Source organism: Rousettus aegyptiacus, unplaced genomic scaffold, assembly GCF_014176215.1.
Source record: "Rousettus aegyptiacus isolate mRouAeg1 unplaced genomic scaffold, mRouAeg1.p scaffold_m13_p_5, whole genome shotgun sequence".
Taxonomy (NCBI): domain Eukaryota; kingdom Metazoa; phylum Chordata; class Mammalia; order Chiroptera; family Pteropodidae; genus Rousettus; species Rousettus aegyptiacus.
Window position 1 is genome coordinate 61,094,360 of NW_023416308.1, and position 119,988 is coordinate 61,214,347.

The 119,988-nt window shown below is 40.9% G+C and overlaps 3 protein-coding genes and 1 pseudogene across 4 annotated transcripts; 2 read left to right on the top strand and 2 right to left on the bottom strand.

Annotated features, from left to right (window-relative positions):
• Window positions 1-2,579: 2,579 nt before the first annotated feature.
• On the bottom strand, window positions 2,580-41,752 carry PANX1 (pannexin 1). The gene is made up of 5 exons (XM_016158715.2): window positions 41,544-41,752; window positions 22,558-22,697; window positions 9,391-9,614; window positions 7,672-8,324; window positions 2,580-7,184 (listed from the first exon to the last, which is right to left on the bottom strand). Exons 1-5 carry the CDS (start codon window positions 41,722-41,724, stop codon window positions 7,105-7,107), a joined length of 1,278 nt encoding a protein of 425 aa, XP_016014201.2. The 5' UTR covers window positions 41,725-41,752; the 3' UTR covers window positions 2,580-7,104.
• LOC118602846 (translation initiation factor IF-2-like) lies at window positions 41,663-48,630 on the top strand. Of its 2 annotated transcripts, XM_036220958.1 has the most exons (3): window positions 41,663-42,954; window positions 44,103-44,237; window positions 48,557-48,630. In XM_036220958.1, the coding sequence occupies exon 1, from the start codon at window positions 41,717-41,719 to the stop codon at window positions 42,332-42,334; it is 618 nt and encodes a 205-aa protein (XP_036076851.1). In that variant the 5' UTR covers window positions 41,663-41,716; the 3' UTR covers window positions 42,335-42,954; window positions 44,103-44,237; window positions 48,557-48,630. The 2 variants fall into 2 exon arrangements, with proteins under 2 accessions (XP_036076851.1, XP_036076850.1); XM_036220957.1 differs by lacking the exon at window positions 48,557-48,630 and having other exon boundaries at window positions 44,103-45,532.
• A 655-nt stretch (window positions 48,631-49,285) lies between these two features.
• On the bottom strand, window positions 49,286-112,096 carry HEPHL1 (hephaestin like 1). Its single transcript, XM_016158653.2, has 20 exons — window positions 111,918-112,096; window positions 100,302-100,546; window positions 91,300-91,512; window positions 90,436-90,615; window positions 87,845-88,099; window positions 84,405-84,573; window positions 81,860-81,999; window positions 81,574-81,705; window positions 79,817-80,028; window positions 75,166-75,316; window positions 73,314-73,526; window positions 70,462-70,675; window positions 65,208-65,347; window positions 62,508-62,648; window positions 58,958-59,064; window positions 56,208-56,430; window positions 54,752-54,891; window positions 50,229-50,391; window positions 49,679-49,750; window positions 49,286-49,589 (listed from the first exon to the last, which is right to left on the bottom strand). The coding sequence occupies exons 1-20, from the start codon at window positions 112,085-112,087 to the stop codon at window positions 49,387-49,389; spliced, it is 3,483 nt and encodes a 1,160-aa protein (XP_016014139.2). The 5' UTR covers window positions 112,088-112,096; the 3' UTR covers window positions 49,286-49,386.
• Window positions 57,907-58,025, top strand: LOC118603661 (annotated as a pseudogene).
• Window positions 112,097-119,988: the final 7,892 nt, after the last annotated feature.

Below are 119,988 nucleotides of genomic sequence, written 5' to 3' on the forward strand. Positions count from 1 at the left end.
AGCACAAATCATGAACAGAAAAGGCATCACCATTCTCTTCTTACTACAATGGCATCAATGCCACACCAAGCTGCAGGGTCCATAATGTCAGCATCCCTAGAAAATGAAGTGAGGTGGTTCAGATGTAAATTAGCATTAGTGTGGGCAGAGAAACCACCACCAAGGAAAGCTCCTAGAAATGTTTCAGAAAGGCTCTCAGTCAAGCCCTCAGTCACTAAAATGGGAGAAAGAAGGAAAGGGAGGATGCCTTGTACTTGGTCACCTCAAACTGGGCAAAATGGAGCAAGCAGTGGAAGAGACTGACCCTTGGCCCGGGGGACAGTTCCCTTAGAATCTGATGCTCCTGTCTACATTGAGCATTGAGGGTATAAACAATTCCTTGGTATCTGGGTGTCAGGCCCTGGGTCAGGTTCTGGGGACACAAGGATGAAGAAGTCACCACCCCTGCCTTCGAGGGCCTCTCAAGCTGGTGGAGGGCAGACAAGAACATCCTATCAATACTGAAGACTACTAAGCACTGAGGCAGTGTGCAGTCACCAGCACAGGAGAAACAGCAGAACTGTGTAAAGGGCAGAGGAAGTCACAGACAACTTCTTGCAGGAGATGCTTGAGACTTGCTTTTCTAGTGTGGTAAAATATGCAGAAAATTTACCATCTCTAACTATATTAAGTTTACAGGTCAGCAGTGTTAAGCATATTCATTTTTATTATCTTGCAAAAATGAACTCTATACCCATTAAGCAACACACTATTCTTCCCTCTCCCCAGCCCTAGCGACCACCATTCTTTCTGTCTCTATGAATTTCCCTGCCCTAGGGATCTCACATAAGTGGAGTCATGTGTACATGGTGTGGGGTTTATTGTGTGTGTATGTGAATGGCCTATTTTACTGAGCATATCTTGAAAGTTCATCCATGTAGAATGTCAGAATTTCTTTCCTTTTTAAGAGGAGTATGTATGGACCACATTTTCTTTATTCATCTGCCAATGGACTTTTGGGTTGCTTCCATCTTTTGGCTATTGGGAATGATGCTATGACATGGATATATAAAAACCTCTTCTAGACCCTACTTTCAATTCTCTTGGATATATACTCTACTATGGACTGAACTGTGTCCCCTTGCCAAACCCGTATGTTGAGGCTCTAACCCACAGTGTGACTGTATTTGGGGATAAGGTCTTTAGGAGGTAGTTAAGGTTAAATGAGGTCATAAGGGTGGGGCCCTAATCTCATAGGGAATGAGGCTGAAAAAGTAGGCAGGAGGTTGTGTAGCCTTGACCACAAGTTTGTTCTTTATCCTGAAGTCCATGAAGTCTAGAGGGACTTAAATAGTGGGGGTGGGGGTAGGGAGGGTTGGCATAATCATATTTGCATTCTAAAAGGGCCACTAACAGGAACATAGAGAATGGGTTAGGCATGGTGAGACCACAAGAATTCAAGAAAGGTAGCAGAGGCTGAAAGACAACACTGGGAATGGAGGGAGGCCTCGGGAGGATGAGGTTAAACTACAGGGTCAGAGACAGAGATTAAGATTTAGGACTTCCACGGCAGGCAGACCCTCGGGTGGCCCCCATGGCGCCCCTGATGGTCTCCCTGAGTGGGATGGGACTTGTGACTTGCTTTGAGGCAACAGAATATGGTAAAGGTTAAGAAATTTCATGGGTGTGATGAAGCTCCCAAAGCAGTTGATTTTGAGTTAACCAAAAAGGAGTACCCTGAGTGGCCTGACTTAATTTCATTAAAATCTTTAAAAAAAGGGACCAGGCCCTCCCTGAGGTGAGAGACGATCCTTCAGTCATGTTAGCGAAATCCACATGGCAAGAAACTGTGGGTGGCTACCAGACAACACTCAGTAAAAACTCAGACAGCCACAAGGAAATGAATTCTGCCAACAACCTGAGGAAGCTGGGGAGTAGCTCCTTCTCCAGTGGAGCCTCTGATGAGAATGTAGTCCATCCACAACTTGACTGCAACCTTGTCAGATCCTAAGCAGAGGACCCAGCTCAGCCATGTCTTAACTCCCGACCCTGGAAACTGTGAAATAATGTGTGTTGCTAAGGTAGCAGTAATTTCTTATGGAACAAGAGAAAATGAATACAACTTCTAAGGTTCCCAGGGTGCTGCCCTAGAAAATAGCTGAGAAGCAGGAGGAAGCAATGATGATTGCAGCCAGCACATATGGAGTACTCTATGGTAGGCACTGTACTAAAATTTCTAATGGCTCTGATTTATTACCCATAACAGTCAATTGTTTTAATTGACCATTGGGGTACACCTTGAGAGAGGTGGGGCGGCCAACCTATGTTTAGCAGCATATAGTTTTTACTGCTTTCTCTTCAAGTGCAGGCAAACAATCCTTAATCAGATAGCATCTGATTTCTGCTTTAGAAATTTCAGAATCTGTGGGCTCTTAATCAAGGCTTTGTTCCTTTAGTTACTGCCAGCTGGATTTTAGTAAGTACCATGGAGCCTACTGAATTTTATGTACCCAGCAGAAAAGAATGAGCCTCAAGACATTTCAGGACTCATCTTTTGTTACATCTTCCCCTGAAGAGAAGGCAAGAAATAGTAAGACACATTTTTCATTACTCGGAGAAGTTTTATTCAGGTTGACACAATAGCACAGAACCAAAACATTATTTCACCTACATCTATAGACAACGCAGCCTTGATTTTCAGCCTTTGACCCCTCCTTAAACAAAGTCAGCATGATCAGAATGCAGATCTTGGGCAACTGACTTATGTGGAAATAAATAGTGATAACCACCAAAATACAGAGCTTTCAAGGTTCTTGTGCTGTCTTTTAGGATCATTTTCTAAACCATGATATGTTCTCATCCTTTTATTGTTGTGGAACAGAAAGCAATCATTCTTACCAAATGAAACAGCAAAAAGAACACATATTTTTCTTTAAAAGTTTTGAAGAAATTTAGCCATAAAAAATTTAAATTACACCTAGAAGTACCACTTTACAGAATACCATTAAATTATAATTACGATGCTTTTAAAAAGTCAACTTGTTAAGAGGAGCTGACGGCTTCAGTTTTGTAGGGAACACTTGTGACACTGTAGAATTCTACAAGAATTTTCCTCTTCTGGCGGGCAGGAGGAAAGCACTCAAGGCATGAGAAGCTTTTATAACTTTCTGGAACCTGAATAACAATTACTGTATGCTTTAAGCAACAAAGTATTTTTACAGCTAAAGAGAGAACCCAGAACACAATATATTTAAAAGCAGGCAAGACAAACTAATCACAGATTAACATCTATTCCACAAATGACACAATATCATCTTTGCCAACCTTCTTTTAAAGGTTTCCCTTTATCTGTGAAAAACTGGGCCAAAATACCAATGATTGCTCAGAAGGATCTATTTAATCCTAACGCCCTCAGACGAAACCTCGATTACTGATAATTGTGCATTTCAACCAACATCCCTTTTCATGAGGTTATTCTGGGAAATTATGGAGACCAGGACCTTTAAAACTTCAATTTTCCTAATTATTGTGAGGCAATACTGAACTTGTATTGAACTTGGAAAGTGGTGATGACTTACTCTACAATATAAAGTTAAAAACTGTCACTACTTAAATGTGGAAACCTGTTCATCTGCAGAAACAGTCCTCTCTCTACCAGGATGCTAAATGAGCCTCCCCTCCCTCTCCTGTGGAGAATTATCTGCCTTTTAAAATCAAATCACAGTTGCCAACAAACTAAGATTTCTCCTATGTGTTCCTGCATTCAATAAATATTTAAGAATGCCTATTAAATGCCAGTCATTGTTTTAGGAGCTTGAGGTTTTATCAGTGGATAAAAACTCCCAACCTCATGGATCTTCTATCTACCCTAGACTGACAATAGCAAAATAAACTAAACATGAATGCATTTAAAAAGGTGTGTGACAATCCGCCTGTAAGAGCTGAACTAATCCTCCCAGGAACAAGGCCCACAGTGCCCTGCTGGCCACCTTGGCTCATTCCTGGACAGGAGAGGATACTCAGCGAACAGGCGGTTTCCACAAATGAACTGGAGGTTTCTAGCTTTCTCACAGTACAAGGACAAAGTAGGACAAAGCATTTTACAAGTGTTATGCCACCCTCCTCACCTTCCAGTGAGGCTGCACCAGGGGCAATGATTCGGATCTGGAATGAAATAATACCTGGTGGCCAGTGAGAGAACAATGGTCAGTGTCAACTGCCTGATCATTCTAAGCTATTGCCGCCCACTAACTCTCCTGACTTTTACAGTCGGACTCTAGAAAATGATGTCAGTTACTCAAAAGGTACACTTTCCTCAAAGGTAAACATACAGCTGAGACTGTGGGAAGCAGCAGCTTTGCACAGGGGCAGCAGAAGCCTCCATTCCCGGCTGTGTGTGGCTTGGGGCATCAGAGCACAGCTCAAGCTTCGGTGTATGGACTATGATAACCCCTGCAGGTGTATTTAGTGTTGTGTGTATATCTGAAGAAAAGGTGTGCAGCTTTTAAAAAATATTTGCAAGGAAGTCTGTGACCTCGCAAGTTTACGGACCTCTGCATTGGAGGGTCTCTGCCTGTCCCTTGGTAAAATTATACACACAGCTGGACACTGAATTCAGAATGATGGGTCCCAGTCCCCGCTGCAGTACGGCTGTTACGAGTGTGGGTTAGAGGCCTCGGGGTGGTTTACTAGGAAGACATGGGCCAGAATTAAAGTCAAACATTACTGCTGGGGGCTGGGGGTGGACGTCATTTAGGTTAGGTTTGTCGCCTTCTGAAAAATAAGGAATGACTCCTCGTCTTCGGGCATCTGGCCCTTGAGAATCAATCTCCATCCAGGTTGGCAACTCACGGAAGATGGGAGGATGAACTTTCCTAATAACACTGTTTTCCAAGCCCAAATGTACAACCAGACATCTGTGTTGTACAACCAGCCTCCTAGTGCCATGTATGTTCATGAGTAGCTCCACATGTCCCACGGCTTATCCTCCCCACTCCCTGCCAGGTAAAGTATGAAAGGCAATTGGAGCTCTTACTGTTCAAAGTCACTGTCGATGTCACGGTTTGGTCTAACCTTCAGCCTGGGGACCATGTGGCTAAAGGGCCTCTGGGAAAAACTGTAACAAAACCATCAGTGATAGAAACTATGGGAAAGAGAAAAAACATGGCATTTACCAGGAACACAGAGGATTTGCTGTGAGTTTTCTGGAAGGGCCTTTACTGTGGCTACTCTTTTTCTTGGTACCTGCCTCTGTCTTCACTGTCTTTTACTAAAGTCTGAACTCCTCAAAGATGGGGACTCACCTTATTCACACCCATGAAGCCAGTATGATGTCTGGGACATCACAGACCTGATAGGAGCTCAGAGAGTGGGAACAGGGAAATGAACAGAGGCCGAGGACTCCATATAACTCTGATGAAAGGATTACCCATGACAGGACTTGAAGAGTCCCTAGTCTCCAATATAATGTATCCACTGCTACCACTTCAAAATATAAATTAGGGGAAATCTACAGAGAAGATGAGGCTTTTGGGGAAAAAAATCATAGAAAAATATATTTCAAAAATCTTTTCAAATTATAAAAAGAGTGTAGAGAATTGTGATAGAATATCTCAGATACAGTGATATAAATATGCAGAAAAATCAATTATTTGGATTACTGCCATTTCCACTATAATTTAACAGTAATAAATAACACATAACAAGAATAATTTAAAGCACCGATTGCATCCTTGATATTTGCCATCGGCTCTCCATCTCAGAAACCATCGCAGCACAAAGAAAATCTGCTTTTGTGGATATTCTGAAAGGCAGAGAGCAGCTTATATAACTTCTGTTCTTCACAAAATACTCATTAGCTCACAGGAACAGGGCAACAACTGTCCCTAAGAGCCAAATGTAAGCTGTGAGGTTCCTGAGGATTAGTCACTTTAGCAATGTGTTAACTTTCTAAGAATAAAAGTAGGGAGGTCCACAGATGTCATTTTAAATAATTTTGTATAAAATGTAAACATAGTTAGGATGTATTTACATGGTCAAAATTGGGAAAAGTTTTCGTATACTGAGTCACCCTTACATGTCTATGAAACAATGCTTAAGTATTATATACCCATGTTGTGACATTTATTCTTTACGTCTTCAATGCTAGAATGTTCTTCCCAAACGGCCTCAATTCTGACATCATGATTCTAAATTAAAATGAATTTTAAAAAGATATGCTTAAATATAAATAAAATAAAGCGCTAAGTTGTTCTGGCTCCAAGCATACCATATGGCAGATGTCATTTATATGTTCTGATCACAAAGTCAAAATATCCCTCACTTTAAGCATTCTGTGTTCAGTTAATTTAAATGGCATCATATTTTAGATGCTTTTGATAACAGGAACGTTCTGAAGAAAGCCCCTTGGACAGTGATTGACCTGTTCTGAATGTTCTGATTTCCCCACTAGGCTCTTTTAGAAGCATTCTTGCCTAGAAAAAAGTCACAATTAAATATCCATTAGACTCTATCTTACTACATTTTCAGTCAGAGCATGCATGGGACTGCAGCCTTCCTAGCAGAGTGCAGCTAACAGTGGTCAGATTTCAGTTGGCCAAGGTTGACAAGTAGCATTGTAAAGAGAGCCAGGGTGGGCAGGACTCGGGTACCAGCATTACTCCCAATTAAGGACAATGGCAAAAGCAGGTCCATCTATGGGTCGGTCCACAGCCAGTGAATATTTTGCTTGTCCAACAGTCATTATAGCATGTAAGCAACTCATATTAAATTGTATCCTGACATGTTTATTATTTCATAAAACAAAAGTTAAAAATCTCTTGAAGTCCTTGCTTTCCAGTAGCTCCGAGTCTCACTGGACCATCTGTACAGAAAGGTATTTCTTTGACGCACTGCAAGCTCTACTCCTCTTACTTTGATTAGTCTTCCCACTTTTCCTCTGATGAGGACTTACACATATATACTCGCTGTGGGTTACTTATCTCTGCATTGCTTCTTGAAGGAAGTTCATGAGCCATTCTTCCACCTTTTGTTGACCATCGCTTTCCCTGAAACCTGACAGGTACTTTAGCCAAAATGAATGGCACATCACAGAATTGACAAATCTGAAGTTCAAGATAAGAATCATCAGCAAGAAGAATCCAGAAGTCTTTGTCGAGCATTCCTCTCTCCATTATTTACTTTAGTTTCATTGTGTAGACTCAAATCTGTCAAAATGAAAAACAAATATTTCTGACAGAATTCACAGCGGGAACCATCAGCATGAATTAACTTCTCTTCCGCTATAAATCTAGCCCATGTTTTCTGCCTTAGCAGGTATTGCTTCTTAACAAATTTCAGAGCATAGTGAAGTTAGGTCAGGTGGTCCAGGGAGAAAAGCCAGTAAAACAAGACAAAAATAAGCAAGAATAACAGCAATGAAGAATGCTTGAACAAGAGGCAGAGTATGAAAGAGAGAGAGAATGAGAAGGAAGAAAGAATAATCTAGAAAAAGCACAGCCACTTTCCTTTGGAAGTTTAGGCCAGCCCCAGTTCTTTCTTCTCCCAGTACCAAAAGGTTTCACCTGAGACCACACTAGGAAAATGTTCTGATGCCCAATGACAGGGTGGGCAAAGACTGTCAATCATTCACAAAAGGCAGCTGCGAAGGTACTCTGTGGGTTTCCTCAACCAAGACCTGAAGGCTAACCTTACCTTGGAGCTCTGCCATCCGGTTCCCCTGCTCCTCTCCCATCGTCTTAGCCTGATTTTTGCCATCAACAACATCCATCTTGATCATGCTGAGGTTAGTCAGGAGAAGTATTGGGTCGATGCCTTGACCACTGCTTTTAATGTTCTCCAGTACCTTAAGACATTTGTATGACTTGAGTTCACTTATATTCTCTTCTAAGAAAAGATTGTAGAGGCTCAAGTCATTGTACCCATCGGACTTGAAGTGCAGAACATCAAAAATGGGCAGGATTTCATACACTTTGAGAATATCTGTCTTCTGTCGGAATGGAACAAATAGTGTGTAGAGAACCACCGGAACCAGCAGAACATAAACAATGAGGTTAATTAAACTAAGCAACTGGAAGATGCCGACTGCAATGAGTTTGCACTGAAACCGTTCAGGGACAGTGCTGTCATTTCTCAGGATTCCTGATTTGATGCTGCAGACAAACTCATCCGAGAGGGAGGAGAGGCTAAAGTAATAGCCCAGGTAGATGCATGCGAACAGCATAATGATGAGTGTTAGGACCCGGCAGATGATGTACTTGACGATTAAATTATTAGAGTTTTTCTTTGTCTTCAAGTACTGCTCCACAATTGGGTACTTGAAGTGGCTTTCAGATATCTCCCACAAACTCAAAAGAAAACAAATAAATAATAATTTAAACCTTTTCCAAGGCCATCAAATATTAAAGATGTAAACACATTCAACAATATCACACTAGAAATCTCAAACACCTTTCTTCCTGTACTTCTCTATTACTTCATTCGAGTACTGGGGAATAACATTAGGTTAAAAAAAAAGAAAAGCAATAATAAAACAACTTTCCCCTTAATATTTTAAAGCTCTAGTTAGTTAAATTAGTTATATCTGTAAATTCTTAGAACACCACCTGGTTCTTAGTAAATGTTAAATAAATTTGATAGTTCTTATTCTGATGCTTTTTTAAAAACTACAGTTTTCTGCTCAAGTGTGAAAAAATAAAATAGAAAAGAATCTTCCAGCCCAACTAGAACACATATATATGCCTTCTATAAGCAAGGGGTGGGAGTCAGATAGCTCAGTGGGTTTGGGCTCAGGCTGCGGGGCTGATGGACCTGGTTCAGTTCCCAGTTCTCCCACTGACAGCTATGGTACAGTGTTTTTATCTGAAAAATGGGGGGAAGCAATAAATAAATGCACTTAATTGATAATGATGCTCTGAGGATTAATGAGATAATGGACTTAAGAGAACTCAACATGGTGTCTGTGATATATCAAGTATGTTTAAAATGAGAGCTACTAATATTATTACTATTGTTGATAACAAAAACCAGAGGAAGAACGTGGAAAAGGCAAGGCACTGCCTACTCGTTCCCCACTTCTCATACCCATTCCCTGAGCTCACTGGGCTCTTAATCCTCTGTGCTTCTCCATTAAGGTGTAAGTCAAAGCGCGCAAGCCACACCTAGCACTTCTGTTACCTCTACTAGAAGTGCATTTTAAGACATGAGACAGTGATGTTTCATTCGATAAGAGGAAGACTTCTGATGTGAGGACAGGTGCTGGGGTACATAGGCAGGGGTGTGATTTAGGTAGAGCGGGCCTTCCTGGCTCCCACAGAGCCTCACCAGGTAGATGCCAGCCCCTTATCTCCTTGCAGAAGGGCAGAAAATGCATACTACAAAACGTGACGAGGAACCTGCTGGAGACTAAGTTACCTTTGCCCTACATTCTCATTAGCACCCGGAACCGGGCAAGCACCGTCTCTCACGTCGGGGTCACGCACACTCTTGGCAGCTTTGATTGCACGGTTGTAAACTTTGTCAAGTTCTTCCATGATGAACTTCAAGTCTGAGGAAAGATGCGGAGTAGCTGCAAAACGCCAGAACAGGGAGGGCAGGTACAGGAGGATGGCAACCAGTAACAGGATGTAGGGGAAAAACTGAAAAACAAGAGAGCATCAAAGGCACCCCATTAAAGTCACCTCACCACGCCGAGTACCACTGTAGTTTTCTCATTTTGAGACAAATGTGTATGCTATGTCACTTATGGAAATCAGGCCCATCACCTAATAACTACTTCTTATCACTAAATTCACCTGCCCAAGTATTAATACTAATAACTACCTTTCTGCCCCCCTTAATAGACTTTAATTGGAAATAACTGGCAACTTCATGGTGACACATGGTGTCTCCTCTCTAATCACAGAAGGAAACAAAAAAGGAAAATTATTCTCATGTCCTTTAGAGTAATCCCGCAACAAAATCCCAATTAAGGGAAAGGTAAATGTCACAGTGGCACCTGCTGTTTTTCTCCCCAACTACAGTTGACATTCAATATTATTTTATATTAGTTTCACGTATACAGCACAGTGGTTAGACATTCATATAAATTACAAAGTGATCCTCCTGATTAGCCTAGTACCCACCAGGTACTATAGTTATAATGGGTTCTTTTTTAAAAAAAAAAATTGCTGTAGTTTTAAGGAGCTCACTACGGCTTAGCACTCTTGCCTTTTTTTCCTCCCTCCCTGGAACCTGGGAGACTTATACAGAAATGCATAACTTTGCTCAAAACAAATTAGAAAATTCTAATTTCTAATTCCTTCAGTGATTCAGTAATCATCCCATTGAACAGCTGAAATTAGCAGTTAAAGATCAGAGACTGAGGACCGGACCTTCCACGCTGGGACAGACCTGAGGAGAGCCCAACACCCTTATTTGACAGTTGGGTAACCACTAGTTGGGAGAAGCCAACCACATGGGCAACAGTGTCACTCACGAGGGGAGCATCTGGATGTGAATGTGGAAAACAAATGAGAGGGGGTTCAGAAGTCAGAGCGGGCAAAGCACCCTGTAACCAGATCCGTTGGGTGGTCAGGAAAGGCTCAGCCTCAAGAGACGCAGGAAGACCATGAACTACAGTCGGCACAGTTCTGTGTTTAAGCTCAGCTTAGTGGGCCTGGGCAGTAAGGTCACGGAGCCTCTGACTCTCAGCTTCCACATCTATGAAATGGTCGTGTCATACAGGTGTTTTGAAGAGTTAATCAGATAATTTACGGAAAACGCTTAGTGTGGTGCCTGGCACTTAAGAGGCACTAAAACATACCAGCAAAAACCAATGACAGGGCTACCTGGTGGGCGTGTTATGTTTAGTCCTCACAATGACCGTTTTATTGATGGCTTTGTTTTGCAAGGGGGATGAGGAAGTCTAGAGCAGTTTACTGACCACAAAGCACAAAGCTGGTGACAGAGAATATGACCCCAAAGTCATGCCTTTTCCACCATATTACACGACGAATTATTTTACTTCTCTGGATAACTTTTCCCTACGTTTGGATCACTCTCTCTCTCCATAGTTCCTTGGAGTTGTAAAAAGAAGAGGCTACAATAGCCCTGAGTTAACAAAACCCCCATCCCACACATCTGTGGGGGCAGGGAGCAGATCCCATACCTACTCTCACTGTAAATTCAGACATACAAAATGTTGCCAAGAGAGTACACAGTGTTCTCCAATACCCCTCCATCTAATTTCCTCACTGTTAACATCTCACATTTCCATGGTACACTTGTCAAGACTAGGAAACCATCATTGGCACCTTATGATGAATTACACTCCAGACTTTTACTTGAATTTCTCCAGTGTTCCCACTACTGTCTTCCTTCTTTCCAAGATTTAGTCCAGCGTATTCATTACATTTAGTTGTCATGTCTCCTTAGTTTTCTTGGTTCTGTGACAGTTTCTGAGTTTTCCCTTCTTTTTCATGTTGAATAATATTTTTAAATGCATAAAATACTTCTTATTGGTTCACATAAGAAATGTATTGTATTGATATACAGTTATCAAAATATTAAAAAACAAATCTGTATGTGATTCTTTTTCTTTTTTAAATTTATTGGGGTGACATTGGTTAATAAAATTATATAGATTTCAAGTGTACAATTCAATTATACGTCATATGTATATTGCATTGTGTGCTCACCACCCAAAGTTAAATTTCCTTCCGTCACCATATACTTGACCTCCACTACCCTTATCCTTTCCCTTTGTATATGTGATTCTTTATTAACACATTTCACAGAATCTACCAATGGTCTAACAATGGTAACTTTGAAGCAGTGAAGAAGAAACAGTATTCCAAATTATCTGTTTTCCCATCCCAAACTCCCTGATGCCATCATGGAGCCCATGTTAGGAATCCCTGGCCAAGAGGGAAGAGAGAAATCACAAAATCTGAGCTTCGCAAAGCTCTCTCACCAATACAGCAGCTTCACTCAGGGGGTCTGGCATGGGATGGGGTTTCTGAAAACTATTAATCCAATTTGCAAAAGGATGCTACACAATGACGCTCACAAACAGGCTGATTAGCTGAATTCTGGCTGCGTAATTCAGAGCTGGCTGCAGTGAGAAGCAGTGTTCCTCCGATCCTTGCTCACACTGAAGGGTGCCCATTCGTATAAAAATGCAACTGCGTGATATAGAGTTTGTGCTGCTTCCATAGCCAAGGGGCCCCAGCATTTTCTTTGGGAATCAGAGGAAACTATTTCTAACTTGGGGTTGTGAAATATGTTTATAAGTCACTTGTTTCGAAGCCATTTAAATAATAACGTTTTACCTCAAACTCTTCTTCTAAATTAAAAAGTGACTGTTTATGGTCTGTGGCAATTTTTCTAACATGCCCTCTTGGTGTAATAATTAGTACCAATGAACAGTTAGGCACAGCTTACTGTAATCTGAGAAATGAGCGTTCAAAGGTATTATATATTGGGTGTATGCTTTCTCCAAAAATGTCTTTGTACCCTGTTTACCCCTTTAGCAATGTAGTTGAATGCCCCCATTTCTTGGTTTTCTCCACAGCTAAACCTCTTTCCTGTTCCATCAAAAATAAAAAGGTGACTTTCAGTGAATCTGTAATAAGGTGATATTAAAATCAATTCAACTGAAATAGGAATCAAGAAAGCATTAAATTATAGTCTTTAAAATCCTTTTATGCAAATAAGAAACACGGAAAACCCGCTGAGTTTTATGACTGCATCTGCCAGATGAGAATAGCTCTGTTCACAGTTCCTTCTCCTCCAAATGAGGTCTGAGATGCTCAGCTTCTCAAAGCTGCGCCTACACCGTTCCGCGTAATGTCCACAGTAGCGGAGAACTTCCAATGACAATGAAGCTTTGGAAAGCCACGGGGAGCCAAGCAGTTGGCACGACTTTCAGTCTCTCTGCCTTAAAAACTGTTTTGTTTTCCTGGAAGGGGCTGTGGTTAGAATAACAGAAACTCCAAATGAAAGGAATCTTGAAGGGGGTTCAGTATTGCCTCCCTTCATGTTCAAATCCCCTCCACCTTACCTAAGGCGACTGTCCAATTAGGACTGAAGAACCCCTCGCCTGAAACCTATGTGATCACATCTGTGGGGTTAAATGCAGATGGCAAATTCATTCAGAAACATCTCCTGGGCACCTGCCAGGTGCTTGGCAGTGGGCTCAAAGCACAGCCCCCCAGATGAAGTGTACAGAGTCTGCCACGGGACCACATTGGCCAGGTGAGAACATAAGCAAATAATTAAACAATCAAAACACACAAGTGATGGCCACAGGATATGTAGAGACTAAGTACTGAAGAAAGACTTTACAAAACAGGTAACATCTGAGCTATGTTTTAAACTACAGTGAGAAAAAGAAAACCCCACAAAGAATATAAAATGAAGTACTATATTAACACTCAGCTGAAATTTTACTTTCTCTGTGGCCCTTCGAACATCATCTTTCTTATGCTGGAATCCTTTCTCCTTGTCTGCCTGGTGAATTCTCACCCATCCGGGGCACTGAAGTAAATGAGCGAGCCCATGGTCAGAAGTAGTCAGAGCTGAGGCTGGAAGGGTATGCTGGATTGAATGGCATCCTCCCAAAACTCATGTCCACCTGGAACCCCAGAATGTGACAGTGTCTGGAAACCTTTGCAGCTATAATTAGTTAAGATGAGAGCATACTTAATTAGGGTGGGCTCTAATCCAGTGACTTGTGTCCCTCTAAGAAGGCCATATGAAGATACAGAGATACACAGGGCAGAAGCCATGTAAAGACTGAGGCAGAGATTGGAGTGATGATGCATCTACAAGCCAAGGAACAGCGAGCATTGCTGGCAACCACTGAAACTAGAAGAGAGGCCACAACAGATGCTCCCTTGGAGCCCTCAAGAAGGAACCAACCCTGTTGACACCATGATTCCTATCTTCTTGCCCCCAGAACTATAAGAGAAGAAACAACTGCTGTTTGAAGCTACCGAGTTTCTAGTGATTTGTTATGGCAGTCCTTTGGGACTCAGGGACCGAATTATGAAGCCCTCGGCTTCTCACAATACACGCAATGGGAAACCACTGGTGAAGAGCATGATCTTAGAGAAACTACTACAGCAGAGGAGAAGGGAACACACTGAAGAGGAGAGACAAGGCAGGAGGCTAGTGCAGCAAAGAGGCGGGGGGTGATAAGCACTGAAAAGACAGCAGCAGTGGGGAAAGGGGAAGACAGATTTGAGAGCTACGCAGAGAGGGAACCATACACTCAGTGCCTGCTTGAAAGGGAGGGAAGGAAAAGGAGAAGAACTGAGGCTAACTCTGGGTTTCTAATTTATGCAAGGGCATGAGTCGTGGCAACATTAGTTGAAATAAAGAAACAAGAAGGAACAGATCACAGCAGAGGGAGGTGAGGTGGAAAGTAGACCTAAGATAATGAGAGATGCCTACAGTCAAGAATATCCTGGTGGAGATGTGCAGTAATAACTGAAAATAAAAGAAAATCTGGCTGGCCTCCTTAATCAGGATTTTATAGTATATAGATGGTTGAAGCGAAAAGCATGGCTGAGATTATCCAAAGAGAATGTGCAGAAGAAGGAGATAAGAGGACCAGGGAGGGACGCAAGACTCTAACATTTAAGGGTCAGGCAAAAAAAGAACTTGAAGAGACAGGAAGGAACGGGCAAAGTGGAAAGTAGGTAAACCAAGAACAAATTGCACTGGAGAAGCGAAATAAAAAGACCCACAAAAGATGTTTGTTCTTGGCTGTATGTTGCTCAGACAGATCATCCCAAATGTGGATATCAAGAGGAAGGGCTACCCAGAAAGCCTAGTGCATTCCACGAGCAGTTGAGAGAGGACGGAGAAGAAGGTGGTATGCCATTCTATTTTGTGCTCAAGGAAGACACCCAAGGTAGCGGGCTTTGTCTGGGTGACAGTCTGTGAGGGGTCTAATATGAGGAGAGAACTGGAGAAGAAAAGAAGGTAAGCAGAGCATTTGTGTGTGGAAGAAGGAAAAGATTCCTGTCAAGAATAAGAACTGAGTTACAAGTAAGCAAGGAAAAACTTTCTAAGGATCTGTATGAAAATGGAATGAAGTATCCTGTGAGGCAGGGAGTTCTTTCAGTGGATGTGGGAGGGCTTTAGAATTCTAGATCAAGGGTGGGCAAACTTTTTCCTGCAAAGGACGACAGTAAATGTCTGTGAGTCATGTGGCCTCTGTCACAACTATACGACCCTGTCATAATGTGAAAGGAGACACGGGCAGTGTGTAAGTGAATGGGCATGGCTTTGTTCCAATAAAACTATTTGTAGAAACAGGTGATTAGCTGGATATTGCTGGAGCATATATATCATAGTTTGCCAACCCCTAGATTCTTGCTTTTCAAAGAGTGGTCTCCAGATCAGCAACTTCGGAATCACCAGGGAGCTTGTTAGAAATACAGAATGCAGGCTCCATCAGACCCAGAAAATTGTGTCTATATTTCAGCAATATCTCCAGGTGATTTGTGTGCACAGAGAGTTTGGGAAACGTTGGTCTAGATGGGTGATACCTACACTGGAACCCAAGCTGGGCCAGCAGGATCGAAATCTCCTGAGAAGCAGATAAAAACCATATTCCTGACCTTAACTCCACAGGTTCCTACCTAGAGGTCTGATTGGGGCTCAGGATCCTGTATTATCACACAGATAATCTTAAGGTTTGAAAACCTCTGGTCTGGCAGTCTCAGAGGACACCTCCAACTAAGTTTCTGTGTATGTACTTAAGAAAAAGATTTGACAACTCTGTTTATTATATTTCCTTGTTCTTGTGTTTTGTTTCTGTTTTTCAGTCAAAAACCTGCTTTTCTGTTTCAGAAAGAAATCTTGCCTACCAGTTGTCTACATTGTGAACTTGAACAAAGAACAAAACACCCCAAAAGGCATTATCGAAAAGTCCTAGAGCGCCAACTGCTGGTCTCCTTGAATGCAACACATTTCCACCACATTTCCAGACACCCTTAGAGGCCACCAGAGATAAACGGAGTAGGAGAGAAAGGAAGAAGGAAGAGGAAACGAGGAATTACAGCATTAATTATACTATTGCCATAAACTCTATGCTGATGATAAACACACTGAAATATTACACCGAGTAACTTTTGGGGGGCAATTTGGGTTTCCTGGTTTAAACTCTGGCATCAGAACTAAATTGAGAAGCGTCCACATAAACCCTGTGCCTCTCATCCTCTCATCCTGAGCACTAGTCAGAATGCTCCTTGAGAACTAATTCTGCTTCTGAACAGGACATACGAGCCACCTCATTTCTCTCATCCTTTCCATGTATGTATTTTGCACACTCGCTATGGGCTGTGCACTGTCCCAGGGGTTCACTGGTGAAAAAGACACGGGCATGGTCTCTGCCTGCATGGAACTTAGCCCTAGAAATAAAGAATCAATTAAGTAGGACTAAGGCAAGTAATTACCATATCCCAGAGTGATTCCAGAAAAAGTACAGCTATTCTGGGAATGCATAATTAAGCAACATAGGTCGGGGTGGGGTGCAGCTGGTGTTCTGCTTGGCTAGCCCCCATTCTTAGGAAATGAATGTCTTAGGCAGGATGTGTGGTCTGCTGTCCACAAAGCGGCCCCGTGGTCTTATTCCTGGAGGCTTCACATTGACCCATCTGGTTCTTCAAGCAATTTGAATTGACAACAACCCTCTATCCAGAGGGTCAGAGGAAGGTTCTAGATAGAAATGACATTTAAGCTGAGACTGGAATGATTCATTAGGAGTTAGTCAGACTTGGGGGGGAGGGGAGATTTTCAGGGGAAGACTTCAATGCAGAGTGTGTTTGAAACAGCTAGAAAACATGAACCGGAGGAAAATCAGGGTCCCTGGGGCACAGACGGTTGTGGGAAAGGGTCTAGAAGTGAGGCTGGGTCAGAGGGTCACAGGGGCCAGACAGAAAGTGAACCTCATTAGCCAAAACAGTTTGCTTTTTAAAAGAGATAGAAACATTTCCTAGGGACTTGAAGAGTTGGGGTTTTTTGGGTTTTGTTTTTGTTTTTAAAGGAAATGACAGACAAAAAAAGGTAGAAATGGGTAGAAATGGGTAAAGGATAGTAGAAATGAAAGCAGCAAGGTGAGAGAGATGACAGCCGGCTGCCCTAGAGGGGTAGATGGAGGGATGAAGGATTTAAGAGCTACTTAAAAGAAGGCAGAACTGATGGGACTCGGTGACTGACAGGATGTGGGGGGAAGGAGAGCCAAAATGGCTCCCAGATTTCTGGCAGATGTAAAAAGGTGGATGGTGGTATCATTAAGGGAACTAGAGGTCACAGCAGGGATGGGCAGAGAAAGTGAGTTCAGCTTTGAACAAGCTGTGTTAGAAGCACGTACCAGACCTTCAAGTGTTCAAGTTCAGGACACAGCTGGTGTTTGGATCTAGAGCTCAGGAGAGGAGTCTGGGTTGCAGATAAAGACCTGGGTGTTGATGGCATATGAGAGGAACCTGAAGCAAGAGAGCTGAGATGATCCAGGGAGAGGGTGAGAAAAGGAAGGCACCTAGGACAGAACTCCAAGGGAATCCCAACTTCTCAGGGATGGACCAAAGAGAAAGGGTCTGCCAGGGAGGCTCCGCCCCAAGAGTCAAGAGAGTACCTGCAGAAGGCAGGCGTGATCCACAGAATTGGATGTCAGAGAGAAGCCAAATAGGATGAGCCTGGCCAATGGGAATAAATTCAGAAACAGGGAGGTCACTGGTGACCTGGGCAAGATCAGTTTGGTGGATACAAACATGCTAAAATGCTAACAGGAAGAGAGCATGCAGAAAAGAGAAGGGTTGAAGATGCAGAAGAGGAAAGTGGGGGCATGAGGCGTTCCTTCCAGTAGGGATTGGGGGGGATCTAGAACATGAGTGGGACACAAAAGTGTAAGATAGGGCGAGGGTCTCAAGGTCTGGGCAGTTCTTATTAAATGCTATTCTTGCTAACTGTTAAAATGTAGCACAGTATTTTGCAGATGTAGTTGTAAACAGGATGATCTTGACAGGAACTCAACTAGATGAGTGTAGCCAACTGCAGAGAAGAAATCAACGTGAAAGTGACCAAATAGTGTATTAAGCAAGGGCTAAGCCTCCCTTCCGGGAGACAAAGCTTTGGATATGAATCCTGTCTCCTTGACTTACTGCAGGTAAATAAAACTACCTGACGAGAGCCACATCTTGTTCTTGAATAGAGCACCCCAAACGGCAAACCCCTTGAGTTTGGTAACACGGGGTCCAGCCTTTGGTCAGGAGAGGGCCTCTCCCATTTATCAAAAGGGAAGAAAAAGGCTGGTGCTGCCATGGGAACATCTGCTAGGTCTGATGGCAGGAGGCTGAGTTGGTTTTCACATCAGAGGTTCCGTTCTCCCCGAAAGTGGTGAGAGAGGGCTTTGGAAGGCAGGAGGTGGTGGTAGGGAGTGGGACGCCCTAATGCAGTTCTAGGTATGAATTCAAAGCGAGGTGGCCACAGTAGACAGGAGGTAAGAGTCCTTGTAGATAAGACAGGATGGTTAATCTGATGTGTCATCTGGGAGGATACAGCAGTTACCTTGGGACAGAGAAGTCTTACCAAAGTTTTGAATGACTGAGGGTGAGGGATGGATGTAGCTGGGTGTCAAGAACATCTAAGGAGCCGGGATTTTACATGAAAGAAGTACAGCAAAGGTAAGGAATAAAAGATAGGGGAAGAAGATACATCTTCAGGCCTACCCTGAACTCAGGACCTCTCGGGTCAACAGTGGGCTCCCCTGCTGGACAGCAATTCTTTTGGAAAGACTGTCCTTGTATTGAACTTAAGTTCATCAATGGATAATTTTCACCCACAGATAAGACTGCAGACTTCTGAAGCTACACAAATTAAACCTGTATCTTTTCACATGTGAAAAGCATCTGAAACCTGCAGGAGGCCACCTGCTCTCCCACCATCTGGCCATGGGACCTTAGACAAGGCATCAATGACTGTGGTCCTCAGTGTCCCCTCTGTGAAATGAGGAGCCTGGATGAGATAATTCCCATCAGCCCAAGAGTCACGAGTCCACTGAATGTGGAGAAGCCCAAAGAAAACCAACAGGAAAAGCTTTCTAAACTTGAAAAAGAATCTACTAATCCCCTCATCTGGGTATCTATCTACTCAAAAAAGAAAAAAAAAAAAAAAAAGGAAAGTAGGGACTTGAACAGATATCCATACTGGTTCCTAACAGGCCACACACAGTGGCCTGAGGGTTGGGGACCCCTGCCTTATAGAAAAGTTTGCTTCCCTCTGGTCTAAGCCTCTGATATCACCTTCCCTCTGGTCTAAGCCTCTGATATCACCTTTGACTATCCTTTCATGCAATGCTCTAGTCAGTAATAAAACACCATGTGTTGCTCTTTGATTGTGTCCTTTGCCTTCTCAGAAATAACAGCTTCCTTTCTTTTCCATTTCCTGATCAAAACTTTCACTCTGTGCCTACCAAGTGGCTCTCTCCCTGCCTCTGCTCCCTCCTGCACACCATCACTGAGGATTAACTCCTGGAAACACCAAGTTCACCTTGCTCAAGGACCTTCTGTGGCTCCCGCTGTTCTCAGCATTTAGCCTGCACACCTATTTAGCTCTCAAAGATACTCTATAACTTGGTTCGACTTTCCACAGTCAATCAAGGCCCTGCTACTCCCCAGCAAGACAAGCCAACACCTTCCCCTCTCTCAGAAGGTGCCGTGTGCCCTCCCTAGGCAGTGCATTGGCAGCCTCTTCTCTGAGACCTTATGTCCATCAGCATTTGAATGTGTTCAAAACTCTGTCACATCAAAACATTTTCCCAGACCCAAAACCTTCCCTCCAGTTACCATCCAGCTTGTTTCTTTCTTTTCTAAGGAGAAAGATTTTCTAAAAAAGCAAAAAGTCTGAAGAAATGGTCTATTACCATAATCTTTATTTCCTCACCTCCCATTTACCAGCTGCGATGTGGTGCCCACTTCTCCACTAAGTCACTCCTGCAGGGTGACTACTGCTTTCACCAAATCCAGTAAGTTTTGTTGCCACCTTCGCTGCACTGTCTTCTCTGCGGGAGCATTTAACAGAATTCACTACTTTGAAAACACTCTTCCCTTGGTTTCTATGATAATCACACTCAACTTTTTTCATCTAGCTTTCTGTTTATTCCGCCTCAGTATCTTCTTTACATGTTTGCTTTCCCCACTAAACAGTTGAGCTCCTAGAAGAAGGGACTTCATGTGTGGTTCTCTGATGACAAGCATACTAGAATGTACGTGGCAGGCCCTCAATCAATGGAAGCAAAAAATCGACTCTCTATTACTCGTTTTCAGTTTGAGAATTTCCATTTCCCTGTGAAATTCTCCATATTATCTTAATTCTTTGAACACAACGATTATTTAAAATGTATATCTAATTAATCTGCTATCTGGATCTCCTATGGGTCTGTTTCTAGTTCTGGTTTTTCTCTTGGTTTTCTTGCATAGTGTTTATTTTTGATTAAGTACTAAACATTCCACGTGAAAAAATGGAACAAGAATCTGAAGCTCTGGAAGAAGTTACCTTCCCTCAGAGAGGATGGATTTATTTTTGCTTCTGGCTGGCAGGTAAGATGCTGACGATTCCTTATCTCCTTTGTTCGGTTGGCACTGCAATGATTCAAACCAGGACTCTAGTCCCTATGAGGGCTGGTTTATTTCTGGATCGCCCCTCATTACTCATCAATGGCCTTTCAGGCCTGGGGTGCTGACCAGGGTCTTTCCAACTTGGCAGGTCCCGACTTCAATTTTTGCCTCCAGACCTCTGAATCCAGTACATCTCTGCTCAGACCCTCAGCCAAATTTCCATCCAATTACCTAGACATCACCACCAGAAAGAGAACTCCTTACTCTCCGATACCCCAACCGTGAGGCCTGTCTACCCATGCTACTCTCCGCAGTTCCCCTTCCTACCCTGCAGGGGCAGCGGGAGCCGGGAGATCTGATTCCGGTCTTGTAACTCCTTGGCCTGACCTCTCCTGGTGCCCTTATCCTTACCTGTAAAATGCACTTGGACTGAAATCTTTGAATTTCTTTCTGCTCTAAAGGTTGTGAAATCTCTAACCTTTCTGAAGTAAGGACAATTGCAGACTATACATTCTTCTGTGGATCCATCAATGCCCAGCCCAGTGACTGATTACAAATTTCCATTCTCATAAGAGCATTATAAAAAATGGACTTAAACTACAATGGTGTGGATTTAGATTTACAAACAAAGCCTTTTTTGAAACTGTGCCCATTCACACTGAAGATCCTTATTATTTGATGCCCTGGCTGCTAAGCCATGTGAAGTTGATAGGGACACAACTAACACGAAGGCTGAAAGTCAAAGAGAAAGGCCCAACCCAAAAGAAGAAAGGAGCCACTGTAGGGTATCACTAGGCCTAATGGCATGTGATGAATAAAGATGAGGGGGACAGGCCTGAGTCATAGCATAAGGCTTAAATTGTTCTTTTAAAAAGGAAGGATTCTGGCCGTGTTCAGCAACAGGCCGAGGCAGGACTCTCGGCTTTTCAGAAGCTAAAACACCACGCTTCCTCGGTAAAGAAGAATACCAGAAGATACACAAACATTCTACCTGTTTTCATGATGAACAAAACAACCAGTGGTTGAAAGTAATGGCAGGCTGAAACGAAGTCCGACTTTCATAAGCACAGAGAAGACCTTCATTATACAGAGGATGTTCTCCTGCACGAGCTTGCCGACTCTGGCCCGGGGTGCACACCACCCAGCCTCTGTGCCCCTCACCTCCACCATGCCCCAACCACGGAGCTCTTGACTCGCACCTCTTCTCTGCAGGTGACTTGTGTCTCCCTCTCCTTGCGGTACTTGGGCACATCAGAGAGCAAAAGAATCTACTCCGAAAGCCGCGCTACAACCAACGCCCCCAGATGGAGTCGTCACTGGACTTCTCGATACACCAGGAACACACTGGCTAGAAGCAGATAAACTCTGTGTGGGTCCTCACTTTTTCCAAGAGCCCCTGCGTGTGGTGCAAAGGGCGCTGGCCAAGGCTACGTTTGAGCCCAGTCCTGCCGCCACCCAACAACGCTCATTCGGGCATTCAAAACGTGCCGAAACCAGCTATCGGCCAGATACGCTGCTGGGCATAAAGGATAGAAAGGTGACTAAGGACACGCAAGGCGCCTGCCATTATGGAGCTAACATCCGAAGAGTGCCTCGGTTCCCCATCTGCTAAATAAAGGTGCTGGACCAAGGACTCTCTGCTGTTCCTTTTGACTTTAAAGTACCACGGATGTCCGATCGGTGGTAATAGCCCTGATTGGCTTTATTTATTTGTTTGTTTGTTTGTGTTTATTTTTTAGAATGTATTTAAAACATATATATTCCACTGAGATGGGAGAGCAGGACCTACTTCCAAGGGATGGGCTGAGATCTGGGGTCCCCATGAGGTCAGGGCTAGGGGTCCTGAAAGAGGTCCTGGAAGACTTTCTGGAGGAAGAGTCATCAGAGCTGAGCCTCAAAGGACTGGCACAGCCTCTCTGGGCCTCGGTTCCCACATTAATAGAGTAAACAGGTGAGACGTGAAAATGCCTGTTACCTTATGCAGCCACAGTGGGAGGTTTCCAGAATCACCCTGCAAGGACTCCTTCTGCTGAACGGCAGCCCAACAGTAAGAATCCACGAAGGCAGCCTGACGCCAGGAGAAAGAACTTGGGGAAAAACAGCTTATTTGTGTACCTGAGAAGCAAAAACAGATAGTTCCAAATCAATGGAAGTGCAGTGTCTGGACCCTCCTGCCCCACCGTCTCCCTCCCTGCCGCAGGTTTTCAGGTGTTAGCTAAGTCGCGGAGCACCATGACACGACTGGGGGCAGAACTGAAACCAAACACCTAAGTTTGTAGTAAAGCTGAATATCTGAGAGTGTTTGTGGCCAACAATGGCCATGACTGGCTTGGGCTCAGTTGGGGAAAAATGTTTGAAAGGAATGAAACCACCATAAAAAGAAAAAGTGAGCAGGAAAAGAGCCAGAACAAAAATGTACAAAGGAAGCATGCACAGAGTGTTTCTTTTGGGGTGAGGACTGAGAAAAGGAGGGGGATTTAGGGGTGCGGAGGGGGCAGGGAGGAGTAGAGTCAGTGCCGGGAAGGGCTAAGAAAGGAGTCCCTCCAGAACAAAGCAACAGAACTTTTAGCCTGAGGAAGAGGAGGCTGATGGATCATCAGGTAATACTTCAACTAGATGACAAATCAGTTTTCCATCTCCTTTAAGAAAAAAGGCACAGGCTGAAACTGCAGCCCAAGTGGTTTACACTGGGAAGGCAGATGCTTAATATGGCAAACCTCCAGATCGGAAGGTGGGTGCTGGATGGGGAATCGGGAGAGCTGAGTCCTGCTCGAGGTTCTGCCGCCAGCTTGCCTCTCTGGGAAGGAGCCCTGGACCCCTGTTTTCTCCTCTGCAAACTGAGGACATCACTCAGCAAATGCCAGTGTTCCTACTACCTGGAAGACTCGTGAAGCTCCGAAGCGCCTGTGTGCTCCTGACTCACAAAGGACATGTGGGAAACTGGCCGACGAGACTTTGGGGCCACAGGGCTGAAGCTGTTTCCTTCCTCCTTGGCAGCAGGCAGAGCACCTTGCACTGAGCCTCTCCTGGCAGCCCCTAGTCCAGCCCTGCTTCCCCATCCCATCAATCGCCATAGGCATGTGTGTGTGTCACAAGCATAAGGACCAGCTGCTGAGGCCAAGAGCAGCCACACTCTCCTCCACATCCTGGATAGTGTGAGAGAGTGCTAAATGCTTGGGCTCTGAAGTTACTTGTATTTAAACCTAATTCTGCCACTCACAGCTGGGTGACCTCAAGTCACTTAACCTTTCAAAGCCAGGGATCTCCAAAACGGCAATGACATTAAGGTCTACATTCTTGGTATGGTGCCTGGTTCCCAGTAGTTGCTTGGTAAGTATTATATTCTTCTATATGAAGTAACTATCAGATTCTGTTATAGCTTTAAAGACTGGGGGCATGCCCACCGTTCTCTCTTCCCACCCTTTAGAGAGGGAACAGGGATTGTAAGAAGACACTGATCTGGACTTCCATAGTCTCTGGGACACAAAAATCCTCTAAGTGTCACCTTCCCCTAGAGAAAGAGTGGTCTTTATACTTGTGGAAGGAGAGGGTAGTGATGGGGATGATGTCCAGAGAGCAGATTCTTGTGATGGTGGGGGAGGGGGCAAAGCCATGGGTACCCCCTCTCCTTCGTGAGTTGCCTTTATGCCCACAGACATCAAGAAAGGACTTCTCAGGATGAGCCCTTAGAAATCACTGTGAAAAGTCACACACCATCAGAGAATGTCCTATAGCTGAGGGTAGGAGAGGTATTTCAAAGTCCCTTCCAACTCTTTTCCCCTTAAACTTGAGTTCTTACATTTTATAAAAACGGAGCAGTCAGGATAGCACAGGACCTCAGGGCTAATGTCGCAGTGCTCTGGGATCGCCAGGACTTTGTCAAATGCTTCCTAGGTGGTCCCACCCACCAAGACTCACTGAGCATGATGGCAGAGACACAACAGGGACAGGCGGGCCCAGGTTTAAACATGATTTCAGGTGAAAATGGACAATGCTGTTAGGATTTCATGAAAACCTGTTTGGCCCGTATGTTCCTTAGGCAGTCTTCTTAGTGCGTGTGGCCGACATGTAGTAACATTCTTTCTACAGGGAAATGTGTTCAAGTTTTGTCTCAGGACCTCAGGGACCTCCCCTGAGACAATAGTAGAAACCTTTGGAGCACAAATAACTAAACTTTTTTACCAAAGTTTTTGCAAAAGAGGAAGAAAGAAATGACAACTGAGTATAGAGAGACAGAAATTGAAGATGTGCTGAGCTCATAAGTAAATGTTCTTCATCTGGAATGGAAGGTTAGAAGATAAGACAGCAGACAACTAATATTCATAGGATATCAAGCAGCCCTTAAATCATAAATCCTTAAACCTCACAACCAAATTGACAGAGAATGAGAGAATGAGAGAAAATGAGTGTGTGTGTGTGTGCGCGCGCGCAAGAGCGAGAGAGATCTTATCTTCATTTTACCCTGGAGGAAATCAAAGCTCAAAGTAGTTCAGTAATCCCACACCCAAGCTAGTAAATGGTAGCAACAGATTTTGAATCTATATCCAACTCTCAGTCTCTTAAAACACTCCCTTCTGGGACAGTCACTCCATCAGGAGGACGTCCCAGGAGCCAGGGCTCTGTTGGAGTGGGGGTGGTTTGAGCAAGTAGTTCCTCCAAGTGCCAAGAAGAGCAGAGCTTCCTGGGAAGGGTCAAGGACAAATCTGGGGAAATAGATAAAGCTCCAGGTATTGGATATTCCCAGGCCAGAAATGAGAGACAAAGGAAGCCAAGAGCCAGGCAGGGGCAGGAGCTAAACTGGGAGTGGACGGCAGGAGTAAATGGAAGCGCAAACCAAGAGTGTGCAGGGGGACTGGTATGAGCTGGGTGGTGCAGATGGACACCTTCACCCGGGGCATGACAGCTCAGCCTGTCTTAAAGGCTTCTGTGTCAGGATGCTCAGTTGCTGTCATGGAGATAGGATGCATGGACCTGGACCATCCTGACTCATCTCCAAATGTCCTTCTACATCCTTTATCTCACTTACTCTTCAAAATAATACTGAAAGGTAAACAGTTGTTTTATCTATTTTCCTAGTCATCTTCTAGTAAGGAGAGCTACCAGTTTCTCTATACTCCACTCATTTTAAAACTTGCCAGATTATTCATCTTGTGATCCTGTTCTGATCTTGACACTCCCTTGGCTCAACATTTTTACCGATTCTCTGTTGCCCAGAGAATAAATTGAAAGTGATGCTTCAATCCAACCCAATTATTGTTGTGGCTTGCATAGGCCTGATTCATTTCGAAATCTCTGCCTTTCCTCACACTAGTCCCTCTGCCTTGGGGCCCTCTCTCCAAACTTGTTTGTTAAGTCAGTGCCTCTCCATGTCCACCTCCATGGCCTATCTTTCAAAGCCCACCTCAGATGGTCACCCTCCCCATGAAGCTTCCTCCCCACTGAGCTCCCAAAGCCCTTTACAGCCATCAGACACGGGCACATGTTGTATAAATATGCACCTATGTCGTACCCCTTCCAGTGAGATCTCAACTCTTGGCGGGCAGGATGGAGAGCCCCATCCCACCCCCTCTCCACTTCACACAGCACCCTATATCAAATAAATAATATCCATGTGGGGCTTTAAACGTCTGAAAGTACTACCATAAATACTGTCTCAGTGTTCAAGCATCCCTGTAAGAGATCACTGTCCCATTTAAGAGCTGAGAAAACAGAGCCCCCTGGCCTGCAGTGTTCCTCCGGCCAGAGTCCCATGCTCTTCCTGCAACACTCTGCTGTGTGCTGGCTGAATGAGCGGTCCGATTTCTAGTGAGGAGCTTTAGTGAAAGATACACACCACTTCTCACAACTGCACAGAAATCAAGAAATGCATTTCAGGTTTACTCTGGGAACAAGGAAGAACACTACTTCCGACTGGCTGAGAGTGCAGAGGAAGCTGTGGGCTTTACATTTATGTGTCTGGCCAGATATAATGAAAGAGCATGAGGAGGAAACATGTGCTCATGGGCCCTGTGGAAGGAGCCGCAACATCTGCTAAGCAAGTGGCCCAGCCACAGACATCCTCCCCGCCTTCCCCCAGGCCTTGGCCTGGAGCCCAGGGCGCGGATCACACCTTCTTCCCAGTGTGGCAGCCCATGCGGTCCCTGGCAAGCTTAGACCTGTACCTGTGGCTGCCGCGGAGGCAGCTGGTGGAGAACCTGAGGGGAGACAGGATTGGGGCCAGGGAAGGCAAGCCTGTCCAGTGGTTTCTTGATGGCACCAACACAGTTTGTGCAAGGCTCTCTGATCCAAGTCCGACCTCACGAAGTGGGGCTTTGGCCTAGTTTGCTACCGTCCCTCTCTCTTTAATAAGCTTTCTTTTCATTCTCATGCATTACTAACCCGTGTTGAAGGGCTGTGAGTTCTGAGCAAGGCCCTTGCACCTTCGGACAAACATACCTATCCCCTGTCCTCGGGTGATATGAGAATAAGTTTCCCTTATTTACTTCTGCATTTAAATGCTATATTCAACTGTGGCTGGCATGGGAATCAGGCCTCCTGAGGGGTTGGGGAAACTGATCAAAATCACAAGTTTAACAAAAACCAAACATGAATAGAAAGATCTAGTTAACTGGTTGGGAAGATTTTAGAAGAACTTTCAAGTGGAAGATATGCTAAGCTGAAATACCAGACACATCGGTGAGACTGCAGGGGCAGTAAAAGGCAGACAAAGGAGCCTACCCCTGGCTGTGTACTTTCACCCCTGTTTCACGGATGACAAAAGTGAGGCACTGAGATCTGTGGCAAGTGGGTTACAGGGCTGGCAAAGAGCCCAGGTTATCAAAGGAAGTTGGGTCAGCGATGTCAGGGTGAGAAGGAAGGAGACAGGAGAGTTTCTCTGAGGAGAACAGTAAATCTTGGGGTTGCTATTCTGAGGTATAAAGGGAAAATAGAGTATAATAATGATAACAATTATAATCATTGCTATCTATACATAGCATTTTAAAAGTTTTCAAAATGTTTTCATCTTGCCAAACAAAAAAACAGTTCTAATCCACTTTAATGTAAATTACACACACACGCACGCTCATGCGCGTGCGCGCGCACATACACACACACACACACACACACACACATACACACACACCTATGGGATCCACGCAGATCATAACATAACCTATAAGCACTGAACCTGAAAGTTCTGGTTATATTTTACGGTTGCAAGAAATTGCATACTGCTCTAGTATAAACCCTCAAGTTCGATGAGAATAATTATATAAAGAGAACCCTGCACGTGCTGATAGAGAGAAAGAGCTGGGCAGTGGTGTGCTCTTAAAAATAAACACAGACAGTAATAAGCACTCACAAGGATGAAACAGGTCTGAATCCATTTAAAAGTGCATTGACCCCAACATAATAAAACCGAATGACCCAAAGGATCTGCCCCAAAGGTCCTTTCTTGCCAAATACTCAGGACTCTAAACCATCGTAAAATATAGTAAAATTCCAAGAATCTCATAATAACTTCTCTTTCTAAAAAGAGCTAAGGAATACCTTTCTATTTACTAGATGAGATATTGCTCGATTCATGAATTGTTCAATAAAGCCAATTAGATATTTAAATTAAAAAAAAAAGCCAAATTCCTCCCCTTTCACCTTTCCAGCAGTCTTCAACCTCGAGCCAAGTCATCTCTAGCCTCAAACACAAGCAAATAAATATATTCTGGAAATCCCAAACTGTCCATTACTGCCTTCACTTTAGCTTTGCAGGAAATGACTCTTAGGCACACACAGTTTTAAACCAGTGCAAAAATATAAGTACTCTCTGTAGCCAAAACAAAACAAAACTAAACTAAACTAAATTGAAATGATAGTTTTCCTTTAAACCAAGTTGATTCACCAGGTCTCTTTTGTCCACAGGCAAGCCTGGCTTTTAAAGGGAACCCAACCAGGACCAACATCTTCTCTTTTGCTAGGATGGGCACAATCAGTTATCTTCTACACAAGCTCTAAAAAGTCCCCAGACACTTCACTACCTACCCCATGTTGTACAGAGCAATACACAACTGCTTGGCATTTCAGAATGAATGGTGTTCCCCTTCTAGACCGACCTAACACCTTAGACGAAGGCACCCTCTGGGCACAATGCTCTCACTAATGGAGGAGGGTATAGCCTGCACCTCACACGGTCCAGGATGTGCAACCACTGCACGGCAAAGCGAGCCTCAGATGGAACCTACAAGGCTCCTTTAATTCAATCAAGAATGATGGCATAAACAATATAATATTATATAGCCTGCTAAATATAAGAGGAGAAGTGAAAAGGAAGCTGGACTGAGACCACAGCCCCAAGGAACCATGAAGCCATGTTTACCAAGAAGAGACCTGAGAACTAAGTAGTGGTTTGAGGGGGTTATTTCCTATGGTGGGGAATCTAGTCCCTTAGTGCACCTAACCACACAAAAGAACTTGGATAAATCCAATATAAAACATGAAATTTGTCCAGTGAATAAAATTTTCATAACCTGGGTACCAGGGGAAAAAAGGCATACAAAACCTCAATGTTCTATTAAAGAAGTAAAACGTTATCTGATGTATTTAAATATTACTTTATTTAAAATTTTTTGTCCTGTGAGATGAACTCAAACATAAAGTTATAGAAAATAGTGTAAAAGACACCTAGGAGTTTAAAGCAATACTGGCATTTTCTGTAGTTACCTCATCTCTTTTTAAACATTTTCTTTTGATCTTTTTTCAGACCTACAAAAATGTTACAAGAATATTACAATGATAGCCCCCCAAAAGGAAGAAAATACTGCCACTGAATCGACATGAATGAAACCGAGGGCATTATGGTAGGTGAAATAAGGCAGATAGAAAAAAACAAATACTGTACGATCTTTTATACGTGGAATCTAATAAAAACAGAAAAGAGATCGGTGGTTGCCAGAGGGGAGGTGTTGGTCGCAGGGCTGGGGGAAATGAGCGAAGGTGGTCAAAAGTCACAGACTTCCACTTCTAAGATAAATAAGCCATGGAGATGTAATGTACAGCATGGTGACTACAGTTAATGACACTGGATTGTATATTTGAAAGCTTCTAAGAGAGTAGATCTTAAAAGTTCTCATCACAAGACTCGTACAGTCTTTGGTTTTTCAATATTTTTAAATTCATTATTGTCATTCATCTTGATTCTCATAACGTTTCAGTCAAACTAGTTCCTGTGTGCTTTTGACCTGCTCCCCTCTTCCATACTTCTCAGCACAGGATGTTCCAAACTTATCCTGTACTTTCTCTGCCCCAGCCTTGCAATTTGCCATTTCTCCAAGGAGCCCTTAGTTCCTTTCAGTAGGTAATAAAAATTGTAAACTAGGATTTAGATGCTAGCTAGACGCTTTACTACTGGGATGTCCGTGCTGCTCTTAGGCCCTTTCAATAGACAAGGCTAGGAAACGGGTGTGTGTGGGTGTGGAGGTGTGGATGTGTGGGCGTGGATGTGTGGATGTGTGTGTGTGTGTGTGTGTGTGTGTACTGAAATTTCTAATTCCAATCCAACACCACTGGTTTCTCCCTTGCTTTCCCCCATTCTGTTTGTATCGTCCTTCTTTTACAGTGAGAATCCCAAGCCCCCAACTATATTAACATTAGGATTAATAACTTCAGAACTTTTAAAATAAAGAAATCTTCTGATTTTCATTTTAAAAGGTTGATACTGGATGTTATGTCAATAACTGGCCATGCAGAGTCAAGAATATAAGCAGAGACCAGTCATGAATCTATTGCAATAGTCCAGATGAGAGAAAGTATGAAGAAACAGTCACAGCACATGTCTGTCTGAAGTTTCTTCTGTCACCTCGAGCTCCTAGCCTGGTCCAGGCCAAAGATTTTGGTTACATGAAATGAATATTAATGCAAAAGGTCAGATGGAAGGCAGAAGGGAAATCAACACAAGCATCTCTGACATAATACTATATATGTTAAAAAGTGTTCTGTAAAATAACAGAGATTATGGAGCATATAGGATTGGTGTAGATCACTCAAAATCTCTGCAGATTTTGTACCTACAGCACTAACCAAACAGCAACAATAATGATAAAAATTACTAGTGAGATGAAGGTGTGTAATAAGGGGTTGGAGCTGCTGAATTACACACTAACAAAATGCACAGTGACCAGAGAGCACTTCCAAAACAGGGTGTGTGACTAAACCTAGCCAAGAGGAAAAGCTTGGGGTGAACGGGCAGTACACACACGCCACGTTCCTCTGTAGTCGCTCCATCCAGATCCTCTTGCTTGGTGGCACAGATCATTCACATGCTGGGAAAAAGGGCCTGTGAGCCAACATGACTCCCACATTATACTCGTGCTGATCACACATAAGCTACTTCCTATCACAGAATCACCTACTGAAGGAGCACACAGGTCAGTTACCAAATACTACAATTAGATAGGACTTAGATGCTCTCGTTCAATCCAATAAAAGAACCATGTACTAGTCATCGTATTTAGTCCCATTTGTCAGATGAGGAAAGAGAGGCTCGGAGAGATTAAGTAATTTCCAGAGTCAGACAAATAACACTTGGCATAGGTGCCATATGATCCCATGTGTGTAGACCCTAGGAATGAGTGACCAGGACATGGGGGCAGGTCGGAGTAGAGAAGGACAGGTGCTGTGGAGTGCAAGGCCAGTCAATAATGCAAGGAGCCGCAGGAAAGGGCTAATTTGTCTCCCAAGCAGCCTGGTCCTGTGCTGCAGGCCCAAAGTTCACTTTCATAAAAGTGTCGTCAAAAACCACAGAGCCAACAAGAGCAGCCCCATGTGGGTCTGGTGTGTGAAGACCTAACCCAGAGCACGTAGGACTGTTTGTGTAGAGGCAGAAAGACTGTTGGCAGGGTGGACGAGATTGCAGGCATGGAGTTAGTTTGTTTACCCAGTAGGGATGGAGGCTGTACTCATGGAAAGGAAGGGCCAACCCCCCCCCCCAAAAAAAAAACTCTCACTATATATATATATATATATATATATATAATATGTATATATAATATGTATATATATATGTATATGTGTATACACACATATACATATTTTATATATATAGCAAAAACATCACAGCAGGAGTATGACATGGGAGGGCCAGGGAATAACTCCTGAGGCAACGCCAGACTGGTCAGACTTCCACTAGAGCCAGTGTGGTTTTGGTTTTGCATAGAAAGTGGGCAGTGGGGAAACTAGGCATCATCCCAAAATGAACAAGAGAAATTGGATGTTGCCCCCCCAAAAAGGGGGAGGAGGATAGCTTAAGAAGGAATACATCATTTAAGGTCATTAGGGCAATTTAATAGACACGTTTAAGTATAAAAAGGCTTAGAGGACAATTATTGTACAGCAGGTCTTCACGACATAGAGGCCTAATTTGTGTGAAACAATGTGAAAGTCCAATTAGATAGGAGAAAGGAATTTTAGCCTAAAGGAAAAAAATTAGGTAAATCTATAAAAAAAGGTCTGGAAACTTTATTCCTGAATGTTGTTTTATAAAAGATTCCATTACATTCAATACACAATGGGTTTTCCCTCTTCCTCACTAGCAAGCTACTTAATTCTTTGAACCTAATTTTCTCATTTGCAAAACTTTCATAGAATTCCTATAAGGATTAAATGAAACGTCTGCCTCAGTGCCAGAGCACAGTCAGAATTCAATAAGTGGTAACCATTATTTTTACTTCTATTTGTCAGGCACTGTAGTAAGCACTGGAGACACAGATACATGGTTACTTTGTCACATTTGCATTATTTTCTTCAGTGCACTTATAATTACTCTAATTTTACCTGTACTCACTGGTTTACTTATCTTATGCAATTCTCAAACATATGTACCATGACAGTGGGCCTTGGACAATCGGGATCTTAGATTTAAACTCTTACAAGACTTTTCCTTAGGCTGGATGTTCTTTGGTAGACTCTTTTTAAATAGCCAGTCCTTGTAGTTCCTGCTAAAAAGAAACCCTATTATATAGGAGGAGGCCTAGGGCATCCAAACTTGGTACTGAATCTATGATTAAGGGACTCCAATAAAATGACAAGAACTTAACAGCTGTTACCATTATTTAGACAAATGGTCATAAGATGTCTGCAAATACAGAGACATTCTATATAGACTATCATGAGCTTCACGTGACAGATGCAGAACCTCAAAAAAGGAGACATACAAGCCCATCCAAGCTGGGTGTTTAATGCCACAGGGCGTCTGTGCATAAACAAACATACACGTATACATAATAGCTATTAACATTGGTCCTAGGACAGCAGGGGAAGGAAGGCATTAGGAGCGACTGCCTAAGTACAGAGGTGAGTGGCGACATTTCTCTCCGGACACCTCCAGCTGTTCACTCCAGGATCTGGGCCGGCCACCACCCCCTACTCCCCTGATCCACAGCTTTTCACAGCCTTTCAACAGGTGATGAGAGCCAAATGCTGGGCCCACACAGGACCAGCTTCCACACCGGTCCTGGCTCACTCCCGCCAGGAACAGCCTGCTTCCTCACTGTCCACCGTGCCAGGCCAGGCTTCAAAAGCGACCGTGAAACTCCAGAGCAGAGCTACTGAATGTGACCAGCTTGGGTCCTCCCCAATTAGCTCCTGCATTGCAGAACAAACAGGATGCACTGGGCATTCCCACCGAGCTCCCAGCAATGGCTCCTGATAAACTTTTAGGAACTATCTGCTCCATATGTATCTTGGACTCCACCATGACAGTCCTGTCCTCAAAGTGCACAGAGTCAGTAAGCCTGAACTTAACTGCAGCAGCCCCTAACTTGTCTCTGCACATCTTTGATCTGTCCTCACAAAGTATCTGGGGTGAGATTTTAAAGGCATATCTGATTATGTCACTTACAGCTAACAGTCCTCTGACTGCTCCGCATAAACTCTAAAATACAAATCCCCCAGGACTCTCCATGATCAGACCTCTGTCCATCTCTCTAATCTCTATACCATTCACTCTTCCCCCTGCTCAAGGTCCCAGTAACACTGATCATTTTCTGTTTCTCCAAGAAACCATGTCCATCCCTGCCCAAAAGGCTTCAGATCAAAGATGTGCAAGTGTTACTTCTTCAGAAAGCCTCCCCCAATGCCTCCAACTGGGCAAGGCTGCCTGCCATGGCAATTGTTTCAAAGCACTTATCATAGCCAGAATTCTGTGATTAGTGGGGAGCCATCTGCTCTGCCAGGCTGCAAGCTCCCAGGACCTTGTCTGCTTTCTTCATTGATGGATTCTAGTGCAGAGCACAGTGCTCCATGAGTAAGTGTCAAGTGAATGAGAATATGCATAAAAGAAGACAAAAGCTGAACAAGAATAATTACCATAAGGCAGGGCATGAACCACACTAAGAACACAAAGGCTTAGAGTGTTAATAGACACTTAAAAGGAATGAAGCCTTATTAAGAAGAAGGTTAAGACCATCAGCCCCTGGATTCGTCTACCAAAGGAGAAGGGAAGGCAGGCAAGTCACAGTTTCCATCACCCAGACTCATTCGAGCTGAGCTTTCAGGGCCCATCTGGATAGCACCCAAACCTGAGTGAGAGCAGGAAAGAAGCCTGAAGTCTCTGTTACAGCTTGGTGGCTGTTCACAATATTGCAGAGTACCTTCAGATTGTAGAGGCTTAATGTGCACTACTTTTAAAGTCAACTACAGGCATTAACTATAAACTATGTGTCAGATCTCCCTCCATGTATTACCTAATTTAATCATTACCTGTTTTGAAAAGAAAACCTAGAGCTGTCAGAGAGAGAGGTGAACCTCACCAAGCAAAGACAGAGCTTAATAAGAACCTCTCTGTCTTATTACATTTCAGTAACACTTGCACAGGGGAGGGACAGTGCTTTCTGAAAACTTTGAGAACCCTTACTTTCGATCATTGAATGTGGAGACGTTAATATTAAAAAAGGAATTTCTTAAAGACATCTTTACATTTCCTAATAAATAATATTCACTAGTTTTACTAGTTGGCTAAATTTAAACAGGAAACAGAGGGCCTAAAGTGAAACAAGTTTTTGTACCTTTAGGTAAAAAAAAAAAAAAAAAAAAAAAGATAAAAAGAGATAGTTAAGGTAGATTGTTGTGTGTGTGACAGGGGGAATTTCAGAAGCCATTGACAACTAGCTGAGACCTGACAGTCAGTCTGCTATGATCAATTACTCCAGGCCAAAGGCAATGGCAATTAGCCTGGAAAGAATGAGCGGTTCCTAGAACACTGCAGATGTTATAGCAAGAGCCCAGAACTACGTCTTGTGAAATCCCAGTGCAAACAGGGAACTATGAACTAAAACAGGGAGATGCCATTTCCATCATAAAAATGGCACATTGAAAACTCTGAAGATATTAATTATCAGTAAAGAAGTAGGGAAAGGGTTGCCTCCCTAGACCACTGACAGGAGTGTAAGCTGGTGTTCTGGAGGGCACCAAGAAGTACCTTCTCACTAAGTGCATACTTGTGACCCTCTAACTGCAAACTCCACCTTCAAGTTTGACCCCAGAGCAATGGTTTTCCAAGTGTGGTCTAGCATCTGAGCCTCTTTCAGGAGGTTCATGACATTAAACCTGTTTTCACAATAATACTAGGTTGTTATTTGCCTTCTTACTCTCGTTCCTTCATAAGTGTATACAGTGCAGTTTTCAAAGGCTACTGGCATAAATTACTGCCACATAATGAATGAGAAGCAGATGGGAGAATACAGTGATTTTCTATCGAGTCCCCATTAAGGAGATTTATAAAATGGAAAATAATGCCACTCATCTTACTAAGTCTTGGTTTTGAAGTTATTCTTTCATAAAAATATGTTATATATGTTAACATGTAATGGGGCTTATTTTAATTGAATGTTTTAAAACTTTTTCAGTTTTAATTTCTAATATGACAAATACTGATAGATATAACCTACGACGAAAGCTCTTTGGAATTCTCAATAAATTTAAGACTGTAAAGTGTAAGGGGGTCCTGAGACCAAAAGTTTGAAACTTACTGCTTTAAAGAAACACATTTTGCAAAAGGAAGCACGTCCAAGGATGTTCACTGAACCGTTTGTAGTAGGAAAAAGTGGAATGAATCCACATGTGCCTTAATAGAAAGGTACAGAAAATCATGCCACATCTAAAAAAAAATAGGGAAGATCTATGCATATTGACATAAAAATATCTCCAGGACATATTACAGATAAATGAGCAAATTTTGAATTTTTAATACATGGCATTATTTTGTTACAAATTTAATAATGGTGAAGTGCTAATGAAATCATGTTCTTCCTTAGGAACATAGTGCAGTGTAAAAGGAAACACACAAAACAGTAACAGTAGTTACCTCTGGGGAAGAGACCAAGATTGGGGTGTGTCAAAAAAGAAAGCAGGGTTTTAATTCCCTCTCACTGTCTGAATTTTAACACAAAGACACAGTCATACAGACATCAGGCAAATTAAAATTACCCGGAAAATTCTGTCCGCTGCCCTCATGTATGCAGGGGGCTCACGTTACCCTGCCAGGCCTCAATGCTAACATCATACTGCCCCAAACTCTTATTGCCTCGGTTAGCAGTCTGAAGAAAGCAATCCAAGGAAACAATCTGTAGAGGAAGTCTACAGATGGTTTTTTAGAGGGATGTCACTAATCCAAACCTAGATTCTGCAGTTTCCAACATGTATGTTCAGTTTCTGCTGAGGATGGGAATTTCATCTATATTGAAACATATTATTTTCTATAGCCTCATTTTTCCTTCCTTTTCTTGAGGTGGTAAAGGGGAGCAAAAAAGGAGAATATTAAATAAATATGGATCTGCTAATTCTGGGTCTTTTAAAGTCAGGGAACAGTATGCACGGAAACAGAACAAATGCTATTTGGGTAAGTTCCAGTATATTGTGAAAATCAGTCTCATCATTACTGAATGTTTGTTAATTATCTGTCAATTTATATTCCTTGCTCTATTACTACTATTCTAAGTCAGCTCCAGAAACACTATACAGAGTTTTCAAATATTTGCGATGGAAATTTTTTTTAACACTATCTCTTCTAAGAAATATAAAATCACTTCTTATAGACAATATAATAAAACTTAGTCTCCAAAAATCCCACTCACGTCCCTGACAACTCTGTTCATTTATACACTCTACTGAATGCCTATTATGTATCAAGTGTTCTGCTGGAAGCTATGGAGAGAGCAGCCAACCCAACAGAGGACAGATGGTCCCTGCCCCCAATGAACGTATCGTCTTGTGGGGAGATAGTATTCAACAAATACAGAAAATTACCTAATTCCAACTTGCTGTAAGTGCTAGGAAGGAAACCTACAGTGTGCTATGAGGACACAGCAAGAAGGCCACCGCATATTGCAATTTTAGTCCCGGAAGTGTCTACTGCTTTCTTAAAACCAGAGCACATCAAAATGTCTCCTCCAATCTTCTGACTGAGTCACGTTTAGAGGGAGTGAGAGGAGGAGGGTATACATGGCAGCGTTTTTTTTCTTACTTGACATGAACTCAGAAATGCAACACTACCCTGGAAGATGATTTCATCCTTCTGGGAAAGATGCTGCTCTCTTCTTTGCTTTCAGTTTTGGGAGGAGGGGAGCATTTACAAAGATTTATGTGGAAACGAGTTTCGTGTGAAATTTTGGAAGGACCTAAATGTACATTACCAGGGGAATACTTAGATGAATTATGATAAGAATATACTAGGCCATGCAATATTATTCTGCCTGCCTATTAAAAAATAGTGAGGTAACACTTATGTACCGGCAGGAAATGCTATCTAAAACATACCAAGGAGGAAAAAGCAAACCACTATGGTATGAGTCAATTTGTTAAAAAAAAAAAAAAAAAAAGGTGAACATAAAAAAATGTTATATGAATGCAAAGGGTACTTTAAGGCTGTACAAGTGTCCATGGTGGCACCTCTAGCACACAGTAAAGGAGGTTTATGAATCCTTTAGCATGAGACTATATTTAGGTACAATGTGTACAATAAAAATACAGTAAAAACATTAACAAAGAAAACCATGTGCATATCAGCAGCCTCTCTCTGGTGAGCAGGCATCCTTCTACAAGTGGGCCAGGAGGCTTTCTGGGCTCTTTGGTTTTAAATATGAACTGAAGATGTGCTATTATAGGGTTTACACTCTGAGACCCTAAATACTAGCCCATTCTTGTAGACACCCCTGAATCAATCAGCTTTGCCATCTAGTACATGCTGAAAAGCAGCCTAAACATATTCCCAAAGATGTGCCTAAATTCAGATACGACAGAGCAGATGACTTAAGCCACCTGGTTACTGACTCAGTTGGGGAAAACATAAAGGGAACTGTGAGCTAATAGTATTAGAAGCAGCTGCAGTTATATCTGTCCTTTGGCTCACTGAGGCTGGCCCAATGCCTGTCTGTAATGACAGTAGCAGAGCACAGCTAATCTGGAGAGACCAAATTCCTCTGTCTAGAATTGTGGCTGCCTACTGGGAGGGCGGCAGGGAGAGAAAGCTGGGCAGACCAGGCTCCCTTTCCCAGGGATCCACTGGCTTCCTCCACTGCTCTTCTGGTCCTGCCAGCCTGGCTCAGGCAAAAGGCATCCTGGCAGGAGACAGGGGCTCTCCTCTTCTAGGGTCTCCTAACACACCAGCTTGGGGCCCCAGGGACTCAAAACAGCCCGAGGAAGGACATTCCAGCATCAGGCCCTGTATAACCATAAGCCTAGGGCATACGGACCTTGTCAAAAGACCCCCAAGAACATGAACCCCTCCCAGAGTCTGGTCTATTGAAAGGTAGCACACTTAGGGAATATATTTCTTCAATAGTTCAGATAAATACTCCAGGAATTTCACAGCTTCAAGGCCATGTAGTCCAATTATGCTCATATTCTACAGAGTTATCATCCAGCTATTTCCTAAATCTCTCTCTTCTTCCCAGGGTGAAATGTGCTGCACCTCTAGAGACATCTGGGGACAGGTGTGCTAGAAATGACAGTTCTGTGGCACAGAACTCTGTGTCCCTGAGGCTTTCACACTGGGGCTGTGTAAGCTGTTGTGGGAGGCGAAGGGGCCAGAATTTCGATGAAGTGGAGAGCACGATGTTGGCACCCAGGAGAACCTATATAAAAATCAGTTATCTTCCCTGCCCATGGGTCTCTGTGGCCTGGACAGGTTCTGTCCCTCTTTTCAGTGGGCTGAACTAGTAAGAAATTGGGCCAAAGACTATGGAGAAGCCTTTAATATGATACCAAATATGTTTTATTATTTGAGGACATTCTCTCTCTCTAACCTTCAACATCCCCCACTGGCCAGCTTCTAGGGACCAAGAGAAGATGAAGCATCTTATAGGTGAGGCAGCCACACAGGCAGGTTATAATGTAATGTGCCAACTACAACAATGAAAGATGATCCCAGGCACCAGAGAGGCAGGGAACACGTCTCATGAGAGGGAGGATGAAGCCATGTTTGAAGTTTGCAGGACTATCTCACACTCCTTCTGGGGCCATTACTCGATCTCCGAAGTGATGGGCAAGGGTGCCTGTTCCATTCAAATTACTCTTCTCTCTCTCCATTGTTGTTCTCCATCATTGCTTTGTTTATTTTTGTTTTTGCGTGAAAGCTAAATTTGCACAAAATTAAATGTTGGCTGACGTGATCTCACTGTACCAACTCCAGGTATTAATTTATGTACCTCTCCTCTCTAGAGCCTTTCTTATGACTTTATCTAATGTTTACTCAACCTGATAGGTCTTCCCTGCTCTTGCTAGCTTCATCCCACACAGCTGTCCTCCCCTTGGTGGTCCTAAAGCACTTGAAAAGACATGGAAGTCTGCTCAACAATGCTCCAGCCAAGTCCTGGCCAACCTTCACCTACCAGGTGCTCAGAGTTCTACACCATTTTGTCACTGAATCACGCACAACTGAATGATATTACAGGTGAGCATGTCTGTTTTTGCTCCCGCAGGGTGAGGAGAGGGTCATACCTCAAATTTCCTTTATATCCTCCTCAATGCACAGGAGTACTATTCACACAGCATAAGACCAGGCCTTTGCTGGGTAACCCACTTCCAACACCAGCCAAAAGCTTCTCAGAAAACCCATCATTCTGAACATGTCTAGAGCATTACTGGTGCAGGTGCCTCAGAAGTCCTTCTAATATCTGGGCAAGAAATGAAGTTTGAACACAGAGGGTAATCAACTCTTTCCTCCTGGCATCAGGGGCCTGAGACTGTTGCTCCTCCATGACAGGGACCATGCCTCATTTACACCTGGGTCCTCAGTGCCTACTACTGGGTCCAGCCCACAGCTGGTACTCAAGGAACATTTGTTGACGAAAGAGATTATCTCTAGGACCCATGCTACTTGGTGGTTTTCCTGTCTACTGGAAGCCTCAACAAACACCAGGCCATCTGGAAGGACGAGGGAAATCCCATGGCGATGCCTTCCCAGAGACAAGGAACACTAAACACTTATTTTTTCCATATTTAAGTTGGCAACTTCCTGCTAAGTTGAACAATTTAATGACACAGATCAAAAAATCAAACTCATTATAACCCTTTTCTAATCAACTCTTCCCTCAACTTCACTATTTCCATCAACAACACCACCATTCTCCACTCACCCAGGCCTGCACCCTTTCCAAAACTCAGAGCAGTCTCCGCCCTTCATGGCACATTAAAAACGAGGTGCTCGAGTATTGCTACTGCATTTTGATTACTCAGAAATCGCCCTTCCCCATCCTTTCCCTTGGGCCCCATCCGTACAAAAGACCTCAACTGATGCCCCATCTTACAGCATCTGGCCTCCCTAACTCCACGCTCTTCTCCTTCACAGACCCTACATATTACCATTAGGCTATTTATTAAGTGCCATTTTCAACCCCTCTATCTTTAGCTCAGATAAGAACTTCACTTTTTTACACCATCAAGTCTGTCTGTATTCCTCTGTTCTAAGCAACCGGAGCCCACATTCACTCTCACATTCCAAGAACCATGACCAATCCTCCTGCCTCAGCAAGGACAGTCACTGTCTCTCCCCTTCCAGGAACACATAACATTTTCCGTCATCTCAAAATCTTGGCTTTGGTCTCACCTCTGCTTATGCAAATCCCACTCATACTCCAAGGCTTGAGACCAATCCAACTTCTCACGTAAGCTTTCTCCAAGGTCCAGCCCCACTAACCTCTTCCTTTTTTTCCCCTCAGAGAACTGTTTGGAGCCGTCATCCGCCTTCGTGTTGACTCATACACTCTCTCCTGTGCTGAAAGTTAGAACAACTAAAGAGGAAGACCACACACTTTTCAGCCACGAGATCCTGTGCAAACCACCAGACTTTCAAATCTCGTCAAACTGTTATTACCATTAAATGAAAATTTACATGAAGGGAACTCATTCGTCTCACATTCATAAGAACGTGCAGGTGGAAGATGTTGGTACCCCTCTATTTCCTGCCAAGAACAGGTATTTCCTATCATTCACAACCCTGCAAAGCTAAAGCTTTGGTAAATATCAATTCAAATAGACCGTAAAGGAGAACACACTTTTCTCTCGGAACACTTGTCTTCACATCCTCCGTTTAGCCACTCAGGAACTCCTCTAGTACAAAATTTTAGGTGACCACGCAAATGTATGTAGGGGAAAAGAAGGGAAACAGTTGTTCCAGACAAATCTGGTGGCAAGGGCGCTGATCAAAGAGTAGAACATGAACAGTAAGGCACAGTCGGAATCGGTAGGGTGCAGGGAACAGAAAAACTGAGGAGTAGGCATACGCGCAGAGTCCACAGGGGGTACACATGAAGCATGTGGACAAAGAATGCTTCGGACCACAAAACGGGCTACTTTCCTTCACAAAGCCCATGCCCATCGCAGTAAAGAGCACTGTCAGAAAGGCTCACGGTAAAATTGCTTCTCATCAGACTCGGGCACCGCTGCCAATGGCCCGGCCGGCCCGGCCGGCCCCGCCCCTCCAGTCCCCGGCCTTACCGATGGAGATTTCCTGCGCGAAGGCTAGCGAGATGAGCAGCAGCGGCAGCCCCACCGCGATGCACGTGACCATCTTGTCCACGGCCAGCTCCAGCCTCAGCCCCTTGAACTTGGGCTCGGAGGGCTCCTTCAGCAGGAAGTCCGAGAACACGTACTCGGTGGCCAGGTGGGCGATGGCCATGGCTGCGGCCCTTCGGCCCCGCCTTGGCAAGCCCCCGAGGGCAGGCCCGGGTGCCGCCGGCGTCGGGCGGGCTGTGCGGCGCCTTCACCCCGTCACTGGCCCGGCCCGTGGCTTTCGCTTTCCCTTTGCAGATTCCTCAGTTGCTCCGACATCCGACCAGCCTTTGTGCCTCGGCGTGCGCGACCGCCGGCGGCTGCGCAGCGCGGCATCTGCCTCCGCTGGGCGCACGAGCTCTCGCGCTCGCTGCTCCGCCGCCCGCCCGGCGCAGACCCGCCCCCGCGCGCTCGGCCCGCGCAGGGCTCGGCGCCGCCGCGGCGCTGCAGGGGCGCGAGGAACCAACCCGGGAACAAAGCGCTTCCCTCTCGGCCCGCCCCGCCGCTCCGCCCCGGCGGCCGAAGCTGCTTCCCAGGCGGCCCGCGCGCCCCGGCCCGCTCCGGCCCGCTCCGCCGCGCTCTTCCGGAGCCTGGCGGGAGACCCAGGAACCCCGGGCGTGGAGTTTCCGGGAACCGCGGTGACGCGGGTCGGGGTGGCGCGGCAGCATCCCGCGCGCGACCCTGGCATCTCGTCGTCTGCCTCAGCACAGGGATCTTCCCATGAGCGGTACCTCTGAGAATTCTCGCCCTAGTCCTAGCCTCATTCTCCGACTTCCTGGCACCTGGGATTCTGGAAACCATTTCTGAAAGCGAACCCTTACCCGGTGGATAGAATGGCCCCCTTTTATGTACCACCTCCCAAGTTTCTACGTGGTGGAATCAGGTTAAAGGGAGCTGCGCACGCTACAAAGAGCAACAGTCGCCGTAAAAGCCAGACAAGCGGTGTAGATCCGAGCGCGTGTGTAGAAGAGGGAGCGCCGGGCCCTTCCAGGAGCTCTGCGTGACAGCAGGACGCGAGGTCAGATGGAGTGAGCCATGAGTATGACTAAGTCCCAGGCCTCAGTTATCACTACTCACTCTGAGCTTCTCCCTCTTTCCTGTCAGAGCCTTGGTCTGGGAGCCAATAGAGGGATACCCACGGATAAGTGGGTGTTGGGGGAGACCTGCCTCTGAACCACTTACAAGGAATGGATATTGAGAAAATAGACAGGAGATGTTCTACTCGGCAACATTTGGAGCCGACAGAACCTTTAAACATGAGGACGCCTTGACGCTGGGCTAGGCTGCATTCTCTGCTCTTTGTTCATGGGTGGATGGATGTACACAAGCCTCTTTTATGTGCCCTCGACTCCCACAGGTACATATCCATCCTGGTCTGCCCTCTGGGCACTACACAGCTCTCCACTTGGAGGGCTCATGGGACTTCAAACTCATAATGGCCAGAACTGTAGTCCTCATCTTCCTCTCAACCTCAGCTCCCGTCTTCTACATCTTGCTAAACGTATGACCATCCACCTATCTGCCAAGCCAGAAACCTGGAGTGCCATCTTTAACACTTCCATCTCTCCTAGCTTCTATAACCGACTTCCAAATTCTCTTGCTTATCTCTCATAAATGTAGAAAATCTGACAGTTTTCTTCTGCCTGCACTTTCAACACCCCAGTTCAGGCCACCAGCCTCTCTCCTAACCACATACAGGAATGTATCCCCTAGTCTTCAAAGCCAGTCTCTCCCACAGCTGTCCCAGGGAGCTTTTAAAAGCTCCAATCTGGTCATATCAACCTTCCCCTCCCGCCGCTTCTCAAAGTGTGCATTGCTTTTAGGATAAAAAACAAATTTCTTAGCATGGCCACTGCCTGGCTCACCAGGATCACTACTTCTCAGTTCTTCAAGTTTGTGAGGTTCCTTGCTTCCTCCAGGACCTTCCCCTGCTCAAAACACCCCCACCGTAGCCTCTTTGCCTGGCTAACTCTTACTCTGCCCAGGAAAATCTCTGAGTTCTCTAAACTAGATGAGGCCACTTTGTTATGTATATTCTTGCAATACTGGCACTACCAGTTTAGCTGTGGGCCTTAAGGAAGGTATTTGACCCTCCTGTGCCTCAGTTTTCTCATCTATAAAGTGGTTATACCCCTTAAGATTGTGATAAGGATCAAATGAATTACCATATGTAAAGTTCCTAGGACAGCTGATGAGTGCTATTTGACTGCTATCTGTTATTGTTGCCCTCTATATTTTCTTAATCACAACCGTAATTCAACAAGTGTTTGTTTAGCTGTTCATTTATTTAATGTTTGTCTCCTCTTTTATATGGTAAGCTTCATGAGGGCAGGCCATGCCCATCTATACCATTCTTATCTCTAATACGTAGCACAAATGCCTGGCACATAGTAGGTCTTTTAATAAATATTTATTAAGTTTTTGAAGGAATCTGAAAATATTTCACCTTAAAAGTTGTTTAAAAATAATCAGGCCAACTTACACTCATTTATCTATATATTAAAGGCATGTATTAGAAGCCAGCAATGGGCCAGTTCTGGGCTTGATGGGTGAGGAAGCAAAGATGAAGTGAACACATTCCATTTCCTCAAAGACCTCATAAGGCATGAGCACAATTAACTATAATACAAGCTGGCAAGGGTAAGTGATTTTGTGAAAGGTGGGGTGTGTCAAAATGGGGGGGGGGGTGCATCAAAGAGTGGCGCCTAGAAGAATCAGTCTGTTTATGGCCGGCAGAGTTGGGACAGGAGCTTTCCAGGAATGAGCGAAAGCATGGATACCATGCCCCTTGTCTCCTTGTCAGCAGGCTCAAAGGTCCCCTCTTCTTGAAGCCTTCCAAGAGCCTCCAATTGTGAATCACTCCCTCCCTAGTACTTTCTTCTTCTGGTCTAGCATTTAGCTCATATTGCCCTGTGTGATGGTTTATTGCATCTTTGCATTCTCTATGTATCAAATTCCTCTGAGGATCTGGTTAGAATCTACAGTTTTATAAATTGCTTTCAGCCATGGAAGTTTTTTGACATATAGAAGAAAGTCAATCTACATTTGTTAAATTTACAATAGAAGCAAGAAAGAACTCATTAAGAAATGGAAAGTGGAAATATCCAACACAGATAAAGGAAAGATGAAGGTGAGGGAGTCAAAAATGAAGAGGATGGGGCCTGAGAAGGTAGTCTGGACTTTTTTTCAGCAGGCATTAGGGAGTGTTAAGAGGGAAGGAATATAGAGTTGTGCATTAAAAAGATTAATCTGCCATCCTCACAGATTGGAACACAGAATGGAGGTGGAGAGGCCAGATGAGAGGCTGCTGAAATTTTGCACATGAGATGTAATGACAGCCCAAACTGGTGCTCTGTCTTTGAGAATAGAGATGAATGACACAGAGGAGAGTGATGGTTAAGGGAGTTGTTTTTACTACTTTAAAAATCAGATCAAACAATCTGTCATGTGCCAGTGTCCTTTGAGAGGAAAAAAGAGAGGTTCAACTTCCAGATTTGCCACTTGCTTGCCATGTGGCCGAGGATGGGTCACAAGAAGTCTCTAAGCCTCAGTTTCCACATTTGCCAAATAAGGATAATACTGTCTACCTCAACAGGTTGTTCTGAGGATTATATATAATATATGTAACAATGCCTTCCACATCATGGGCACTTAGCATTTGATAGCTATTATTACCACCCTCAAGAGTTTAAGGTATCACACGAGAGTGTATGTAACATTGATTAAAAAAAATAAAAGACTTCAATTTTTAGAATGGTTTTAGATTTACAGAAAAATTGAGCAGGTGGTATAGAGAGTTCCCACATATCCCAATCCTGTACCCGGTTTCCCCTGTTGCTAGTATCTTATGTTGGTATGGTGTGTTTGTTACAATTAATGAACCAATATTGATACATTAATATTAATTAAAGTCTACTGTATTCAGATTTCCTTAATTTTTTACTTAGTATCCTTTTTCTGTTCTAGGATCCCATCCGGGACACCACATTGCATTTAGTTGTCGTGTCTCCTTAGCTTTCTTGGTCATGACAGTTTCTTAGACTTTCCTTGTTTTTCCTTGACATTGCTTTTTAAAAATCATTGTAAGGTGCATTTAGGGATTAAATAACAAACACTCCTCTAAAGCCCTCTCTTCCCCCACCACATGCTCCAGTGTCATTTCTCAGAAGGAGGCCAAGCAATTGTGGGCCTCACAGCTACTGACCCAGAACTCTGTTTTGTTTGTTTGAGACCCTTGACGTTTAACATTTGAAGAAGAGACCTTTTGCATTTAAAATAGTCAAAATCGAAATAGTCGAGCTCACTACACTGTGTTTTCTGTTTATATATTCATTTGTTCATTCATTCATTTATTCATTCAAGTAATATCTGCTGAGCAACTATTATATATCTGTACTGTGGTGTGTGTTGAGGATGCAGCAGTGAGCAAAACCAGTCAGAAGTTCTTGCTTCTACGGAGCCTATGTCCACTCAAAGGGGCAGACAACAATGAAACCAACAGACCAATAAAATGGTTATGCCCTATGATAAGTGCTATGAAGGAAAACAGTGATAGGCAATAACAAGGGGAAGGACTACTTTAGGGAGGGCAGTCTGGGGGGCTCACAGCTGAACTAGGATAGGCAGAAAATATGAGGGTTCTGGAGAGGAAGAGCATTCCTGGCTTAAAAGGCAGAATGTGCAAAGGCCTGAGGCAAGAAAGAACTAGCAGGGCACAGGAACTGATGGAAGCTGGAGCGGAGTCAGAGATGAAGTTGGAGAGGTGGGCATGGACCACATCAGACTGGGCCTTATAGACCAGAGTAAAGAAATGAATCGTATTAAAAGTGAAGTGGAAAGACATTAAAAGGGTATTTGCCAAGGAAGTGTGTGATCAGATTTGGAAGGACACCACGACAGCTCGTGCAGTGGTTGGAAGGGGCAAGAGCAGCAGTGAGAGGCTGGAACGGGAGCAGCTGCCGTGATCCTGCTCGAGCAAGATTTGCGGTCTGCAGCATAAGGAGAAACATTTTGAATTCATTAGCATAAAGACAGTTTTCAGATCCAATGAAAGTGGATGAAATAACCTATGAAGAGGGCTGTAACAAATTGCCACAAATTTGGTGGCACACACTTATTCTCTGAGAGTTCGGGAAGTCTGAAGTCTGGAATCACTTTCGCTGGAATAAAATCTAGATGTCAGCTCGACTGGGCTCCCTCCCTAGGCTGTAGAGGAGAATCTGCTCCCTTGTCTTTTCCAGCTTTTAAAGCAGCATTCTTTGGCTTGTGGCCCCTTCCTCCATCTCCAAAGGCAGCAGCTTAGCAGCTTGCTTTAGTTGCTGCTTTGCCTTCCTTTGCAGTCAAATCTCCCTTTGCCTCTCTTTTAGAAGGCCTGTCTGGGTAATCCAGTATCAACTCCCCATCTCAAGATCTTTAACTTAATCATACCTGCAAAGTCCTTTTTTTTGTCATATGAACTAACATTCACAGGTTCGAGGATAAGGACATGGAATTTTGGGGGACATTATTCAGCCTACCCCAGAGAACAAAATAGAGAAAAGGACCCAGTGTCAAGCTCTGAGGTATGCTAACATTTCCATCAGAAAGGAACCAGCAGAAGAGACTCAGAAACTGGGTTAGAGGAGTGAGAAAATTAAAGACAGTGGTTCTTCGTTTGCTTTCTGTTTTTAATGGTGGGCATTGCTGATGACTTCAGGCAGAAGGGAAGACATAACTGAGGGAATGAAGTCCTTGAGAAAGCAAGAAGGGATGAGGTCTAGAGCGGAGCACCGGACTGGCCCTGCTGGGAGCAGGAACACTTCTTCCATTGTAAGAGGAGAAAAAGATGTGTGCAATGTGCTTGATTTTTTCCAAAGAAGTGAGGCTGAGAATGAAGTGTTGGTATATTTGAGGAAACAATGGGGAGAGTCATATTATTTGTAGAATATATTGTGGAGAAATACTCTTATTTTGTTTGCTTTCCCTTAGCAACTATAACTGGAATGGTTGCTAAATATCTAAAAGGTAATTCTCCTTTACCATCCCTCCCCCACCCGGGTTTAATGATACATAATGCAAATAGCCATGTTATGTGAAACTTTATTAAAAAGAGAAATGGTATAATCAAACTACTTTGTGGTTTCATTGCCATTAAAAAAAATTAAGAGGAAAGGAAAAAAAACATACAACTAAATAATTTGTTGTCTGAGTTATAAATAAGGCATTTCTTGTAATTATTATTATTATGAAATTATACAGCTTACACATGTATGAAAACTGGAGAGCACCTGCTACATTGTCAGTGGTTAGCAGGCTGGAATCCAAAATCTTTGTGGTACCTCGCTTGATAGGACATTCACGTGAACTATGAGCAGAACTATTAGCATTTGCATCCTGTTTTATGTAAGACTACAGCTTCTATAAAATTACCCATTTCCCCTCACCAAGATAAAGATGAGATAGTGTGAAAGTCCCCTCCGCCAAAGTATTTATTAGGTCCTACTTGTTTACCTGAACACCCAAAAGATCCACAGCTAAGGCAGATGTACTAATATCACTCATCTAGCATCGGCATTGGCATTGCAGGGCATCTTGCCCTGAGCTAAGGGGAATTCCTTAGTCTACTAATAAACAACATTGTTTTTATCAATTTTACACTTAACATTGAGGCGTGCATACAGAAGGTATTGATTGCCTTGTAATGGGTTGAGTTTAGTTGTTCACATTTTATTTTTGCACTTGAGCCTTGAAAACTGTAATACTTATTTTCAAAGCAGATTTGATGGTTTAAAAATTTCCACCAGGATTCTCTTTTTCTAAGCTTTCCTTTTCTTTTTCTTCTCCCCCCATAAAGGGCTATGTCTTTAAGAGGCATGGAATCGAGGATTTTGTGATTTCTTTGTCTTCCCAACCAGTCAGCTGCATTGTCAAATTCTTCCTGGTGTTTCTCACGTGACGAGACTGTTTTTATTTCCTGGCAGGTGAATGAAAAATCAGACTCAAGACTCAAGTCCAGACTTGCCTCCTAAAAGTTTCCCTCTGTCTTAGAAGCTTCCACGAAACTCTCAGGGAGTCTGACTCAGTGGGAGGATGTAGCCTGCTATTTCACAGATTCCAGCCCTCCACACTGCAATACAAATAAAAATTCTATAATTGATTCCTGAAAATATAAACTTTGCCACAGAAACATTGTAAAGACATATAACATGAAATGAGTTGTAAACATTCAAGTATCTCTAGAAGTTTGCATTAAAACAGCAGCAATATTTTTTAAATGCTTCTAACTTTACCTTTTGTAACAACATGCAAAAGGCCAGGAGAGCTGGCTTAAGCCTCCCAAAAATTCACTTGGTCAGATACTATCATCAAATACTGACATAAACATTCCTCAATAAGTTACTTTTCCTGGAACAACTAAAAGAAGCGTGTCACATAACATGGCTGAGCAATCAGTGTCATTCCAGTAGGATGTCTGAGGATGGTAACTCTTTTCCAAAGTTGTCCATCTAGAAAAGGAAGCTAAGGAAGTGCTGTCTAAGAATTATGAAAGGGAGAAAATAAAAATATCTTTCAGAGGCTCTTCCCATTTCAACGAATCCATTCTGGAAACAGATCGAGACTGTTCGATCACACCCATTCTCCTCTTTCTATATTTTAGACTGAAAAATTATTCACAACCCATTTAAACAAAGAAAAGCAAATTGCTTTGGTTGTGTCCCAAAAGGATCAGAGCCTGATCCAGGATACAGTGTGAACCTTCCATGGCGAACAATGCCTTGTCCAGTTTCCCCGCCGAGGAAGGCCAGCCAGTTCACAGAGCATCCGTGGGGAGCGCGCAGGACTGAACTTCCCGATATGCCACCTGCCTCCTTGCAGAGCGCAGTCTGAGGGAGAGAATCACTGTGACGATCAGGAGGAGGAGTCCAATGATGAAAAGGATGACCAAGGCTGCTTTGGCTCCTCTAGGACCCAGATTCTTGCCAAAGAAATAGAGCTGCTCCTTGTTGGGGTCTTCTGTGAAAAAGAAAAGTGAGGTGTCAGTTCTCTGCCTTTCCCTGGGGAGTGAACACTGACCATGCAGGGTTCAGAGAAGGAGTCCTTACCATTGGAGGGCACAGTGGCCGGGTGGGACGCTCCTCCAGAAGGAGACTTGGTGGAGTAGGGGATCCTGTTGTCTGGACAGAGAAGACAAGTTGATTGTTTTATAAACAACAGAAATAGATTCTTTTCATGACATGAGTTGTTTCAAGGGTTATTTTGTTTCACCAATAAGGACTTTATGCCATCAGTATCTATAAGTCTTTCTTGGATTCTCACAGTGTTACTCTTCATACCAGTACACATACTGTTCCTACCCCAATCAGCTTTCAAGCTTCTACTCATCCATTAAGATCCATTCAAAGCATTATGGCCTCTGTGGAACCTTGGCTCATATCCCCAAACTGTTAACCATTGCTTCCTACTACTGTCACCAAACCCTGTACTTTGCACTCAGTTTTGGCATGGATCACATTTTATTGTGATTATTGTTTACATGTCTGTCTCTTGCTTGGCTTTGAGCTCCTTGGGGGGTGGAGTCTCATGTCTTCTGTTTTCAGGGTCTACAGGAAGCCTGGTGCTATCACTTGGCATCACTGACAGACAGCAGTTTACCTATGTTCCGAAGGACTGTGTAGGTTGTCTCCATGCCAGCATGGATGTGATCAGATACGTGACAGTGTAACAGCCATGTCCCTGGGTGATCTGCAAACAGTTCGATGGTTTGGAATGTCCCAGGAAAGAGATCATAAACGTCTTCTCGGTAAGATTTATCTATCTGCAGAAAGAAGGAAATAATAAAGATAAGAGCAGAAATCAATAAAGTCAAGACAATGGCCCCCAATGATCCCCGCCTCCTGGTAGTCATAACCTTTGTAGTCCCCTCCTACATTGCATAAGAGTTGATCTTTGAGACCAATAGCATATGGCAGAAGTGATAGCATTCTACTTAAAGGATAGGTTATAAAAGACAGTGACTTCTGTCCTGCGTCCTCTCTCTCATTTTCTCCTTTTGGATCACTCACTCTGGAGGCAAGCCAGCTCCCATGCCATATCCACATGGTGAGGAACCGAAGGCTCCAGTCAACAGCCCTGTGAATGAGCTTCACCAGCCCCAGTGAAGCCTGATGACTGCAGCTCCAGCTGACATGTTATTGTAGCCTCATGAAAGATGCTGAATCAGAACCTGCTAGCTAAACTACTCCCAGACTCCTGACCCAAAGAAATTGTGAGATAGTAAATGTTTATTGTTTTAGGCCACTAAGCTTTGGAGTAATTTGTTATGTAGCAATGTATAACTAACACACACCTCTAGACACACTGACCAAAGGGGGAAAAAAAGATGCAAGTTACAACTATCAAGAATTAAAGAGGGGACACCACTAAGACCTTGTAGACATTTAAAAGGATAATAAAGAAATATTATGAATAATTTTGTTCATGAATTCCATGATTTAGATGGTATGGACAAATTCCTTAAGGTGAAAACTGTCATATATCACTATTTAGATTATCTATTAAAGAAACAAATTGTCTTAAGACCTTTGAGCAAATAAACTCCAGATCCAGAGGTCTTCATTGGCAAATTTTACCAAACATTTAGAAAGGAAATAATACCAATTCCAAACAAACTTTCAGGAAATAGAAGAGAGGAGAACATTACCAACTCGTTTTATGAGGCCAGCATTACCCTGATACAAAAACCAGACAGATGCTTTATAAGGAAAGAAGGCTGCTACCACTATTTTTCATCAACATAGATGCAAAAACCCTTAACGAAACACTATCAAACTGAATCCAGAAATATATGAAAAGGATACTGCATTATAAAGTTTATCCTAGGAATGAAAATTAGTTCAACATTTGAAAATCAGTGAAGGTAATTTATCAATATAGTAAAGAAAATCATTAATAGGCTAAAAAAAATATCATCTCAATAGGTGCAGAAAAAGTATTTGATAGAGTTTAACATCTGATTATGATTAAAAAAAAAACTCAGCAAACTAAGAATAGAAGGAGAATTCCTCAACTTGGTAATGGGATCTACAAGACACCTACAGCTAATTTTATGTTCAATGAAGAATGTCTAAATGCTTTTCCTCTAACATTAAAAATAAGGCAAGGATGCCCACCTTCACCATTCCTGTTCAGCATTATAGTAGAGGTTCTAGCCAGTGTGATAAGGCAAGAAAATAAATAAAAAGCATCCAGATTGAAAATAAATAAGATTGTCACTAATCACATATTGTCTGTGTAGGAAACCATCCCTCAAAGTCTACAAAAAAAGCTACTAGAAATAGTTTAGCAAAGTTGCAGGTACAAGGTCAATTATACAAAACCAGTTATATTTCTATATATTGCCAATGAAGAATTAAAAATTGAAATAAAAACAATATCACATATATCACCAAAGTTTATGATATACTTAGCTGATAATCTAACAAAGTATATGCAAAATCTATATGCAGAAGGCTATAGAACACAGATGGAAGAAATCAAAGAAGACCTGAATAAATAGGGAGATATGCCATATTCATGGATTAGTAGGCCCAATATTAAGATATCAATTCTTCCCACCCCAATGTACAGCTTCAATGCAATTCCAATCAAAATCCTAGCCAGATTTTTAATAGAAATCAACAAGGTATTTCTAAAATTTATATGGGAAGGCAAAGATCTAGAATAGCTAAAAAAATATATATATATCAGCACCTGATTTTAAGACTTACTGTCACACTAAAGTAATCCAGACAGTGTGACATTCAAAAAATGACAGACATATAGATTAGTATAACAGAATAGAGATCCTAGAAATAGGCTCACATATGATCAATTATGATTTTGCACAGTGTGAGAAAGGGTAGTCTTTTCAATGAATGGTGCTGGAACAATTGGACATCTATATGCAAAAAATAAACCTTAAACCATAAATAAAAAGTAACTGAAAATGGATCAGAGCCCTAAATACAAAACCTCAAACTATAAAACTTCTAGAAGAAAATCTTTGTGACTTCAAGTTAGGCAAAGATTTTTTAGTTATGATACTAAAAGCATGATCCATAAAGAAAAAAAAATGATAAACTAGACTTTTTCAAAGGTAAAAATTTCTGCTTTTTAATTGGTAATGTAAAGGAAATGAAAATATATCACAGACTGAGAACAAATATTTATAGATCTCATACCTGGTAAAGGATTTTTATCCAGAATGTATAAAGCTCTCAAACTCAACAATAAGGAAACAACCCAATTAAAAAATGGGCATAATCTAACAAAGTATATGCAAAATCTATATGCAGAAGGCTATAGAACACAGATGGAAGAAATCGAAGAAGACCTGAATAAGTAGGGTCAGATAATAGAGGGAAATAAACACATGAAAATATGCTTAGTATCATTAGTCGTTAGGAAAATGCAAATAAAAAACAGTGAGATACCACTACACATTTAGTAGGATGACAAAGAAAAGTAAAATAAAAATGGGAGATTCCAAGTGCTAATGTGTCTGTGGAACAAGTGGTGTTCTCATACATTTCTGGTGAGAATACAAAATGGTACTGTCTCTGTGGAAAATAGTTTGGCAGTTCCTTAATGAAGTTAGATATACACTTACCGAATGGCCTAGCAATCCAACTCATAGATATTTTCTCTAGGAAAATGAAAACTTATGTTCACACAAAAACATGTACACAAATCTTTATAAGGATTTTGGTAATAATCAAAAATTGGAAATAATCCAAATGTCCCTCAACAGAGGAATGGATAAACAAAGTGCAGTATATCCATACAGTGGAATACTACTCAACAATAGAATGGAACAAAACTACTGCTACACACAAGGGAGATGCAATTCAAATGCCTATACTAAATGAAACAAGTCAGGTTCAAAATGCTACAGGCTGTATGTTCCCATTTATATGAAATTTCAGAAAAGACAAAGCCACGGCCATAGAAAACAGATCAATGTTTGCCAGGGGTTAAGCATGGAGAAGTAACTGACTCCAGACGGTGCAGCAGGGAAATTTTAGGGGGGGATGTGTTCTATATTTTTATTAGTATTTGTTACATTACTGTATGTGTTTATTAAAACAGAACTGTACACGAAAGAGGGTGATTTGTACTCACTGTAAATTATACCTTAATTTAAAAAATTTATATAAAATAATTTTTATATGTACATAAAATTTTATAATTTTATAAATGATATTAAATTTTATAAATTTTTAAAAGTGTAAGTTTAAAGTGTAAGTTCTGAAAATGAGCATAGGTATTTAATACATAAAACTATTATCATTATAGACTAATACTTGGTGTCTTAAACTGTTGAATAAATATACAGAGAGGAGAGGATATTAAAAAAAATTATTAAAGTTACTATTTATTCCTGTATAACTAGGAAAGAACCAATACAGCTTTTCCTTACAGATTAGATATGATTATTCTTTTCTGCTTTACTTCCTTGTAGACTGCACTGAACACTTGAGATAACTGACTATTTGTACTTTATCACGAGAGATTCTAATTCAGCTGGTCTGGAATGGGGCCTGGCAATTTGTTTCTTAAACAGCTCCCCCAGGTGATTCTGTATAGTCAGCACCAGCCATATGATATAGATGCTGGAGAGGCAGAAGGCCACACATGGTCCAGTACAGCTCACTAGGGCAAAAGTCAAGGTAAAGTTTTGGGCCCAAGCCAAAGCATGAAATAGCTCCTTTACTAGATAGGGCTATTCTGTTGGCTAATCACATAGAAAAGAAATGCGGAAAGGAAAGAGGAAGGCAAAAAAAAAAAAAAAAAAAAAAAGGAAGGATGAGGAAAAGGTACAAAATTCTATGGATGCTTTCATATATAATAGTAACAGCATAATCCAGAGTAGTCAGAATTATCCCCATATAAGTGATGAAAAAACTTTCATCTGAAGCTCAGAGAGGTTTTTTAAACAAGCACGGTAAAATATGCGTAAATATTAAGAAATATCTACCAGAGGAGGAGTATAATCATGCTATTCTGTTCCATTCTTTAATATTGACTACCCACCTCTCACAGGCCTTCTTTGTAAATAACCCTCTTATTTCACAATGGAAATCCACTGAACTTGTTCATTCGAAATGTCTTTCCCAAAGCATTTTGCTTAAACTTACTTTGAAAAGAAAGCTCTCAGCATGATAATGGATGGTATGAATGTCCACTTCACTTCCTAGTCCTAACAAATACCAGTTTGTCATTGTATCTTCATTCATGATGAGGCCATGGAGATTCCCAAATATCTTTCCATTAATAGCTAAGATGGAGAAAAGAAAATAGCTTGTGATTAGTGAGAAAACACTCATTACTTAATCTGGTTTTAGGAATGGTTCAAGAAAATTTTTAGATCACCAATATTCTCATCTGCCTGATAAACGTGGAACAATCTCACTTGCACTTGTCGATGTCCCTACCATCTAGACCAAAAATTCAGATTACTAAGAAATCCTTATATGAAGAGGGCTAGGAAAAAAAATAGCAGTCTATTTTTGAAAGCTACTTCTTGGGTAGCAGTGTGGGTTGTATTTGTAATCTATAGCATATTCTTTTTATGCTATAGATTACAACTACATTTATGAGGTAGCCAGATTTATACCATTCTACAGTTGAGTGGACTAAAGCAGAGATCAAATATATATAAATCATAATTGAAACAATTAGGAACTATTTCCTTAATATTTCACTTTCTGAGAACTAGTTTGGGACAAGTTCCTAAGTCTGGCTGACTCTCCAAAAAACATTACACCAGCTGAGCCCATGACCTCGGAGTGACCAAAATAAGCTCAAGCTGGGTTGATGTGATAGTGATTCACTCTTGTTTTCTACTAAATTTTTATTGTGTGCATCATGATACAACCAAATTAGTTACATTCATTAAGAAGAGAGACATACTAAGAGATGCTCGGGAGAGGGAAGAAAAATTGGTAGAAGAAAATAGCTGAATCAGAGATCAGGCAACTATATTCTAATCAATGTCAGCAATTAAGTAGCTTTGTGACGTCAGGCAGGGCCTATCTTTTTGTACACTTTTGGCCAAAAGTACATCTTGGAGGCAGGGCCTATCTTTTTGTACACTTTTGGCCAAAAGTACATCTTGGTGAAAGAGTGCAGATGTGTCAATTAAACACATTATTCCCATTAAAAAAAAAAAAGGCCTTAAATTACATGGAGTTAAATAACATAGACACAATAAAACATAAATTTGGTGATGGTATTTTATCAGAAACAGTTAGACCAGGCCCTAAAATTTGATCAATTAGAAGTTATGGTGTATTCTTATAAGTGATGATTCATTTTTTAGGAATTACTTCATGGTTTTATAATTTAAAGATCTCAGAATTCAGAAATAGAAGTCCCTAAAACAGTTGGTCTAAAGCTTCACTGGACCTTGCTGGCAGCCAACTAATGGCTTGGCTGGCTCTAGCTAAAGGAAACTTTAGAGGACTTTCTTCAGTCCAAGTGTCCTGGGGGATGCGGAAGGGCTCAGAGAAGGAGGCTGGTGACCTCCTGCAGTCATAGAAATTTCTGTGAGCTTATCTCGACAAGGGTCTTCTTTTAAAACTTCTGATATACCATGCATTCTGTTGCTCTCCTCAAAATCGTCAGTGTGCTTAAAATCTCGTGGGTCTTTATTGAGATACTTCTTAATATTGTCATCCAGATACCAAGATTCATTCTCATTAAATACCAAAAACAAGAGAACAAATTCATAATCAACGTCACTTCTTCTTCCCTTTTCATTCAACACTCCTTCTCTGCATATAATCAGAGGACCCATCAAACCACTGTATGTATCCTGAAAGAAAATAAAACTGAATTAGAAAACCCTTTAAATAATTTAATAATACAGATTAAGTGCTTATAAGAAAGTCATTGTAAAGAGACTATTGACCATGAAATAAGTACTAAGAAGCCCTGAGAATCAGGGTGACCTTTATGAAAATTTACGAGTATTCCTAAAAATTTGCTACAAAGTTTGCTACAAAGGGCCAAGGCCATGTCCCTCACTTATCACAGTCTTCAGAGCATAACCCCATGTTTAGTAGAAAGTAATCAATAAATATTCATTGAATAAATAAATGCTTATTTCTATTTTTCTGTTTTGTAAGTGAGACTGTATTTATAGCTATATACGAATATTTACATTTTACTTCTGTGAGTTAAAGTGAACAGGGTGATTAGCAAATGATACAGGACCATGGACAATGACCTCCATGTCAAGTTGTTCAGCCCCAAACTTTCTTTTGAGGAAAACTCCCACTTTTCCAATCGCCTACTTAGATATTGCTCCTGATGTGCTTCCTGCAATGATTCAATCTGCTAAGCATTTCTAAAGTGGGCTTTATTATTTTTCTCAAATCATTTTTTTCTCCTGAATTCCCTATTTCTGTAAACAGTGTTATGATATTACCTGTCATTTAGGTCAGAAAACTTGATTTCAATGTTTAATTTCTCTTTCTTTACTTTGTGCCATCTCATTTCCTGTCAGATCTCACATTTATTTCTTCTCCCTTCACCATGCTTCTCCCTTCTGTGACCTCCTTCCAACTCCATCTACCCCCACCTTTCAGTAGGATTTTACCACCTCACTCTGGACTAGAAATAGGCTCCTCTCTGGTTTCTGGCTCATCTCACCTGCTGTCCATCTTGTTGACTGCCATCAGATTAATCTCATCACTTCCATATATAGAAGTCTTCAGTGAATTTCTATGGCCCACCGAATAAAGTCTAAATCCTTAACAGGTCCTTAAACCCCTCCTGTGCTCTTCTTCCAGTGGATTTCTCTAGTTTAAGCTCCCCCACTGCTTTCTTTTCTTTTCACCTACTTAGCTAAATGGGACTCAACATTTCCCAGACACACCTTCTGCTTTCCTATTTGCAGCTTCGTTTATAATGTTCTTTCTTCTAGACTCTCTTTCCAATGCCTCTTATAGAACTCACCAGATTCAGAGCTGTATTATAATTATGAGTATGCACACGCATTATTTCCTTCCAAAGATTATAAATCCCTTCAAGACAATATTTGCATTGCTCAAATACTTGTTAGAGTCATTTGCAATCACAAATGCTCCATAAATTTTTGTTGGGATGCACAAATAAATATATAAATGTGGGTATCCCATAATTCCAATCCGTAAGTTTATTTTTCCAAGTGTCTTATATGTCAATCCTGAACTTTTGCACTGTCCACTACAACTCAAGAATATTAACACAGCCATCTAATACTTAAAAGGAAGGTTAAGATAATCTTTCGCTTTGTTAAAATAATGGGTACTATGGCCATGCCACCCTGTACAAGCCTAATCCTGTCTGATCTCAGAAGCTAAGCAGGGTCAGGCCTAGTTAGTACTTGGATGGGAGACCACCTAGGAAGGCCAGGTGCTATAGGCATAACAACAACAAAAAAAGAGTTTGTAAGCTGACAAGGTTCTTGCAATATGTGAGGTCAACCAAGGGTTGCCTCACCTAAAAAAAAAAAAAATAGTAAAATAAAATAATGAGCAGTGTTTACATTTTATATCATATGTGATTTTAGTTTGGACTTTGATTTAAGCCATATAATTAAAGACGAGTTGTTTTTCATACACGCATATGACTCAAATTCAATACTGGATCTTTGCCTTTAATTTCTAAATAAAGTTAACCTATTTATCATTCAGATAGTTCATAGTTTCAGTTACTGTTTGGAGTGTGCTTTCTTTTCCTGAGCTCTGTTTGCAGTGGTAATGCTTTAAAAAATAATAGATTTAACACATCAAAAATCATGGTATAAATTATATTAAAAATATTTTTATTTTATGGTTATTTACATATCTTCTATTGCTGCAAACTGCCTCATAAGTTCTAAATTTGGTAATTGAAACATTGAGATTTTGTCCCCCCCATACTTTTTTATTATCTTTTAAAAAAATAGTTTTATTTTTCAATTACAGTTGACATACAATATTATATTAGTTTCAGCTGTACAACATAGTGATTAGACATTTATATAACTTATTAAGTGATCACCCTAATAAATCTAGTCCCCATCTGACACCCTATATAGTTATTACAATATGATCAAATGTTTCACCCGCAAACTTTAGGTTAAGAGTCAGCAAATTTTTCTTTTGTAAAGCACCAGATAGTAAATATTTTTTACTTTGTTGGCCATACCTTTTCTGTCACAACTATTCAACCATAAGTAATGTAAACAAATGGTCCTGGCCATAGTTTGAGACTCCTGCTCTAAACCATCACACCCCTTCTCATATACCCACCAGAGTAATAGTCAACCAAAAGCCATATTGCTTTGAGTATTTTGGTTACTCTCTCCACCTTACCTTCACAAAGTTCACTGTTGAATAGTAAACCCATGGAATACAATTTGGGTCAGATGGCCCTGGACCAGACCTTTTAGGGACATTCCATCTATAAGTTTTGGTTTCTCCTGAAACATATGAGAAGAAATAGAAATAATTTACTAGTGTTACCTCTGTTCCAGATCATTTACCTGAAGAAATACAAATAGATCTTTATATATTTTGGTTAATGTTTATTGCTGGGGAGAATTACTCATCTATTAGAAATAGATAGTTACCATTAAACTCATCTTGATTTTCTGAAGTTTCAAAATGGCAGATTTTTCATTTCAGACTACAGCCTTCCCTCTAGTTTGCCCTTCTATTATCAACTGATGTTTATTCAGGAAATGAAGACATTTTATACCTCACTGTTTCCCCCCCCCCCGCCCCCAAATTTCATATCTCCCTCCCAAAAGCTATGCTTGAGTACACTTAAATTACCATAGACCTCAGCCACGGCTTCTTATGAAATCTCCAGGGAGCTTTGTAAACTCTCATTGCTCAGACCTCATCCCAAACCAATCAAATTAAGAGTATCAGGGTCTGGGACTAGGGCATCAGCATTTTTTAAAGCTTCTCGGGTAATTTTAATCTGCAGGCAGATGAGATCTAGTTAGAACCAGAGAGAATCAGAGAGACCTAGTTCCAAATCTCAACCCCATGACTTACAATTTACCCAATCTTTGACAAGCTACTTAACCCCACTGACCTTTAGATTCTTGTAACATAGGTTGGTCATCCGAGTTTTCATATTGTTGTGAGAATTAAATAAGATAAAATACCTAGGATAGTACCTCACATTAAAGGCAGTCAATAAATGTTAATTTGTATGTATATTAATAACAAATGTATGTACTCCCTATTGACAGGCACTGTATCTATGCATCCCCTGTGGCTGACCCACAGCCTTGCAAATGAGTCATAAATATACTCAAGAATTAGGAAGATAATCACACTGTAAAAGTCTCAAATAAAAGCCACATTTAAATTCTTATCTCCTTTGGAGCTACCTGTGTCCCATCCCCATCCCATCAGGACAACCTATAGCTGGATGTTAGCCACAAAGCAAAACAAAAGTAAAGTTTACATGCAACTTTGCTCTATATCTGTTCCTACACCAGTAGGTTAGCGATATAACTTTAGATCTAGTTTTCATCAAGTTTCATTATAGCCCCAATGCCTTGTTAATTGCAAGACAAACAGCTGATAATTTAACTTCCTAAATGCAAGTGGCTACAGGGGTGGTATTATTAAAGTTAACACTCCAGCAGGGAGCACGGCCCTAAATAAAAAGATGCCCAGTAAATGTTTTTCGAGCAATTTAATTTAAAAAGAAGAAATTTGACAGAGGCTGCTTACTTTTCTTAGGATGCTCTCCTTGTCTCATGGAGATTCCCAGATGAACCTTCTGCAGCTTGCCTGCACTGCCTGCACCAAGTTAGTTCCCTGCTCCTGACCCCATCTCAGCTCTCCCAAACCTTTCAGCCTGTCAGAGACCCTGGGGGGTGGGGGGCGGCGGCGGGGGGGGGGGGGTGGATCCCCTCCCTCTGAGTTCCAGTAAGAAAAAAGTCCCTTTGCCACTTTCTAATCATTCTTCCCCCCCACCCCCCTCGCTCACATAGCCCTCACATCAAGGACTGTTCGAAGGCTGGCCAGCATAGAGGAGCCGTGTCCTTTGCCAGTCACACTATTACGGCACAACAGCCTGTGAAAGGTCATCCCAACTTGTCCACAGTCCTGCGGAGCCTCACCAGTGCCAGATTGGCACCTTTCTTTCTCCCTCTTGAGATACTTTGAACCATCAAAAATGAATATTTAATGGCTTTTTTGAGCCATTTAAAAACCTTTCCCTCTTCACTGAAGCAAGACACATTCATTTTTTAAAATCTAGTAAGTACACAAAATATGAAGAAGTAGACAAGAGTATCACTCCGCTACTCAAAATTACCACCACCAAGCTTTAACTGCAACTAATATTTTGGCTTATTTCCCTTCTGGCCTTTCTTGTATTTTGCTTAAAATGATTCCACAAGTCATTCACATGTCATTCAAACCTTCTTAAATATCAGTTAATGGCTGCATAATAGGCCATGATATGGATATTCCAATTTTATTTAACTATTTTCCTATAGATAGATAGGAAAAGTTTCTTGAAGCAACAAAACACAGGCTTTTGATACTGGGGATAGGGTGAAGTGGAGAGTGGCAGAGTAAGTTGGCCAGTGGCCAGTGAAGATTTTCCTTCCCCCAACCCCATCTCTGCAGAGGCACCTTGCTAACTTTTTCTAGTGATGCATTAGATTTTCTTTTCTTCTTTTTATGCATCTTTTTTTTTTTTGGTTTACATGACTTTTATTGTAATTACTATAGTATTAAGTATTACAATATTATTATATGTAAGAGGTAAAAAGGAATATAACTCCTCCATAATTATGCCAATGGTTGCTGTCAATTTCATAACCAAAGGTCATAGTGGCTCTTCCCATTTATTACTACCACACTTCAACCACGTGAGTGTTATGGTGTGCTACTTAAATTGTGAGATATTCTCTCCCTTCAGTGCGTTTAAAACCCAGTTGGAGTTCTACCTCCTTTATGAAGCTTTTCCTCATTACTCCTTTCCCTAAATGCTCCTAATTAATCAATCAGTCTTAGTGGATCTTCCTTCTCTGAAACTTCTGTAAGGACATTCAGACATAATCTTGAAATTCTTCACCTCTTAGAAAGCGTATAATGCTGTATAATCCTCACTACTACTGAAATGATTCATCTTGTCTGTCTTTTTTTCTTCCAGACTCATTTGAAATATCTTGAGAGAAATACGTGATTAAGAGCTTCAAGGTTCTGAAGTCGACCAAACTGGGGTTCCATCACAACTAATGCTTTACCTGGTCAAGTTCTGTACCCCTCTGTGCTTTTGTCATCTGTTAAATGGGAATAATACCATATTTCATCAATTATAGATGCACATTTTTCACATTTAACATAACCGAAGTCAGGCTGCACCTTTCAATCGGTGGCATGTTAAAATTTGATTGGGAGCATATTTTTTCTTGTTTCAGTAACAGATAAAATAATGATGATGGGAGCATTTGAGATCTTGCTTCCTGGCAATGTTGTCAATTTGGCTCAAATAAAAACTTATAAAAATTCTCTCTAAAAAAAAAAAGAATAGTGATGGACATTATAATCAATGTTATCAGATTTAATGGAATATTAGTGCCTACCTTACTGAGTTATTGTAAAGATAAATGAGTTTTTTTTTTAAATGAAGCACAGCACTTGGCACAAGGTTAACACTCAATATGTGTTAGCTATTATTACATTTACTACAATTTAGGTCCTTGATGGATCCTAGAACCTCCGCAAACACTTGGTCATTAGATGAATGATGATCTCATATTGGGAGTGACTAGGTGATGGCTGGGACACACTGACGCTAAGATGAGTGCTTCAAGATCCTAGAGATCAGAAAAAGGTTGAGTCTTGTGTCCTCATCAAGACACAGCAGATCTCTGGAGTAACTTACCTGGCTTTGTCATAGGCACTTGGAGCCGCTTCTCCCTATCCGTATTCTCCACACCGTGGGCTGAGATGGAGTAGGGTCGATTGGCTTTGTTCTTGAATATGATCAGAATAGAGTCACCCACCTCGGCATGTATCATTGGGCCTAAAGACAAAACACAAGTCTGTGTGCATTATCGTTGCTCTTTTCAACGCTGATGTAATTTAAATATAGGTAGTATTTGGCAAAATAAAACAAAGGTTAGCTTCTTCATTAGTGAAGAAGGCGATATATTTAGCATTAAATATCATGTAGTGTGTGGCAATTGGACCGACCCGGCTTCAAAGCCTGCCTCCTTCACTTATTATACAGGGCTTGGGTAAGTCAAGGCCTGCCTAAGTCTCAATTTCCTCATCTGTAAAATGAGTTCAATTACCTTTCTCATAAGGTTATAGCAAGAATTAAATAAGATGATGTATATAAAATGCTTATTTCAGTGCACTGAAGCACAGTAATAAATGCTTAAATTTTTACTACTGCTGAGACATAATTTCCAGGAAAAGCCATATCCATGATATGACGACTTTTAGTTGTAATTCCCCTGTGCAAATTTGTTAAGTCTGAAATTGCTCACTATCTGGTAAATGGATATAATAATAATGATAATGAAAATAATAATGATAATGAATATAATGTGTATATGTGTATATATATAATGTATATATAATGTACACATATCATATATACGTACACATTATATGTGTATAAAACAGATTTGAAAGATAAGAACAAAACTAAAACATTCACGTATTGACTTATGATCAATACATTGGTTTCACTAATGCATGGCCAGTGCAGTTTCTCAATATTTGGATACTTGATGACATGCGCTTTCTTCAGCTCCTGACATGTGCACATTTTCGTTAGAAGCAACCATTCCGTGTTAGAGTGGAAATTGTTCCACACTCCACTGGAGAGGCCTGTGCCAACATGACTGTGGAATGCGCCTTGCCCAGGCCAGGTCACCTCTTGGTGCCTAGAATGTGGCACAAACACAGTTTGCCCCGCACACGCCCCACACTGACAGAGCATCAGACATACGGTGGTCTTCAAGAGGCACCACTTTGGGGAGGATGGAAACAGATTCCCATGTTTGAAGAACCTCAGCCCTGAACCCTGTTTATTCGTGTTCTTGGGCATTTGTCGCATTCTGCATTCATAGGGAGATATATGCGAGGCGGGGTTTGGGGGGACCTGACCACACCCAGCCATTCTTCACTGATTCAGACCAAAGTTTTAATTGCTTTTTTGAGAAAGACCACTAAAGGCATTAAAAAATCTAAAATTTGTTGGGCTATTATTATCTTTGGAATGAAATAGTATCAATCACAAAATGTTTGAAAAATGCTCATTTGAAAAAATGATAAAGCTAGAAAAGTAATTTCTAGGCATGTTTTTTAACAGGAAATATGGGTAAGTTATAGGTAGGGGCATGTGTATGCATATATTAAAATCATGATTTGCATATTCATTACCACTTAAATTGCATTTGTCTTGCTGTACTGGTGAGTAAGAGTGAATGCCTTCTGATCTATGGCCTGGTAGGTCACAGGAAGCAGTAATGAACAGTAATATGCCTGCCATGTGCCCTTTGTAACTTTAGGAGCATAGGCCTCTCCCTGGGGTGCAGAAAATGAGTAGATGGGCCTTCCGCTCCCCTGGCTGAAGTGTTACTTGGCTAACCTTTGATGGAGTCACTCATTTGTGTCATTTTACTGAACAGACCCAAACCAGGGCTCTTCGGGGGCAACCCAGAGCCCTCAAGCAGAACCGGTACTTTTTCTTAAGAGTTCAATTGGCACACAAATTTTGAAAGAAGGAACATTCTCATGGGGGCCGACTTCATTTAATGTGTCAAATAAGCTTGGGTGCATGTGCCAGGGTTAATAAATAGGGAAAGTATGGGGTAGGTGGATGGGAAATTTAATAATTTATCAAGCTAGCAATCGTGATACCTTATTTTAATATTAAAAAGCACTGTATAATGCCATATTTTATACATAAGTTATTTGTGCATTTAAAAATGAGAACAGATTTCATAAAGTCATCTTGATTAGCCCTCTGCCTTAAGATCTCATCTTCATGATGGGGTCAGGTTGGGTGACTCCCAGGTGAAGAGAATGGGGAGGAAATCAGGAAGCACTATTTGATCGCCAGACCAGGACGCTCTGGGCATCAGATAGGCAGAGTCCGTTCTGAGAAGGCCATGAATGAGTGCCTCCCAAACCAAAAGCAGGTCTCTCAGCAGCCCTCTCACATTAAGGGGTTCCTCTTCTGTTATAATTATTCGAATGGTGTGTTGTTATGGCCCTGAGCACAAATAATCAAGGACCTTGAAGAAGATATGCAGACACTCTGCCTGCTGTTCTGAGGCATCAGATTGTTTCAAATTAAAATTTCCCAGCTCAGCAGAGGAGTGAAAAAGGAACTTCAAGACCACAGATAGTGGTTGGACTGCCCTGCTGATAGGGATTCCTGTTTGCGCTTTATCTGGAAGTCTTAGTATGACTATTCTTCAGACAGGCTGAGCACACAGCTTGCTCCCCAATGATGGGAGAGTGGGAAGAGGTTGCGCTTGCTGAATGCAGTCAGGCTACTCTGTTCCTTCGCTCCCTTCTCAGGTAAGTCTAATGGACATGCGCACCACTGCCATCTGTGCCATACCCAGCAGTTCTAAGTGCTCCTCTCGCGGTGGCCGGGCTTTGATCTCCACAAATTCTCCACTGGTGTATTCCCTGTAAACCACCTTCTTGTACTGAGAGCCAATCCAGTTTTCAGTGTGGTTCATAAATATATCTCCGTGTCTGCAAATCAGAAGCATCAGAAATTAAAGTCGTGAGACAGTAGAAAAACTGAATGCTTCTGAGTGATCCAGGAGTGCTTCAGGGCAGTGCCTCTCAAACCTGGCTGCCATCAGGATTTCCCTGGGAAGCAAGCCTTTTGTACCAGACTCTCTGAGAGTGGGGCCAAGAATCTGCATTTGAAAGTGCCTAAGGACTTCTGATGTGGGCAGCCCAGCACTGGCTTATGGTCCACTTTTGGGAACAGTTGCTCTATAGGTTGGTGAGTGCTGAATAGGACCAGCTTTAGCTGGAGATTCGTAAGGGCCCCTCGAGTTTGTACTTCTTGGGACTAGCTAACCTCACATGCTCATACGTGCATACACCCACACTCTACCACCCTGCATTCCTCTAGATTTCATACATATCATTCTCTGCCTTGTTATGTTTTTCCACTTTGATCTCAAGAAAGCCTGTGGTTCGTGTTTGTACATATGCTCACGTACAAATATAGATACAGTTGATTCTTGTAGTTATGTCCTAGAAAGTCACCACAAACACTGAATTATTGAACACTGAACCATTATTCCTAGGGGGAATATAGAATTAGTTTTTTTCTAACCATTGGCCATAATATTTTCATCATCATATCAATATATACGTATTTTATGTGTTTCTGTTTAAAGACATCTTAATATATATTGCTGGTTCAGTAACATTGAATCTACAGCCAAAAACCCTATAACTCATGCCTAAATGAAGCTTATCTAACCAATGTATTTTCTCTGTAAGGCCTTCTTGAACATTCAAACACTAGACAGCACTTCAACACTATGCTGGGGGTGGGGTGTATTTTTAATAGCTAAATCACCAATAAAAAGCATAAAAATACAAAAAAAGTGGCATTAAGGAAATCACAAAAATGACATTTGTGTATGGTATGAGATCTGAAACAAGAAGGCACAATGAAGCCTTGTTTGACCTCAGCTGGGAACATATATATCAATTGACACAAAATTTTTGCTGCAAATGACCACAAAAGTACCACAAAAATTGATTTGGAGGTGAATTCACAAATATGGAACCCACCAATAATGAAGATTAACTGTATATTTAATCTATCACCAGGATAGATCATCACAAAAGATAGAAAGAATATCAATTTATCTCCGAAATATAGTATGTCTCACATCCTTCCATTTCCCACTGTTAAACTGTCCACACTCCAACTTAAGCTACCTCCATCACTTACCTGCATTAACTAAAATTGCTCCTAATCATTCTCCTTGCTACCTACTATACTCCTCCCTTCCCCCTGTTCTCTACAGAGCAGGCAGAGTGATCCTAAACTGTAAATTCAACCAAGTCTGTCACTGTGGAAAGCCTCTTTTATGGTGTCCTGCTGCCAAACAACTTGAATTGCCTCTGACACCGCCCCTTTACTGTCTGCCTCTGCCAGCCTCTCAAGCCTTGCTTCCCATTACTGGCCCCCAAATACTCCATGCTCAAGTCATTCTGAGCATTCACTCTCTTGAGCACCACGTACTCTCCCCACCTTCAGGCCTTCCGTGTGCTGCTCCCTGTGCCCAGAACGTGCTTCCTACCTCTTCAACTTGTCCACTCCTCACATTCCAGGTCTAAGACTTCTTCCTTCTGGAAGCTTTCCCTGACCACTTACCCTTTCCCTACCTTTTCTCCGGACTGGGCTGCGTGCTTCTGCACCCTGCACTCCCTCTCCTAGTGATTGCTTCACTCAACAGCTTGTTCTAAAGTCTTCCCCATGGACTAGGAGGTCTGTGTAGGAAAGAACCTCGTTTGCTCCGCCCAGCATTTTTACCAGCACTTTACACAATGCCTAACACACAGTAGATATTTAACAAATGTGAGATTCTTACACTGTAACATGACTGCAAATCGTCTAAAGAATTCAGTAAATGCAAATTTGGGGGCTCATACTCCAAGTTTCTGATTCTCTGGGCATACGGTGAGAGTAAGAAGTATACAAGCATCCCAGAAATGCTGACACATTTGGTCTTTATGCTTTGAGAAACACTCCTGTATAGTATTAGATGGCTGAAGGTACTAGGACGAATTCTTCAAAAAGGTTACTGTCCGTGCTACTCTCGATAAGTCTGAATAAGGTGAACTTTTATGCTAAGTATAATTCAAAAAGCTCACGTATATATGGGCAAATAATTTTTTTACAAAGGAGCCAAAAATATATAATAGAGAAAAGAAAGCCTCTTCAATAAATGTTGCTAAGAAAATGGAAAACCACATGCAAAAGAATGAAACTAGACTGCTATCTGTCACCATATACCAAAATTAACTCAAAATGGGTCAGAGACCTGAATTTGAGACCTGAAACAATAAATAGGACTACATCAAGCTAAAAAGTTTTGTACAGCAAAGGAAATCATCAACAAAACAAGACAACTGGCTGATTGGGAGAAGATATTCGCTTATGATACATCTGATAAGAGGTTAATATCCAAAATATATTAGAAAAACTCATACAATTCGACAACCAAAAAAAAACCCCACAATCCAATTGAATTATTTTTGTATTAAATTTATCAGGGTGACATTGGTTAATAAAATTAAATGGGTTTCAAGTGTACACTTTGATAATACATCATCTGTACACTGCATTGTGTTTTCCCCCTACACTGTATGCTTTCTAAGGGTAGAGAATTTTCCTTCTACTTTTATTTTCCAGGGGTCTCAATAACACCTGTGGTGGTGACCAGCACAGACTCTGGAGCCGTGCTCTGCTGTTTTCCAGCTTTCCTTTTCTGCAAATAGGGAGATAATAATGCATCTAGCTCCCAGGATTGGCGTGAGGATTATATGAGATAAGATCTGTAAAGTCCTATGTCAGATACATATTAGGCACCGTGTAAGTACTTGTTTGAGCATCAACTCTCTGGATGTCATATGCAATGCCAGGCTAAACCTGATCGAATGGGTCAAGCGTGGTTGCAAGGGTCCTACCAGATAAGAGTTTGTAAAAGCCCTAGCAAAATACCTGAATCATGGTGAGTGCTCAATAGATGGTAGTTATTATCTCAAATCCCAGGCTAGTTACTTTACCTGCATATAAGTCCACAAAAGAAATACAATTTTTTTTTATCTCTATAGCAACTTAACCCCTGTTTTCAATTCCCCTCCCCGCCCCCCCCCCCCCACTGCCCAAACCCTGGCATGGTGCTGATGGTCCCATTTGTTGCCTTTTAGTATTTTGGTGGCTTCTCATTATGTCCTTAGTAAGGCCCTAGGAAGGACTTCCAGGTCCCAGGTGTGCCAACTAGGACAATAAATGTCTCAGGGATAACCCACACTGAGAGGTGGTCTGAAAACGAGATGTGTCTTGTGCTATGGCTTTGGGTCCAAGGGCAGAAACATATCATCTGGGGTGCAGAAGGAGTGTTTGTCCCGGGTCTTCTATCTACAGGGGTGCCATCGATGTGCCACTAGGGGAACTTGTCATATCAATTCTGAACTACACTTTTATCTACAGATTTGTTGTGCTTTGAGTATGTGAATATTCATTCTCTCATTTCACTTTGTTTTTATTCATTTACGGGCAATGTCCAGAGAGGCAGGGGCAGGGTACAAGCACACTCAGCACCTTCCATCTCTCTGTGTCATTTGGGAGACAATCCTAGAAGACTGAAACTACAGCTTCCTGCCAGCCCAGAAGGATAGAGGGCTCAAAACAGAAATTACACTGAGTGTCGAGAAAATAATTAAGGCTATGCTTCTTGCACACTCATGGGCTAACACTGTACATGAGACGAAATTATTATATAATTATTTCTTTAGTTGTGGCAGGCCTTTAATGAAATGATCATTTTAGAAAAAGCCAAATTAGTGTTCATTTCATGTTCCACTGTGCCAGAATCAGCTTACCTTATATTGGCAGCACTGGTTTTGCAGAAAAGGAATGTCTGATTGATTTAACAAATGGGTTGGTGAATTATTGAAAATTTCAAGTTGTCCTTGAGGCTAATCTTTTCAAAATTAAGTCATTTTGTTCCTTCCTTTATCCATAAGGTGGCACTGTTATACTCTCTTTTGCAGGAGTCTGAGACCTCTAAACAGAGGCCAACCAGAAGAGAAACGAACATGGTAAGATCAGGAACAGTTTTGTGTAGAGGAGAGCGTGTAGCACAGCCATAGGGGATGAGGGGTAGGAGAGGAGAGAATGATAATAAAGAACAAAGAGAAACATGGGCACCAAAGCCAACATGGTGTAGTGGAAAGAAACAGATTTGTCCCTCAAAAGGCCTGTATTCAATTCCAACTCTGCCAATGACCAACTGCATAATTTAACTCTGCATCGAGTCTCCTCTTCTGTATGAAGACAATAGTACCAAAGCAGAGGACAGTTGTGAAGTGAGGGGTAGGAACTTTCGGGGAGGAGGTGTGCAGGCCTGAGCTTGACAGACGCCTCTATTCCTTGTTGAACTCTATCCTAGTGCACCCTGGGGGGCTTAGGGCAGGTAGAGGACCAGGGATCACAAGCGTGCTTGTTTGAGCCTCATTGATTCTTTGCTGCTTAGCACTGACCAACAGCTCTTTCATGGGAGGGTCAATCTTGCAGAATTTCTGGGCACAGGGCCTAGTAGAGTGATCTGTTCCTCCTTTCCCAGCTCAGGATCTCTGCCAAGACAATGTCTCCTACCTGCTGCTGGGTTGTCTCTCACCGGGATCAGCACTCGGTCAATGGCCCATCCTCCGTCCCCCTTCCCTGTGGTCCTCTCACCCGATCTACACACGACCTCTGATGCCCGCTGCACCTTTTTGTCTTTCCATGACCACTGTGGCATCTGCCCCTTTCCCTAAATCCTTTCGCTCTAGATGCTCTCTTAAAGGCACATTCATTGATCCACAGCCACACTTGGAACCAGCCACAGCGTTGGCACAGTAGTACTGAGCGAAGTGCCCTCAGAATAACTCCAGAACCCCTTTCTGGAATGGAGATGGGAAGATTCTCTAATCTTGTGTGCACAAAGTAAAAGTCTGCCAAAACCACGCAGGCTAAACCAGGACATTCTTAGGTTTCCACATCTGATTAATGTCTACAGCACATGCGCAATCCCACCCAACAGACGAGGCGGCTTTGCTCGTGGTACCTTTCCCCTCTGGCGTCCAAATGCTGCTTTTCGAACTCCCAGTTTTTGTTAGGGGCATAATCCCATTCTACCTCTTCAGCGGCGATGTAAAAGGTTCTTATCATCCCATATGGCTGCTCTGAAGGGTCCTTGTTGCCACAGCTGTTGACCTCATATATTTGATTCATGCCTCTTGTGAAGTGGTGCATGGTAGAACAAAACACCCTGAAAATACCTGAAAGAGACATGGTTTGACATTGTGTGTGGTGGTCAATTTTTTCATTTTCTTGGTTTTGGTTTGCTGACAAATTTACATATTTTATTATAAAATAAATAACCAGTAAAATGGATTTTTGTAAAACATCAATTTTATATAAAATCAGACTCCAAGATGGAAAAAAATCAGACCATAAGGGGAATAAATTACTTTGGATATATTTTGGGGGAAAAATACCATTTGAAATTCATCTGTAATGAAAAAATGAACTTGCAAAGTGGTTTCTCTGGGTCTTCTCTGTCGTGCACACCTATAAGAAGATAGTCACTCCTGGAAAATGAGTGATAGGTATAATTATCTTAGCCCAGCCCAGTTTAAAAAGAACTAATTATCTGTAAGATTAATATCCTAGGCAAAGTTTAAATTAGGACAGATGTAGTCATGTATTTTGCCCTAAAGTATTTCATAAACTATAAAGCAGAATACACATGTAAGGTATTATTATTATTATTAAAGCCAATGTATTATTTCATTAAGTCTTTGAGCAACGGAGATTCTCATTACCAATGGTAGGTCTACATTATGCCAGATGAAAAGAAAAAGAAAAAAAGGCAACTACATTTCTCTACATAATGCCCACACTCATGCCTGACTGAGAATTATGTAATTTTTAAATTGAATTTTCTAGATACATCAGCATCAAGTAGATATATTTTAATTGAAATTACCGTGAAATCATATAAAACAAAATTATTAAAAGATATTAACTCTCAGTGAAATTATTGGATATTTCCAACTATTGAGATCCAGTTGGAGTTGCCCAACTCTTGAATAATTCCAAAATTATGGGATATATCTTCCCTTCCTCTAGTAGGCTCTGTTCTTAGAGATGAGTGATTAGGGTGGCTCTCATTTATATCTGCAATGCATAGAGATAGCTTTTATCATGCCGCACATGTCTGAATATTGCCAAATTACTCCTCCAGGATGAGCAAAAACTGTTAGCTCAGTGGGTACCCTGGCGGCCACTGGGACTGCTGAGGACCCTCACGAGGAGGGGTCTCTGTGAAACCACAGGGAAAACACCTCTGAGAGCAGACTTGGAGAGAGCTCCTGCACATGTTGGTTTCCAGGCAGGCTGTTATTTATGTGTTTATCATGTTCTTCAATAGTTGGGGAATTATCTTCTCTCAGAGCAAAGAGGAGTTTAAAGCCTTATTTGTGGTGATGGCTTCAGGGATGTACACTTATTTCCAGACATGTTAATTTGTATATATTAAATATGTACATCATATTTGTATGTCAATCATACTTCAATATAGTGGTTGAAAAAATCAGAACAAAAAGAAAATGTTTGTGTTGCAGACTATGGTCTGTTCTAACCAGGTTTGGGGTACTCTTTCTGGCTTATAGTTGAGAAAGGAATTGGTTATATACCCAAGCTTTTAAGCAGTCAGAGATTTATATTTACCAACAAACATGAACTGGAAACATTATCATGAAGCTCTTTACAAGCCTATAGGGCACATGAGTTCAAGGCACTAGAATAAGGAGCCAAGTCTAAAACTATTTCAGCCAGCTCTGGCTTTGAATGCCTGCTTCTATGGATTAAAACTATTTTCCTCCCCTCCTCTTTTTGGTTTTGAAGAGTATATTTTAAAAAAATCAATGTGCCCAAGGCATCCCTTGGTTTGAATGATTCATAACTGAACAATTATACTAATTTAGGAAGGTCGAACACTAGAAGTTTACAAGGCAAGGATTACAGAGCACTGAGTCTCAGACAGTTCTTGCGCAAAAGTTTTGAAGCTCAAACCTCAAGTTCTTAACCAATGGCACTGGGAGGCATCTAAACTGCAGTTCTAGGGTGAAGTAAAGAAATAAACGTTCATGCATAAAGGAGGGAGAGTCGGCAATCATTCATCTTGGATGGCATATTGGTTTCTTTTTAAGACTAATGAAAATGTTGAGTTGTAGAAACATGCTGAATGCTCATCACACTTGCTATCCTTATTTTTCACACCACAGTTAACATACGCTGCCATGCGTTGCTCTGTGCCCCAGGTATCTAATTAGCTCAGGAATCTCCGAGAGAAGGGACAGGTACTGGCACTTCAGTGGGCCTTCCATGGACTTCAGGCCCAAGGCAGCTTATCCTCTGGGGAAACCAAGGGTGCCCAACAGAATGAAAAGAGAGAAGCCCCCAAATAACTCATTAAGAAGGCACTACCAATCTCTAGAAAAGGCAGACCAGGCCACATCATAACCTAGAAACACCCACTGAACTGTCCTTGCCTGGTAAGATACTTCAGAGCAGGAACCAAAATGATGTCTGTGCTTAAAGAGAACAAAAATATCCTCTTTCTTGGGACTGAATTGTTCATGGTGATGAATAAAGAGCATTCTCCAGATTCGAGTGGCAGCATCATTTAGAGGACTCTCACTTGTGCTTTGTGGATGTTGTTTTAGATGCTTCTCCTTTGTCCTCTCCGCTGTGTTTGGAATAAAATAGGATTCTCTGATTCATTCAAGGATGTATCTCTTTTTACATGCATTGAAGTGCCCAAATTTGACCATTTTCTTCAGGGGGAGGACACTAAGAGTATATGCCCGAAGACAGGAATTTAGTCACCTGAGATGGCCCCCCCAAGTTTACCTGCATGGTCTGGCTGCATGAAGGCCGTCGTGGAGGTATGGGGAAACAGGGCCAGGGTGTCGCGGTGAGTCCCTCGGATGTGAATGGTGTTGCCTTGAAAATAAACTCCATGCATGTCGGTGTCAGTACCCATTCCAATCATGTGCCAGGAAACTCTATCCTTTTTACACATGTTCAGGCCTGGCTGATTGCCATACATATAGCCATTAATAGCTAAATGGAAAGAAAGACACTGTCAGGGCCCACTATAATTTTGTAGACGTACTGAAAACACATCGTCTTAGAGAAAGATTATTATGGGATGGGGTGTTCGAGTTCAGGCTATATTCACAGAAGATCCTTATTATTAGAGAATAAATAGCACTAGGGAAAGTCATGTGGTGAATCAATTTAAAATAGAGACTTAAATTAACAATGAATAATGAAAATATATTAAAATTGTGAAAGCATTATTTAGCATATACACAAGGGCATGAATTCTAAGAATTAATAAGGGATAAGTCAGGTTGTTTTCTGGCAAAAATTTTTTTTTTCTGACAAAATCGTTTGAGACTATAATATGATATCCTTCATTTCAAATTTTAGTTTTACAGATTATAAATAGGATCATTCTTGAAAAAATATTATGAATTTCACCAATTTCCCCAAAGTCTTATCTAAAACTGTCGATATGAAAATCATTTTCTTTTGAGGTTCTTCTCCTGTTGTCTACCTTCTTAAGTGTCTTCCTTGGTTATTCATTCATTTAATTTTGTCAGATCCTCATTTCTTAATGGCTTTGCATTTGATTCTGGAAGTTATCAGATAATCCTCTCTACTGATTAGCTTTTCTATGAAGGAATTGCTGTTTCCTCATTTCTAGTTTAGTTTTCCTTTTTTTATTGGCTACTAAGAAGGTTGGAAACAAATTTTATATTCAGTTACAACAAAACTTTTTATAGAAGATGATAATGAAAATGCCTTACGCTGTGCTTTTCATCAGCCCAAGAGGGGACTCTTGGAATGGAGCATCCAGGACCATAGGTGTCTATAAACTGGTTGCTATGGGCCACTTGGAACCTTGGACCATTTTGAACTTCTTCGTGGGAGAGGGAGATTAGGGGCTGTCTTGTTATTTTTCCCATAATGTTTTAAAGACCATAAATAGATGTTATGCTTGGTCCTAAAACTGGCAATTTAGTACCTGTTATCTCATGGTGTTTGCTTTAGGCACTTTTTTTTGGCTGCACACTCTTGCAGGCATTTGACTTTGAACTCTTTCTCATTACTTCGCTCCCTCAGGTTGTGTGCCCAAGACTAATAAGAATCCTATGTTAGACCAATTACAAGGTGGCGTGCTATTATAACAACCGAGATATGAAAGAGAGAGAGAGAGAGAGAGAGGAATTAAATAGTTCTAAATGAAGATTTGGGATGGAATGGCTAATATTTTACAAATTAACACTTTAGACAGATACTCATGTGACTTGATAAAAGACGTTTTGCTGTATGATTACCTCCACTTATTGCTGGGGTTATCAGACAACGATGTCATTAGGAACCCAAGGGAGACATTTTGTCAGTAATTTTATACATTTAAGATGTACTGTGATCTTTGTTAGTTCAAATTTTGCACTGCTTCATCTAAGGCTGAAAAGTATTTTAGAAATATTAATTAAGGTTCACAACATCTCTGGGAGATAGGGAGGTTTCACCATACCTTATGAGGCTGAAGCCATGAAATAATTACTCACAACTAAGAACAATAGTCAAGAAACCAAAATTAAGATAATTAATGCATTCTGGGCATTTTCACTTCAAATGCAATTATGCCATTTTTTTTTTTTACAGGAGGAAAAGTCATTTTTTATACCGTGCATCCGGTTAGACTTCACAAACTCTTTGTCCTCTTTGTCAACACTGAAGGGATGCCGGGTAAACTTCTGAATGTTTTCATCAAGATACCTGCTCAGATTTTCATCGAAGACTGTGAATAGTAGGTAAAATTCCTTATCTATTCCTTTCTACAGAGAAGAAAGAAATGAATATGTAAAAAGTACCAGTTGGAGGAATTTTTAGCTCTGCTTCACTTTCAAAGTTAACACAAAGTCAGTAAGAATCTGCATCAGCCATAGATTTACTGGATCATTTTGTAAATTAGGATTCTGAGCATGATTCTGGTAAATTTTACTCCACACCCCCAAAATTCTTCTCATTGTCTGCTTCTCCTTTCCAATGTAACTTTAAGGAAAATAAGTTCCTGCTCCAAAGCTTTCCTACTCTGCGGTACTACCTTTGTCAGGTGGGACATCAGCATCTTACTCTCCTTACTGTGGCCTCCATGTACTGACCTCGGCCTATTCCTTCCCCTGACTTCATATTTGTATGCTCACCCCCAGGTTACTCCACCACTCTGGCCTTTTGCTCTTTCATGAATACACCAACCTCATTCCTGCCACAGGGCCTTTTCATGTACTGTTCCCACTACCTAGAAAGTTATCCCAGGTCTTATTCGGGTCACTTGCTTAATCCATCCACTTCTCTGCACAAATGTTGCCTCCTCAGAGGACCCTTCCCTGACTACCCTGGTTAAAACAGTCATTCATCTTCCAGCGTGCCTGCAAACTCACCCACTTTACCCTACTCTACCTTTCATAGCACTTATCTCTATCTGAAATTATATTTTGTCTATGAACTTATATTTTTTCTTACTGCAACACAGGCTTTGTGAGGGTAGGGACATTTGGGGTTTCTCTCTGTATCCCCAGCTCCAAAACAAACGCCTAGAAAAACAGTACATGTTTGTGTGTGAAATAGTGAATTTGAATAACTTATAAGACTTTGTTATATTACATTAACTTGAATTAATATTGAAGGGACTGTGAATTACTTCTCATTGTATATATTCCTAATACATCTAGTTTGAACATATCTGATCATACAGCATCTTGAATTGCTGAAAGATGCTTTTCTTTAGAGCTGAAACAAAAGGGCAACTGTATTTCCTCTCCCTCAATGTGTTCCTTTCTCTAACATGCTCCCTTCTAATTCACCCTTCATTCTGCTGCCTGCTCTCGGGTAATCCTCAGCAATGCCATCTGATCATATCTCTCTTCTTAAACTGGACAGTGTGATTTAAACTCACAGTGATCTGGTCCCCACCAACCTGCACAACCTCATTTCTTGGCCCTTCCCTACTTGTGTTTTGACTGGAATGAAGCCAAGCTCCTTACAGCAATCTGAACTTGCTGTATTCTGCTGGCTTCTGTCCTTCGTGCATGTACTCCTCAACTTTGATGGTCTGCCACTCTAATCCATCATGTGCCAGCTTAGCTGTCCACCTTTGTGATTCTTTCCTAACGTCTCATCAAAGATATGGTTACTCCTTGCTTTATGCTCCTACTACATCTTATATACACTTAGTGCTTTTATCACATGGTGTTTTAGAAGGCAGTAGTTTAGGATGATGGGCTATAGAAATAAATAATGTAAGTTTAAAACTTTTAAAAATAAAAAATAAAAACTTGAGGGAAAATAAGGGGTCAAATATATTTTAAAAGATCATAAGTTAAAGTGACCTATTACCTAAAGCGTTATACAAATTTAATGCAATCCCCATCAAAATTCCACTAGCATTTTTTAAAGAAATAGAACAAAAAATCATCGACTTTGCATGGAAGCACAAAAGACCCCAAACTGCCAAAGCCCTCCTGAGAAAAAAAAGAATGAGACAGGAGGCATCACTCTGCCCGACTTCACATGATACTACAAAGAGACAATAATCAAAACGACATGGTATTGGCAGAAAAACAGACATATGGACCAGTGGAACAGAATCAAGAGTCCAGAAGTAAACCCATATTTATATGGGAAAATAATTTTCAACAAAAAAGCCGAAAACATACAGTGGAGATAGGAAAGCCTCTTCAATAAATGGTTATGGAAAAACTGGAAAGCCACCAGCAAAAGAATGAAACTAAACTGTTGTCTATCACTACACATCAAAATCAATTCAAAATGGATTAAGGGCCTAAATATAAGATCTGAAACAATAAAATGCATAGAAAAAAAGCATAGGAACAAAACTCAAGGACCTTGCACTTAAAGAGAGTTTTATGAATTTGACCTCAAAAGCAAGGGAAGTAAAAGCTAAAATAAGTAAATGGGACTACATCAAACTAAAAAGCAAAAGAAACCATCAACAAGGTAAAGAGACAACCATCCAAATGGGAAAATATATTTGCAAGCAATGCCTCCAATAAGGGCCTAACATCCAAAATATACAAAGAACTCATAACTCAGTAACAACAAAAACCAAACAATCCAATCAAAAAATGGGCAGAGGACATACAAATGGCCAACAAATATATGAAAAGATGCTCAACATCACTAGGTATTAGAGAAATGCAAATCAAAACCACAATGAGATACCATCTCATACCTGTTAGAATAGCTGTAATCAACAGGACAAGTAATAAATGTTGGAGAGGATGTGGAGAAAAAGGAAACTTCATTCACTGCTAATAGGTCTGCAAATTGGTACAGCCGCTATGGAAAACAGTACGGAAGTTCCTCAAAAAATTAAGAATTAATAGGCCATGTGATCCAGCAATCCCTCTACTGAGTATTTACCCCAAAGACTTGAAAACCCATATCCGAAAAGATATTTGTACACAGATGTTCATAGCAGCATTATTCACAGTGGCCAGGACATGGAAGCGACCAAAGTGCCCTACGATAGACAATTGGCTAAAGAAGCTGCAGTTCATATATACAATGGCATATTACTCAGCCATAAGAAGAGATGAAATACTGCCATTTGCAACAACATGGATGAACCTCGGGGTAATCATGCTAAGTGAAATAAGCCAGACAGAAAAAGTTGAAAATCACATGGTATCACTTATATGTGGGATATAAACCTAAAATCAACAAAGGCACAGGACAAACAGAGACTCATAGACATGGACAATAGATGAGTGGTTACTAGAGGGTAGGAGGTGGAGGAAGTGGGGAGGTAGACGGGGTTAAGGGGTCAAATATGTGGTGACAGTAAGAAATCTAACTATGGGAGGTGAACACCCAATGTAAAAATACATATGCCTTACAATTAAAATGCACAGCTGAAACTTACTGGATTTCGTTAACCAATGGCACCATAACAAATTAATTAATTTTATAAAAGATCATGGGCTATGGCAGCAGGCAGACCTAGGTTCTAATGCTGTTGTTTTTTCCTTTCTTTTTTTTTTTTTTTTCATGATTTTGTGTTAATACACTGATCATGAATGGTATTGGCTCATGGAACAACTCCCAGAGACTATAAGATACTTCTAGCAAATCTCAAGATGACCATTGATAGGGTGCAATGGGGGCAAAATCAGAAGCGCCTTACAAAATTTTTCTGGCACTCAATTTCCTTAGCTCAGGTATTTAGCTAGTAGGAAACAGTAATGTATTAGAAAAAGATTGATGGATGCTCAGTTTCATGTTCTACTTCTATCACTAATTACTAGGTGTGTTTCCTGGAATATCACTAATATCTCTGAGCCTCAGTTTTTTCAGCTTTAAAATAGGGGTGATTATTCTGCTTTGCCTTTTATGATTATTGTGGTCCTATGTAAACAGTCGGTCTTATTGCACAAGCATAATGGAGGGTCATTCAGAGGGCCAGGGACACTCAGAACCTCCAGGAGGTATTTCCAGGATTAAACCTTTGTGCAGGCAATTGAAAAATCTGAAGAGAGCCAACGTACTTCGTGTCTTCTACCTAGAAATTCCTGGGAGCCTCAATGTGTTTTTATACAATGCCAAACATTATAAAATATACCATTTAAATAAATAGTCTTGCTAGTTCTGATTGGTGAAGTAATTCCAAATGGTTAAATGACTGGACTTTCCTGTTTTCGTCACTATGTTTAATATTATGTAGACATAGCTTGGAATGCTATGCTTTGTCATACTAATCAGTGCAACCATCCAAGCCTTCAGGTGGGACTTGCCAGAAGTTATCTACAGGCTTTCTTGTTTCTTTGATCATGGTAATTAAGTTCACAGTGGTGAGTTACAGTGATTCTCAATCCTAGCCACATATTAGAATAACCTGGAGATTCTGATCTAATTGATTGGGAGCCCCTGAATAAAAGAGGTTTAAAAGGTCCCCGGGTGATTCTACTGGGTGGACAAGTTTGAGAATCCTTGTCCAAGAAGTAGGGATCCCAATTTGTATTCCGTGTAGATTTCAGAAGATCCCAGAATCAAAGCAATGCTCAGGGAGAGACCCACCAAATTGCAGCCACAACAAGCAGAAATCTTGGGTTTCTGGGTAGGCATCTATAACTTTGGAAAGTCAGATCTTAAATTTACAAAGAAAATGAAATTCCCTGTATGTAATATCAATTTCAAGAGGAAGGAAGAAAAATTGCTTTTTTGTAACTGACTATTACTATCTAATCTCTAGCAGTATTTACTGACTTCTCTCATATACAATCCTTAGCAGAACTTGGTAACATTTGGTGACCTACCTGTGTCCCATCAGCATTGAGAACACCCTTTTTACAGACTAGCAAAGGCCCTACAAGGCCAGAGCTGGTGTCCTTGATTGGCTCCACTGCTGAGAAGTAAAGATAGGTCAGGCAGGGAGGATCACCAGCCGTTGGGCTTACGCTTTCAGGCACTGTCCATCTGTATGTGAAGGTTTCACCTGGCTTAACATGCGCCCCTGGTTTCAGAAATCCTGAGGAGATAAATGAAACAACTACTCAAAACAATGGCTAAGAACATTAAACGTGTCAAACTAGGTCTTCTAGTTTGAAGTGTCTCTCTCTAATGATGTATTTTGCACAGAAGGATCGTTGTTTTAGTTTTTGTATTATCAGGGGAGGCCACGGCCACAGTCTGCTGTCTCATGAGATAGAATCTTACATTAAGGATTGTCTTCTTCACAGATTAAATTTAGTATCTCCATAGATACTATTTCTTACTCAAATACCAGATTTAGAAATTATTAAAAGAGTGATAGTTGTCCATTTAGTGATTAAATGTAAAGCCATAAAATATTAAGTGCCTTCTATGTGAAATATATTATACTTGGCCCTAAAGAGGATACTAAAAAAAAAAAAAAAAAAAATTAAGCAAGAGACCTATCTTTAAAGAGTTTAAATTCTTGAAGGTTGAACTAGGAAATTACTATAAGATAGAGAAAATAAGTGAATGCCCATGTTTGCTAAGCTGGTAAATAGCATATTTTGGATTCAGACACAGTCCAAAGACCGTGCTGATTAATCCTCATATTATGTTGCCAAATGAACACATTGGATCGCTACAATATTGAGGCCAGAGACTCTGCATCTTGTCCAGAGCTTTGCAAAAAAGTGCCCAATAAGTTTGCTGAGTTAAACAATAGAAAATATAAACATTTGGGCTGTCACAGGTCCTTCTTGAACACACACAAAAAGTCACTGTAAGCATTTGACCAAAGAAGAGAGCGCAGGTACAAGAGATGCTGCAGCAGGGGGAGGGTAAGGATGGGTCTGGGGAGGAGGAATTCTCTCCATTCCTTCGTACTCTGTGCCCTCACCATCACCGCAAAGCCCGCTGTGGATGGGCCTGGCCTCACCGGGGCATGAAGAAGTAGCCCAGGTAGCCATGATGTCAGCTGTGGTGATGGGTAAGGCTTCCAAGGAGACCAGGAATTTCCTGGGAGCAATATCATAGATGGAAAGATAGTTCCTGCAGCAGCTGAGTGGAGGATGTCTTTTCTATGTGTAAAGAGCTGGTGCTACCTACTCTGTGATGGGGAGAGACCATAGATGGTGATAAGTAATTGTCAATAAATACAAAGCAAAGACCATGTGTAAGATTTTAATGTCAACAAAACATTGGAAATCAGATTTTCCTCCTCAGTCTTCACTCACAGAATCCCATGCAAACTGTAGCAGAAAAGCTTTTTACCTTAAAGAAGTTGAGGTGACTATGAAAGTAGCTTGCTTTGAGATTTATTACATTACTGAGAAAAAAGAAAAAGAATTGGTATTTTCAAAGGACCTACTGTGAGCCAGACATTGTACTGAATTCTTTCCATCTCTTCCCAAAGCCCTGTGAGGTGACCGTCATTATGTGCATTCAATAGGTGAGAAGAATGAGATTTAGAAAATTGAAATAATTACCCAAGCTCAGTGGGCTGGTAAGTGAAGGGACCAGGATTTGAACCTGATCTGTGCAGTTCTAAGTCCTTTGCATGCTCATCCTGTTTCCTACCTAAGCTTAGGCTGAGACTTACCATCTATGTTTGGGGCTGCATCAGAAGCCTTGTCATAGACCACGCCGTGGGGCAATATACTGTAGACTTTGTCAGCTTTGTTGGCAAAGGTCACTAACAGGATATCGCCCACCTCTGCCTTGATGACTGGGCCTGAAAAATATCAAGAGGAGGAGGGATAAGAGGATGAAAAGAGGCAGAGAGATGTAAAAATGAGCAGGAAAAGAGTCATTCCACGTAGATGTATATGACCTGCTAAAACACCTCCCCTCCCCCATGCAAAACATGACGGATGATTTCTCTCTACCAAGAATTCCAAGATGGGCTTCTGCCTCAGAGAGTCTCTTTCTTTGAGTAAAAGTTGCGTCAACATACTCCACATACTGAGCCTTCCAATATTTTCCTCCTATCCTGTTGTCCGCTTGTGTGAAGTAGAATTCGGAGTCACTGTAGAAATGATAGGAAACTGACTGAGAACACACCTCTTCATATCCACCAAAAGCCTTAATTATGGAGTTTAATTTTATGATCTTTAGCTCATTCACCCACCCATCTCCCCAGAAAAGGGAGCACAGGCTTTGACAAAGTTCGTAGGAATAGTCTCCTAGCCTTCAAAGTCGTCAGAAGCTGGGTGATGTACAAGCTCATTTCTCTCTTAGCCATTGAACTTTCTTCCCCAGAGGTCCAGCAACTGAAGAAGAAGGTACAGGTCAACTCCTTACTTACGAATACTGGAGTCCCAGAATGCTGTCCTACAAAGTAACAAAGAGCTAACTGGTTTCTTTGCAGGAAAGGCAGCCCTCTATCTCTTGCTGATGTCGGTGTGAATATTCTCTGCATATAGTAAGCTCTTTAATATCTGGTATGATTAAGGAATGGAATGTCTAGTTAATCAAATAGTTTAATTAATAGCTAAGCTATATAAATAAATATTAAATTTCAAAGTTGTGAAATACAATGCTATAAATTCTGACTAGGACTAACTCTATATTATCTTATGTCTGTCAATGGTACCATCACTCTTGCTGTCACGTAGGCTATCTTTGTCTTGTTTTTCTGCCTCATTCCTCTATCTTGTTCATCCTTCCTTCGTAACCTTTTATCCCACACTTCCTTTTCTGCTTCTTTTTGTATCTTTTCCTTTCCTTTCTTCCCACTGCCACAGGCTCCATTCATGCCCTTACCACCTTGTGTTTGCACTGTTATATGAACTGCCAACTGCACTCTGTCTATCCTCTATCTCACATCGGCTCACTCAGTTTTTTCTCAGCATGTACACAACTACAACATTAATCTCCAAAAATGGTAATTTTCATTGTAATTAGCAGCTGCAAAATCTTTTTTTGCTTCCAACTACCAACCAAATGAGGATTACAGGACCTCTGCAATTGATATCCAGTTTATTTTACCCCAGCTCCCTTCCTATTGTTCTATGCAAGTGCCCATTCTCTATGCAAATCTCCCACTCCAATCATTCTGGTCTAGTCACTCTCCATTAACTCCTGCATCTAAAATTTCTTCTTTTTGCTATTCACTTGTATAAATTCTATCATTCTTCGAGAACTTGTTTAGACTCTGCTTTCTCTGTGAAGTGTTCCTGACTATCTTAGTTCTCTCTGCACACCCAGAGAACTCTGTCTGGATAACTCATCTTAATCTTATTTGTAACTTGCAAAGTTACTTCTCTTCTGTGTGCACAGGTTCTTTCTCCACTTGAGGCTGGGAACATGGTCTTAGACCTCCTTGTGCCCCTCATGTCACTTAGTATATCATGCTTTCACATTATTAATTATTAATTGAATATAGCTTAATGTTCCACATTTTATAAGGCACTTTAGAATTCTAGAAGGCTTCTAAGACATAATTTTCAATGATAGTTCTCATTATTCTGTTTATTCTTATAAACAGAATAATGAGAAATACCGATCAATAGAAAATGTGATATTAGAGTTTTTCATATACAGTTCACAAAAATTCTTTAGGCCAGGTTCAAGTGTATCAGTTTGGTGGAAGAATGAACGAATTAATGAAATTTACAATGAAAGAAACAAAGGATATCTTATTGATTACAAAGAAAAATTTTAAAACATTTCTTCAAATATTCAAAAAACATTATAGGGTAATAGCAATGCTTCTTGATACCACATTGTACATTTTTAAATGCTTTCACAGATATTATTGCATGTGATTCTACAATAAGAAGTCACAGGAGTTCATAACCACTTAATGAATTATTAGATTCAATTCAAAAAATACAATACACTATGAAAGGTCAGAGAGAAAATGATTAACTATGACTCAGGAGTCAGGGGAGGCCTCACTTAAGAGATGACATTAGAGTTGAATTTTGAAAGAAAATGAAATTTTACTGTATAGGGAGGAAAAACGAATTGTGGGTAAGGGGTTATAACTTCCATCAGGCTGTCCTTGCACTAAAAAGAGTAACCTTCCTTGGCCAGTTTATCTCCATTGAAAGAGAGTACTGTCTCATTCCCTCTTCAAAAGCGTCTTCACCATATGTACGGTGATCTTATTCTGTTCTGTCTGCTTGGTATTTCTCATGGCACCTAGCACTGAAGTTTGTGCATAGTAGGTGCTCAAGAAATATTTGATGGATAAATAAGTGAGCGAATGAATCAATATGGTGTTTTGATTTAGCCAGCAAATCACAAAGCAATAAATAGTCTGCCAATTCCCAGTAGTATACACGGGGCTCAGAACTCCTTAAATAGTGTCATTATGCCATCTATGTAGTATGTGCTTATAAGAGCAGTGTGAATGAGATCACAGGGAAAAGCCTAATAGATGCCTCTCTTATGAGAGGCTTACGAACATGAGCAAAAAGAGCTTACCTGCCCGAGGCATTTAGGGGAAGACCACTGAATTTGTTATAGCCTTGAGGACCATAATCCCAAATGATTTTTTCTGCTGCTATAAAGTAGCGCCTTTGACGACCCTTCATCTTGGGGCGAGAAATATCATTTTTGCAGTTACCAACATTGTATTGCCCCAGCATGCCAGCTGCAGAACAGAGGAAAACCATTAGCCAAGGTATAAATGCTCACAAAAGAAATCACACAGAATAAAACTGATAGATTTGACTTCGTGAACATTTAAAACTTTTGTACAAAAAATAGAACCATAAAAAAGTTCGAAGCAAAAAAAAAAAAAATAGCAAGATTTTTGTTCTTTTTCATTGCTGCTTAATACTCCATTGCATATATATCACATGGATGGACCTACAGGGCATTATATTAAGTGAAATATATCAGAAAGAGAAAGACGGATACCATATGGTTTCACTTATATGTAATATCTAAGAAAAAAAAACAAATAAACAAACAAAACAAAACAAAAACACACTCATAGAAACAGAAACCAAAGGGGTGGTTACCAGAGGGGAAGGAGTTTGGGGATGAGTGAAAAAAGCGAAGGGGAATATAGTCAATAATACTGTGACAGGTTTGCACAGCGACAGATGATTATTAGAGTTAGTGGAGCGATCACATTGTAAGATACAGAAATGTCAAATCACTATATTATACACCTGAAACTAATATAACCAATTTAATATTGTATACCAAACTATACTTAAATTTTTAAAAAGTAAAGGATTAATGGTTGGAAGGGGGATATTTTTATACATATGACAAAAGATTAATATATAAATAATGTTGACAAATAAAAAAGGAAAAAGTAAACCTCCCAATACAAAATGGGCAAGGAACATAAATAGGTTATTCACAAAAGAAATACTATTGGCTCGTAAACAAATGAAAAAAAAGTTTAACCTTAATAATAATAAAATGACACTGTTGTTCATTTATCAAGTTGGTAAAAATTAGAAAGACTAGTAATTCTCAGTGTTGGCAGATGAATGTGGAAAAAAGAATGCTCACAAACTGAAAAGCAACACTTTAAAAAAGGGAATTTGGCAATATATGTTCATAACTTTAAAGAAAAATCAAACTCCTTGACCCAGGAATTCCGAATCTAGGAGTTTTGCTAAGGAAATATCAGACAAAAATATAAACTTATCTGTAAATTGATTTTATCAATATTGTTTTATAACACCAAAAAAAGAAGGGGGAAAAATGTAAATTTTAAGCAATAGAGTGTTGGTTAAGTAAATTATAATCTCCTCATAAAGAACACTGGAAGGATTAACAATGATCAAGTAGCTCTATATTCACTGACATGTAAATCTATTTCTGATATATTAAGAAGTGGAAAAAGTAAGCTACAGGGCAGTATTTTATTTTATTTTATAAATAATGCATGCACTTAGTATAAAGGTCTAGAAAATAGTGATGGAGGATCTTCACTCAAATGTGGCATTATTACCTCTAAATGGGATTACTGAGTCTTAAAATTAAATTATATGTATTTTCTAATTTTTTTACAATACTTTTTTCTGAAGGTATGGGCAGTTTAGGAAATATTATATTTTAGTAACCTATAAATACCAGTTTATGTCCATAACCATTAGCTAAGCTTAGCAATCTTACTAGTCTCAAATGGCTGCTAATGCTAGTTTAAAACTAGTTTCTCGGATTTAACAGTGTGAGAACCTTTACTAGTATGGATCTTGTGTTAGGAACACGTAAGATCTACACTCTCAGGAAATTTCAAGTATATACTACAGTATTCTTGACTGTAGTAACCATGCTGAGTATTAGATTTCCAAATCTCATTCATCTTGCATAACTAAAGCTTTGTACTCCTTGCGATCTCAAGTGGTCTTAATCTCAAACACACACACACAAACACACAGAGGTAACTATGTGAGGTGATAGTTATGTTAATTAGCTTGAGGTTGTGTGGCGATTATTTCACATTGTATACATATATCAAAACATCCAGTTGTACATCTTAAATATATATGATTTCTATTTGTTGATTATACATCAGTCAGCTGTCGGGGTGGGAGTTTGGGGGGATAGGAAACTTATCTTGTTCATCTTTGTCTTCCTTGAACAGTATCAGATACATGTTAACTGATCAACTCAACATTTGTTAAATTGAAGTTAATTGGAATATCTTAGCTGACTAAAGCCGAGATAGGCTGCTTAAGGTTGATGAGAACAAGAATGTATTATCAGAGCAGCTCTGAAAGGTTGCATCTCTGTATTCTTAGTGACTATTTGTAGTTAGTCAGTATCCAAACTTAATCACACAGTATTTCTTCTATGTTTATCCCACTGACACATTTTCTTTTTCTGGTCTAGTTTTTACCGCCTTAGGCCAGATCTTTATATGTCATAACTCTAATGTTGCCAGTGCTTCCTAACTAGCTTCCAGTGGCCAGAATCTCTCCTGAATCCTTTCTGCACATAGATATCATATTTACTTTCCTAAATCACTGCACTGATTATGTCACTAGTGTGCCTAAGGATCTAGAAAGATTCACTATTGCCTTCCAGACACAGTCCTACCTCCTTAGCCTTACCTTTTAAAGCTGCTCACTCTCTAGGCTTCTCTCTTATCACTCTTATGTCATGAGCTCAGGATCTGGCTAAATAAGACCTGTTCTGTATGGTCCCGAAGAACCAGGACCAAGCCATTCAACCGGCATTTAAGTCAACCAAAGTCCTTTGTGTCCCTACCATAGAATTTTGCACCTATCATTGGATTTTGTCTCAATATAAGGGAGAACGCTCTAGGAGAACAGCCCAGAGTTTAAATGGGCCGCTATAATTACTTAAAAGAGATGTTTCAAAGGAGATTTCAATAATTGGATGGGGGACTGGCCCAGGTTATCTATACATTTCTTTCCGAAGACAAAAATATGTTATTCTAATTATAGTTGCTCATGTAGAACATGCGTTTTTCCCAGTTCATGTTACATCCTCTACATTGAAAGCCTTTCTTCCTTTCTTTATCTATTCAATCTCTACCTATATTTTAAGGCTCAGACTAGGAGCCAACTCCTCAGGAAGCCTTTTTTCATTGCTCTAGAGAAGTGACTATGGTGCCCAAAGCATTTATCATTTTGCTTCAAATGTTATTCATTTTGTAAATGTCTCACTGTGTCTAACTACTAGATGGTAGGTTCTTTGAAGGTCTTATCATTTCTTTAGTCACTTCTCACCTGGTTCATAGGGATTAGATCAATAAATATCTGTTGATAGGGTGACAAATAAGCATTATATATTTTCCTATATATTTAGTATTTAATTAAATATAACACATTCAAGACTCTATCTAACAGCAGTCACTGAACGAGCACTATTGACTGTGTGGTTTTATTGTCCCATTGCAAGCATCTCCACACTGGTCTTTGTCCTTTTACCTTGTAGGTGATCACTGACTTGACAGGTTATCATCCACTTCCCAGGATTCTCAGCTATCATTTCTGTTGTCAGGAAGGTGGCTGGGAACAGGTTGACCACATCAGTCCGATGCCCTCGGCTGATGAAGGTATTACCATAAAAATAGATAGAGTGGATGTCTATCTCATTCCCCATCCCAAATAAGTGCCAGGACACTGATTCACCAACGCACATATCAGGCTCAGGGAAGTTTCCAAAGAGGTATCCATTGAGAGCTGAAAAACAGAAGCACACTAGTGGAAGAGGCTTCCCTGCAGAGGTGAGCAGGACCAGAAACGATGGTAATTCATACTCTGGCACAATGGAAAATCAGCATAGATCATTGATTATAATGTTTTCATGTAGAAAAGCATGGCTTCTTTTATAAAATGTAGCCCCAGAAAGGAATAAAAGATATTGGTCTTTTGGGTAGACAGACAAGCAGTCAAAAAAAGTGACAATTGGCACACAACTGAAAACAGCCTTGGAGCTGCTATGTGGACACAATGAGATCAGCAGTAAACAGAGTGCTACTCATACTTACATGGCAGTTTTCCAGGTCCTTCATTTGCATATCTGCCTTCCCCACGGGACTCTGTTCCTTGCAACTAGAAACCCTGTCTTACTCATCTTATAGCTATCGAGACCTAGCAGAAAAGCTGGCACATAGTAGCTACTTGATGCAAGTGGCAAAAGCATACAGCAAGATGGAAAGGAAAGGAACTGATTAGAAGGAACTTATGAGACATGTATATATTTTGTTATTTTAAAAGCAGGGAGAAAAATCTATTTTTACTAGGTCTTGCTGGAGAAGAGCCATACTGATTGAACTTACGCCTTAAGTCTGGGACCTAATACTTTAAATGCTCTAAATGGCAATTATTTTCTGTACATGTTGCTCAAGTACAGAAAATAACTTGACTTAGGGCTTCTTAAATCCAAACTGAGTTTAAAAGCTATTGTTACTAAGATAATGACTTAGTTGGCACAATTAGTTCTAAGTCATTTTAGTAACTTTAAGTAAATTTGTCAGTAAATCTTGTGTTGACTGAGCATCTCTATAGACTAGTTTTTTTTTTTTTCAGGTTAATTTTTTTTCTGTTTGTTAGATCTGCTTCACCAATCAGAAGAAGGATTGTTTGCATACACCTACTTCTATATACAGGCTGATTTTTTGAAATGCAGTCTATATTTGCTGATAAAATCCATTCATTTTTATTGGACATTTTCACTCCAAAAGAGTAAGAAGAACTATGTGGACAGCTGAGTCAAAAATCATCACAATTAGTAGTTTTCAGCAAGATTTGAGATCACACTCTCATTTTGTAAAGAACAGGGATAGTAGTTAACTAACTGGTCATAGCAATGATTTGAATTTAGGTCTTCGTTTATCCCAGCCTTCATTTTCCCCCCCTGCCTCCCTCCCTTTTCTCTTCTCTCTTTCTTCTTTCCCTCCTAAAATATTTTTCAAGCATCCACTACACCTAAGGTTGCTGGAAGGAAAAGAGAGAGTGTAAAATTCAATGAAAAGAGTCAGTATACTAACAATCACACCTTAACATGCTTTGGAATCGGACACAACCAAATTCAATTTATTCACTATGGGACTTCTCTGTCAGATTTTCTCAGGCAACTGTGGCACTAATTAACACTTGGATCTTAGGCAAGTCATTGATGGTCTCTTGACCTCAGTTGCTTCATCTGAAAAATGGGGCAAGTCAGATGATTTTTCAGCTCCTTTCCTCCCTCCTATGAGTTTATGACTACATTGATTCTGTCTTGGTTAGGATAATTCTGAGATAGACAAGCAGAGGTGAAGGAAATTTGTCAATGAAGGACGTGGGGTGTTCGTTTACATTGAAGATGTTCATTGTGTTTACTAGAACTCTCTAGCAAAAGAATGGAATGAGACTGTTTAATACCCCCCAAATCCTGAAATTCTGCATTAAGCCACTACTCTGCAAAACAAGGATGGGTAAGTATTCTGTCTCAACTATCGGGATAACTATAGACATTTTTACCACTTTCAATAAATACAGGGTCTAGGTCATGGTGAATGCTCAACAAATTTGTTGATTTAAATAATGTATGAGGAAAAAATAACAAAACAAAACAAAAAGAATATCTGAGAAGCATAAGTCTACAAGCATGCATTTAAACTCCATGCATAATAGTTTTTGAAATTTAGCAGCTGCTCAGAAAATGGTTACTGGACAAAGCAAAGCACAGGGTTGTTACATGATAATGATTCGTTCTCCTTTCTTCTGTCAATCGAAACCCAACCATCCTCTGTGCTCTCCTCTGATTCTTTCCTGATGATACCATTAATCCTTCCACTTTCTGTACCACAGCTTTGTCATACCTAATTTAGCTCACATCTCTTGACTTGTCCCTTCTCAGGTTGTTTGATGTTCTAACATGTAGTGCATTTCATATCACTTTCTAATCATTCTCATCACTAAGTTACAAATCTTGTAAAAACAGGCTTGACGTTTCTGTGTTTTTGCATCTACATGGTATCAGATACCCAAAATGCAGTCAGTGTGTGTTTGGAAACATGGGAGATACTCACCGTGCATTTTGTTACTCCTTTGGAAAACAGCATCTTCTTTGTCAACTGAATCCGGGTCAGTGCAGAAATGTCTGATATTTTCATCAAGGTACCAGCTTTGATTCTCATCCACCAGAGTAAACATTATAACAAACTCTTGGTCCACATCGGTCCTTGTCCCTGAATATTTATTTAGGACACCTATCACGCACATTCAAAAGAGTAGAGAAAAGAGTTCAAAATGAACTAAGGCAAGATGAGGTTTGCTTCCTGCCAATGGTGTCATATAAGTGTGAAGTTTGTCAAAGGTCTATATGCACAAAAGTAACCCACGGCATACAAGTAGCGAAGGGCTTTAATGGAAATGACAGAACCATAGAAGCAAAAAGTCATAAAACAGAAATCTTCACAACTGCAGACTGGGAAAGCTGGCTATCCATTAAGGAAGTGGACCTTGTTGACAGGCACGGTAAATCAATTAAGAGGAAATAAAATAACCAAGTGATCATATGGATAAAATAATGAAGCAAAAACATTCTGGTCACTTGTCTATATTTTTAGCTTTCTTATGTGTGGTGTCAATATGATGTGAACAGCTATTAATATGGAATGTCCTCTTTAAAAAAAACGCATATAAGTTTCAGAAAACCATGATGATTCTGAAACAGAAGTCTGAATTATTGCTCCTGTTATAGTGTCAGATTGATCTTCTATGCTAGAAGAATTTCCCTAATGTTACAGAAAGCTTAAAAGAAGAAGCACAATCTGTATGGAGCGAGAGAGGTAAGGAAAACAAGACCTGAAATTTATATACACTTTTTAACACACCTAAGAGGAGGCTCATGGGGGCGGGGAGGGGAAAGGAGGTTGGAAAAGTCTCCTTACCTTCCTTGCACACCAGCAGAGGGCCAATTAGCCCAGAGCAGATGTCTTTAGGTGCATCGATGTGCGAATGGTATACCCAGGTCAGGCAGTTGGCATCTGCTGGAGCAGGGGCATATTCTTCTCTCACTGGCCAGACGTAAGTATAGTTTTTGCCAGGAGGAACCATATCATCATTCTTGTTTTTTCCAGATGTTCCATCTGGGTACAGGGCTCCTTCGAAGAAAAGATAAAACATACTTAAAACAGAGGTCACATGCTATAGTGGAAATGGCCAGAGCTTTGTAATCAAACACATATAAATTAAAATTTATTTCCTATAGGACTGAGACAAATTACTTAAATTCTCAATGCCTCAATTTTCTATCAGTAAAGCTGGAATATTAATACATACTCCCACAAGGATGTGAAAACTAAGTGATACAATGTATATGAGTGTCCTGCACAGAACCAGATGCTTAAAAAGTATTCATAAAGACCCCTTCTGATGCACCTCCTATACCAATGAGGAAGATTTCAATCCTCTTCACTTAACACCAACTAAGGAAAGAGAGAAAGAAGCAGCAGAAGAAATAATGAACAACCCTTGGGCACTTAATACAGATTCAGCACCTATATGAGGTCTCGCAAGGGATATAAAGGAAATTAAGACATTATTCTTGCCTTTAGGGATCTTATAGTTCTTCTGGTGTGACCAGAACATGAATTATGAACACATGGGACAACTGGAGAATAAAGCATGATGATGTGCTGAATGTAATTTGGGGTCTATGCAAAGTAGAAGGGCTACTACATAAGGGGTAGGGCAAATGGGCATAGCATTCCCTTTCTGTGTTTTATAAGCTAAGAGTGCACAAGGTTTTTCAGCTAAAGAAGGTCCACTGCTAAAAATAGTTTGAAAACCACCTGGGTAGAAGGCAGAAGACCAACCTATACAAGTTATAATTATCAGAAGCTTCATAACAGAGGTGGGATTTGAGGGGCCTCGAAGGACTAGGAGGAGTCGAATGGTACTGAGAAGAAGGCTGGAGGGCGAGGACAGAGAGGGAGACAGGTGTGGAAACACTCCAAATTCAATCTCCATTCTATCATTCCTTCACTAATTCACCAACAAACCTGTATTGGATATCAACCACATGCCAGCAAATGTGCTGATGTTAGAAATACAAATTCAAATAAGAGAGCAAGAGCCAGTGAGTCCAAGGCAAGTCAAATAAAAACTATAGTTAAAAAAAATTAACAATACTTTTTAAAACAAATTTTGCCACGAAATATAATTTGATTTTTGAAGAACAATGCCAGTTAAGTCCCTATTACGTGCCAAGTGTAGTAGGTACTTTGTATATATTATCTCACTCTTCATAGCAACCCCATCGGTATGTATTTAATATCTCCTTTTAGATTAAATCAAATACTGCTAGCATGTGGCTGAACCAGATTTCAATCTAGTTATATCTGACTTCCCACTACACTGTGATACTTCTCTATTAATTATTGGTAATTTAGAGTTTGAACTATTTTTACATACTTATTCATTTTATGTATATATTTATGTTAATCTAAAAAATATGAATTATTTTACAAATTAAATCTCTATACTCTGTAATACTGAAAAGATAAAGTCAGAGAGCAAAACCTGCATAAAGAAGGAAGATTAATTTGTTAGATTCTTTCAGTATTAAGTATAGCTCTGAATCTCATTATATCTAGGTCATATTGTTATATCTAGGTTTAATATATATTAAGTTAATATAATTTGGTTATATTCTTTGTCTAATGAAAAGAAACTTATCAATTCCTTGAGAAAGGGACTTCCTGCTGGTACTAAATTCTAAGACAATATTTTCAAGAAAATCTCTGTATACAAATTATTGAGTTAGGGGGGAGGAAGAAGGGGTAAACAGAGTAAAAAAAATAAATCATTTATTCAATGTAATTAATTAATTAATTAAAAATTATTGAGTAATATGATTAATTACATCTTCAAAGATTTTAAGAATGATTTTTAAAACATGGAAAAATATGTTTCAAGTAATTTCTTACATTGCCTTTCAATATAAGGTGGGACTATAACACTAAAAAATATCTGACAAAACCATTTTTACTCAATGTTAAACTAAAGTAGTTTATGGTTTTCTAACTTGATAGGTGATCTAACCTGATAGAGGAATAGGAAAAATAGAGGCGCTACCCATCACTCATTAAATCCAAATGTTTTCCTGTGCTACCCAGCCGGTCAGAAGCATTTGATAGTATTGTCATTTCTCTCCCTCTTAAAAAAATTCTCCTCCCTTGGTTCCTGTGACATCACACCATCCTCTTCAGCAAATCATTTCAGTCTGGTTTTCCAGTTCATTCTCTGTCATTCAAGGACAGAAATACTCAAGTTATAATGCTGACACTATGTCCAGAGCTCTCTCCCTGGTTGATAGCACCCATCCCAATAGTGCCTTAATCAGCCACATGCCAGTGAATCCCAATTTTATCTTCAGCCTGGACCTGGCCTCTGAACTCTACACTGATATCCTACTGTCTATTGTACATCTCTACTTGTAAATCTCAAAGAGATCTTGAAAACCACTGTCCCCAAAGAACATTAGCACTCCCAAACCTGGTCCTCAGCCACTGCCCCTTCTCTCAGTAAAAGACACCGCCAATATTCAGTGCCATAAGCTAGAAACAAAGGAAACATTTTTATCTTCCTTTTCTTCCTTTCTCACCATTTCTAAAGCACCACGGGTCGTGCCCTTGCTTCTCAAATTCATCCGCTGCGAATCCCTTTATGTGTATCTCCACCATCACGACCCTAGTCTAAACATTATCTCTCAGTTGGACATATGCAGTAAACTACTAGCTGACTTCACTGCATTTCTTGCCTCTCTAGTCCATTTTCCAAGCCATAGCAAGAGTGATCTTTTCAGATCTCAAATCTAATTATATTGTTCTTTACTTAAAAGCATTCTATGGCTTCCCATCACTCTTGGGATGAAGGTCAAATGTGTTGAACATAGATTTAAGGCCCAGCATGGTCTTACCCAGGCGATCCTGAACGCCCTGAACTAGGTCATTTTCTAAAATGCATTCGCACAGAAAGAAGGTCAGTAGAGACAGTGATGAAGTTTATAGCCATTGAAGTTAGACTGCCTGGAGTCAAGTTCTATCTCCATCACTTATTAGCTACGTGACTTGGGCACTTTCCTTCTTCTCTATGAGTCTTAGTTTCTTATCTGTAAGATGATGATAATTATAATCCCTACCTCCTAGAGTTGTTGAGGCTTATATGATGCAAGATCTATAAAACATTTATCACAGTGCCTGGTATATAGTAAGCATTCAATAAACATGGGTTACTATTTATTAATAACCTTTGCCTAAATTTTTAATTATAATATATATATGATGTGTGTAATTGCTTGACTAATGTCTGTCTCTCACATTAGACTATAAGCTCCATGAAATCTCAGTTAGTTTTTGCTCAAAATTATATACATAAGATCTCTCCCAGTGCTTAGTATGTTGGGTACTCAATACATATCTATTAAATATTATAATGAATGAGTGGCACGACTGTATACCATCTTTATCCAAAGCCCTGTGAATAAAATGTATAGATTGGAAGCTTCTGAATTTATATATTGAGAGGCTGCAGGTCAGGAATTGGGGAAGGGTGGGTGGGTAGTGGACTTGTCTTAAAGCTTCAACTGTGATCACTCATTTTGCTTTGACGATATGACACAAATCAATACAAATAGCAATTTTTCTAAAGATCCTTTTATTCACTATTTAATGTACATTTTTTCCTTAGTATTATTGATAGTAATTGATGGCTATTATTTAAAAGTGGGGTTAGAGTCCCCAAACAAACTCTGGTGCCACTGCTCAAGATGAGGAATATCATTCGGGATCCAAAATAAAGTTTAAAGTAAAAAAGTGATTTGAGAGTAAGTGGCTTATTAAGTTGTTCTGAAAGTCACTATCAAAAAGTTTGACAAAGATGTTGAACAATGGTGAAATTAATAATCTAAGTATTTTAAAAACATTCATTTCATCACATATATTCTAAAACGTGGCAGCTTTTAGAAATTATGATAAACCCGTTTTCCCTCATCAGATTTGAAAATATTGAGGATTGGTGGAATTGTGAAAGAAATAGGCTAGCTAAATAAACAAATGGTAGCATAGCAAAATGTGCAATTTTTTTAGAGGACAACTTGTCAATTTCTATCAACAAAAAAGAGAAATGTACATAAATATAACCAGCAATTTCACTTTTAAGAATTTATCCTAGAAACATACTTGAAATATTTTTCACAATACCAGAACTGGAATATTCCTTGTAGAATTGCTGATATCAACCCAAAACATAAAGCAACTTAAATAATCATAAATAATAACAACTGGTACATTCATACAATGGCATATTATACAACTGTTAAAAGAAGGTCTCTTTGTATGTACTAATATGAGAAAGTCTACAAGATGAAGTGAAAAATGAAAAACAGAAAGTATATAATAGCATTACAGTATAATCTATTTTGTATAAAAGGATAAGTATATACATACACATAACCATAGACACACATACACTAATATATGTATAGAAAAATTTCTAAGAGAAACTTACAAGAAATTATTAAAGGTGATTGCCTTTCAAGTGAGAGATAAGAAGGATTTTTATTTTTTATATCTCTTTGCACTCTTAATTTTTCTAAACATGTTCATATACTACTTTGTATTTAATTGTTTTGAACTAATTTTAGCAGGCTGGAGGGAATCAGATTGTGGGACATTTTCCTCTTAGTTATGCTTTTATATATTTTTTAAAAATGGTAAATTTTATTTTTAAAAAATTCCTAATATACTTCACATGGATATCAAGAGAGCACTAAATAATTCTATTATTAAATGATATAATGTTGTTAAGAGCTCTAGCACAAGTATTGACCTACAGTAACTGCTCAATGTTAATTCCGCCCACCCAAAACTGCTAAGTTTCTTTTTCTACCTGTCCTCTGATGATTGTCTTGCAGGCAACAACTATACATTTCCTCATATTTGCAGTGCCAGTATCCAGCATTGTATCAATTTCATAGTAAACACTAAATTGAATTGAGGAGAGACTATAAGACTAGCAAGCTCAAACTTTAGCCAAGACAAAACCCGATTAAAAGAGAGTGAGGTAAGGAAATCCTCTCCCCTCACAGTAGCTATAAAGTTGGATAAAATTAATTAAAAAACAATATTTCAGTGCTCTGGAAATCGAATGAAGACATCCAGCAATGTTTATGCTTGAAGAACTGCTGAACATTGTTTATTCCCATTCTTCTGCTCTACACATTCAAAGAGGTGGGGCAAAGGGCCTAGTGAAAAGTAAAAGCCGAGGCAGACAAAAACTGCCCAAACTTTGAATGTATTCCCTATCTACCTACGGATCCAAAGGCAGAGAACAGAAGACTTACTGATGCTTAAATAAAACCTCTGTCTAATCATTTGCCACCTCCTAAGCTAGGCAGATACAGAGGTGACTCTCAGCAGCCAGGCTTAAAATGAAAACAAGCAATAAAGAATAAAAAAAGAGCAGAACACTATAGGAATGACAGATTTCACAGATTTATCCCAGGCATGTTACTGAACAAAAAAGCAAACAAACAATAAAAACAACCATGGATAAGGGAGAGATCAGAATCCAGAGTTGCTACAATATATTCTCAAAAATGTCCAGTTTTCAACAACAGCAACAAAGTGAGACATGCAAAGAAACAAGAAAGTGTGGCCACATTCAGGTAAAAAATAAAAAGCAGCCATTGGAAACTATCTCTAAGTGTCTCTGGATGTAGAGTCTAACAGGTAAAGACTTTAAAGCAGCTATTGTAAATAGGTTCATACAACTAAGAAAACCTATATTAAATAATAAACGGAAAGTAGAACAAAATGATTCAACAAATGGAATTTCAATAAGAAGATAGAAATTTTTATTAAAAAGAACCAAGTTGGAGTTTTGGCATCGAAAAGTACATTGAATGAAATGAAACAAGCATGAGAGGAGCTTAACAAGATAGTAGGATACATGATAAATCTACGAAAATCAGTCATATTTCTATACACTAGCAACAAGCAATCAAAATATGAAATTAAGAAAATATTCCATTTATAACAGCATAAAAAGAATAAAATACTTTGGAACAGATTTACATTTGGAACAAAAGAAATGTAAATCTTGTACACTACAAACTAAAACATTGAGAGACATTAAAGATCTAAATTCCTCATGTGTATAAGATCGGAAGACTTAATATTGTCAAGATGGCAATTCATCTTTAAAATGCAGATTGTAATTTTCCCCCAATTGATACATAAACTCAATGCAATCTTCATCACAATCCTGGCTTTTTTTTTTTAATTAACAAGCTGATCTGAAATTTATATGAAAATGCCAAGGACCTAGAATCTGAGATTAATAAAAAGGCTTGAGAAGAAGAACAAAGTTGGAGGATTTATGGTATCCTGTTTCAAGACTTCCTACAAATCCATAGTGATCAAGACAGTGTGACATTTGTATGAGGATAGCATATAGATAAGTGAGACAGAATTGAGAGCTCTAAAATAAATCCTTATACTTATAGTCATTGATTTTCAGCTACAGCCTGTGATTCATTCATCGTTTATGCACAGAGTCAGTCTCTGGCACCTAATGGGTATTCAGTGGAAGGTTTTTGAATGAAAGCAAACCTTTTAAATATAACACACGTGCGCGCGAGCACACACACACACACTCACACGCGCACACACACACACACACACACACACACACACACACGATAAGAAAAAATGAATTGAGTGGCTGAAAGTTAAGACCTGGCCTTTGCTCAGAACCTTTACCAAGAGCCCCTCTGGAAGAATCAGGAAGGTAAGTGCCAAGAGCTCATGGCGACCTGCTGAGATTTGCACACAGGAAGGAGAGGTGCTGCTTTACTGATTGCCTCAGTACAGGAGCAGAGTGGGGTAGTGGAGAGAGCCTTAGCATGGCAGAGAGGAGGTCTGTGTCTATCATAACTCAGCTGCTAACCAACTATAAGAATTTGGTAAAGGCATTTTTCCTTTCTGGGCCTTGATTTCTTACAGAAAGATAATGTGGGGCTAGCTCTGAGAGTTATTCAAAAAGTGTTTATAGAGCGCTCGCCACATGCCAAGAACTGTGCCAAGCACTGAAGAACAATGCCCAGGAAAACCCAGCATGGTCTCTGTTCCCAGAAGTCTACAGTCTAATTTGGAGACACACACAACAAGGAAAAGGATGCACACAGAAAAGGTTCCTTTTACTATACAGGCTTTAAATGTGCTATGAAGGAAACCAACAAACTCCTGAGATGGAAGAGACCTGTTTACCATAGGCTATGAGAAGTCTTCCCTGGTATGCACATACAATGGAATACTATTAGGCCTTAAAAGGGGTGGAAATTCTAATACATGCTACAATATGGATGAACCTTGAAAATACTATGGTAAATGAAATAAGCCAGAAACAAAAGAACAAATATGATATGATTCCACTTTTATGAGGTACCTAGAGTAGGCAAATTCACAGAGACAGAAAGTAGAGTAGTAATTACCAGCAAGTTGGGTGGAGAAGGGAGTAAGGGATTATTATTTAATGAGTGCAAAGTTTCTGTCTGGGATGATGAAAAAGATTCTAGAAATGAATAGTGGTGATAGTTGCACAACACTGAATGTACTTACTGCCACTAATTGTACTCTTAAAATAGTAAAATGGTAAATTATGTGTGTTTTACCACAAATGTTTTAAAAAGGATCTGTGATCTTATAAAGATTTGGAATTACTGGCCTAGATGATCTTTCAGGACACCATCAGCAATACTAAGGTATGCTTTCCAGAAATATATGAAGGAGTAAGGACAAAATTAAAGATTCATAAAGGCCCTATTTTCTCCATATTTAAAAAGACAGGCACGGCTATTATGACATATCTTTACCAGCAGCATAAAAAATACTTTTACGAAACTATATTAAAGAAAATGCATAAATAGTTATCATTTATAGTTACAAAACTCTCTCCATGTTTACCTGGAACAATTTTATGTGCTCATCTTCAGCTACTCAGAACTACCAAATATGGGACTGAGAACTTTGCTGCACTTCAGATGGAGGAAAAGGGCTGAGAACAAAGGACAATCTCAACCTCATGTTTATCTTCAGACTTCTCTTCTCCTGCTGCTTAGACAGACCTGGCCATGGTCTGTCCAATTTGACCGTCGTGGGACATTTGTTAATACCCTCTTTGATGATAAAGCAATTTGCATCAGAGTACTGTGCCTGACACAGTCCCCAGAGCCAGGGATGTAGCAGGTATGGCACCATTTGACCCATTCCACCTGGGCATGAGGAAGAATGCTATGAAGAATACAAAAAACTTTTGACATCTGGGGAATACTTCCATCTCAAAAGTCTAAGGATCGTACTTAAAAGTTAAAAAAAAGAAAACATTAGGGAAGACTTGAGAAACTGCACTATTGTAGCTCTTGCAGGGGTGTTTTAGAAAGAAAGTACCAAAGATAGTAGGCTTACACAGGGAAGGTGAGATCAGCTTCCACTGAGACATCCTCCCCATAGCCAAGGCTATTACTGGTGACAGGATCCTTGAAACCTGCTAGTGCACGCTGCTCTAGTGTGCTGCTCAGTCATGAGTGATTGACAAGTAAGAAAGTTAGTGTGCTGCTGGGGGGCATGGGATAGCAGGTGCCAGGGAAGTCTAGCACCCAGTTTTGTGTCAACATAAACAAAAGTGAGAAAGAAAGGAGGAAGGAAATAAAGAGAAAGAATGAAGAGAAGGGGGAACAGATGAGAATGGGGAGAGAAGGAGACTAAGAAAAGACAAATGAACACGTGTAATTATTGTGCTCTTAGAATCTCTTTCACCGTGACTGACAGTTAGTTGTTTAACTTATGAAACAGAGACAAGACACCAATAATACAGGATCGATATTTACCTTCCGAATCTTTATTGTAGAAAACGCCATGTGGATGCAAAGAGTAAGGTCGAGAAGCAAAGTTTTTTAAATGGATAACAATCACATCACCTACTTCAGCCCTCAAGATAGGGCCCAGGAATCCAAGCCAGGGAGGTTTGGGGATCTCCGTGGAATAGGTGTCATCTGTGTAGTGTCTGTAAACAGCCTTTTTGTAAAGACCGCCTATCCTGTTGGGCCCTCTTTCGAGAAATAAGGTGGCAAGTCTAAAAGTAAGAAGAAAAATATTTTTAAATTGAAATTTAAAAAATCTCAATAGCTTACCTTAGCAAGTCATAAAGTGTAATTTCTCATTTAGGGTTCGCCGTAACCCTGTAACCTCTGTACAGCTGTTAAGGTTATCCTCAATTTACTAACAAGGAAACTGAGGCTAAGAAAGTTAAGTGATAAGCCAAAAGGCACAAATAATATTTACAACCAAACTGAAACAAAAGCATATACTCTAAAGTCATGCTGTCCTTTGCCTCTTTTCATTGAACACGTTCCCCTCTGCATTTTCATTTAATAAACGATATGCGCTGACTACATTTCCAGCACTTTGCTAGATGCTGTGGAGGAATGTAAAAGAATTCATGATGTAATAATGGAAAAATTAAAAAACGGCATAGAGCAGTATGTGATTAAATGCCAATCGAATGTTTGATACAACGGATATAGGTTCAATTTTTCTAGAAATATATTAGTTCAGAGAAGAAAAAGATTTCTGTGGGTTGAAAGGGTCAGAAAACACCTCATGAAAAACACAGGAATTAAAGAGTCGAACTGCATAACAAAATAGAAAAATGAAGACACAAAGCAAGGACAGAACATGGGCAATGAGAAAGAAGTGGTGAGCATAATATTGGGAGAGAGGAGGTTACAGGCTGGGGCCTGGGTCCGGAAGGGGAGGAGTGAGGAGCATGGATGCACGTACTATCTGGGAAAAGACTGACCATGAACTTTAATTCCAGGTTGAAGAATTTAGGATTTTTCTTGGAAGCATTGAGGACCCAAAGAAATTTTTCATAAAGTGAGGGTGACGTGATAATCAGTATTTAAGAACCAGTGTTACGGCAGTCGTGCACAAGTTTTAGAGGAGTTAGGCAAAGAAAAGAGCAAAGATGAAGGACGGGGAGTTTGTCAGGAGACCAGCAGGGGATAGTGTAATAGAAAGAAGTGGATGCGAAGAAGCAGGATTCTAAGACTGGATGTGACAGGATGCCCTCCCGGTGCCCCAGTGTGAAGGGGACACTTCCTAGGGTCTAGGAACCTGAGACAATAGTAGCACTGGTGACATCAATCTGGAGGTGGCCATACTATCTTCCCCTGGGGAAGTGGAACCCCCTTCCCCACTTAGTCTGTGTGTTTAGCATGGGGCTCCAACCCCAGAGGTACTGGTTTCTGTTTAAGCAAAAATCTTCACTGCTCCTGGGTGTAGTTATCACAATGTGGCTGTTCCCTGTCTGAAGGTGAGAAGCAAGTCCTACTCTCACACACACGCCTCCACATGCACATGCATGCATTTCCTCTCAGGCAGTCAACAAAATTTAATTATGTCAGACCCTGGACTCAGTTCTGGGAATACAGAGAAAAGATGCGAAACCTTGAAGGAGCTGTCATTCTAGAAAAGAGAGTCATGAGAACACAGATTATATTCTGGAGCATCTAATATGGAGTGGAAAACAGATCAGGGGAGGATTCCTAGAGGATGTGATACCTAAATATCGTCTTGAAGATCAAAGAAGAATTACCCTGGCAAAGAATATGAAAAGGGCTAATGTAACAGACATTTTGGAGTTTTGCCAAATCAGTGCCCACACTCCCTCCTTTGATCTGAAAGCATACCTTCCCCATTCTTATGCTAAGCGCTGTGGAGAGAGCTCCACCCCCAGCTCCAGAGATGGAGCAGGTGACTCAACCTAACCTATCAGACACCAAGTCCCCTCAGACATTGGTGGAGGGAAGTCTGGACAATTGGTGGAATTCCTCTCCCAACCAACTGATTCTGGATCACAGTGATCAGCTCAGGGACAGCCACAGAGTGGCTTTGGTTTAATCCAAGGGACTGTAGAGACTTTTGAAGGGTCTCTTTCACGAGCTCTTGGAACCAGGGATATGAGTCTGGAGCTTCTGGTAGTCATATGGCTGACCCGAGGAGAGAATCTGCCTGGGAACTGTTGTATGTTCCTCTCATCTCCTAAATTTAGCTATTTACTTCTTTCCTCTAATCAACTCCTATTGCTTCCATTATCATATTCCTTTTTGTTTTTCACTTTCTCATTATTGTACCTTCCATTCTCTTTTATTCACTTCCAATAATTAAATCCTTTGTTCAAAAAAGTATTGAACACCTACCAGGTGCCATTTGGCCCTTCTCTTTTCTACTCTTCTGTGCCTTTCCCTCACCTTTTTTGTTTTTTGTTCTGTCTTGTTTTGTTTTCTCTCTTTCTCAATTCTTTCCTGGATTGGAAGCTGAACCCAGCAGCTGGGGAGACAGAACTTTGCAAGTTCTAGGATGACTAGCCCTGTGATTCCTGGGCAGCTGGCCTTTCTCTGGCAGGCCCAGAGAAAAGTTTAGGGGGACAGATGGGGGACCTGAGCCCATCGCTTCTCCCTTTGTCCCAGGAATACTACCCCTGACTGACTCTACATAAAGGGCAGGACAGTGTTGACACATACGGGTGCCTGAGCAGGCTAGCAACCTGGTACTTCGGACAGGTAAATAATGTGGGGCTCCTTCAACTGATACTTGCAAAAATACTTATTCAGGTCTTATTTAGAGGAAAGACTGGGTGCTGAGGAGGGAAGAAGGTGGCCTGGTAGTGGCAGTTCTCACCTTCTCCTTGGTGTCAAGGAGCCCACCCCACAGTTCACTGGACCAGTCCTCAGAAAAGATTTCAGTGAGCACCTGTTATTACCTGAGCACATCCCGTGGGGTCTCCTCCTTCCACCTCCCAAACCCCATCTCAAGCAGGTGATTCTTTTCAACCACATTCAATACTCATCTCAGAGAGGTTCTGGAAGTTGTGATTTCTCCAACTTCAATGTCATTTCCAGGAAATTCTATCCCCCCAGTGACACCTCAGTGCCCCAGTGATGTTCTAGTGCCCTTTAGAGCTGAGGGCCAGCTGCTCCATCTCTTAATCTGGCTCAGCTGAGGACCCCTGGAAGCTCTCTCACCTCCAAGTCCAAGGCTATTCTTATTAAAAGGGGCTTTTTTGCTCCCAGGTCTGACCATGGCCTTTGATCATATTAGGTGGTCTGGGGCAGGCTGGATGCCTCAGCTTGCTAGAGAATGGAAGTAATAAGATTGTAAATTAATCACTTTTTAATTTGACTTTTAAACCATGCTATGTTCTGTTTAACTGCTTTTTAAATTTTGTTGTGCTATAAGCTTCAGTTTATGAATTACAAGAAGGCAAGGTGGCTGTAAACCCTATGTGTCAGCAGGTCCCTGAGAGAAAGAAAGCAGTCTTTGGAAGGCAGGCCCGGCAAACCAAAGCTCATAAGGTTGCTTGTTGGATTTTTGGAAAGATGTTCACTGGGTATTTTTTTGTAGCCACAAACTCTACTCTGGACCCAGGGACTGTTGGATATACAACTCACTCATGAACAACACAAATTTGAATTGTGAAGGTCCACTTGCATGCAGATTGTTTTCCATAATGTCAGCCCTTTGTGTCCTTGGGTTTCACATCTGCAGATTCAACCACCATGGAGAGAGAACTGTTTTTGCATTCCCAACTGCAAATTCCCAATTGCGAATCAAAAATACTGTTGGACATCTGTCCCTCTTAACTTCTCTACTCTGGGCTCCCAGCAAGTGTGTGTGCGCGCACACACACACACACACGCACACACATACGCACACACACACATATGTACACATGCAAATGTATGCTAGGCAAGAGCTCCTTATCATGAATTGTCTAATAGAGCCACCCAAACAAGAGGTGAGCATATCAGAGGGAGGAGAACTGTTTGCTGACTTTCTACAACTTATTGCATATCCTGCATATTTTAGCACTGAGTTATATGCTAACTAGTTCTATACATTCCTGGATGCGTATCAGTCTTATCACCTAAACAGTCAGTAGTCACTCCAAGAGGGAGTTAAGTTTACTAAAGCAGTGGTTCCCAAATGTCCACCCATGTACTAATTGTATCAGAATTATCTGGGACATCCACCAAAAAATTAAGTCCTCAGGCCCCATTCAGGGCAATTGAATCAGACTTTCTGGTGTTTGGGCTGTGGCATCTATATTTTTCCTAAGCTCACTAAATGATTCTTATGGCAGAGCTCTCCAGAGCTTGCCTATTCTGATTCTTCTTTCTTCCCAGCAGAAGGGGAGAGCAAAGAGCTTGTGCAGTTAGGTGGAGCTGTAGGATTTGGGCAAATAAGTGGAAGTGACATGTGTCTCTTCTGGGCCGGGGCACTTAATTACCATTGCAGGACCCCTCATTTCCTCTGCTGCGGGGAAAGTCTTGAGTGAAGATAGTGAAGTCTCAAAATCCAAGCAGCCTAGCTTGCTATTTGCCCAGGGAAAACAGTTGTCCTGGAGTCATATGGCCCTCCATCAACCTCAGTGGGTGAGAAGCACACCTTTGTTGTGGCAAGCCCCTGAGATTTAGCGTTATTTGTAACTACGGCACAATCTGATCTATTCTGACTAATACAATTCTGATGTGCATGCAAGTTTGGAAATCACATTTTTGTAGTACATAGCACAAAAAACAACAGAAGTTATCTGAAACTATAGCAACTGTTAAATGTGAAAAGGGTAGGGAAGGGGTGGAAGTAAGAGAAAGCAGTCTTTTTAGTGTCTATACAGCAAACTACCCTTAAGAACACATAATGCATTTGTAACAGGAAAGTTCCTATGAGTCCTAGATTTAAATTTTGCCCAAAAAACAAAGCAAGGGAGTGACTTCAAGGCTGCCATCCACAGGAATCAGCCTGAAGTTTAGCTAGAGTACGTACATGCATTAGAATGCCAGTATTGGTGAGCTGTATGTTGTTTATAGTGTAGCTGCAGGATGGCCCCACTGTGAGGGACTGAGCAATCACTACCTCTCAGGTTCATCTCAACCTGCATGATAGCATTTCACTGAGCAGCTGTTTGTTTCAGGCTGTGAAAGAATATAGTTGGGCTGGGAAGTTTCACATTGGCAACTGCTTGAAAGACAAACAAGGGAGTAAAACGTTCACAGTGCCAAGGCCAGAGGCAATACCATGAAGGGAGACACCTTCCAAAAGCAGGCAAGATTTTCATCAGAATAAACCTACCTGTGGGAATCATCTAACAAGTGCAGAGGTAGAATCCGGGTTAGGAGTGCGTAATTACAAGGAGTGTGCACCTGACCAGCACCACTGTCCCCACAACCTGGATCTTCTAATGAGATTTTTATCATCTATTCAACCATTTTGAGCAATTGATGAACCTCTACTGTCTTTGAGACATTAAACTAGAAACTGGAGCCAAGATGTGTGACTCAGTTCTTGTACTCAAGAGACTTATCATCTGGTTGGGAAGACAAATCATATGCATTGGAGAATAAGTAGCAAACATATCATTTTTTATATTATGTGGCAAGTAGATCATCTAGAATGTCTACTCAATGTCTGAGTGTGTGTGTGGGTGGGGGGGGTGGGGATAGGGAGAGAGAGAGGGTAAAGATGACCTTCTAAGTAATATCAGCAGAGGGTATGGTCGGAACAAACAAGTGAGATCATTATAGTCATGATATGGACAAGCGACTGATTTTTTCTCAGCTTGAGAAGGGACATTGTTCACTGAGGAGAAAATAGGACTACACTTGGCAAAGAGGTGAGTGGAGATTGTGATTACACATTGTAACTCAGGTGCCACTGCTGCACCCTCCCTAATTAGATTAATAATTTTGTAATAATTTCGAAGCCATCTCATCCAAGTGATTGCTCCTCTTCACATCCTCTCATCCTGGTTCTCCAGCAACACCTATGTCTGAGTTCTTCCTTCTCCCACTTTATTTCCACAAAAGTCCCTCAGAACATACATAAGGTATGTTAAAAACAAATCCTGTGGTAAAGGGAAAAAAGAACAAGCTTGAATCCCAACTCCTCAACTTGATCTTGTGAAATTTTGAGGAAGTGATTTAACTTCTCTGAATGCCAGTTTCCTCTACTGTAAACCATTGACCGTGATAGATCCATCATGAAGAGTAAATGAGACGAGATGTGGAGCCCCACTCTGGGAGAGTGAAGGCTCGATCAACAGTAGTTATGGGAGTTATGATTATTTCTGGCAAAGCTCTAATCAGAAAAGAAGAAAATGTGAGCATTCAAGGTCTCTTTCCCACAGAGCTCTTGCTCTCCAGAGAAGCCCTGGAGATAAGAGAGTTACCAAGATGACTAACATTTCATGAGTCAGGTCTGAGCATTTACATATCTCATGTCATTAGAGCCTCCTGATACCTATCATTGTGTGCTGATAATGGCTTCCAAAGATAAGTCCACATCCTAATGCCCTTATCTGAGAAAGGGCCTTTGCAGATGTGATTAAGTTAAAGATTTTGAGATGAGAAGATGATCCTAGATTATCCAGGTACATCCTAAAAGCCACTAAAAGTGTTCTTATAAGGGGAAGATTAGATACACAGAGAGAAGAAGGTGATGAAAATGGTGGCAGAGATTGGAGTGAGGCCCCCTCCTCAAGCCAAGGACTGCCAGCAGCCACCAACAGCTAGAATAAGCAATGAATGGATCCCCCCTCAGAGTATTTGGGGCCAGGGCGAGGTGGGGGAGATGGGCATTGGCACTGCTAACACCTTCATTTCAGACTTCTGGCCTCCAGACTAGGAGAGAATACATTTCTGTTGTTTTAAGCCACCACCACCACCACCACCAGTTTGTGGTTAGAGCAACCACAGGAAACTTATACATCCCCCCAAGCAAGGACTATCATTAGCTCTATTTACTGATGAGAAAATTGAGGCAAAGAGAGATTCGATTACTTGTCTAGTAAGTGGAGCAAGAATTCTAAGCTTCTCAGTTGAGACCACAGTCCCACATCCACCAGCAAGCCAGGCTGCCTTGACATCTCTGTTTGATCACTACTGAGTTGCACTTGGTTGGGGAAACCCACCCTGGGCCTCCTGGTCCCCCTGACAAGGGCAGAAGATCTATCACCCTTCTTCATGGCATGGAAAGCCTTTATGACAATGTCTGAAATATAGCAAGGACTCGATGGCAGCTATTATGTTGTCTATGAGTTCTCTCAAACCCCACTTAACCAGGCCTTGGGGCCCTACTGTCTAGAGGTAGGAAAGGGAAGAGGATGACCTGAGAGGGTGTTCATGATGGATGGGAAACAGGGACTGCCAGCTGCCTTGTAATATTCCTGCTCCCTTTTATTCTTAGTAACAGGATCAAATCCTGCTTTCATTTGGGCTGAAGAGCACATAACTAAAAGACTATATTTCCAAGCACCCTTTGTGGCTTTGAGTATACAGTGAAATGTTAGTAGAAGTAGTTAAGAGGGGTTTCCATGAGAGCCCTTTAAAGGATTGATGCAGCAGGAATTGTGTCTCTTCTACCATTTCCCTTCCTCTCTTCCTTCCTGGAACATAGGCAATGAGACCTGGAGTTGCAGCAGCCATCTCGTAACCATGAACTTCCTTGAGGAGTGAAATCATATGCTAAGAATGGTGGGTCAGAAATATAGGCCCCTGAAATCGTATCAAGTGAGCTATCCCACCAGCCTTGGACTGCCCACCTCTGGATTTCTTGTAGAAGAGAATACAAAACTCTAACTTGTTTAAGCCACTCTATTGTCTCTATTGGCAGCCAAAAGCAATCACTAACTGATACAAGGAATAATGGCAACCTCACAAGATTCACATAGCATCAGCCCCAACATATAATTTTTTTTTTTTTTTGAGGATGAGATAGAAGTTGAGATTTGAGAGTCACTCACTATATGTGAAGACAAAGCCCTAATGAGATGATATCCTTTCCTTTTTTTTCAAAGCTTACAAAAGCCTCTCTCTCCCCCAGACCTGCTTTCCTTCAGTTGGCTCTTTCAGATAGACCTATGGATCTCTCCTTCACATCTGTCCTAGGACCTGTTCCTACCAGGTGCTCAAAATCCTTTGCCATCAACTGAGCTGACAGTGATGTGCTTAGGTGAAGTCTCTTAACATACCCTACAAACTTGGTGTTTGAGTAGTGGTCGGCCTCACTCATGTCCAAAGGAGGTTCTACCTGTGACTTACCGCCCACAAAAACACCTGCATTTCACTGGGAAGAAAAAGCTTGCATGTGTACTGGTTGCCTAATGAGGTCTTTGGTGAGAATTATGGCTTCAAATAAAGTGACCCCACTCTGATTCCATTAAAGACCAGGCTTTACCACTGAAGCACAGTTGCACCTTAATTAAATGCTTTATGAGCCCCGGCAGGAATGGCATGAATGGATCAAATGCTGACACCATCCCCAAGCAAATCAAAGGAGCCCTGCTTTCCCATTGAGCACAGTAGGGAAGAGGAGAAATATATTCATCATATATTTAGAAAAAAAAAATTTTTGAATAGAATATAATTCCTATATCCTATACTTCCTAGGAAATATTACTGCTATAGTCTCGATTATATTTTCGAACCCTATGTTGAAGCAAAGGTACCAAGTTTTAAAGTTAAACTGTACCATCTGACTGCTACAGTGTCTCAGTAAAATGATTTCAATTTATTTCTATCTCATCCTTGTGTTTCAAGATGAGTCTCTTGGTGCTGCCTAATTTTGGTTTCCAAGCTTTTTAACATCACTGAAACTGATATCTTTCTAGTCCCTACTTTTTGCCAAGTGGCTTTAAGGATTATATTTCAACTCTCTCGTTATACAAATTAAGAAGGTTGATTTTCAGAGATGATGCAACATGCTCGAGGTTACACAGCAAGTGGGGTCACAGCAAGGACTAGATGCCAGATCTCGTGATTCCCATTTCAGTCTCTTTCCACTCATAGGGGAAAACAGGGTACCTGGCTCTCTTGGACTTCTAAATACCAGGCATTTGTTTGTGTCTGAATATCCTTAATAGCAGAAAGTCCTCAGAAATGCTGTCTACTTATGGTGCAGGAGGCTGAATAAGAAGCATGGTCATATCATCCTAGATGACGCCTTGCTCCTGGGGAAATGGTGCCACACAGAGCACACATACTGCTCCATGCGTGTCCCAGAATCGTGGCATCTTTACATGTGACACCTGTGGCACCTGTGACATGTATTCTGTGGTCTTTAAACAAGGGTCAGGAGCCTGCCACAACTGTGCTTTCTTCAGGACTTGCCTGGAGACATCCTCCACACCAATAGCACTTCCTGATATGATTGCTGTTAAAACGCAATATGCATTGTACATTCATCCAGGCTTCCCTTTCAAGCATCTGGAATCAGCCCCACATGATCGCCGTCCCTTTACACACCAGAGGAAACACATGGGGACGTTGGAATCCCAAGTATGACATCTAGCATGTCAGCTGCTAAAAAGCAGGAGTCCCTCACATATGGAACCACAGCATTTGTTAAACCACCTCACTCTAATCTGATACCCAGCTGTGTCTCAGTCACGGCTCTTTTCTTTTTCACCATAACTGTTTTCATGCATTTTACTGTACTTTCTTCAAAGCACCATCATATGGCTGGAGAGAGAGCCCCTAACTTCTCCCTGCACCCAATTCATGGAACTAGAATTCTAGTATTTGAGTATTTAAAGTACTTCAGGTTTCTTAATGAACAGGTAACTGGCTTGGGTCACTGATAGCAGTGATCATTTTCAATGTCTCTTTGGGAAGAGTGACAAGTGAGACTAAACCGGCCTTGAGTGAGAAATTTCTTATTACTGGAATCCTTGGCTTCCTCAAAGCTGGGTTTAATTCAGTGGGAAAGAATCACCTTTGCCAAGAAACAGGTTGCCAGGAAATGTGAGTTCGGTGCTGCCTTTACTCTGTAAACCCTGGCAAGTACTTATTGGAACCCCTGTTCCTGGTTTATGAAGTGGGAATAATATGTACAGGTAGCAATGAATTAAATATCTCTAGTGGAATTCCTGGGTAAAATGTAAAGACTACCTACATGGATATTTAGGAGACTATTTTACTCAACCTCGTGGAAAGGAGGTCCCGTATCTTATTAAGCTTAAAGACTATACTCACTACACTCAGAGTACGCATCTTAAATAGTCTTGTATCCAACAGCTGCTCACAATGACAATGTTCTATTGAGCCTTTTCTGAGGATAGCAGAGCTCTATTTTTAGGGAAGGGTACTAGCAGTTAGGGTAGCCTTTCAATCTCATAACCCTTTGTTATGGTGAAGGCTACCGCTGCCAATGGTCAGCACATGCACGATTCAAAGAAGTCAAGAGTTTTGTCCGGAAATAGCCCCTTGGACAGTAAAGTCTCTGGTACAAAGCTTAAAGAAAAGTCTTTCTTGGCAGGCTGGCATGGACATCACACTTCTTTAAAAAACAAAAAACAAAAAACAAAAAACTGTTACCGTATCACCTTTGTGGCATAACCTGGAAGTTGTGTGTGCAAGCCAACTGGATCTTTGGTCTTTCCACAGGGCATGGGGACCTGACTCTTAAACATTTGTTGGCAGACCCTGTGCTGTTACTGAATCTTATCAACTAATCTCATTTTTAGAAAATGGAACTTGGATATTGAATACAATGGCTCTGCCTATCAGAAAAGAAGCAGGCATCCAAATATCCAACAGTGGTTGCCAGAACATCTTGAAAGATGTTCTGAGAAGCACAAAGTTGAAAATATGCATGACAACTTCTGGAGCCAAGGGATGACTTCAGAGGGAGCTCCAGGGAACCAAAAAGAGATTTAATACACAGGACCTTGCATGGGAGAGGGGAAGCAAGGGCTATTTCCTGCAAAAATTAAAAATCAGGGACCCAGAACACTCTAGAACCATCTCATCCAGCTACACCATTGGCTTTGGGGATAGGATACTGCCCTCAGATTGAATGAGTTGGGGCTGGAACAAGCCTCTCACCAGTGAAAAAGCCATTTCTAAGTAGACTCAAGGAAGCTCTTAAAACACCAGCCAAATCTATTGTAACTACTCCTTCTTTTAAACAGTGAAAAGTAAAACATAACCACATATGGCATAAGTATTTCCAATGATATTTCATTCCGAAAATATAAACCAAGAAAACACCATGTGTTTGAATAGTGGAGAATTCTTGAAAATCCTCAAATTTTCATCCCAAGGGTTGCCATTATTTTTTTAAGGAACTTCCCTGAACTCCCTGGATGTTACTAGTGGTGCCTAGTGATAACTCTCCATGTGTAGAATAAGCCACTATTCAAACACCTGGTTGTGTAATGGCTCTTCACAGACAAGACTATGACTAGAAGGCTCAACAGAGTTAAGAATATCTCTTCCAAATTTCACTCTTACCCAGGCTAGCGCTTTTCAAGCAAACCCCAAACCTCTCCTGCTTAGTTAGATCAACTCACCCCCATTATAACTACCCAAGGAATACAACCTTTCCCATGTCAAGGCAAAAGGAAGCCAAATATGGGAGTCTTTGGGGACCCCAAGTTCACTCACTTGTCTTCTGCAAAACTTTTCCCAGTGATAATGTTCTTCCCTTGGGGTACATAGTCCCAATATTCTTCAACAATTCCAACGTGGTATGTTCTGGTAACTGCACCAACCAGTGCAGACAGACCCAGGAATGTGATGAGAAGGATGCAGTCAGCCTGCTGCTTCCGAGGCATTTGTGAATATAATTCAGGCAAACAGTGTGTGCAGGAGGCAACCCTGCCTGTCCCTCCCCCTCACTTGGAGCTAGTTATAAATGAGAAATGGACAAGGCCCAGCTCCTCCTCCTCAAGTAGCTTAGGGTTGGGACAGAAGCTGACAATTCGTATAAGCATCGAAGGGGGAGTTGCTGTGATGACAAAACCTTTGCCAGCCATCCAAGAAATGTGTAACTGGCTTATTTGTATACTACCCAAGCCAAACAGGTCTGTTTCGGTAAGTTTTGGTGCTCTGCTCTGACATTAGTCATTCATCGTTACCAGGAATGGCAGGGCAACTAGTTGGGCAATAGGTTTCCCCGCCTCTTCCTCTTTTTCTCTCCACACCTATTACAAGAACACATTAAAATCTGAAAACTGAGCTTGTCTGAATGGAGCACCAGGAAATATCTTAAGCACTAAAGAAGGCTTCATCTCTGTCCAGAGCTCAGAGGGAATGATGCAATCACCCTCCACCATCTCCAACTTGTTTTATAAGGCTACATGAAACAATCAACTCACATCATAAAGTTCATAACAACATTGTTAAACCTCACTAATTCTCAATTTGCTCATTCACCATCTCCCCCAAATTCATATCCGATCAGCAAAAATCAGAAGCTCAATCACCTGGTTCAGCCAAAATTCTAGAGGCTATCACCCCTAAATAGTGAACTGCCTTTCTAAGGATGATTGAAAATGATACAGAAGGAGTACCCTTCAGGCACATGAAGACTAAGTTCATAGCAGGTCTTTGGGTTAAAAGGGTGAAAGGAGTACCCATTCTTCTGCGTGCTCAAATCTGTGACCTAGAATTTCAATGTTTAAATATACCTTGTTCAGCCCTGGAAGAGAGCCAATCTGATCCCCATGCAGATTTGCTCTCGAAGCTGCAGACATGGAATGGAGATAGTCTCCTGGCTGTGCTTTGAGGCTGGATAGACCTGTGTTTGAAATTCAGTCACACTGCTTACTAACTTAGTGGCATGAAAGAATCACTTGACCTCTCTAAGCCTGGGTTTGTAAAACAGAGATGGAGCAATTGTTAAGATTTAAAGGATGACATAGGAGCAAATCTAGATGACCACAAGTTTAATGATTGCTTTTTAGATACGACACCAAGGACATAATATAAGAAAGAAATAATTGATAAGCTGGACTTCAAAAAAAATAAAATAAAACGTTCTGCTCTGTGAAAGACACTGCAAAGAGAATGAGAAAAAAATGTCACAGACTAGGAGAAAATATTTGCGAAAGACATATCTGATAAAGGACCGTTATCCAAAACATACAAAGAACTCTTAAAACTCAACAATAAAGAAACACACAACTTGACTTAAAAATGGACAAAAGACCTCAACAGACACCTCATCAAAGAAGACAGCCAGAAAAGAAAAGATGGCCAGGTGGAAAATACACATATGAAGAGATGCTCCATGTCATATGCTATCAAGAAAATGCGGTTAAAAGCGATGTGCTGCCACTATACACCTATGAGAACAGTCCAAATCTGAAACGCTGACAATACCAAATACTTTCGAGGATGTGGAACAAAACTCTCTTTCACTGATGGTGGCAATGCGAAATAGTATGGCCACTTTGGAAGAGAGTGGCAGTTTCTTAGAAAACTAAACATATAGCCCACATTAAATATTTTACAATTTTATTTGTTAATTATACCTTAATAGAATTTTTAAAACTAAATATACTCTTATCATATGAAACAGCAATCATGCTCTTTGGTATTTACCCAAAGAACTTGAAAATTTATGTCTACACAAAAACCTGCATCCAGATGTTTATAGCAGCTTTGTTCATAATTGATAAAACTTAGAAGCAAACAAAATGTTCTTCAGTTGGTTAATGAGTAAATAAACTGTTGTACATCCAGACAATGGAATATTATTCAGCACTAAAAGGAAATGAGTTATCAAGCAATGAAAAGACATGGAGGAACCTTAAATGCATATTACTAAGTAAAAGAAGCCAATCTGAAAATCTACAAACCCTAAGACTACAACTAAATGACATGCTGGAAAAGACAAAACTCTGGAGATAGTAAAGAGGTCATTGGCTGTGGGGTAGCAGGGAGGCAGAGATGAACAGGCAGAGCACAGAGGATTTTTAGGGCAGTGAAACTACTCTGTATTCTACAATATTACTACACATCATTATACATTTGTTCGAATCTATAGAATATACAACACCAAGAGTGAGCCCTAATGTAAACTGAACTCTGAGTGATAATGAAATGTTAATGTACGTTCATAAAATGTAACAACTGTACCACTGGGCTGGTGGATGTTGATAATGGGGGAGGTCAAACATGTATGGGGCAGAATGTATGTGGGGAAACTCTACATTCTGCTCAATATTGCTGTGAAGCTAAAACTGCCCTAAAATAATGAAGTCTACTTTTTAAAAAGATTTTAAAAAATGATGTCTAACATCGAAGTGCCTACCATAGCCCCCAGCACAGAGGAGGGTTGCAATAAATGTTAAAGTCCTTCTTCCCTGTCCTTACCCCTTAGAGAGACTGCCTCAGCCTATGTGATGAGAGACCTGCATTCCCACCAGCATTCCTTTGCTTTCTTTCCCAGAGTTCCATCTACCATGACTCCCACCAGCCTCAAAAGTTATTATTCTTTAAATTTTTGGATACTATATAGATGAATCTTAACACGAGTTTTGCATTAATGTTCATCTTAGCTAATAAAATACATGCGGAGTATCCTGTTTCATAGCGAGGCTCGTAACATCTTTGATTTATCAATCTGAAATTACGTCAGGACACTTGTAGAGTTGCCATAGCACATTTCCTTTTAACTCACATCTGCTTTTCAATATGAATTGGGACATTTTGTGTGAGCTTGTCACTTTAACAGCCACTAAAGAGGAAGGACTCACAGGGCAAACCTAGCCTTGAAAGAAGTAGGGCTTTAGGAGTTCTTGGAATTTGGAAATGTCCTGGACCAAATCATTTTTGTTTATACCCCAGAGAAGCAGACTATTTTGGGCTATTGGAGAGGATCCCCAAGTGCCCCTCCAGCCTGTGCACCCCTGACAGCCCAGATAAAGCCCTAATCATTACAGAACCTTGAAACACCCAAACAGGCCATTCCTCCATTTTATGTCCTAACCCTTCACTTCCTCCATCCCTTACCTACACTTAATTCCTCCTCATTCTCTCAGGTCCTCCTAGGCTCTTCCTCTCTGAAGCTGTCCTTGGTTCCTGCCACAGCCACCACACCTTCCTTCTTCTGGGCCCCCTCTGAACTTCACACACTTATCCCTGTTCATATTATTGTTTGCTTACACGTCGGTCTCCCATATGAGGCTCTAAATTCCTTGAGAACAGTGCCTAACTGACCAGGCCTCAGCACCTCCCTCTCACTCTGCACAAAGTCCCAGAGCTTTATTTAAAGAACCTGCAGCTCAGAGATTGCAGCTCCACGTGTCACCCCTGGGTCCCCAGTCTCTGGACTCTCACCCTTCCACCAGTCTCACCCCTGCTTATCTACTTTGGACTACCGACTGCCCTGGGATGGAGTTTGGGCCTCCCTTCCCTTCCTTCTGTCATTCATGCTTGCTTCAGCTCCAAGCTGAGGTCTTAGAGCTAGCCCTGCCTCATCCTCACACACAGGTGCTCAGGCTACTTCTCGTCTGGACTGGGAGATTTAAAAGGCATCTCGTTCATCTCTGTATCCTCAGTGGTCAGCACAGGACCAGTGGTTAGAAGTAGGCACTGAAGAAAAAAACAATATTAATAATTGTAGCATTAATACATTAGGCAGTGTACTAACTGTGTTATATACACTATCTCTTACTCCTTGCAACTATAATACTCTATGAGGTGAATAGTTTTGTCCTTGTTTTGTAGATTGGAAATGAAGATTTCAGAAGGTTAATAACTTTCCCAAGGTCACAGAGCTAGAAAATAGCAGAGTAGAATTCAGACCAGGTCTGTCTGATTTGGAAGCCTACACTTCAAACCACCACACTCAGTTGATATTAGTGGAGCTATGTTAAATTGAAAGCCAAGGCCAGGTCAGGAGATCCTTTCAAGAAAAGAAACATTGGTAATATATAAGAATTTTTTTGAACATGAACATGACCTGAGAATTTAAAAGGAACAGACTATAGAATGTAGATGGGCAAACATTCCACCAGACAAAAGTCCAGTGATGAAATCATTCATTCAACCACTTAAAAACATTTGCTGAGTATCTAACTTATTAACTGTTCTAGTAAACTGGAAATGAGACACACATGGTCCCTGCCCTCAAAGTGTTTATATTCTAGTGAGGGAAACAGATTATAAGCAATAAACAAGTTTTAAAATATTAATTAAAGATATTAACTAAATATCATGATTGAGTTCAGTGAAGTTCAAGTTAAATCCAATGCCAGTGGTATTAGGAGAACATCAAGACCGCACCCAGGAGCTGTCTGAGGTGTTTGGGAAGGTGGCCCAGCAGCTTCTGAAGCATGCTTATATTTTATAGGGTGGAATATAAAATAGTGAAGTCCCATTCCTAGAAGTTCCACCCATTGCTATCATAAAAACAAACTAAACAAAACAAAATAAAATCAAGGTTAGTCTGAAAGACACTTTGATTGAGTTCTGTGAGGTATGTTAATGGGCCACATCCCTGCCCAATGGGGACTTCTGCTTTCAGGGGTTCATTTGTTCCTCCTTTGGGGAAGTGTCTCATAATGCTACATTCCTTCATGCATGAGGCCAACCCTGGTGCCAGAGACTCAAGAAAGCCAGTCTTCAATCACAGATCTAGTAAAAAGAGGAGCAGAGGAAACGGACTCCCCTCCTCTCTCTCCTCAAACTTTTCCGTCTTCCCCTACTTCCACACAGAATAAGACATCCTGGGATGGGTCCTCCCTGAGCCTTGAGGCTTGTTTTGTAATGACCTAGGTTGTAACAGCTTTTGATTTTTCCTAGTGAAGAAAACTCCATTACACTTCATCATTAGTGACCAGAGAAAAAGTCTTAGAGACTTTGAGACAGTTCTCTTGTCTGAGGCCGTAGGGTTTCAGAGTGATGTCTGTGTGAAGGCATTTGGCAAATCTGGTTGAAGGTCAATTCAGACTCTAGATCTGTCCTCACTTCTTAGGAGATGGAAGAGGTGCTCTCCCTTCTCCTACCCTTTCTGGTTCTTTCCATAATGGCTCAATAGCACTATCCTCAGTACACCTATGGGCCTATGGAATGCAGAGTAGCAGGACAGGACACTCAGGAAGACATACAATCTGTTTTAAGGGATGATACCAGGCTGCTCATCACAGCATTTATTAAAAATCCCACCTGAGGAGTACAGCTCTTCAGGAAGCCCTGTTATACAACATCAAAGATGCTGCTATAGCAAATTTCTGGGTATAGGTGGCTGCAGGAAATGAAGTCCTGTTAGAAAGGAGGGCTGAGGCTCCCGATGGGGTCTGCCTTAGCTGAGATCTCCCTGGCACACAGATTCCCTGGAAAAACACCTTTGACAATCAAAGTGCCCGGTGATTCTGCAGAGAAGGGCTTTATAGGTAGTGCTTCAGCTCTCAGGTTTGGACACGCAGGCACAAGTGGCATGGATTCTGGAGCGTGGCCAGGGTTCCTTGCCTTAGCCTGATCACTGATGCCCAAATTCCACAAGTAGAGCTTAAGATTAACCCTATAAAAATGAAAATATCGCATGGTATTGGTCTCACTGGTTGCAGTTGTCTTTGGTGAATGACTTTACTAGGTCCTTTCTCATGAATAGATTTAGATTGAGGGGAGGAAGAGAGGAAGCATGAGGCATATGGTCTTCCAGGAAGAGGTCCAGTAAGCCTGTACTTCAAGTCAGAAAGAACCCAAGCAACTGTGTGGTTCAGAAGCCCCAACTTACACGTCTGTGCTTTTAATCTAGAAGAGTATCTAACACAAAATCTGAACTGAACTCTATTTCTTTTAAGTAGGATATGAACCCTCCATTTCATCACAGACTCCACCACTCCTCACTGTCTCAAATATGTCTATTTCACCTATTCAAGATCTGATCTGAAGATATGTGCATTTGTGGCCAGTGAATTCTATTCCAATTTTCTGCTCAATGCAGAAGTCCTTTGAACAACATCATGTATTCTTTATTCGTTCATTTATTCACATACTCATTCAAAAATATATTTTCTAAGCACCTACTATATGCAGGCTTATAAGCACATGGGATTTTAGAGGAGGAAGAGTGCTTGGAGATATCCTACTCTTAACATGTTGTCTCACGGGTGATGCAGCTGAGGCCCAGAATGCCGTGTGACCTGCATACCACCACAGAGTTGCTCTGAGCAGAGCTGTGTTTAGTGAGAAACTGGGAGTCCAGATGTGGCTGTCACACCTGAGACTGCCAAACACCTCACTGAAATTCAATCGCATTATAACTGTGGCATTTACTGATGTGCCTAATTCAATGACTCTAAAAGTCTAGAAGCCCCTGGGTCCCCAAGATACTTTCAGGGGATCAGCAAGGTCAAAACTAGCTTTGTAATGATACAAAATTATTGTTTGCTTCCATCACTCTCATTCTCTCATAAAAGTATATTAAAGTCTTCTGGAGGTACATGATGTGTGATATTGCAACAGACTGAAGGTAGAGCAGATATGAGACTATTAAGCCTGCCATTGAGTGGTTTGCATAACTGTATAACTATGACACTTATTACTAATTATATTTTTGGAAAATATACTTTTATTTGAAAATGCTATCTATATTAACATTTAATGGATTTTATGTTAATATTTATTATTTTTCAAATTAATTTACAGATAGTCTCTAAATTTCTCATTTTTAATTTCTAATGTGGTAAATATTAGTAGATAAAACCCGCATAAACTCTAGGTATGTGGGGTCTTCAGTAATTTTTAAGAGTATAAATTGGTTCTGAGTTAAAAAGTTTGAGAACTGCTGATTTATTCTGATAAACCTAGCAAAGGTAAATTATATTACTTATTTTTTCCAATAGCATATCATCATATACATAAGTTGTACAATTTTTTTTAAAAAGAAAAATCATGAATGGGTCTCATTTTTGCTTCTTAAAAATGGAAAGAGGAGCCTTGCATGTGGCAGGCCCAATAACTCCTTTATTTATGTTAAGGTTCAGTCTGACTTGAGCTATTCCAGCACCAAAGACCGAGAGGAGTAACCCTAGCCTTGTGGTTATTAGAGTATGATATTAGGGCTAATGTCTTCTCAACCCCCCAAATCTGCTCCTCCTGCTTCCATCTCAGTGATGGGTACCATCATCATCAGGGGCACTAGACCAGAAACCTGGATTTCTTTTACTCTCTCCTCTCACTTTCTGCCACATTCACCATTGCTATCTTACTGAACAGCTCTTGTACCTTTCCTCTTCACTGCAACAGCCATCGTTGAGACAGACATTATCTCATGCTTGGAGATGATTCTCATGTCTTTGCTGGTCTCAGGGTCCACCTTGTTCTCAACATGATGGCTCAATTCTTTCCCCAGAATAATCTATTACATAGAATCTGATCAAGTTCTACCCTGCTCAGTCTTTACCACGTCACAAAAGGCCCTTGGTTATTCAGCCCCTGAGGACTAACCAGCCTTACCACTTTACATACTTCTTGCAAACTCTATCCTCCTCAATGGAGAATACTTGATGTCTCCAAACCTGCCACGCCCAGTGAGGCCTCAGGACCTTTCAACCCTGGGTTTGGAGTTCCCCAGCCTGGAATGCATTTCCTTCCTGCTTGTCTACCCTACAAACTCCATACCTCAAGTCTCAGCTCAAGAACTCCCTGGAAAGGATGGGCACAGAGTCAAGCACACAATAAATGTTTGTTAAAATAAATGAATAAATTCTTTATTTGAAAA

What these genes read in the sequence shown, in the direction of transcription:
- LOC118602846 (XM_036220958.1), top strand. Translation starts at nt 41,717, where the DNA reads ATGGCCATGGCTGCGGCCCTTCGGCCCCGCCTTGGCAAGCCCCCGAGG.
- HEPHL1 (XM_016158653.2), bottom strand. Translation starts at nt 112,087, where the DNA reads ATGCCTCGGAAGCAGCAGGCTGACTGCATCCTTCTCATCACATTCCTG. An exon ending in CCCCTAAATGCCTCGGGCAG is followed by an intron (nt 82,000 to 84,404) that starts GTAAGCTCTTTT and finishes TCATTTCTACAG; the next exon opens with TGACTCCGAATTCTACTTCA. An exon ending in TCAATGCTGATGGGACACAG is followed by an intron (nt 75,317 to 79,816) that starts GTAGGTCACCAA and finishes TCTTCTCTGTAG; the next exon opens with AAAGGAATAGATAAGGAATT.
- PANX1 (XM_016158715.2), bottom strand. Translation starts at nt 41,724, where the DNA reads ATGGCCATCGCCCACCTGGCCACCGAGTACGTGTTCTCGGACTTCCTG. An exon ending in CGCGCAGGAAATCTCCATCG is followed by an intron (nt 22,698 to 41,543) that starts GTAAGGCCGGGG and finishes TTTGCTTCTCAG; the next exon opens with GTACACAAATAAGCTGTTTT. An exon ending in CCGGATGGCAGAGCTCCAAG is followed by an intron (nt 7,185 to 7,671) that starts GTAAGGTTAGCC and finishes TCATTTTGACAG; the next exon opens with ATTTGAGTCTACACAATGAA.